The following is a 144,179-nucleotide window of genomic DNA, read 5'->3' on the forward strand; positions in this document are numbered from 1 at the left end:
CCGCCTCCAGCCTGCACTCGCTGTGGTTCTTAAAGGCTAGATTTCAGAAAACTTGTCGAAACATTTTTACCATTTTACCTGCTTTCTGTTGACAGCATTTTTTTTTTTTCAAACATTTTCAAACATCTCATTCTAGTCCAATGAGGTGCAACATCCAAATACTAAAGTTTCCTTTGTTCCCTCTTTTTAAAACAAATTTTTTATCTTGTGGCATTTGCCCAACTGATGGCATTTTCTGTCACTGTTTGTGATGATTTTATCTTTTGGATTTGTACTTTCACTCATTCACTTTGTAAGTTTGTTTTAACAGATGCCATATCTATAAATGTTTTATTTTGAACATTGTTTAGACAGTAATTAAGGCAGACACTTTGCCTGATGTAGACTAGGGAGAAACATAACCCAGTGTCTTCTGTGTAACAATTAAAACCAGAGTTGTATTATGCTAAAAAAAATAAAGTAGGAAAAAAAGAAGTAGTGGCTCAAGTGTTGAACCCTGGGGAACTCCCTTTGATGACAGTGACTGGTTCTGGTTCGACAGCAAATAAATCAATAAATATACATGAAAACCTACTTAAAATTGACCATAGAGGTGCACCATGTACACCTGTCATGTCATTTACGTGCCACCAGAATGATGATGTCATCTTAATTTGACAGAAAGCTTTTGAAAAAGTGTTAAAAAGGTTATATTCTCTTTGTTTTACTAATGCTGCGCCAAGTTGTTGGTAATAAAAAGCTCCTTGTTAAGAAAAGCAAATGTATAACGGTCACTTTTTTTGAGTGAGGATTAGGTGTTCAGTTTATAAGCCGAGCAAATGCCTAAAACAACTTTAAGTTGCATGATAGTTTCAATTATAACTTTATATAGGCTATCATGTCTTTCCACCTAATACCTGCAGCAAGGTGATTTTAAATTTATTTACAGGCATAACTAATAGTCGAGTCTCAAGTAATTGTTATGATTATTATTATTGGGGTCTCTGTGTTCTTACTTTCAGCCTGTAACAATAACCATGCAAGACCAAAGGGATTTCTGTGCCATTTCTTTGCCCAATGAACTGCACAATGGCTCTTTAAACTGGACTTGTTCCCTGAGCTACACTACTTGTTCTTGTGAAACCAACAAAGCTTCTAGCATCTAACAGATTACTCCCCCATTTCCCTCACCTCCTCCTCGACTTCTGAAAGAGGAGCACTGCTTCTCCTCTGCATGTTTGTTCCAGTCAGCAGGTTCACATGGACCGCTTCCAACTTTCCTGCAGTCTGCAGGGCAAACAGAAGGTCTCTGCAGTGATCTGCTGCCATTTCCTTTACAACCCAACAATTAACTTCACCGGGTGACAAAACAAAGATTTTTCTCAATGCAATTTAAATAGGAAGAGATGTTCATTTTGTTAAAATAAATAAATAAATAAATAAAACACCCGCATGGGGCCCCCATGGGGATTCAAATGATATGTAATTGAAGTTTAATGGGTCTTGGTGGCAATAACAAGCAACAATGAATATTAATATTTTAAAAAGACAATTGCCCTCTGTTTGTGTTTATAATTCCTAGAGTTGGTACGCTGTAACATCTCAAAGGCTGGAAAAAGGCATCTGCTAGCTCTAGCGTGACCTGCTGACTGGGACCAGAAGCACACAAGTTTATGCAGACTCAGTGTCACAGTTCAGCCCCACTCAATGCAAAAACAGATGGTGCACTTAGGAGTAGAGGCGACACAGAGAGACACAGATAACTAAGACACCGCAGCAGCCTGACTTGCGGGGTCTTTTTAGGGCGGGCTGTAATTATTGAGGGAGAGTCAGCTGAGTTTCATGCTGTTAGTCAGCGTCGCTTGCCTCATGCTCGTATACATCCACACACTCATGCTGTTAGACGACTGCAGGCTGCTACTGTTAGCCACAGAGCAGCATTGCTGGAGAAACAGGATAATCTTTTATTGGTCTCAATTTGAGCCGTCAGTCACCTGTGAAGCACTTTGAATTGATTTCGTTCAAATAAAATACAAATCAGGTTTGATTGATCTTAAAACAAAAAAAGACAACAATCATTTGATTGGCCTGGCAGATCTTTGCCAAAGCATAATCAGCTCTCAGTTGAGAGAGTCCAGACCAACGCTCTGCCACAAATATTTTGTAGAAACATTTAGGCGTGCTTTCAGGCTAGTAATTGAATTTCAACAGCTTAAACATATCTGGAGAAATGTGAAAATCTACAGCTCCTAAAATCTGTATGTAAATATACAATAAGAAAGAGCTAAATGGCCTGAACAGTTCAAATACTGAGGCTAATGTGAGGCATAAATTGTTCAAATGTTTAAGAATATTGGAAAAACAGTGGCAAAAAAATATGCGTAGTTGGGGCAGATGGCTGAAATGGAAGGAAAAATGAATGGAAAATGTCAACTAGGTTATGGTAAAAGAATGTGAATTGTAATAACCTTCATTGTCAGTGTATAGTGAAAAACGGCACAATAAAATTTGCTTGTGCAGCCTCTAAAACAATAACCGCACTCATGCCCACAGAGACACATGAATACGTAAATACATCATCTGAGCATCTGAGGTGAAAAGGGAACCTCAAATTAAGAGCACACATTGCACATAGTTCTACATTGTTGTAATTTAAGACAAGACAAGAGAGAAAATATTCGTGGCGAAGAAATATACATCGGAAACATGGAGAAACAAACAGACGACCTGCGCTAAGGGAAAGAGACGACTATATATACACACATGGGTTGAGGGGTTGACGAGACACGGGTGAAACTAATGAGGGAGGAACACGCAAGGAGAAACCAATCAAACAATCAGAGAGGGAGAAACCAAACAGGATCACAACTGAGGAAACGAAACACAACATTGTGACAAAATAATTTTACAAAATAGACAAATGGACAAACATGGCTAAATGTAATAGATAAATGGTTTAAACACACAGCTAAATGTCACGCCTCAAGTGGTAGAAGTACAAATGAAAACTTGTAGTGGGAGTTTGACTAAAGGTTAGGAACCACTGCTCCAGATCGCTCTGTACTGTGTGTTAACTAAAGTTCAGAATCACTTGAATATTTATCTGTGGGGGACAGGGTGCAAAAAAGTTTTAAAGGGCCCTCCTTTTTTTTTTTTTTTTTTAAGAAAAAAGTATTTTATTCAGTATCCTCACCACCTACTTCCACCTTCAATGCAGTGAACTCAATTAAACTCTGCTAGTGACCCATTTCCCTAGCAATGAGCTCAGGGATGTATCTGACAAATGCAAGTTCATGCCTGCATGTGCCCCGAGGATTGTGGCTTCAAGGAACACTCCCTGAGATCAAAACTCTGAGGTAAGCATATTCGCATGCTAATTTCTCCGCGTACAAAGCTCAAAGAGAGTGGATGAGGCAGACCTTTGAGTGTTAAGCCCCCATTGTTTTTCATTACATTCTGCAGTGGCTGCAGTCAAAACTACGGGTTAATCGCTAAAATCAAGTGGTTAATACAAACACTCAGCATGCATACTGATGGTCCAAAAAGACAATAATTGGCACCAGTAGAATGTCTCCTTGTAGAATAAGTCGCAGGCTTCAAAGAGAATCTATTAGCAGATGAAGTGGTAATGATTTTAGGACACAAGTCCATTAAAAGCTAGAGATAGCTCATGGGTCTATGGAGTCTAGTTCTGCTCCTATCAGCCACAGCATGGAAAAACAAGAGCACTGGGCCACTGGGACATTCCTGTGAGCATTATCAGCGCTCCTTAACTATTCTAAACTGACATCAATTGCAGTGCCGACTTGATCCCAGCGGACCTTGTTAGCTCCATTTAATGGCAAAATGAGCCAACTTCTAAGTCCTGCTCTGGCACTGGGAGCTACGAGTGCCGGCTGCACTGTTGTATTAGATGGTGAATGTAAAAGATATCACACTAATTACTGGAGGGACGCAGGTTTTGGGAAGGCTAAATATTTGTACATTTGTTTGCACATGTAGCCAGTTTGTATTGGCAGTCATAGAAAGACATTTCCATATAGATGACGGTATTAAAATAAATGAATGTAATGAGCGGCATCTGGGCACGGACTACTGTGTTTTTAGACAGACTGTCTGAACAGTATGTCCTGTGACACGCGACTGCATCATTGTTAATTCAATTCTTACTGATCCACCTGCAATCATTTCTTTTGCAACGCTAGTTTTGATTATGTTCTGTAGAAAACCTGCTTCTCCCATTATAACCCTGTCTTACAATATTTTATTTAACGTCTGAAAGAGATGATGATGATGTAAATTTCAGTGATCTGGGGCTACAAGGACGAGTTACAGGAACACTAGTAGAAACAAAAAGATGTGGTGTATATTTTGTCATCTGTCAAAGTCTGCAAGAGTCCGCGCAAACGCCTCTACAAGACCAGGAGTTGACATGCTCCAGATAATTAAACAGGATGCTCATCTCGTGCACTGTAATGCACAAATGTTTCATGTTGTCACGTTATTCCACGCCACTGTGTTGTCTAAAGAAACACCATAAACAAACAAGCCCTTCTTCTGCTGTCAGGAGATCGTCATCGTGATTTGTAGCGTGAATGTGTGAAACGTGTACCAAGTACAGAAGCATGAGTCTGCAGCTGCACATCTTTTGTTTCCCTCCTCTGGCAGTAATTACACAAACACTGCCGACACACGTATGGGACGTACGCCTACTGTCTACATTATGCATACGTCCTTGTCTTCCAACAATCTCTAATGAGGAAAAGTCCAATCAAATGTAATTCATGTTTGTCCTCACTTTCTTTTTTAGGCTGCACTATTTTCTCTCTATACGTAGGAAGAATTCATGAAACCCAAGTTACATTTGTAAATGTCACTTCTCTGCTGGCTCAGCCAAACCCTTAGCCTGGTGTAGCCAGACTCAATTCTTATCAGAATATGAGTCTAGTAACAATAGATTATGAGGTGTGCATCAACCAATATAGAGAAAAAAGAAAAACATTTGAATTCAATAGTCCTACAACCAATCAGAGCTATTTTGTTGTAAACAAACTCCACGGTGCTCAGATGACGTGCACGACTGCTTCGCTGTACTTCCAGTACTGCATAGTCCCCACAAAAACTATATGATTGGCAGATCATTGCCGAGGCATAATCAGTTCCCCATGGTGCCACTCCAGGCCAACTTTCTGCCACAAAACATTTTTTGGGCAGATGACTTCGTCTGGCTTCCATGCTAGGACACCCCTAGGTTATTTGTCCTCCATCACTTCAGTTGCTGTCAGCTCTGTCAAACCGTGATCACTGGTTGACATTATACACTTTGCTACTGCTGTGCCTGCACAGACGTGGTACTCCGATGCCGGAGGTTTACCTGGCGCTGATTAGCTTAATCAGTGTGTGGACGTATCTGGCAAGAGCTTGAATTGAACAGATGTTCATTAATATGTGAAAGTCCTGCACTATAGCGACATATATGGATATAGCAGCAATATACAATAGAGAACTGAAATCCACTGAACTTATTTAATCATGATGATTTCTCTGAACTAAACAGTGATGTATAAGACAAATGGACAAATTATTGTTTTAATACAATGGCTTGTTTAAGGACCTGCATACATCACACACTGAGATCCTATTTTGTGTCCTCGCTGCTCAAAATATCTTTTGGACTTAACGTCCTGTGGCTGCTTGACCTGCAGCACTAAGAAACATCTGCATTCAAATTCTTGTTAGAGAAATATTCTACATTTTAGCTCCTATCAAACCAAACCCAAACATTAAACACCATTTTAAAGACTACGTGGGTGAGAAGAGGTAACGGAGGTGATCCTAAGCGAACAGAACTACTGGACATTAGATGAGGTTAGAGAGACGGGCTCCGACCAGACCGACACAGTTTGGATTTACTGAGGACGGCCGGTCTGCTGTAGTGCTGCAAAGCAGAGCCACATGGACACCCTGTGTGTGTGTGGACAGCAGTGTCGTTCCCACCAACCCTTCCCTGTAACCATGGTAACTGGACACAACAGAGGCGTTGAGCAAAATGTCTGTAGTTTCTGCTCACTAAAACAGGAGCTAAGCTAAATGACAACTCTGCACATTCGTCGCTGTGGTCTCCTGCTGTTGAAATGTAGCTTAAGATGGAAATTCTTGAAAATATAATGAAGATCAGTGCTGGCCTTTGAGAGGCTGGTTGACATTTTCCTCCCAACTTACCAATCAGATCAGGACAAAAGTCCCGGAGGCTGGAGCACCTGCACTTTGTCAGCTTTAGTATGAAAGATGCAGCCACCAATGAAGCAGCTTTAAAATAAAAATGGATCAGGAAGTTTACCTTCATAAAGGGAAGGAAAGGACTGTTTATGTTATGTTATTCATGTAGAGGAAACTACGCAGGAAGAATAGAAATGGAAACATTAGCACTGTATACCGTCTTGCTGGTTAAAAGAGCAGCAGAGGTTTATTTCCTGCCTCCGCTGGCTGGTGAAACCTGTGGGGAGTTGGGGTGACAGGCAAACATGTTGATCACAGCTCAATAAGCAGCGCTGAGGTCATCAAGAGCTTCTTTAAATGAGACAGGCCGACCGTTACCCCGGCAACAGGCTGCATCGATGAGCAAACAGGAGATCCCCAGACAATGTGAACGTGGACACGTCCGTGTGTCTCCACATTTTCATGTTCCTGTGTGTCTTAGATTTGTGGGGGCAGCTCTCGGTCCAGTTTTCTCTACCGTCCTATACATTCAGCTGATGAATCCTGAGTAGCTTTTTCTGTTTTTATGAAAAAGTAGAAAGTGCCAAGCAATTGGTTTGTTTCAAATACCATATTTTATCCTGTAAAAAGTACCAAGACTCTACTGATAACAGAAGTATGTCCTTCAGATTCCTTATGTTCGCTCAAAGCTGGTCAAGAGACGCTGAAGCCGCGTTAGACTGGCTAAATAAAACCAGAACAACTCTGAGACACATAAAGGCATCTGAAATACTTATGAAATTCAGTCGTGATTTTATATTTCAATGGGTCTCGGCCTTGTCTGCATTTGTGAAGCAAGAACACTAGAACAGTATCACCCACCGTATCATTCAGACGAGCCCTGAAAACACTGTTCCCATGTGTGGCGAGGATAAGGTGAAAACAAAAAGAAATTAAACCGATAACCAAATTAGAGAAAGAAACCGACAACGCCACCCTGGGAATTTCGCCCAGAGAATTAGTCTGGAAAGCACACAGGTAAGTTTACTCAGTAAGGCATGAGACGTGGTTCAGGTACTTATAGAAAACCGTACAACTTTATTGTTAAAGGACTTATTTAAAATATTTCAGTTTCATTCATACCAAAGGAAATCAAAATAAGGAAATCAAACAAAAAGGGGCTGGAGCTGAGGGTATGGACAGGGGCTTGGTGCAGGGGGGGAATCAACAAAAGGAAAAACGCAACTCAAAAACACCCGAAATTCGTGACACACACTCAGTGAAGTGAAGCCCGCTTCCCCAGACACAGCAGACAGGGATACCACCACCGCCACCACCAGTCTCCAGCAACTAAAAAGAGAAATAAACAGATTAATAAACCAATCACAAAACAAAAAGGGCAAATAATCTTAACCAATATCAACAGAACCTACTTTAAGAAATGGAAAATAAACTAAAGAAAACAAAACCACTTTAAATAAGTAATCAATTCAAAATAACCAAATAACCCAACACTTAAACACACACGCACACATGGGGGCCAGGCCCTAGTTAAAACACCCAGGCTTGAGTTGGACGAAGTTGTTCTGGGGCGTGGGCCGCAGACGTCAGGCCGCGGTGACCGCCAGGTGAGGCCGAGCAGAGCGGAGCAGCCACGCAATCAAGCAGCGTGGAGACCGTCCCGCACAAGCAGCGTCGAGACCAAGCACAGTAAAACAATTAAAAGTCCCGGCAGAACAGAGCAAAGCAGCAGAGTCTCAAAAGTTTAGCACAGGACAAAGCAGCAGCGTCCCCAATCAGCTGATCGCACGTTACACCTAATAACAAAAAAACATACCATTAGCGTCCCTACGTTTAACGGTAATTATGGTGGTTGATTGCTAACACACATACCCGTTTGATGATACACCCATTCGCACAGGAGGAGGGAGGGAGAAGAAGACCGGCACTACTGGCATTTACCTGTGACCACACTAGCGTTAGCCCTCAGACAGCATCAACACTGACGAGAAAGGGAGGACACTTACCACGTACAAACCACGCCGCACATACGGGGCACACGGAGCAGCTGCCCTACAAATGAAGACAAACGCCGTGAGCACAGAAAGGGACCGAGCGACCAGTGTGGTGAAGCAGCGGGCAACCATACCTGTCGGGCCTACCTATGAGCCGGAAGTGACGCACCAGTGACGACAGAGGCGCAAGAGGAATAGCCAGTGAAGGGTGGCGGCTTTTATACTGGCCCCCCAGTGGCACTAAATGCACATAGCAGCACTAAATGACAGCTAGCATATGTCTGCTGCTACACATGCAAACTCAAATAATGCTCACTTCCGTTCGCCGCTTTTTTTTAAAGCGGCACTCAATCTCTCTCTTGTCACGAAAAATGAAGGCAGTTGTAAAATGTGGAAGGAAAGAAGTAGTTCTGACCAAAAGAATTACATCCTTGATATTTGTTGTATCACAATGTGACTAAAGTCTATTATTTGCCGTCTCCCACCCGGTACTTATTACAGCATCAAATGGGCTAACCTCTGAGTTACACAATGAGATCTCATTCACCGTGTTTCATCTGCTCTTCCTAAAAAATACTGCACATTCCCTCAGAGAGATCTCCATGCACTCCAACAGCTGCTATAAGAACCGGAAAACTACATCAAACACTGAAAAAGGAGATTGTAAAACTCACCAGCACTCAGTTCGCTGTGACCCCTTGACTCTCCCTTTGCCTCCTCTCCCAGGCCGTGACATTCATGACAGATCCAAATCACGGTGTACAGATTCCCATTTTTACAACTCGTGAGCATTCATGCCCGTGGACAACTCAGGATGGCAGCTGTCAGTCTTCTGGTGCTGCTGCCTTTCTCTAATTACTGGAGATTCCAGCTGTTTAAATCAGTGAAGACTAACCAGACACAACGCGCACATGTGTGTTTTCATTTCTTCAAAGCTCACCACCACCACACAAGCAGCTGCACTCACCTTCCCTCACTCTCTTCCTGGTTCCAGTCACCTGACTCTGACACCCACCCCACCTGTTCCCAGTTCCACCTTGACTGAAGTCTTTGTCAGTTTGTGTCGTTTTGGTTATTGCTGTTTTTCTGCTCGGGTTGCTCATGTTTTGTACTTGGTAAGGCTGAATGAAGCGCTGTGCTGTTCCTGCTCCTACAGGCTGGATATGTGGGAGTGAGAATATGTTGTGCTTGTTTAAAATATCAGAATTTAATTACATTTAACAAAGTCTGTGAAAGTTCTCAGTTGTCCAGGGGCCTCATGTACGAACGTTGCGTAAGTACAAAAATGTTACGTAAGTACTCATTTACGTAAAAGTTCAGATGTATCAACAGTGAAAGGTCCATAACTTACGTACATTCCTACGGCAACTATTTGGCTGGCGTAAGTAGGATTCTACAGATGTCGATCCTTTGGCGACACTTAGAGGTGATGCCGGGAAACTGTCATCAATGTGAAAACTATTACTCCGACCGATCGGGACTGTGCCGGTCGACCCTGAGCAGAGCCATGCCAGCCGTGTGGGACGGAGTTATCCTCATGTCAGCCAGGTATATCAGATACCCACAATGTATCTGAACAGGTCAACATTAAAGAGCAATCTGCAGCCAGAGACGGTTTTCTGACTGTAATCACAGCTATCAACTGCACACACATTGATATAAAAGCGCCATCGCGAATTTGTAAATGTCAACTGGAAGATCATACGTGATGCGCAAATGTAAACATTGTGGCAGCGTGTCAAAGAGCACATTTTACGCATCTCCACTCCAGTCAGTGGCGTCTCTTCTCTTTCTGTGAAGTTCTTCTTCTTTCCCGTCTTACTCATTCTTATGTTTTCGTTTTCTGATCGCGCAGAGAGGGGAATCTCAGGTGCAGGGTCAATTTAAATATGATTTCCATATTTAAAATGGGCGTGGACCGGGATTTGCATATTTAAAAGGGGCGTGGACAGGGAGGGGTCCGGTACGCTCGATCGGGATGTACAAAGGAAATGTGCTTATAAATGCATGTAGATCTGAGCTTACGTCACGATTTAAGTGGAAATCTACGCAACTGTTAGTACATGAGGCCCCAGGTCACTCCACTTGTCCTCCGGAGGTTGGTGGGGGGCGGGGTACACCCTGGACTGGTCGGCAGTCTATCGCAGGGCTAACACAGAGAGACAGACAACTATTCACACTTCTCACACCTACGTCCAATTTAGAATCACCAATTAAACTAACAAGCATGTCTTTGGACGGTGGGAGGAAGCCACCCAGACACAGGGAGAACAGTCGGCCAGAACCTTGAACCCATAACCTTCTTGCTGTGAAGCATTAGTGCTAACCACCACACTACTGTGCCGCCCCATCCAGGTCATCGTGTATCCAAAACCTCTAAAAATAAAGGCAACTGGACTTGTCATCCATCTTCCATCTTCAACTCTATAAGTCCAGTTGTCGTTCTTTACGGTTTTTGGATACATTTAACAACAGACTTTGTCATTATTTTGGTTCTGTGCAGTACCAAGCTGGATATTAGACCACTAAAAATCACAATAAATGTAGGAAATTGGAAATTATCATAACTTTAAGAGGACGTGCAGCACAAGCTGTAAACATTTAGAGCGCTGAGGGGAAATGCTGTTTAAATTTAATAAACAATGTGGTCTGGTAGTTGGTCTGTGGGGAACTGATAATCCTGCGGCAGATCTACCGGACCAATCGAATCATTTGTGATGGTCGTTTTGTGGGGATGGACAGAAGAGTAACTGCAGAGTTACTGGTAGTAGTTACAGCTATCAGTGTGATTTTTGGATTACTTGGAACACTTTGGCCGTCTTCACCTCCATTCCTTTACAACTCACTGGATGTCTTTAATTCAGGAGTTTCATCGCCTTACTGCAGACTGGGCGATTCAGTCAATGGAAGTGAGAGCAGAGGAGCATTACATGACATTTCACTCACTAAACCGCTGCGATACTAAACTTCAGAAAGAAGTGCAAGTTATGAACATAATGCTGGTTCAGTGTGAGCAGTATTTGAGCTTCAAGGAGATCCCTTGAATTCCGGTCTGCGCAAAGTGACTACAGTACGGTGTTTACGTGTGGCGGTAGCTTCCTGAACACTGTGTGTGTGTATGTGTGGGTGTATGCGTGTGTGTATTCGTGTGCGCATCAAGGCAGGGTCACCGAGGAGTAATAGGATTGCTCGGCCCCGCTCCTTCTCTGGACACCCTGGCAAAGACAGGACTCCTAAATCATCCTCACATCTCTGAGCAAGATGGAGGACCTGGCATCGCTTCTCCCCGCCCTCTATCCCTCCTGCAGCCGCAAACCGCTCTCCCCACTGCGGTGCATATACCGCTCCCAGCCGCGATTTCCCTCGAACCTCCAGGAGGGCCGGAATAATATCTACTCAGCATTCTGCAAATATCCACTGGGAGAGTGTACTCCAGTTCATAGCAGCTGTGCCACATTTACTGTTTACTGGCTCGGCTGCTGATCTTCAACTTCTGCCGGTTGTTGTTGAACTTTTCATGTTATGACTCCTAAGAAGGAAGAAGCAGTGCGTTAGGTGAAGGAGCTTACTCAGCTGCTATTATTCATTATTCATGTTCTGTGCTCTCCGGTTCAGGGTCATGAAGAGACCAGAGACACTTACATCTGATGTCTGCACGGCAGCGTTTGCAGGTAAAAGTTTCAAACTGTGTAGTTTTTTTTTTATTCAAGACATCAGGAGATTGCCGACAAAAAGTTCAGAAAGTCATATTTGAACACAGCTTACTGTGTGATTATCTAATCCCAAAATGCCAGGATATAAACTGAGTCAAATTTGCTATACCTCTGCCTGAAGAAATTAATAAAGTTTGGCTTCAGTCTCACTTTTTCATCGGCCTGCTGGTTTCCAGACAGTTAACAGCGATTAAGGCATTTATTGAGAGTGCAAACTGAGTGTTACCAGACTCAGACCAGTCCATGCTGAACCCTGTCCACTGCCTACAATGGACACATGAGCATCTGAACTGGACCAAGGAGCATTGGAAGAAGGCTTCCTGATCTCATGAAATACCTGCAGAACAAATGATAGTCTGATTTATTGTGGGAGCTAAAGGGCGGCGTGATGCTCTGGGTAACTCTGAGTCCTGGCCTTCATGTGGCCTTGACACATATCCACAGACTGTATATAAGAGCATGTACCATCCACCTAAGCATGTCTTCATAGCAACAGTATTCCTTGATGGCAGTGGCCTATTTTTAATTTAATGTGCTACACTGCAAGAAAAATTCTCAGTTATGTTTTGAGGAACAGTGATTTGAAGGTGTTGACGAGGCCAGTGTATTCCCCAGATCAAGCATCTGTAAAACCATTGAACAAAAAAAAAGTCTGATTCCTTAGGAGGTGAGGCCTCCTGGAGCAGCATAGCCAAGGACAACACAATATCTACGTCAATCAGCCACAACATTATGACCACTGACAGGAGAAGTGAATAACATTGACCATCTTGTGACGATTCAACGTTCTGCTGGGAAACTTTTGGACCTGGCTTTCGTGTAGATGTTACTTATTACCCACCTAGACCAGACCAGGCACCCCCACCCCATAGCAATGACATTTCTTGATGGCAGCAGCCATCCCCAGCAGGATGCAGCCTGACACAGACACAAAAACAGTTTAGGAGCAACTCAAAAAAACATAAAAAAAAGAACAAGGTGTTGACCTGGCTTTCAAATTCACTAGATCCCAAACTGATCAAGTATCTGTGGGATGATCTACGCCCCTCCCCTCAACCCATAGGACCCAAAGGCTCCCACTAACAACATTACGTTGCCAGACACCAGAGGACACTCTCAGAAGGCCCATGTCCATTCTCTCATGAGTCACAACTGTTTTTGGAGGCACAAGGGAGACCTACACAATATTAGGAAGATGATCATAATGTTGTGCCTGATCGGTGTATGTGTTTAATGTATATCTGCCGCCTGTAATCCAGAAAACATTTCTACTACAGACCACCTTTAGAAGAGGACACCTCCAGATTGTATTAAGACTGTCAGAACGGATTAAAGTTTGTAGAGTCAGTTGGTGGAGACCAAAACAAAACCAAAAGTATTAGAGACGTAAATACATTAAATGGCATTGATCAGGGGACCAGAGACACGAGTCCAAACCAAGGCTCATGTTGCTCCTCCTAGAACAGCTACAGTTTAATATAATAAGGGTCACATCAGGGTTTGCAGCTTTATTTATGCAGCCTGCAACTGATTGCAACAGGTTTGTATTTTTATAATTTTTACGTTGCGCCAGTTCTACGTATAAAAGAAATGTCTGAACATCTCCAGCTGTTTCTTTCATGTTTTGAAGAGTGATCTGAGCTGGTGATGGTCCTAATAGCCTTTTTTTCCCCTCTTGAATCAAAGCTGAGCGAGTGGAACGAGCTGCAGGGATCATCTCTAAGTGAAATTGAAGCCTTTTCTATAATAGATCAGTCTATTGGAAAGTGCTGATGCTTTGATTAGGTTTTTATTTATTTATTTAGCTCAGTTCAAAGCTGCTTTCAAACTATCAATTAGCCAGATTTAGACAGTTATCACAAGACAATAATTAGCTCAACAATGCCAGATTAATCTTATCTGTGGCAGACAACGCAGGGAAAAAAAAAAAAATAAAATCTGAAAATGTTCCACGAAGTCTCAGCTGTTCGTCATTATTCAGTGGAGCCTTACAGACTTATCTGCAAGAGTAGACACCCCCCACCCACCCATCCCAGCCCATCTTTGTCTAAGATATGAATTTTAATTTTCAATATTTATGTAGACGTGCCCTCTTTACCCCTCTAACCCCTCTTTTTCTCTCTCTAGTTCGCTTTCACTTCCCGCTCTGCAACACGAGGCCCCAAGTGCCCCGATATTCCTTGTTACCATGACAACCACAAGCGGAAGAGGCTATCTAGTTTTCTGTCATTGCATCTCCACCAACAGACTCTCTGGGTAATCTGAAAAAGAAAAAAAAAGAGAGAAAGATAGGAGAACTTCTACAGTGTTTTGGTCCGACAAACAAAATTTAGACTGCACCTTATCAAGCTACCGACTCTGGTCTTATCAGCTTGTGTTTTGTCTCTGGAGTTTATATGTGGAATGAGCAGAATGGAGAAATATTAAGAAAGATTTCACGGTGATGAACCTGGCGTCACGTACAAGATCCTGCAGTTAAGAGGAGAGGAGAGGAGAGGAGAGGAGGGAGGGGGGGGGATACAACAACAAAACCTCCACAGCTGAGGTTTCCAGAGGCAGAATACAGCAGCACGGAGAGCAGGGGAGAGATGAGGCAGCTGGCTCTTTATTTATCAGGAGAAACCAGCGCCACTGTGTGCCGCCGCCGCTGTCAATCCATCAAGATCCTTGTCAGCTTTTCCCTCTGGCCACGGTGCTCAAACTGCAGCTTCAAAACCGATGGAAAGCGAAAAATCAAAGCATTAACAGAGTTTAGTGATAGCAATTTAATTGCTTCTGAAACGGAAAAGTGGATTAATGAGAACAATTGGTTTTATTGTGATAAAGCGGCCAAAACAAAATGCTGTTTAATTTCTGAAGCGTGGCCCAGAATACCAGATCAGAGCAGAGGGAAGAGGAGCAGCTCAGAATGAAACCGCACAGAATCCTGGATTAGCTGCACCTTCATGTTCAGTGTTTTATTTTTTATAAAGCAGATAGTGTCGGTTCTAATTTAACATGGGTTGACAAAAAACAATCACACTGAGTGACAAGGTGCCTGAGCCCAGCTTCCAGAACAATAGAGACTTTGTGTTTGCGCTGGTGTCCAGATGTGCAACGCTGACATGATTGATTAGGAGACAAATATGATGGTCAACCGTCCGGCTGTTTAATTATTGACATGGAGACGGCGAGCTCTTCTGCAAACTGAGTAGCTACAGAAATATAACTCCAGCTTGGTGGTTATGTTTTGTCTGACCAGAGCATTTAGTCTTTCCCATGCGTGATGAATGTTAGTTGACTATTTATTAAAGCAATGTGTTGGAATGAGCTGCAGGCTTCGTCTCTTAAGTGAAATTGAAGCCTTTCTCCACAATAGATCAGCCTATCGGAGAGTGCTGATGCTTTGATTAGTTTGGCTGTTTTCAGCTCATTTCAACGCTGCCTTCATCTCATCAATTAAACAGATTAAGAGTCAAATCAAGACACTGATTGGCTCAACAACGTCGAATTTATCTTATCCCGGGCAGATGATTAATCTGGGAGCGTTCCATGGATCCTCAGCTGTTTGTCATTATTCACTCAAGCCTTTATCTGCAAAAATACACAGATCAGGCACAACATTATGACCACCTTCCTAATATTGTGTACTGTAGGTCTCCCTTGTGTCTTCAAAACAGTTGTGACTCATCAGAGAATGGACATGGGCCTTCTGAGGGTGTCCTGGATGTTGGTAGTGGGGGGAGGGGGGGGGGGGGGGCTTTGGGTCCTATGGGTTGAGGGGAGGGGCCACTGTGGATCCTCCCACAGATACTTGATCAGTTTGGGATCTGGTGAATCTGGAGGCCACTGTTTTTGTGTGTGTGCCTGTGTCAGGCTGCATCCTGCTGGCGATGGCAGCTGCCATCAAGGAGTGTCATTGCTATGGGGTGGGGGTGCCTGGTCTGGTCTAGGTGGGTGGTACATGTCTAAGTAACATCCACACGAATGCCAGGTCCAAACGTTTCCCAGCGGAACATTGTACTGTCACAAGATGGTCAATGATCACTTCTCCTGTCACTGGTCACAATGTTGTGGCTGATCGGTGTATGACGGCTTTATGTCCTTCTTCCTGTAACAGCTGTTGGAATTTCAAATATGGAATAAGTGAAGGACCAACTCAGGTATGGTGTTTAATTACAACAGTGAATAGTATTAAGCACAAACAAATTTATAACCCCTAAAGGTTTTCATTTCAGTTCTGGGGCATAAAAGTGCTCTACTTGGAATAATAATTGGCAACTGACATCTTTTTGCCGTTTTCTCATTGAACTAAATCAAGTCTTTAATATACAAATAATGCAAATAAATATTGTTTACTGCAGACCAAAGTGAAGTAATTATCAAACCACAAACTCACAATGTACATTATGATTTTTTTTTTTATTATGAGAGAAATATGCTTTTACATTGTTCTTCACCCCGAGGGTGAGAATAAAACATAAATAAAACATTCTTACAAAATGCTGCAATAGATCACAAACAATTCATTTTTTTTTTTTTACATTTGATTTGTTTATACATAAATCATATTTACACATTTGCCCTTTTTTTACATTGTCGAGAATGAAACAATGTGTACCATTTGTATAGTACAAACATTTCCTTCGTTTCAAAGCAGAGGTATAAAAGCTCTCCTCTCTCTCCTGAGAAGACGCTGCGTTCTACTCTAGTGCATTTTATCATTAAGATTTAAGGCTACGCAGGGTTGGCCTGATGGACACACTCGTCTCATGGACAGGCTTATCATCATTGGGGAGGGAGTTCATTTTCCTGACTGCTGATTGTCCCTCACAGAGACGGCTTCATGGTTCTGCCCGGTCGCTCCCTCCAACCTTTTCTACCCCCCACCCCCCCACCCACACATTAAAGCTGCTGCTGGCTGCTTCCACGAATTACAATCTCTGACAACTTATTTGTTTCTGCAGTCAATTACAAATACCATGGAGAAAATGTCAGAGTGTGAGAGCCGACGCTCATCACATTATCTCTTTACGGCAACGACCTGCTGAGAAAAATATTTCAATTCGTCACAGCAGAATAATAATAATAAAAAAAAAGTTTCATACTGGTTGTTGTTAACGTGGATGTGTGAGGGGATGGAGTTGATTTAGTTACAGGTGCAGTGCTCCCTAGTGGTCAAAACACACCTAAAGCAATAGAGAGAGAAAAGAGGCTCATTCCTCTCAGTTTCTTTGACAGGATTACACCAAAGCCATAAACAAAAGACATGAAGCAACTAATTGGCAGCCCGCGTAAGCCTCTTACAAGACACACTATAATAAACCGGCCTGGACATGAAGTCGAATCCTCAACACAGACGGTGAGTTCACAAACAAGCACTTAAACATGAGACAAAAGAGGCAGCAAAGGAAGCAGTTCAGTGACGCTGCTCTGTCATTCATGTGAAAAAGATCCTCTATTTTATTTTATTTTATTTTTTTTTACTTTTCCTCCTTCCTACCTGTCCAGCAGGTAGCTGTGTGGTTAACAACGTGGGTTTAGTGGGTCTAAAACACAGGCTTCGACGTGAGGACGGGTCACCTTGGAAACACTCCATAAAAGCTACCAGCCCTTTAAACTTTTAACACAAAACTTAATGGAACTGCAGCAGCTTTTGTGTTCGTGAACACAATCATTATCTCTCTTTGGATCATTGTTGCCCTCCATTAAAAGATTCCACAGAATACAAACATCTCTTTGATTGATATCTTACACTGACAAAAAAAAGAAAGAAAAAAAGAAAAGCGTATCAACATTTCAGGACCAAAGTGCTTAACAACACTGACGAGTGTTGATTAATGTGAAATGATTAGACTCAGGCGGTACCTGCTGGGCAGGTTTAGTCATTAAACACGGACACATAACATGTTTTCAGTTAATGTCCTTCCTCATTTTCTCTAACCAGCTGCATTGTCCCTAAATTAACAGCCTCCATTTCCTAAAACCATCAGCCGCGTGCGTCCACGGAGTCCATTATCAGAAACTGAAAGAGGGAGAAAGACAAAGCCGAACTCTTCAACAGACAGAAGCCATTAGTATGCTACCTGCGGTTACGTACAATTAAAAAACGGAGGAAAGCCCCGCTCATCTGCACTCAGATGAAAGATGAGGGCTGCGTAAAAGCCCATTGACAGGCAGATAAAGCGAGGATCAAGCTAATATCCATCCAAGGCTCCGACCACACTAAAGGATATGAATTGAGCCATTAGACACGGGGAGATATGTCTCAGTTCTTTCATTATCGAGTCTGAAAAATACACACGCACATCTGAAGAGTTTCACTCCAAAATGGAGACATCCATAATTCAAATAAATTAAATCCTCATCAAGCAACGTGATTGATGGCATAAAGTCATCATCCAGGATTACTTAACTTATCATGCGCCCATTTCATTTTGCTTACAAACTGGAGACAAAATTAGTGAATGCAATCACATCTGCTGTGCAAGCAGTGAGGACACCAATGTCAGGCTTTGATTTTCCTTCATTGTGGATCTATACAGAAGCATATCGGAGTGAAACACCGGACCCAGCGCCGATCTGTTTTCATTAAGAGCGGTAAACTTCCCTCCGTTACAGTCTTCGATTGACGGTCAAATAACACGATTAGGAGTTTCCAGAGCCACCTGGAGCCGCTGCTGACATTCATATCTGTTCCTGGCTGGCATTTGGACGTGGCTCGTATTTGTGTGGCTGAAGTCACAAAGAGAAGGCCCTGTTTCTGTATATTAACATAACAGCCTGCTGGTGTGAGACTTAATGCCAAAATGGACTGTTGGAAAGAGGCGGCTGGATGGGGCCATGACAGACACGGAGCTCGAGCGGCAGCGAAGCCTCTGACATTCTTGGTAGAGAGAGGCCGAGAGGCAATTCACTGTGAAATGCTTTCAGTGCGATACTGAGCTGTCACAAATGCATGATTCTTCAAAATGAAGAAACTCTATAACCATTTCTTTGGAAAAAGGAAGGACAGTTTTTGGACAGAAAATACCCCAGATTGCACAGATGCTCTCTATTTTTACTGTATGTACGCCACATGTAAGGGTGGACGCTTACATGCACACCGTGACAGAAAATATACTTTCCAAAAACTAAAAGCAGTGGTATCTGACTTCATTATTTTCAGCTTCTTCTTTGCACGTGCTGTTAAACTGCTCTATGTTATTATATGGAATTAACAAAATGTCTTTTCATGATGATTCAAAGGCGCCACAAAGCCTGTTTGTAGATGAACGCGCCTCTTCTTGGCAGAAACATGATCCTCCGCGTGTGAGAGAGGCGTCGTGGATTCACGGTGACGAAGAGGACGAGGGGAGCCGCTGCTCTCAGCAGAAGAAGATCTCGCCGTCCAGAGCGGGATCTGGGAGTTGCTGGGGGTCTGGAAGGAGGCGGAGAGAGGAGTCAGCAACGGGGTTTGGACTGCTGATGTGTCGTGAGGTGTGCGTGGGGAGCAGCATTACAGTTCCCCAGGAAAGCTGCCTCAGTGAGCAGCTTAATGTGCAGCGGGTTAGCTCACTGCTCGTATCAGAGCCATCAGTTAATACCCACTAATGTATTTGTGTTTTTGTGTCTCCATGCTTTTAACATCAAATGCATTCCATAATGCATATTCTACTGCGTTGCTGTTGTGTAAACAAAGGGAGGCTTTTTAAATACAGCTCTAAAACAAAGCATACACACAGCTGTATGATGTGACTTCATTTTATAAACTCGTGCTCAGGCTCCAAGGCTGTTTAAGCTCTTCTGAAATGTAGGACAGCTGAATAATTTACTTCTCTGACTAATTTAATATTGCAGCACATTTAAGTGTCTGAGACCAATAAGACATCATCAGAAGGTTTCAGCATGTAAAAGAAGAATTCAGGTTTTTTTTGTTGATGCTCACTATTCTCCCATAAAACAATGCAGAGTACATAAATAAGAGAAACACATCAGATCAAGCCAGTGCCATTTAGTGGCAAAAGAAACAGGCTCAAAATTGTTCAAGTCTGTAGTCATCCCTTCTCTTCTTCATACTGGACATTCATAGATCCTCTCCTCACGCTTTTTCCTTCCCCCGATGAAAGATAAAATCCACAGTCCTTGTTTTGTGCAAAAATCTATTCCAACATTTGCCAGAAGCTTATGTGAGGATTCAGAGGTCTGGGTTTGTCAAATCAAGAGGGTATCTCCTAAAATAACAAGCTTTTTTTTTTTTCTTTTTCTCTCTCCTGTATAGGATCTTCTCTGCCTCCTTAAACAGCGTCTTCATTCTGAGCTGCAGAGGAGGGAACGTAACACAAAGAGTGTGTTGTGCACTAAAATTGGAAGAACTCTGTAAGACTCTTCTTTTGTCAGTCTAACTCAGATTTGCTGAGTTTCACGTTAGCGTCACATAATCCTTGGAATATATTTTTTACAACAAAGACCGTAGATTTTTGTCACTTACAGTGTGTTGAAAGCACATGAAGATCAGAATTGTTAGCCTGCCCCTTTAAGATTTAATACAACAGTTTCTTCATTACTGAGATCAGAAGTTTAATCATTGCTGGTTTAGTAGAAATAAAATATCCGGAAATATTAAAACATTTCCAGGGTCAAACATTTAACTGTCACAGCTAACCCTGTCACGACAACAAAGCCCTTTGACGCTCATCAAAGTCGAGCGAACACCACTTTTGGGAAACAAATGATCTACCCAGAATGCACTGCAACCTTAAACACAAAGGGAAACCTTGAAATTATGCAATCAAACTGAAAACAGTTGTAGACCTGACATATTCATTCTTCTCCTTCCATTTTTTCCACCCAACTCCAATAACATCTTCTTAGAGGTGATAATTGGATTACTGATTTTTACATGGGATAAAGTATCTATCTATCTATCTATCTATCTATCTATCTATGTGTCTGATCTGAGGTTTCCTTGACAAAAACCCTCAACTCCAACCTGCTGACTCACTATAAGACACTGAATAATTCCACTAAATCCGTCCATTTCCTACCTGCTGCCTGTGCGCTCCCCCCTTTGCCCTTCTTCTTCTTCTTCTCCTTGCCGTCTTTGTTCTTGTTCTTGGCTAACTGCAGGAGGCTCTTTGACATCTGGTTGTTGGCCTCGCCGCCCTTGAGGTTAGTGGAGGATGAGGTAAAGGGATTGAGGCCTTTCCCTTTGGCCTTAGACCGCTGGGGCTGCAGCCTCGGCAGGGAGGAAGAGGAGCAGGGGGAGAGCTCCAGCGGGTCCAGCTCCAGAGACTGGGAGCTGCCGGGGAACTGGGACTCATCAGACGTTGTAGAGGGAGTCCTCTGCACGTAAAGGAAGGAGGTTAGACAGATGGACAGCTGTGGTCTACCTCTGTAAGTGAATATGTATGAATATGTATGTTTTCATGTTAATAAATAATGAGCAGAACTGTTTCCAGAAGAGCTCAATGGTGGAAAAATGCTTTAAAAATTTGGCATAAAAAGCCTGGAAATATAAATATGCTGTTTGGATTGTGATGAAGAACTGTTTGCTCGTTAACACGTAGCCAAAAGCTTTTTTAAATTCCCTTTGAAGGGGACCCAGGTTCAAGCTTCTGCTGTAAGTATTCATAATCATCAACCCAAAGTGTTAGGATTTATAAAGTGTCCCCGCTCACCTCAACCATTCGGAGCTCCTCCATCTTTTCCAGCTGCCGCTGCACAGCCTCCCTGTCTCTCTGCAGCTTCCTCTGGGCGTCTCTCAGCCTCTCCAGGTCTTTCTGGTACACCTCCTTTTTGTTCTGCAGCTCCTGCTTCTCGTCCTCCAGCGCCTTGTGCTGCTTCAGTATCTCCTCCGCCTGCAGTGGTTGGGAGGTGCATTGATTGATTTATTGAAGGGATACAGGTCGGATATATGAGATGCTTGATTGATTGCTGTTGAACTCCTTCAATCCCACTTCAAATCATGTCTCCACCTCTCCACCCTTACTACCAGGGGCACTGAAACCCACTTCTAAAAAAGCATCTCTGGGTGAAAAAAGTCTGTGTAAATGAAAGTTTTCAGTTTCAAAGAAAAAGAACAAGAATCCCAGAAGTCTTTACTCATGCTGGGTAAATAATTTTGGGTCTAGTAAACAATTTACATTTCAGGAAATTTGAGTATTTCGAGTTTGTGCTACTTTTTCTAAGTCTACTCCACACTAGTCAGAGGGATATATTACACAGCAGTACAACCGATTCAGATTAATAATGAGGAAATATGTGATATCATTTTGCTATTTGAGTGTGGCGTGATACTCAAAGTATGCTCAATTATGCTTTGACACTAGAGTAAATCCATTCATACAGAGCAAAATACGACTGTGACTGTAATTTACTGCATTAGAATAGCAACAGGTTCCCCTTGTTGACCAGCCAGGTCATCAGTATATTCCAAAAGCACATGAATTATCTGGATAAGTATGATAGGTTTAAACAAATGAAGCTGAACCTTTTGAAGGCTACACCAATTCTCTAGTGTTGTCCTCAGTTTTAATTTAACCTTTGAATTTTCATCCGAGGAAAATAAGGAATGTACGTGTAAAGCTTTCTAGTATTTTGAAGACAAAAATATTAGTGTCAGGCTGCAGGGAACCTTGAATGTAAAGTGCACAGAACTAAATGTAATGTATCAAGTATAACACTGCCCTGGTGAAATACTCCAGTGTGAAACCAGAAACTGCCCAGAAACATATCAGCAATGAAATCGCAGCGATGTTACCTGTACGTGTACCAGTGCCTCCCTTTCACTGAGGTGCTGTTCCCTGAGATCCCACTCCTTCTCCCTTTTCCTCTTCTCCTCAGCATGAGCTGCCTGTTGCCTCTGCAGGGAAGCCAGCTCCTGCCGCTGCTTCTCCAGGCTCCGCTGCTTCTCCTGTTCAATCAGCGAGCTGGGACGCGAGGACTGCCGCGACAGAGACGTGCAAGAGGAGGAGCGCTCGCTCAGGGCCTGCCGCTGATCCTCAATGAAACTGTCCTGCTGGACCACCACCGCCTGGGATGGACAAAGCCAGAGGCAACGGATCATAACAGTGTCTGGTGTTTAGTTTGAAAGATATTATCTGTGTTTTTGTTTGTATGGCTATGATCTCGATGCACCACAGATGACCTCAATTCATATTACACAGATATCTTTATATTCCCATTCACAGAGTTGTGATGTATCGTCGTACCTGCAGAGAGCTGAGAAGGAGATGCAGGTTCGAGACACTGTGGAGGACCTGCTGTTGGAAAAGAGAGAACGCTGAGCATCAAAGAGGCGACCCTCACAACATCCTGCTCTGCTCTTGACTTAAGAGAGGAAAATCCTCTTCAGCTGCATGGAACAAAGCTGTTTGATGCTGCCTTACCTATGGCTGCACTTGGCTTTGCTTGTTTAATACACCATTAACGGCAGCAGTGCTACAGATATATATATATGATGCTACTATATAGTAGCATCATTTGGGTCATATATGTGTATGTGTACTAGCAAATAATGGTGAAAAATAATAATGTCAGCGGCCTTGTCTCTGTGAGAAAAGGTCACTTTTCTGTAAACTGCAGTCAGTGTATGACTGGATTTATCTGAACGTCCACTCGTAAATTCATATTACATGAAGCACCGCTACCATTAACTGTGTACATTAACAAGCGAAGCCAAGTGCTGCCATAAACAAGGCGGCATCAAACAGCTGTGTAACAACCTATGTACCTTTTTAACATAAAAGCTTTTTAACAATAGGAACATAGTTTAAATCATATCTAACAAAGTCTTTTGGTGAAATACAACACATAACTAATAATTAGTAACTATTGCCCTCTACTGTGCTTTCTGTTTTCTGCTGGGGGAGCAGTATCAGTGCCGGAGACGCCGGTAGGATAAACAAACTGGCTGGCAACATCATTGGACGGAAAATGGAGACGTTTGAGTCAGCCAGTGAGGAACAGGAGGCCTCTGAATAAACTGCTCTCAATCATGGACACTCCATCCCACCCACTCCACAGCGCAATACAGAGACAGCAGAGCTCATTCTTGAACGGGCTCATTCTGCTTCGCTGTCGAAAAGAAAGGTTCAGGAAATCCGTTCTGCTGTCTGCAATAACACTGTACGACAGCTCACCTCTGTGTGACACATCGTTCATCAGAGGATGACTCAAACTGACTTCAGTTAACTTGTGCTTCTCACATTTTCTCTAGCCGGCCTCGCGTGCAGTATTTTGTACAGATATGGTCCCCCAATGATCAATTGTAAAACAATTGGTGGTTTTCTGACGTTTCATCATGGGGTATGAATATTAATCTTAAATTAATTGCAAAACATCCCCATCATCCTCTGCAAATATTAGCATGCTACCACCATAACCGTAGATGGTTAATATGGCAAACATTGGCAGCCAAACATCAGAGGTGTCATTATGAGTTTGTTAGCTTGCTAAAGTTAGAATTTAACTTTTTGCATAAGTAAAACTTCACAGAGCTTGCAGTGTGCTTGTAATTGTACCTATTCTTTAAGGCTCTTTAGAATAAATCTGTGGCATCAATATTCATTTTAAACTATACTGTTCTATACTCCTACTGTATTTGAGCTTAAATTAAAAATTGGCTCTGCTCTGGCTTTCATTAAATAACATTTTCCTCTTACAGATCACATTGTTTCCCAACGGTGTTTTACTGTTACTATTTTTATTTATTTATTTTTTTTGTAGTTTTTATTCCATAGCTAAGTGTTTCCGACCATACGTCACCTACGTTATTACAGCTATTTCAGCTAATGAACTCATTAATGCTGATAACGACGATGTTGACGCAGAGTACTGAGCGTTTCCATGTCAACAGCAGCTCTAACTAAATTAGAGACAGGAAGTCGGAGTTACCTCACTGTTCCTCTTCAGCAGCAGCAGCAGGTTGGCGTTTCCTCCCTGCAAACAAAACATTAACATTCACTGAGTGCAGCTAGAACATGCTGGTGCACTTCAATGCACGTCTAATGCTAGTGTGTCTGTGTATGTCGGCCGGCGCACTGTATGTAAAGCTGCATGAATGTGATTAAAGCTGTGCATGTGGGTGTGCTGTAAAATCTAATTGTATCTGGCTATGGATATGTATTACTGATGCAGTAATATAGCAGTGTTATTTTAAAACAAGAAAAATTAAAATACTAGGATATGATTTTTTGTTTTTTTTTCCATTTTCAAAGAAATACATGTAAGAGTGTGATTAGAATATGGTAAGCTAAAAGGGGACACTGCATTTTATTTTTAGTAATGATACTGACTGATACACACTCTCCTTCTGTCACTGCTCAACTCTCTTTGAACTTTGGCTTCAGGCCCAGCAAGCAATGTTAAGAAAAGATGCTTCCCTTTTGTAATTCAGAGAGCTAGACTTAGACAAGGCCTAGTGACTGGTTGATTTAGAGTGACATTAGTGTTACTGTTAAACAACACAATGGAGTCAGGAAGTTACAGTAGACAGTAACTTACTGGCTCAATTACAACAATCAAGAAACAATAAGGTGCAGTTCAGCTCCTGGATAAATGCTGGATGACTGACTACAAAGGATCGCTCCTCAAAGCGATCCATTCAATTCCATCCACCATTGAATTCTTACACAACTTATGGTCGCCATTAGCAACGGGACCCGGCAGGAAGAGTCAAGAGGCTAATTCACTGGTGGGAGAGAAGCGGCTAAATTCATCTTAATGGGACTGTTAATGTTGGAGGACAAATGAACCCCCTCAAATGCCCTGCGGTTCTCTCTGAGGCGTGGGGGCATAGCGGCTTCAGAGTCAAGAATAATTGGCTGCTGAGATACCAACCTTCTTCAAAACGCTGTCGGACTCCGTCCTGCGCAGATCTCCCGCCGTGTCCTCACTCTCGTCTCTCTCTCCACCTAAAGAACATCGAAGCCACAAGAGAAACGATGAAACGGTCCACCAAGAATATGCATACAAGAACAAACAGGTGTACTGCAAGACAAAGTCAGAACAGGGTCACGAGAAACATGTATATCTAACATGACGTCTTCAAGATGAAATAATAATGACATTTTGTGTCAAGACCAAGGTGATGGTCACAGTTATCAAAAGGAAAAAGTAGTTTATAAGAGTAGTTATACAAGATATGCGAGTCTGCTAGACTTGGTGCACAAATGAATGCTTTATGTGACATTGAATTAATCTCGAGTGGGAAGTAATATAGTGATTAATTAAGATGTATATTAACTGCAACCTTTAGCCCAACGGCCATCTGCATAATACCATTCAGAAATACCACTGCTTTGGATTGACCCTGACCTTTTTTTAGTCAGGAATTGAATAAATTTCCTTTTTTCTTCTAATGCTTTGTTTGTGATCATTTATGAATATGAATAACTGTAATAATCGCAGCTGAAGATACATTCCTGGCAAAGGTAATGCAAGTTTCATGTTTACCAGCGAGCTGAGGATAGTGAGTATCTAATGTGAAGTGACTCAAACATAGAATCCATATTTTTTGATGCTACATGTTCTCAAATGTACTCTCAAGTCTGTGGAGGCTGAAGAATCTGAGGATTTTTGAGTTACTGCAGCACATGATGTCAAACTGCTGACCTACATTTTTATACTGTTTGTGTTAATGTTAAAATTGGATACTCCATCTCGAAAATTATGCATGCCCTCTTTATGCATTTTCTTTTTAGTTCTACTGGCACTATTTGCATATTATTTCCTTTTTATTTTTACTTTCTCTATCCCACGCACACCTTGCACTACTACTAAGCCGACCTTTAATCTTAAATCTAAAGGAGTTGAACTGATCCCCTTATCACTCCGAATCCACACATTTAATCTGTTAATGTGTATTGACTGGCTCTAGTGTTCATTATAGTGTTATAATAAATAATAGATAAAGGCTTAAATATAGTTTTAACGGGATCACACTATAAAAATGTCACCATTTTGCATCAGCTCTCCAGGTACTGCTACTGATATGTAGATATGTGGCTCTCCTATGGTTTTGTATCTGCACCACTATCAGCTTGCAAGCCACCAGTTCAGAAGTATTGCCCTAGGCCACATTTCCCTCAGGAAGCTTCAGCTCTGCCGTCCAAGCCACAGTCTACAATGTTTTATCTTACTGCTCTGAACAGGGGCATTGTGGGAAGAGCTGGGTGCAGTGCGTGCTGTTACATGGCAACAGAAACTCTGTTTTAAGATAAAAATTGAAATATTATACTTTTTGGACAGTGCTGTGCTTTCAGCAGTGTCGGCACACACGTGCAGTCCAGTCACTGAGTCAGTGCTGTTATCTAGACAAGCAGGTGGGGGTTCGGGGTATTTCATTGTTACCCTACCCTGTATCCCTAGACTGGATTGTACAATGTTTCCGGGAAAACCACCTCAGCAAATATCCCAAGCAGCAGACTTACTCTTACTGCAGTGCATCTGGTGACTGTCGAAGCCTCCAAAGGTCTCAGCCCGGCGGGGCAAACACACCGGCCCCGCGCCTCCTCCCTCCTGAACGCTGGCCATCGCTCCCCCCAGGCTGCCGTTGACCAGAGTCTGTAACGTCTCCACTGTCATGCGCACAGACAAACACACAGACAAAGAGGCGAACATCAATGTGTAGGTCAGTAAGTGAATTATCCCGGGTAACTCTGTTACAGTTCTGCTCTGCAACCATAAATCCTAGCAGGCACGTCTGCTTTCAACCTGGTACTGGCTGCTGTTGCCAGGCAACTATTGACAACCAGCTTGAACCACAGAGCTCTGTTGCTAAAAGTTTAAATACCTTTTCAATCTGAAATTTATACAAACTCTAGAAAGATGCATATATTGTTATCGGCATACAGTACATAGACGCAGCGCCGTGACCTTTCCAGTAAAAAACGTGACAATCAGTGCTGGTGGATGCAAACTCACAGTAAAACACAATGAACTCAGGAGAAGAAATGACGTTACAGATGCCAAGGACAATTACTGCTCCGGACTTTAGAAGGAGGACGTGAAAAAGACAATCTGTAGTAGTGTAGCTTAGCTAAACCTTTGCTGCTAGTTTTAAAAGGGAAAACCATTAGTTCTCCTCCATACATCTGTCCTGACTTAAAGCCGCCGACAAGTTTGCTTTAAATGTCACACAATAAACTGTAAAACAAATCCCTGGTATTTTTAACTAACTCCATTTTTTTGTGGAACACTCTTAGCCTGCAGCAGTACTTAGAAATCAGGGAGAGCTGGTTAAGACTTTTTTACATAGCTCACAGCTCAGACCACGACAGTAACTCGGCTCCTTCACAGGAAAACACCAAAGAGTTAGTTGGTTGTAGAGTGTGGTGTATTAAATAAATAAAAATATTGTTGTAATTTTTTTAAGGAATAGGAAAATATGGAAATAATGTCAACAAGTCAAACAGTCATGGAAACAAGTGAAATTAGGTTTGCCTTCAGAATACGTTTTGTCACACACAGCCTAGAGATACTCGTTATATACAGTAGATAATTATGCAGCAGGATTGTTTTTCCAGTCTTCCTAAAACTTTCCAGACTGCTGAAATTGAACGTCATCCTAATGGGGTGAGAATATGCTGTGCCTCACTGTCTTTCCCCACATTTCATTCTCTTTGTCACAAATACAGTATCTATCTGACTTCACTCCTCAGCTCACGCTGCTTTCGTCTCATGCACATTTGATGAACAGTGCTGCCAAAGCACCAAAACAGAGCTGGAATAAAAACACATTCTGACTCCTTTAATGTTTTCTATACACATTTCTATTTTTTTTTTTTTTTCAAAAAATCATCCCAAAACACAAACACTCTCTTGCTTATAGTTCTGCTCTCTCTCGAGCTCAATTCAGATCCAAACACAAGCTAATTACCCCAAATATGGTATTCTCTCGTGATGAATTTTAATGAATACGCTGATTTTCTTAAAATAAAAATCGATTTCTGTATTGGGTCAAAGGGTAGTGAAAGATGGTTGTCAGAGTGGAAGTTATTCACATGCAGAAAAAAAAAAAAATAAAAAAAAAAAATAGCAGAAATGTATTCAAACTGCATCTTGAACTGTGGATGAAAATGGTTCAAACCAGTCAAGCTGTATGCAAATGTGACGCTTTGAACAAGATATCAATTAGCTGTACTGTGTGGATGTTCCAGTAGCAGAGTGCTGCTATTAAGCATGTTGGCTCACTGGCGTACAGTAGTTTACAAGGACACTTAATAGGGAACAGAGTCCTTATTAATATAAACTGCAACAAGCGACTGTGATCTAAAAAAACCTATTGTGCAAAATTTGGTATGTCTACAGCTCCACTGATGGTTGTGGTTTGTAAATGACAAAGATGATATCAAAGTTGCTATGCATACTATAACTACAGATGAATTAAAATAACTGCAGCCTGATCTCCTGCAGAGTTACTGTTACTGGAGACTTGTATTTCTTTCTATCAAAACAGTCCACTGAGCTCTGTGAACATCTGTGGATTCACTGCATAGTTCATTTGTAATACTTGTACAGGGACAATGCCAATTGGAGAAATTGTAAAGAGTATAAAGGCTAACAGGGCTTAAGATGTACTTCCTCTTTGCAGGGAGATTACCGGGCACAGGGCTGTGGCTCGGGTTTGTACCAGACTAAAATAGTGGCGTGTTATTTCATGCCATCAACCAACAATGTGTCTACAAACAGAGCAGGAACTTTATACAATATGTGGGTAGTGGTGCGTCATGTGTGACATTTATGGGAACTGTCAAAACTTGCAAAAAATATGAGAACGGAAAACTGAGATAAACCCACTCTGTTTTGTTGCTTCGACTTCTTAATGAATGATGCATCGTCACAACATATATTGCAAACCTTTTCTGTCTTACCTTCCTCGAGGGCATCTTTCATGATGGAAGCACCCCTGGGTGGCTCCTGGCTGCAGGCCGACCTGAAGAATGGCTCAACCTGACGGGAGGCCTCTTCACTGGGGCTCAAGCCCTCCCACATCCCCCTGAACAGTCGCACTTTCTCCTCCAGCAGTGACATGATCTCCTTATCCTTCTGTTTTAACATATCTGACCAGCAGAGACGGACAGTCAGGAAAACACTGTTGTGGTTTCTGGAGCAAACACATCGCTGCTTCCTTTGACAACAAACACATCCAGCGTGTTTCTCTCACCTCTCATCTCTTTGGCTTTAATCTCTAGTTGTCTCTTGTCATCTTCCGTCTCACTGGGAATCCCTTCATCCTCGTCCTTGTCCCTGTCCAATCAAGGAAAAAAACATAAAACATGATTGTTATATATCTAGCGAATTAGACCAGATCAAACGTCTACAAGTAATCATCATTTACAAAGTTCCAAAGTCTGCATCGCTTACTTATATCTTAATGAACAAGTAGTGATTAAAAAAAATAGAGGCTTAGTCAATTAACCAATCAACAGAGACTAAAATAATAAAAAATAGATGATTTTATTTAGATTTTTTTTTAGCCGTTGACCTATGATTTTTTTGTTTGTTAATTCAAAATTGGAGTGTTTGTATTGTCAGTCTGCTTGGGCACATCTGGGAACATCTGATACATTTTCACAACTGTTAACATTTTCAGACAAACAAATCACTCCCATGCACAACCAATCAGTATGTGCAATGTTAACACCACAGGGCAACACACAAACACACAACACCGAGAGAGCCAAATATGTAACTTGTGTTTTTTAGAGAAAAGACGGTCCAAGCATCCCGTTGTTTGTTTTTTTAATCTCCATTCCTGGCAATAGCATGATCTCAGTTTTGTATTTGCACAAAAGTCAGACAGAGAGGGAGCGAGTGAGAGAACTAAATCTCTCCTTCCCGCTGGCTGCATTCTAATAATCCTCTGCTTATAGTGAGCTGCCCTTGAAGCCAATCCAGCATTAGACTGCCCCTGAGTACATCCCATCCCCAGGTAGAGAAGTGCTAATCCTCCTGACAGCACAGTGCCCTGTCACAACATACCATATATTACTATCTAACTGAACTGGGCTGCGTCTAACTCCTGGTTTACAACCAAAGATACACCATAGACCAACTCTAAGAGGCCAGACCTGCGCTATGAAGGCAAAGTTTGTTCTGGAGTAGAGATCATGGGTGAATGTAAATGGGAGAAGATTAGGCCACAGTCTAAATTTGGGATTAAATGCTTAGATAAAAGCCTTTAGGTATTTAAACATTAGCATATTTAACCTCCAAATGTCTTAAAGCTCACACTTAAATTGACATATAAAGGATTCCTACTCACATGGACTGCATGGCGTCCTGGATGAGCTGCATCCAGGTGTTGCGTTCGTCCTTCGAGCTGGCCAGAACCTCCATCATCTCTGGCTTCTCTATGCCCGCCGTGATGAGGAAGAGGCCGCGCTCTTCGTTAGCGACCTCCCTGACAATCAGCTTCTGGAGGGAGATGACCGTGGAGCGCTGATCCTACAGGGAGAGGGGGGTGGGGGAAAGAAGAAGGAGAAGAAAAAAAAAAGATGGGAGGAGAATGAAAAAAAAAAAGATGACAGTAGGTGGGTCGAGAGGGAGGAAAAAGAGGAGGAGGGAAGACAAATGCCGAGAATGGGAAGGCAGGAAGAAGAAAGGAGGAGGGGACAACAGAGGGATAATTAAGTGAGGAGAAAAGGGAAGACGGAAACAAGTGGAGTGAAGACAAAGGGAAGCATAGAATAAAGGTCAGTTTGAAAGGGAAGGATTAGAAAATGCATGAGGAGTTGAGGAGGAGAGGATGATTTAAAGGGCGAAATGTGGAATAAAGAGGAAAGACGAAGACAAATTAGGATTCTGTTTAATTTCATTATTGTCACGGCAGTCAGCTCCTTTACAGAGTCTCAGCTAACCTTGCATCCTTGAAGCTGCCAGCGCTGTAAAGCACATTTAACTACACCAACCCCACAAACCGCTGTTTCACTTCTGCTCGATCCAGTAAATCTCCAAAGTTGTAACCACATCCCAACATTTTTCCTGCAACCACTGAGGCTGAAAGAATGGGTTGTGATTGTTTTAATGTTTGTCTTCCTGATGCTACTACACTGTAAACAACGGGAACAAAATCTGAAAGCCAGCGTTTTGTTAATATTTTTACTGCCGTGTCATCTCTCCGCTATAGATAAGCAAGGAGAGACTCTGTGACAAGACAGAAAGATTGAATTAAATGAATAATGTCACAGTTGAAACCAAATCCAGTACGGAGAAGAAGCATTATTACCAAACGTTCTTACAACACTAGATGTTAAAGTTATATAAAAAGAAACTTGGAGAAATCCAAACCTATCCATAAAAAACAAACTGTTTTCCCTCGCCTCTTTCCTATCGTTCACTGTCATTTTAGTTTTACTAGAATATGTTCTACCTCCTGTCCAGGTGATGGTGATCTATGATCTCGTACCAACAAGCCACATGTACCGTTGGCGATTCACAGAGCTGAAGGCTTTTCTCCCCACACTGTTTACATGGCCGCCATCCATTTAGAACCACATGTTATTCCCCTTTACAGAGTCAACAGCCCCAACTCAAACATGCCAAGGCTTTTTTACTGATGGATGTGATTATTATGCCACAGGCCTGCCTCTGTTTTCATTGCTCTTAATGCGAGTGTGTGACAGAGAGAGAGAGTGTGCCGTGCTGTGAAACTGTGGGTGCTGTAAACATGGAAAAAACGACTCAAATGTATATGATTTCTTACAGCTGGGTTAGGAGCCCAGGGCCAGATCAGCTTTATGAGGTGCAGCTAGCGTGCTAGCTAGAGGCAGGCATTGTTGCACAATAGGAAAGCTAAGCAGGGCAGCTAAGGCTAACAGCAACAACAGTGGGATGGGAAAATATGACAACATCATCCCTGGCAGTGCTTATAAGAGCTGTATTGCTAGAGGCAAGGAACATGAGAGAGAGAAAAAAATGTAGTGCGAGTGAGAGAAATGACAGCAAGAACCTACCAGCATGGCAAAAACATATTTCTGGTCTTTCTCTTGGAGGAAGACGATGACATCTGATAGGAGAAGAGCATGGACGTCTGGAAGACAGAAGAAAAAGCAGTTGTGGTTGGGTAAGTAAAAAGTTGAAAAGCTGAATTCACATTTTACTAAATTACAAAATCATTAGTAAACGTCTCCTCACCCTTTAGTCTTCCCTGGACATTCTTGAGCTGCAGCGCTCCGTCGTGGATCAGCCTCCTCCTCAACAGATCCTCCCTGGCGAAAATCTGACCACTCTTTCTCATCATGATGGACTTGCTGTCCATGCGACTGTGAAAGTCCTTCAGGCGACGTCTTTTCTCGTGCTCATTCACCTTGCTATCGACCGCCGCAATCAGGTCCTTCACGAGCCGGACAGCATCCGTCAGGTCATCGTAGTCATCCTCGCTCTCTGCATTGCACATGTGGGGAGAGAGCAGAAAGATAACAGTGTGACGTTAAACACAAAGCTCGGTTCTATCCACTTTACCCCATACCTGAGCACCAATGGAGAAGCATTTTAAACCAGCAGAGGCACAAATGCAGGTCCATTATATTGAGTAATTTAGCAGCTCCAGTCTAACACACTTGAACCTGATGGGCAGAGTGGCACAGCTGAGAAGGTGTGTATTCACAGCAGAAGATGAAGAGACATTTTGGTACCCATTTTGGTATTTCCACTACAGTGCTGAAAGCTTTTTTTCGTGGTTTTTAGTAATGGAGTTGGGAACAGATTTGTCTTTTTCATTCTGACATTTTTTTCTTATCTCTCATCATTCTTTTAAGAAAATTAGGAAAATATCATTCAATACAACTGAGACAAAGCTGTGCCAAAACGGTCCTTGCACTTTTGTTTATGGCATAAACATCTGTTTACACTGACACTTTTCTCCTTCTCCAGAATTGAACAAAGGGTTCTTTGTGATGTTTCCTTTAGCAAGATTACTTAATCGCAGAATCATACAGCGTTTATCTTGCATGCAACTTTTGGGTTATCTGTATGCAACATTGGACACAATGTCTCAACAAATAGTTCTTGCTCTTTAGGTTAATTGCAGTAGAGAAAATAAACACATCTTCTTCGCGAAAAGAGATGATTATGTCAGTATAGATTAACACCTAAACATGCACGAGCTGTTGTTACTGAGCGTGGCGGCCGTTTTCCTTAAGCGGCCTGAAAAAAGGAAAATGTTACATATTCTTCTTTAACAGCAGCAATTTAAAGTTCATAAATGACCCTGTTGTTCAGATCATTTTTTATAATCTTTAGAGAGCTCCAGCAGTTAGACCCATGAAGAAAGCACATATTGATTTACCTCAATCAAGGGTCAGGATTTAGCCTCACTGGTGGTGAAGGTTCTTTCATTGGAAGCTGCTGGCAATTTCAAACAAAATGTGGTCTGACCCGTTACAAGCTCTGGTTGTGACATGGTTTCCTATGGCTTCATTTTGAACTGGCTGTTTTTTAAAATGTGCATTTTAGTGTTTTATATTGTGTACTTTATTGTTATCATCTGGTGTATGTAAGCCAAACTGCTAGAACAAACAAACTAGAAACTGAACCTTTATCACATGAATTTACATTTTGGTAAATGTGCTTATTTACTTATTTGTGCTCTCTTTTTGCCTTGATACCACTCTGTGCGTTAACTATGAGAAAATCTCTGCATGGCTTATTGTTTCTGTTTGCTTCCAGTCTTTCTGCTACGCTAAGCTAACCCGTTGACCTTATACACTCTATAAATACGTCAGAACCATATCAACCTTCTCATCTAAATCTTGGCAAGAAAACGAATAAGTGTATATTCGAACTGTTCCTTTAAATTAGTTTGTGTCTACTGTGTACTTTTAGAAGTGACAGGGGCTGTCATTGATTAAGCATAATAACAAGGATGTAGAAGGTCAGGATTTGGCATGCAATGCAAACCATGGAGTCCCCACTGAACGACTGCAAGGACTACTGTGAAGGCACAAGTGTCAATATGTCTCTGACGCACTCTTCTTGTATTTTATATTACGCACTCATATGAGTTTTAGACTCAATATGTAATAGTTTCCCCTAAGTGAAATAGTTTCCTCCTGTGGCTGTTGTACTTCAGTGCTCCCAAGCACCTAAATATCATCTCTAACTGTGAGTGTGCTGCGTTATTTCCTCTCAGTGTATATCAGAGTTGGCAGGAGAGAGTCTTCTTAAAGCACCTTGGGGATTAAGTCAGAGTTCCCCCATCCCACATAGAACTATAAACAGGCTTTGGGGAAGGATTAGAGAGCACGTACGCAGTGGGAGGCCAGCTGACAAGAGCTGCTTCAAATCAGATATAAATATGGTGTGAAATATTCCAGCTCCTCAAAGTATGATTGAGCTATTATCTTAAAAACATCCTTCAAACACATGGCTAATTTTTCTCACAGTGTATGAAACCATTTGTGAGAAATCTGTCTTTTCATGATGTTTTCTGAAACAAGTGACACATTGCTGTCGGTGCTGCTTTTGAGTGTACAGGAAGAGCTGAATACATACCGGAAAAAACATTTACATAGATACTGTTATCCTCTCAGGATCAAGATAATGTGGCAAATATTAACATGATGTGATATGATAAGATGTATTAATTTATTCTTGAAGACGTTGCAATACTGTAGGAAATAAACAATTAACTGCAGAAGATTCAAGCCTCAGGACTAAGCCTTAATGCTCCAGGCTAAGTCGGCCTTTACACTTTTTATTGATTTGCCAACGCATCGAAAACATATTCATCTCGACAACTTCTAAAACTTTGCTTTCTTAAAAGGGAGCTGTCTCACTACAATGTTTGGATGCGTTTTTTACTTCAAATCGTCTTCTTTCTATAACTATATCCCTCCACAATTTTCTTGATACTACTGTGGTGATTGCCCTTATTCTGTCTTGCTTTCTGTCACTTGCTTGTAGGAAAATCCTTTAGATGCAAGTATAATTAAAGCACCCACCAAAGAAAAGATTCGTACTTAGGATTTAATGTAATGTTTTTCTTTAGTGCCTTTAAAATATGATATTATAAATTGCCCTGCATAGAGCGTAGGCCGCAATACAGTATGGAGTTAAGTCCATATGTGAGAATATGGGCGTAAAACGCAGACCCTTTTTAAAAGGAACAAAACTGATTTGGAAACAGTTGAGGTAAACCCAAAATATGCGCACAAAGAAGTTCTCGATTTAGTGAAACAGGCCATTCTTAGGCTGCTTAAAAAAATAAATCTATCAGAGAGTATAGCACAAACACTGGGAGAGGACAACGGTACTACTGGTAAAGAGAAAATCCTGAGATTCTGAGAAGAGAGAACACTAGCAAGCTATGCACATAAAAAGGTTTGAGCGTTCATAGAAGAGAGTGGAGGATGATCTCAGAATCCATCAGTATCCATGTCTACTATAAAAAGAAGACTTCATAGGAGGAGGTGAGGGTTCCCGACTAGATGCAAACTACGTCCCAGAACTGAGAGATTAGACTTGGACAAAAAAATAAGAAAGAAAGCCAGAGCAGCTGTGGTGCAGATGAAACTCAGATCAACGGGAAAGAGGGCAGACGACTGGAAAGAATCTGAAGCATACAATACCCCCCCACCAGAAGTCATGGACACTGTGTTACTAGTGTTTATTGATAATGTGACAGAAGAAGCTGGATGAACTCTGAAGTGTGTAGAGACAGACTGTTTGCACAGATGAGTCGACAGCACATCACACTACAATGTGAACAGTGAAAGCGAGTTTTTCTAAGTAAAGAAGAGGGATATTTTGCAACAGCCAAGTCGGTCACCTGATCTCAACCGTACTGAGATGCTTTTCACTCGCTGAAGCTACAAGTAGAAAGACCTGGGAAGGAACAACAACTAAAGACAAGCTCAGAAAAGGCAGAAAGCATTTCTTCCTGTCCACTTATTCTTATTAAGAGGGCACTGTGCACAAACGGTTGCATTCCTAAATGTTTCATATGGTATTGTGTTCCATCCCTTGCACTTTAAGCCCACGTTCTTTACACAGAATAACTACGACTAGAAAATGTTTCGGTAAGCGGCTAAAATAATAAAAAGTGTTTCCCTGTTCAACAGTTCTTATGAATATGAGATCTTCCCGATTGAAACTAACTTCCTCCTTCCATTTCCCCAGAACTAACAGTTCAGTGCATACACAGTAAAAATTACGGATGACTAGTGAGAACATGAAACTCACCTTTAGTGTGCTGAAGCATTCTCTGAATTAGCACAGGGTACTTTGTTATCCTCTGGGTTACAAGCAGGATGCATTCTGGGATACTAAGCCTCCGCACAATGCTGCTACTCATCTTTTTCTGGAAGGACAAACAAGAGGTGCTTTAGTGAAACATACCCACACAACAGGTGGCATGGTTTCACATATCCAGTAAGAATAATAACACAGAAATACTTGACAATAATCTCAACGGTGATTGTCTTCAATCAAATGTCTCCAGTACATAAACTGATTGCTGTGAAGTTCAGATGCAGATGAATGAAAAGCGCAAAAAAGCAATGAACAAGAAAAAAGCTCTTTGTATGAAACAGAAAAAAACTCAAGAAAAACAATCACGTCTGGAGAGCCAGACATCCACAAGAAAAATATATTTTCAGCGGGATTAAAAAGAGCACGAACAGGGGCATCTCCAAACAGTACCACAGCGCCTTGACAGATTCTGGATAAATATGCAAGACGAGGATGATAGTTACTTTGATAAAGGCTTTGAAGCGTTTGTCTTTGGTCAGGAGGTCCTTGTAGAGGTTGACAGCTTCGTTGTGGCGGCTGCAGAACTTTCCGTAAACCCTCTTCATACTTTCCCCGTTGGAACCTGAGAACTAGAGGCGGATTTGACGAATATGAATGCACAGAACAAGCAGAGGTAAGGCATAGCAAAATACAAAAACGCTAAAACTGTAATAGGGTTGTAACATCAGAGTTTCACATCTTTAACTCCTTAGAGAAATGTGGACTGAATGCAATATTTGACTGAAAGATATTAGAGGGGTATGTACATACAGCATCTAAAAAGATGTGGCTAAAAAGGATTCAAACTTGACATTATACTGTATTACCCAGAGTTAAGGAAAGCTAACATTCATGAAACTTGGAAGAAATCTATTAAATGGAAAGTCTGTCTTGTGAACTCACATATCATGTTAGTATTTTCCAGACAAATGTAATTTTCATATAAAATACACACCTCACCTTTAGCCTTACTACACAACTGACCTATGTGAAATCACCTGTAATAAAAAACACAAAACATAAAAGGACCACACAAGCCCGTTCTCCCTCTGACCTGGCTGACCAGGAGGTCTCCTATCCTGCTGATGATGAAGCTGGCCTCAGAGAGCCTCCCTTCCATCTGGCTCTCCTTCTTCCTCTCCAGGAGCCGCAGGAGGTGCTGCGTGTGGAACTCCAGGAGGTCATCTAGAGCAGGGAACAGCTTCTCCAACGTCTGCACCTCCAGTTGCACCTCCTTCTGTAGGCCTTTGCTGTACACCTCTGACATGATGCGCAACGTGCGGATGTGATGCATCTCTGTTTGCATCAACTCTGCAAGGAACAAAGAGTGATACTTGTTCAAAACGATGACATCAGCAGCAGTTTCTGTACCCAGAGCCAAGGACATAAACATTGATCTTCTGAGGTCTGCAAAGTGAGTCATAGAATTCACAACATGATTTAGCAAGTCACTGCACACCTTACATAAACAGGAATGAATTTTTTAAGAATTACGTCTACTAAACTTGCCACAAGCTAATTAAAATCAAGAGCAAGATGCTGCTCAGGGACTTTAACAGCAAACAGGATGTGTATCAGTGCATATTCAAATTAGGTGAATCTTTAGCCTCAACAGACCCTTGAAACTTGTAGTTGCAACTGAAACAAACTCCAGAAAAAGTCAGAAAGGCCCGCTGACAGAAATTAAAAACAGTTCTGAAACAACTGTTTACATGCGATCTCAGGAGCATAACACAGCTGACATCACAATTCAAGGCGTTGACTCAATTTATTATTTTCTCTGTATTAAATTACCTTAAACAATCCTTTCTGACCAGATGCTTAGGTTAACAAAAAAAGGCAGGCGAAACCAAGCTTAGGTTAAACTTCGTAGATGACTACAATACATCTTCCATATATACAGCTAAGTTATCTTCAGTTCAAGAGCATATAACGTTTAATAAGTGTTACTGCAGTAAGCATCTTGTGTGGTGATTAAATGTACCGTAAATGACATCTTGTCTCTTCACCAGCTCTCTGTCCAGGTGCTGCAGGTACTGCTGGTGCACTCCTAAACTCCACGAGTCAGCTTCCAGCTCTTTGGCATCTGCCTCAAACTCCCCCATCAGCTGCCCGTCCATCATCTCCGTTCCTAAACCAACAACACAGCTTGCGTTCACCGCATTGATCCGGACAGAGTATAACTAGCAGGTAAAAGGCGGAGTTTAGATCACACAGGGCTTCTGTTTTATTATATACAGTACATCGACTAAACATTTATTTTCAAAAAGATTAAAATGAAGGTTTAAAAGGTTGACTTTCTATGTGTAGAGAGGTGTGTGTATGCGTGGCTACGTGTGTTTGTGTGTATTGACCTTCATCTGTGAGCGACTCCATGGATTCTGTGACCTGGTTGGTTCTGTTGAGGGAGTCGGTGGACTGGGAGAGATACCGCAGGCCTTTAATAGGGATTTCATCAAACACCGGACTGAAAGGAGAGATGATAATAAAGGTTACAACAATATCATCATTGCCACAGATAACAGCTAATCTGCTTAAACACAATCTGCTTGTTTTGTGGATGAAGTGGTCAAATAAAGAGTTAATACATCAAAAAAAAAAGCAAATTAACACACGAAACAATTAAAATGGCTTCAATACAAAGGTTAAATGGCAACATTTAGCTTCATTTAAATGGAAATGTGAACGCCTGAAACACCTCATATCACGCACGCACGCGCCCACACACAAAAAGCTCACCCGGCAATGTTGCTTATTGAGAGGCTCTTGGAGAGGTTGTTTCCATGGAAACCCATGATGCTGGTGTGTCTTCGAGGTACTGGGATCACCATTAAAGAATGGTCTTCAGGGGGCAAGATGGCCGACCAAGGTCGTTCCCTGGTGCCACCAGCTGGATCACAGGAAATGTATATTACAGTAAGGGAAGCAGTGACCTGCAAACTTCCCAACAACCACAGTGGATCCTCAAAAGATCCCTAAGAGAACCCCTTGGAACGCTTCAGTTTTTTGAATGTGCTACTCATTTTCTGCAATGCGTTTTCTTTACAAAAAAAGAAGAAGACAAAAGTAGATTTGTTTGCTACTTGATAAAACTGTTGACATTATTGTGTTCTGAAAAGCTTTAAGCTTAGGTTAGGGGACTTGTTCGGCCCTTGGATATACTTTTCTCGGATGTATATTTTAACTAAAAGAACATAAAAAATACTAAAACTGAAGACACTGTTGTACTTCCAAGTGGATATATTGCATCATAACACAAGATATAATTTGATCACCCCGTGTGCACTGATTCATTTTCTAATGAGGAATGCTTTGATCCCTTTATCTAAAAAAAAAACAACTCAAAAGAAGCACCTTTTTCAGTGTACAAGCAGAAAATTTCCGTCTTGCATGAGATTCAGGCAACAAATCTGCAAATAATTACTGGCCATGAAGGTTTTATTATATCTTGGTTTGAGACTCACATTTGTTCCTCATCGTGACTGCGGGAATAGAGCTTGAATCTGGCACTGCACACTGCTGCTTGGGCAACTAAACAGAGAAATGGAGAATAAAAGAAAATCAATACTGGCTGCAGGACAACAGAATACTACAGACTCAGTGGTGGAGTAAGTGTGAGGGAAGTTTTACCTTCATCTTCACCTTGGCACAAACAGACAGGCTGTCCCTGCAGCCCTTGTGGACGGAAGCATTGCAGTCTGGAAAGAAAAGCAGCAGAGAATGAGCCCGGTGGTGATGGTGGGGCCAGTGAGGGTGTGTGGAAAGGTGGGGGCTAGAAATTCTGACTGGTTTTCATAGCCAGCCAGGAAACTCCACCAGCCCGCTAATGAAAGCCAGACTGGAGCAGAGCATGTGATGCAATCGAGGAGTAATACTGCTTGAGGACGAAGGAGGGAGGGGTGTGGGGAGGGGCGGGGCTGTGGAATGACACATACACATAAACACTGTATTGCATGGGAAAATTTCAATTATGTAAACATTCCCAAATCACCGTTTAGGAACAAACGTCGTCATTCAAGACGACTAAAATAAAATCTGCTCTGCAATCTGATCCCATTCAGTCAGCCTGGTACTCATATTCTCCTTCTTTTACGTGCTCCCATTTCAAACTGTCAAGTGTTTTTACGCTTAAATGTAAAGAAAAAGTAAAGGAGTGGTTAATCAGGAAGTAAAATCAAGAGGAAGAACCATCTCTGGCTGCGGCAAAATCTAACTCGAAAACAAGGCTCCAGAAAGTTTCCATTCATTTTCATACGGGCATGTGTCCAACTGACAGAAGTATCTTTAACAGAAGTGTTGCACAAGTTAATCCAAAGCACCCACTGGCAGACCGAGTCATTCATCCTAACGTGTATGCGACATTTCCGCTCTTGAGATTACATCAACGCACTCTTAGTCAGGGTGAGAGAATAATGCTTTGTAAGTCAGTAAGAAAAAAAAGGCAGGTTATGAATGGCACAGCTACCAATTACATAAAAAATAGCCACTTGTGTCACTGTAGAAAAATCAAAACTATGTGCTTATAACTGATTATAACCTGCATAGTAAAGGCATCTTAATTCCAGCAGTGGTTCTCTCCTGTTCTCCTCTTTATTATGTGTTCTACTGCCTTTTGTGGACGTCCAACTAATTCCAGCTAATGTGAGACAAAAGGATCACTGTATTTGTCTGCCGAATGGACACCAGCCAGACATCTGTGAGCACAAACCTCCCGAAAACACCCTCAGAAATGTCTGAGGCTCTAGCAATCGGAACCAGGCCGAGTGAACAAAACAAGAGCTGTTTCAGCCGGTCTGGAGTATCGGAGGCAGATTGCGACTATTGAGAGGCTCGCTGTGATCCATCGCAGAGCTGGCTTCTCCTTTTTAGGCTTTTTTTGGGGTTGCGCCAAAGGCTTGTGCAATAAACTACATCCTCTTTATGGCTGCTGTTCCACTGAAGAAAACAATGCAAAAACTGTTTTGTAGTCTGTCCTGAAGGGCCGCCAGGGTTGGCTTCAAAGTGGCCCTTTAGAGAGTTTCTCTAATGCAGATCATGGAGCTGGTTCAGGAGGGTATATGTATATGAATTCAGCAGCTATACAGCAAACTGCCATTATGAAATGTAAGGAGGATACAATGTGTAGTGGCAGATCTTTTTCTGACATGGCAACTAGCTCACTACACAAAGGACTTGAATAGTTTATGTTTTATGATACTGTTGAAGCTTTGTTTACATCAGTAAAGGAGATAATAGGCCAGCGTTTTCTATTCTAATCAACAGACAAACAAAAGAATTCTTTCTGCAAAGATCCTACTTTTATATTTCTGATTGTAAATGGTCCAAATATTCTCACTAAGCTTTTAAAGTAAGTTGCCATGACCTGCTGCAGTGCATGAGTCATGGCTGATGATGTACACCCACTGAGGCTTTCTTTTCTGTAAGTTCTGCGTTGCGTGTTTCTGACAAGGCCCACAGATGAGTGTGTTAGATTAGAAATGAAATTATAATAGGATGAAATGTTTTAAATAAGGGCCACAGCACTTTAAAAAACAAACAAATGAAAAAATACAGACACAGAGGCAAAATATGAGTGCGTGCATCGGAAAAGAAATAATCAGACAAAGGTACTCACAGGTGCAATAGAAAGTCTCCTTGTTGGTGAGAGCTTTATTGCACTGGGAGCACTGGGCAGCGTGGTTTGAGCTGACTGGCGTAAAAAGATGACCATTCACAGTCTTCTTGTCCTTCTCCTTGCCCTCCTTGTCCTTCTCCTTTTTATCTCGCTCCTTTTCCTGCACAAGACACATATTGCGATAGTTAAGAACACAACCCCACAATGAACCTTACTTCTATAATTACGTGAATTTTGTTACCATCCAATTAGAAGTTCAGAAAAGAGCAGGACTCCAAGTGAAGCCTGGTTACGTGTAGAGACTTACATACCAGACACTGACAAAATGTTTCACCATTTGGGCAGTTGCTTATGTTAGTTTCCAATCTGAACCCCGCAGAGCAGCATTATTACTCGGATGTACTACACAGCAGGGGGCTTTGCATATTAAGTGATGCATTATTTATGCTGACAACAAACAGTCTCATTAAGGGGCTATTTTAAATGTAGAGTGTTTTTGTTTAGGGTACTTTTTTTCTGGCTTGGCCGAGTTAAAGAGATGTGGACTTTCCTGCTAAGACGATTTGGTATTTTGAAGAAGATTACAAGTCGGTGTTTATAATGTTGAAAATGAACGCTAGCCGGGCAACACATTTTCACACTGTCTCGTTTCTCTTTTTCAAACGCTCATATGACGGCTGAGCAGGGGGACACTTCTGCAGGTTGTATGACTACTGACGGAGACACACTGTCTGGGAATAACATCTTTGACATTTCCACAACAGGGCGGTCTTTCTGCTGCATCTGCATGAATGAGCGAGGTCATCCTCAGCAGCTGGTCATTTCTGTACACTGAGATGAATCACAATCCCATAAAGTGATGCAGAGAAGAACAGAGCTCTTATTCTTTTGGATTTACATCACAGAGCCTCCACCCAAACCCAGAGGAAATGGAAAAATGGAGCTTTCCAGCACATTTTAATAGCCAGCCCTAGGCCTCTCGGTTTGAGAGGACCACAAAGCTCTGACATACTAGAGCTCATTTTGTTCAAGATAGCAAAAGGCTGACGGGACCACAGAATATTTTACAGACATTACAACACACAGCATTCATTCTCACTTCCTGCAACAACAGCCGTCTGCCCAGTGGTGAAAAACATCCATAAACTTTATGAATTAGAGGCTTCAGAATCAGTTTTTAGATATCATGTTCGTTAACATCTAAAAACAACAATAATAAAAATAAATAAATAAAAAAAACTGTTCCAACTCACTGGAAAAGACACAGGGAGAAAAGATTCTCAGCACAATATCTTTTGGCTACAAGCATTCACAACAGGAAAAGTAATCACTTGTGTCATCTAAACCAGAGATTTAAACAAAAAGACGTATATTCTAACAGACGACGACTTCACTGGAAAACGACTTCAGCCCAGAAGGGAACTCCAGTCACTTTGAACATGATATTGTGACAGCCTCTTTCACTTCAATTTAACTTGGAAACCAGAACACTGTGTTAACCCTACCTCCAGCCAACCTTTCCATCTCAGTGAGAACCCGTGGCTCCCTGTGAATCTCCTGTATAACATCCCTGGTTGTGGCTGAGCGGCTGAAGTTACTACCAGCACCGAGGCTCCATCAGGAAAGCTGCAATGAGGAAGTGACTGGCTCGCTGCAGGAGGTGCTATTTCTGCAACGACCCTTCTGGTACAGACGCTCTTTCAAAACTGCACAAACTAGATCCCCTTCCACAACACTGAGATTTTCGACACAGTGCAGAAAGTCCATCTGTGCCGTGAAGCCAAACAAACCAAGAGTCAAAAAATATGTTTTTAACCATCAGAAGATGATGTTTGAACTCTTTATTTTAAATCTTGTTAATTAATTCAACACAGTAATTCATTTTAAGGTCGTGTGTGACTGTCTGTTGTTGGTGGAGTTGAACTGAATCCGTTTTGAACATCAGAGACTCACTGGTGGCAATAATTTTGACCTTTGACAAGGTGGTGCTGTGGTGCAGGTCCTTCTGAATTCTGTCACTTTAATAGCAAAGCGAAGGCTGAGGTTACAGAAGAGATTATCAACCCACAGCCAACTCAGTGTTCCTGTTTTACTTCCTGTTCCTGTTCCTTCGGTGTCTCTTTGCAAGTGCTGCATGTTTACACACTGACATTTCTAGGCCCAAGTTAAACCCAGACAGGAAGTATTCGTTCGAGGCTGTAGAAATAGCTTTAAAACTCATTTCATTATAATACCAGCTATAAGTGATGGAAGATGAGCAAGACACATACGGCCTAGAATTATTCATTATTACATCACTTTTCTTTTTAGTATATTAAGGAGGAATGTAACACCAGGTCCTAATGATGAAAGTAACTACACCAATGCAATCATGTCAAGCAATAGGTGATTAACTATTAAAAACGATTCATTCATTTATGATACATTTAACCAAGATGAGTAGATGTTATTTATGTTAATGGACACTATTGCACCTTTCTATCATTGCTATGTATATAATATATATTCTTCCATCTCTATTACATACATTTGTTCATATGCTAATTCTGTACATTTTGGCTTATACAATTTTATTTTATTTATTTATTTATTTTATTTTACTTGTGGTTCTGTGCAGCTAAGCTACTGTGACGAAGCAATTTCCCTATCTAAGTCTACATCTAAGATGAGCATCCTAAGATGAGTAGGTCGGTCAGGGTGCACGAGAAAATGCCTTAACAGACTACTATGGCGCAATCTACAGCCCCAACCATCACACTGAGTTTATAGCAGAGTAAAGTCAGCAGAGAGCCTTCAAGATTGAAAAAAAGTGTCCGTACTGCTGTAAATTAAATGAGACCTTTTGAAAGATTGTTGAGGACACGGAAATAAATGGCTTTCACTGTTAAGGTCATTGTCATTAGTTCAAAATGTTACATATTGGAAGCTGTACGCTTTCTACAGTACAGTATAATACACCTGCAATCTCAAAAGACTGAACATACTCATCTCTAAACGTAATACTAAAACTACTACATGTGGTGATTTCCGGTAGAAAGATAACAAGAGGATTCTCATTACTCACTATGTACGTAAGAAATGACGACTGCTTCTCACAGGAAAAGTCACATTCTGGGTAAATGACCTGTTTCAGGCCAGGTTTTTGTAAAGCGTCTTGAGACGATTTGTATTGTTATTGACGCTATATAAATAAAATTGAATTGAACTGAATTGAATTGAATTTACATTTATGAAAAAGTAATATGACTTTGACCACTTCTTAAAAACAAGATTCAGCTCTGTGACCAGAGCCTCAAAAACAACCCTACTGGGGAAATCTGAAGGGAGGAAGTTACTAGCAACACTGACTTGCCCTAAAGCAAGACAACCCCCAGGATAACCCCCAGCTGTTTGACTGGGGCTGCTGAGAGGCCAACAGAAGAAGATGCACAGGGCAGATCCCAGCGTGAATGCCTGCAAGCGAATGAATGTAGAACAGTGTGAAGCTGCAAAGCTGCCTGATGTTCAGTCATCCTTGCTTTAACAAATAGATGTTTAAGGAGAAGGCTACAAAAGGTGGCTGAATTTTGACCCTAGAGGCACAGATTTATCGTCTGCACAGCCCTACTGGCCGATACTTGCCTTGTTGACAGGCATGGTCATATAACACTACATTCAATAATGACAACAGCAAGTGTTTATCTGTTGAGCCACTTGCATTTTTTGTCTGAAGTTGACAACCCTATTTTAATTTGTATTTATTCATTATTCATATATTATCTCATATTTATGTTGTTGTTTTCTAATAGTGTTTTGGTTCGCAACGAATTTGTAAAAGTAATTTTTGTTGGATTGTGTAAGAACTGAAATGGTATTCTTATTGAACATGTAATTGTGTACCTTTTGAAACAATTAATTTTCACAAAAATGATTTTTGTCATGTGGAAGAAGCTTAGATTTATTTCGTAAATGTATGATTGAATACATTACGGGCTACAGCATGAGAACGAGTATATAGTAGAGTTTAGTAAATGTTCTTTGACTGGTTGTCCAGATTTTACCATAGTGTTCACTCACCCTGTTTTTTTTGTACATCTTGTTCTTGAGGTAGCTGAAGGTCCGGCTGACTTTCGTCGCACCCTTTCCTTCAGTGTCGCTGCGAAGAGGCCCAGGCTCCTCCTCTGATATACTGCAACACACAAATACACACACAAAGACATTTACTTGTATTCTCCACCGGCAGCATTCACAAGGCATACCTGTTGACCCATTCTAAAATGTTTCTTTACAGCACCATAATGGTTTCATGGCCCCATGGAACCACTATAGTGGCTGCTTCTCCACACTGTTCTTTATAGGACTATAAAAGGTCCTAACAGCAGTGAAAACCTAAAGAACAACTTTCGTGTATTGTGTATGTGCAGAATTGGACTGACCTGTATGCTAGTGACCCAGAGTTGCTGGAATACGACCTCATACCTGGAAACAAACAAGAGAGGAAGTGAGCAGTTTGACAAGGATATAAGAGGTGGTAAATCGATTTTTTTTTTTAAGAAAACGCTTCCTTCTGCACTATAATTAGGGTGGTGAAAATCTCTGTGTAGGGTCGACCACAAAAACCACCAGGTCGCCCAGCTTTCCCTGAATAGACAGCAAGTGTATGACTTCACTGACTAATGGTAAGGGAAGCAGTCTTTTGACCAGAAGGCCGTCATGTCCTCGCAGGAGACCCTTGAGCGAGGTATTTAACCTTTAGGTGTACTCGTATGACCAACTCACTGCGGCACAGAGAAGAGGTGAGCATCAAGGCCAAAAGCTTGAACCTTTATTGCCCTTCTATCCAGTGCCATTAATAGCTGCTGTAAGGACACCAACTCACAGAGAACCTCTGGTTGCACAGAGATGCAATGCCACAAACTTTCAAAACTTAATTCAATATTTATTTTTAGATATTATGGTCTCAATACCGAACTACATTACATTTATTCAGTGAGATTTAGTTTATTAAACAAAACCATAGTGGTGTGCTACTTGGCCAGGCTCATCTATTATTTAAAATTTGGATTTTTTCCGCCAGAATGTTGGTGATGTTTTTTTATTTAATTTAATGATCTAGTGTGATGGATTTAGTTGACTCTAGAGGCAGAAACGGAATATAATATGTATTTGTTTTCATTAGGAAATGTTCTGCATCAGACAGTCAAACCCAAACCAGGATAATGAGGGTAATGTTTGGGTCCAACTGTGTTGCTAGAAATGCAGACAAGGAGACAAAGGACACTAATGGGAACCTCTCACAGATAAGAACGGGAAAGGGCCGTGTCACTGTCTTTGACTAAAGGTGACAAGCTCACATTTATCTGGAGGGAAGAAAGGTCCACCTGAGTTCACTCGCAGCGTTTATGATGATTCCTTTCCTGTTTCTCTGCTGATTGTGCTTCGTTTTTTGCCAAAAGACGAAAGAAAGGCTAATTTATATAAAGGTCGCCTAAATACTGGGCTGAAATGGGGATAGTGTCATCAGCGAGAATTATTAGCACAGTGCCTGCTGCCTAGGTGAAAGGTGGTTTTCTACACCAGCGATTTTGCTACAAGCGTATTGTAATTGCACATTCACACTGCAAGTGGCTTAATATCAGCAGTAATTAGTGGTTTCCATATGACAAGTTTGTTGTGGCTGGATGTTTGAGCTTCACTGGCCTTCGGCATTTAGTTGTGTTCAGGCTTAAATGAAGCGCTCAGTGGAAAATTGTAAACATTAAAAGACTGTGCTGAAGTTTAGCTGAATTTTCCTTCAGCTAACCTTGCCACTCCTGTTTGTGTGATTCCAGGAAGCTTTTTGAAACCTCCAGAGAGTCGTAGGTGGGCAGTTCAATCTTGGTACTGGGCTAGCTACTAGTGCATTACACTCGGGTGTGTCTAGGATATTAATGGCTTTTATTCAACAAAGCACAACTTGTGTGTATCTGCACTGTGTGTGACCCTCCTTGGCGGAACACGTCACCAATGCCTGCACTATCTCATAGTGAAAAGGCTGCAGTCATTTGGGGGAGATCCAGGGCTCTAACGGGAACAGCTATTCTGATATAACAGCTATAATCACATCTATTTTCTACAGCGGCTATGATTACAGATCACTGTACTTACTCAAGTTATCCTCATCATCGCTAGATGAGGAGTCGCCATATATGAATTGAGACTTAGATTTGGTGAGGATGGGGGAAAGGTTGAAAGAGAAGGAAATTCGCCTCTTACGTCTCAGGCGTCCCACAGCTGAGGGCACGGAGGAAAGAACCACAACAGGCACTGATCATTTATTAAAAGTAACTTTGATAATAAACTAATAGCGAGAATGGGGATGGCAAGCAGCAAAGGCATGGTAACACCTGATAAATAATAACTTATAAAGAGACTGAGAAATGTAACATCAGCAATTCAGCTGCAGTACCTGAGTTTTTAACTAGACCGTTACTCACTTTATGTGGCACTTTCTACCTTCATTTATAGTTATTTCTCCGTCAGTGCTGAGACTGATACTCAAAAATAATGAATTCCAACTTTCTTATCACATTATGAAATGATTGCGGCCCTCTGTTCCCCTCTGATTTTAGAAACTCATGCAGCATTCGTTCGAGATGTGCCTATTCGGAATGGGCCGACTGAAGCTTTCTCGAGAGCCACTCATCACAACCAGAAAAACATTGAATGAGCCGCTGATGAATGAGCCAAAAGATAATGACTGCTCATCTCAACAACTTCGAAGTCAACGCTGCACTTCGCTGGGTCTCTAGCACTTGAGTTTGACATAGACTGGATAGAGATGAGGAAAAAAAGCCATGCACAAACTTGGAGGCAAATTGAAAATTCATCCCTTTTAGAATGATCAGTTTATAAATTAATACAGTGAGAACTTAAAGCAGAATAAAAAAGATAATCAACTGATAAGAAGGCCACGATTGTAACGTGATGCTACTCACCATCAGTGTCTCTTTGGCTGATGGTTAGCATGGATACAGACTTGGTGAGAGGCTGGGTCATGGGAGGACAGCTGTTTCGCAGGGGGCGATACCGCCTTGATTTCTGCAGCAAGAGACACAAAGTTGAATAAAAACTAGTGCATGACAATGTTAAAAAAGACCACTAAGCCCGGCAGAAATACAGTGGAGCTAAACACTACCAGTGACTAAAACTGGCGGAAACCGGAGTGATTAAACTAAAAAGTGAAACACAGACTTTTAATTTTTAATGTTACAATAATTCACTATGATTTGAATTCAACGAGAAGAGAGTAAAGCTGCCTGCGGAAAATTATTAATTCTCACTAATCCCCAAACTGTCAAGACTCAAATTTCCCCTGACTGTTTATAAGTCTTGTTTATGTACAAGCTTTACGAATCCATTTCTCCTCTCATGAATCAGGCTAAGGATGTTTTGAAGATCCCTCAGGGCTGACTGCGTGCCAGTATGAAGATCTGACATCTAAAGGACAAAGTCGATGTGTGTTGAGGGGGGGATCATGAGGCCCCTCAAGACCAAGCGTGTTTGTGAACTGACCGGGTCATGTTGCCTGCCACACTCCTCCCTCTCCTCCTGCTCTTCTGTCAGAGAAACCAGGGAGCCTCTGTCATCACTGTCTTGCCGGGGCATCCTGCTAGGCTCCACGATACGGGGCCCCCGAGTAATGGGGCCCCTCAGCTCTTCTTGGACCCCACTGAGTCCCTCCAGGCTGTAACTGTGTGGACAAACAGAAGGCAAAGGTGACCTCAATGGGGGGGAAATTACGATGATGTACTGTACACACTCACACTCCACTGGTCAATTCATTTAAGCTCTCTGGATACACGCAACTACAAACACATACGCACAAAGACACGCACACCTTGCACCTGTTGACAGACACACACATGCAGCTGGTCCTGCGTAGTGTTTAGTCAGCTGAGTTATCACTGGGCTCTGGAGCAGATTTACAGCTGAGGCTGCTGCAAATGACTTCCAACATCAGCATCGGCATAGAGAGCTCTGCAGCTTTGATTTACACACCCAATTACATCGATCTATGACTGGAAATAAGAGGCCTTGAAAAATCCAATACAATGATTATGGAGAGGAAAACTACAGCTACATTTCAGGATGAGCTATGCTGCAAGATCTGCGGCTCTATCTGCTTCAGGACAGACTCTGTGATAGTTAAAGCTCCAGCAGTAAATCTCTCTTATCTCCAGCCCTTGGCTTTCTATGGCACTCCATTATCTAGCAAATCATCAGACCAACACGTTCAAGCACCACTAACTAAAACTGGACTAAAAGAATCATGATTTGGTGATTATAACTGACCAGTGTGGAGCGGCACTCACCTATCCTCAGGGTTGTAAATGTAGATGACTATATCTGTCATATTAAGGCCTCCTTCTTGGCAGTATTATGGCACACTATCCTATAGAGCCAGAAGGTCCTCCATACTGAAACATGAATAACACCAGCAGCTATTGCTGCTTTCCCCTGTAGAAAGCTACCGACTGACTGACTGTGCAGGGCAGTCACGCCCACAAAAACAGGCATGTACGCCCACAACGACAAATGCAAATCAGACATCATGTAAATATGCCCTATTCAAAGGAGTGCATGTCCTATGGGCAAAAAAGAAAATACCACACACACACACTAACACACTGTACCTGAGGGAACTAACTACATCCACATCGTTGCTGTGGGGGGGATCAGGATGGCACCAGCTGATGCTAACAGAAAGTGAGGTGGAACGGTTAGGAGATTATGAGATAAAGAGGCGTGATGGGAAGATGGACAAGCAAGTGTGACAGACTAACAGCGAAGCACGCAGCAGCAGATAACAGGGAGTTACAGGGATGGAGGAGGACAAAGAAACTTGATTGCGTATAACAGGACATTTCATAATACGGAAAAATAAACTTTGGAAATCAGTCCCAGTTTATTTCCTACGGGTTTGTAGAAATATTAGTTGTAGACATGAAATCAACTTGAAGCTATGTTACGTTGTTAGTATGCAATTCAGGCTCAATAGCACTGTTGGAACCACTGCTGTGGTAACTAGCACTTGACAGATGCTGCCAGATGGTTGTAACAGTGGCCAGTAGGAAACATCTCTTAATTAGAGTCTGATAAATGTAGAGGAGGGTCATAATTAAAGTAAGCCCGGCTATAGTGCTATCAGAATATATTTCACCCAACAAGTTACATTAATGTTTTGGACTATTTGTAAATAGTCAGTCCACCAGACGGTGCTTTATATATAATGAATACATTTTCCTCTCAGAAAATATCTTAATTATTCAAAATCCAACAGAAAACTAAATGGTAATTATGTTAAAAACAGTGAGATTCTATTTCCTATGTATTTAAAAAGCCTGTTCGGGCATGCACTCATAGAACTACTCTGCACACCTACTTCACAAACTTGTGACTGTTACCATCAGCCCTAACAAAGTCAAAGAAGCCTTCCATGGATGTGGACATTCTGCTCAATTACAAATGCAAGACTCTTTCATATTCAACAAACTCCAGGGTGAAGGTTTGACTTGTGCTACAAAGTTGAAAGAACTTTCTGGATTAAAATCAATGGTGGTGAAAGATGCTGGCTGCTTCTACATGATTTCCTTCAACCTCCATCTGGTTCAAAGGACAGTCAACAAAACTCAACTACAGCTAGAACAAGTTCTATTTTGGCGTTATAGTCTTGAAATGTTCCCTACAGGAACGTACTGCACCAAAAAAAGCCTCTGTTCTCAATCTTTTGCCAATACTTTCAGATCTTCGTTCTGTGTGGCTGCTTTTTGTTACCACTGCGCTACAAAACACCACAGCCTCAACCGTCTATTTGCCACAGTATTTCGTGCACATTCCAACAAGGGTGAAAGGAGAGCAACATTTGTCAAAGCAGTTGCCTGCAGGGATGGAGCAGAATGCAGCAGCAGTCAAGCAAGCATATGTTAAAAAGGTGGGGATCCAAGGCCAAGACTACATTAATTTGCAACTGCACGTCGGTGTTAACAATACATGAACTGATGAATGCATTAATACCTTCTCCTGTGAAAGGCCGGCTTCCCCTCACCAGGGCTACGAATGGAACTGGAGGTGATGGAGACAGACACAGGAAGTGGTGGAGGATGGGTGAGATGGGATGGGATTTCAGAGGGCGGCACGTCAGCAAGAACATTACTGAGTAAAACTATTTTAAGTGAAAATGGAATCTTCTTCTTTTTTCTTTTTTTTTTGGAGATACGTTTTCAGGAAAAAGATGAAAGGAAACGTTTGACATTTTGACCAGTCAGGATTTGCTTTCATGTCCAGAGTTACGTCAGAAGATTGATACCACTCTTATATCGATCCATTAAAATAAAGCTAAAGCCAGCAGACAGCCAGCTTAGCTTAGCATAAAGACTGAAAGCAGGGGGAACCTAGTTAGTCTGGCTCAAGACAAAAAAGTATTTTTGTGCCAGCAACAGTGACTCTGTTTGGTGGCCAAACATGAAGTTTGAATTCTATAAAGGTTACTCCAGTCATTTATGAAACCCTGCGCAATACCACAAACTGTTATTTACAGTCTGTTTTCAATGAATTTAACAAGCAAGAACATTGCTCACACTTTTGCATGCATGTCTTAATTTAAAGTGTCACTGTCAGCGTAAAGTGCTGACAAACCTAAACTTTAGTTAGTGAGCTTTAAAGGCCTTACCCCTCGACATAACCAGGCTCTATTTTTCAAATCTATGCTAAACTAACACAACAGTCTGCTGGTGATAGTATCGTGTTTAGTGGACATGCACCATCTTCTCAATTTTTAGAGGGGCTTTTGATGCGTGTGACTTAAGCATCTCAGAGAACAGGCACATTCTTTCAAACGTTCACACCGACCGCATTTGAGATGTTTATCAGCTTGATGTGTCCCACATATTTTCTTTCTCCACTTTGGGTTTATTTTTCTTCTCTCTCTGGCACGCTTTCATTTAGTCTCTTAGTCCTCTTCTTGAACAAAAGGTTTTGATGATCGGCCTCCATCAATACCTGTTATATGGTGCAAGATGTCCCCATGTTGAGTCCATCTCTTTATAAACTGTCACGGTTAGTCTGTCAGTTGTTTTAGGTTGACTATCCTTCCTATTTTTTGGCAACAAGCTCTGGCACACTTACTGATACGTAATCTCCACAGACAGCTATTTAAATCACAATCATCATCGGTGTATTAAACTTAGCTTAATTAAATCAACTAACAATCCACAGATCTTGCACAGATCACCTTGTATCCATTAAACTTCTGTCATTTCGTCACTCTCGCTGGCGACACTTTGACTGGCAGCTCACATTTTAGCTCCTCTGTGCCAAAAGACAAACAGCTGATTCGGAGGACAGGGATGCCAAACAGAGGACGGAGTCGATGTCGACTGAATGGATCAAAAGCTTTAGCAGAGCTTATGTCACTTTTATTTATTGTTAGCAGTAACTCTGGACAAGGAAGCAAAGAAGCGTATGTAGCAAATGTTATTTTTCCTATAAAACGTGATGACCTGTGTTTAAATTGTAGATAATTCAAGGCAAATCTAAGCAGATAAGCTGTTGACGTTATCTGCCCCCCTAATTCCTTAAGGTTTTGTACAAAGAAAGGAAAATGAATGCAGTAAGCATTGGAACCTATGGAACCTGCAAAATCTTGACATGTCCATGACACAAAAGCAAACAAACACATACACAATAAGATTGTACCCATAGCGCATTGGGTACATGTAATTATTAAGCACCAAAACCACTCGAGTGACGATGGCAGAAAGTGTCGCCAAGCGCTTTAGCTGCTATGAGCTGTCTTAGCTCTGCTGGTGGGCTACCGCAAATGTGAATTATTTTGTGCTCAGTCATGATGACTGTACACGTTGCATGCAGACGAGTGTGGAAGTGGGTGAATATGTGTTCGAGCTGACATGTGTGTCTGTGCATCTGTGTGTACTATTCTTGAAGCTCTCCACCATCACTAGACAAATGGCAACACAGCTGCTCACAGCAGGAAGAGGAAACACTCAACATGGCACAGAAAGAGTGGCATCGGCAAACTCAGCATCAGATCTACTGACATCTACTGACTGACACCAGACTTACACCAGCAGCCAGTGTCATGACAAAAGACTCACATTTCCATCTCCATCTAATGTCATTAGAAATTCTTCATCCTAAGAACCTAATATAATCCAGTCCTTTCCCACTCTCACCTCCTTTGGTTCATGTCTGCGTCTCCTCCGTTGTTCTTGCCAGGACCCCAGCTATGGCGGCGAAGAGGCGACAGGGAGCGGAGGCTGCTCCGGAGTATACAGGAACGCCGCGGCACCTCAGTCACTCTGTCTTTGGCCTCTTCTTCAGCTTCTCCTGCTCCAGCGTCCAGTCCTCCAGTGACAGTAGCCCCAGCCTGGATCCCCTCCTCTGGGCTCCAGCTACAGCTCAGGCCCTGGCTGCCCTCCGGACTGGAGCTGGACGGGCCGACGCTGGCGGTGTCGTCTGTGGAAGAGCAGGAGACGGAAACCTCGCTGGCACTGTCTCCTCCTGTCACTGGTTCATCATTCTGTGGACATAAAATAATTGCATACGTTGGTCATATTTCAAAGCATCTCTGGCCAACATCATGCATCAACGGGGAAAAGTCAAATAAAAAAAAAGAGAAGAAGCTCCACCTAAAAGTGATCATGCACAACCAAATCACTGATTCAAAATCAAGCCAAACTGTAACGAAATGCTGAGTTATTATACCAGGAAGCAGACATGTGCAAAAGTAGCTGCATCCTATTAAAGTATTCACTTCCATCCCAGATTTAACCGAGTAATGGAGAGTGAACTTCAACGAGCAGTGTAAAGCTCACAGAGCAACACAGGAAGCGGAGCCTTTAACCTTGAAACATGGGAAAATAACTCTTTGGTCATCCAGCGACAATAACAGGGGAATATTTAAAATCTATAAGCTAATTTTGTTATTTTACCACCACACCCCCCCACCCCTGTCAGCTGAAGGACAGAACATAGCAGATACACAATAAAAATTCAATAAAATATAACACAATGCATCAGGTGTCACTCAAATCATTTTTAATTGCCTAGGCCATCACATTCAATATCCCACAGCACTTCTTCACTGAAGCATGACATGAATTAAGAGAAGCCTGGAAGAGCTATTTAACCCAGAGGAATGGGCCATAATGAGGACCAAATGGCAGGGCTTAAAGATAATGAGCCAGAGCCACTTTATAGCAACACTGACATTATAACAAAAGCCAATAAATGATAGCAAGCATACGAAAACAAACCTTTCCCAGGAAAATGTTTCTAGGTGATATACAGTCTGTTTCTCTACGTCACATTCCTGTCTTGGCGATCTCCAGTTTGTAGTAGTGTATTTATAAACTAATAAGCATCTTCAAAATGCTAAACACGTGGTTGAGAAAGTCGGAAATGTGAACAAAGTAGCTGGGATTCCCTGACATGTTCCACCTCACATGACAGCTCTGTAATATAAGCAATGAAAACAAAGAGTGTTGGTAAAATGACTCTATGGCCAGGGAGTGGTGGGAAAAAAAAGCTCCTGCATGCACACGCATACACAGGTCTGGGATAGTCCATTTAGAGCTAATTTGTAGGTGTGAGCTTTAACTGGGTCTATTGTGCTGCCAGCTGCAGTGTGAGCGCCGAGCATAGAGCAGCTTCTGTTGGGAGAGCTGGGAATGAAAGATCTGCTTTATGCTGCAGACACAACTTCCTCTGGGAGTGAGAGAACGCATGAGTTGGTGTGTGTGTGTGTGTGTGTGTGTGTGTGTGTGCTCAGAGCTCGCTGAGAGTGCATGTGACTGCAGTGGATGTTCCTCAGTCATGTGACTTTAGCTTTAGAGCTGTGAGAAAGATTCGCCTGAATCTTGGACTTTTATTTTATATTGCAGGCTTCTGGACGATGCTCATGTCCTTAAACACAACACTTTACGAGCATCCGAGTAACACAGTCTTGCTCAAGGGCACATGACACATGTTCAGCTCAGGTGCCACTGAGATCAATACCATGACCTTTAGAGTTATGAGACAGTTTCTCTGCCCATTATTCTACATTCGCAGTCTTGTGTCTCGCAAAAGAAAGACAGCTGCCCTACAGAGAGCAGCAGAGGCGTTAATCCTCTATTTCAGAATTTAGCTCCTGCGGTCTGTTTGAAATCAAAGCCTTTGGAGTTCATGGCGCATTTTGCCGATCACTGTCTATCCGCAGCGTCCTAACCCTGAGCATCGTACTGTAGACTCCCAGAAAAGCTGATGTTCTCTGCGCTGCCTTTGTCCATTGTTGTTCACAACAAACAGAACATACAGTGCGGTTCACATTACCATGAGCCAGCGTCAAGAGCTCAACACAGCAGAAACTGAGAGATATGAGTATTTCAACTTTAACCAAAGGGTGCCTGCTTCAAAGAGACTTTCAACGGCAGCAGAGTGACAGCAGGGACCACGGCTTGCACTTCCCAGCAGCCGAGTAGAGCTGCTGGCTTAAGATGATGCTTAGTAGATGTTTGGCATCTCAGCCAAGGGGTGCTGATAAATAAAAAAACGAGCACAGACTGAGAAAAATAGCTGCTTCATATATTGTATATAATCCCTATAGGAGGGGTTGCAGAGGTAAACAGAAAATATATTCTTGTGAGCTCTGTATTTTTTCTCTCATTTTAAAATCTGCTGGATATATACTGTTTATTAGCTGCATCCTATTAAAGTAAATGTCAAATGTCATACTGTATACGTTCCCACCTGGTACAGACATTTGAACGTCTGCTTCATATACATTGTTACAATATATGCATTGTGAAAGAACACCTCGCAGTGATATCAAAGAGGTGGAGATCAGACCTTTCTGAAGACGCTTTCATATCCTGGCTCTGCATTCAGGAGGCTTTCTATGTCACTGCCAGAGTCTCTGTGAGCTGAGGATGGACAGCTGGTGGCACTGCTGGTTCTACTGGGAAACACTGAAGATGGTGAAGATCCTGAAAGAAAAAGAAAAAGTTCTAAGTGTCAACGCTGAAATATAGAGGGCTGAAAATACATAGAGACAGCTGTGTTAAAGGGGAAACAGTTCAGCTTGTGCTGCCTAATAGATAATATCAAGGTAGCGGAAGACTTTTTCGGAAAAACATTCCGGTGAAATGTGATTAGCTGCATTCCGTGTTAACATTTTCTCAACAAGAGCATTCAGTCGTTAAAGTGAAAAACACCAAGCTTCCAAAATAATATGCTTTCTTTCTCCCTTTTGAAACACAAACAGGTCTGTTAGACATCAGACTTGTGGGAATCTGAGAAGGTGTGAAAAGCCTGGTGGATCAATGGCAGACTGTCTCGACTAACGCCGCCTGTGCTGTAGTGCAAAGGCAAACAACTACTGTTTGTGTGTCTTAAAAGGTCTGAGGGCAGAACTGAAGCTAAAATGCAACTCAGAGAAAATGACAGCTGAAAATGTTATTGATGTACTGCAAAACAGCCTTCATGAAACAGCAGCATTAGTCACCCCGAGGCCAAGAGGACACTGATGCTTACGGAGACTTTCTGCAGTATTTTATTTTAGCTATAAAGTAAGAAGTGATTATCACTTCAGTTAACAGCTCGGTCAGCAGCAATTACACATTTAAAGCGGACAGTTTCAAGCACAGTATCTTAAAACATCAGTTGCACTGTCACCACTTCCCTAACCTGAGTCATGGACAGTGCGCCACATTAAATAACTTCAAATGCTAAAACAACCACTGCCTTCACTCTAAATCCTTGGTCTAAGATCCAGGTTCAGTCCAAGAGCGCTGTGTAACCTCAGCAGGTAGGTCTGCACAACCCACAATTTCCCATGTATTAAACAACAAGCAATCCACTCAAAAGTAAGCGCACGATGCAACGGCTCTTATGCAACGAGGACGGTGGCTGCAGCTTTTGTACATGTAAGGTCATGAACAGATAATAGTCCAGGCCGAACTAAAAGAGGAAGATTGTACCCAGTCACAGATGTTTAACAGTGGGCTTACTTTAGCCAGCTGCCAGGAACAACTGGATGAGATCATTCACCAAGTTTGTTATCCTGCATTATTTTTGATATCTATTTCTGCCTGAAAAGCGGAAGTTAGCATTAATCCCTCTAGGGCATTTTTTTTATTCTCAGGACTCATGTGAGAACGAGGAAGTTGCTTCTGTACAGTATACTGTATGTGTGTGTGTGTGTGTGTGTGTGTTTGTGTGTTTGTTTGCTAATCCTTTAAGAGCCTGAATTCTGTGTAGCTAAACGGGTTAAGTGTTAAATTCTCATTGACAACATCCAAAGCAGAAACTTGTGAAAACGTCTACATTTACGTTTACAATACGGAGTTACAGGATTTTGCACAAGCCGCAACTACAAAAAGCGACCGATCCCTGGACATAGAGAGAGATTATCAAGGAATCCTGCGGCTGGTGGAAACATGAAGCTACAAAATTCAGCTCCAGTCAGCTGCTCTGAGGAAGGGGCCAGTGGGGGGGGGGGGGGGGTTGACAGATGGGATGTGGGGTTGCAGTGGGAGTGGTCAGTCACGCTACTACTTTACATCACAGTAAGTTGTTACACTGCACTAACAAGCGGGCAAATGGGGGGCACACTTAAGAGGCTTCTTGCTAGACAATAACAAATAACTGATATATATATATATATATATAACTACTGGCTACTCTCACACACGCCTGCATGCACATTCTCAACAGGATGGACTAAACGGCCCTTTATACTCACAGGCCACTTCATTAGGTACACTAGGGACCACTAATCCATTCTAACATAACAGTCCTGCACTAAATCCTTCTTCACGACAGCATCTGTGGTGCCGTTTAACTGGACTGACATAAACACGAAAGTGTTATTTAGCCTTGACCACAGTCTGAAACACAGCACTACAAACCAGAGCCTTCAAAATGAAAACACATTTGAATCAACTGCTCTTTCAGTTATTTGGAACAAACCCTGAATACCACGACCTTTATGAAGATAAGATTTAGTGCAGGGCTGTTGTATCAGAATGCACATGTTTTCACTAGCAGATGTGATGAAGTGGCCGATGAGTGTAAATGAAAACATCTTGGTTGGATAATGGCTGCACAGATAGAAAATATCAACAATCTTTAACGACAGGAAAAATAGAAAATGGGTCATATGAGTTTTCCAGTTGGAATTTTGTAATCAGAGATGTCGTCGGTTTATAGCTTATCTTATTTCAGGAAATTAATGTCTCGATATCTGCATCCAATACTGTAGATATGTATGAATCCAGCAGCAGAGCGTGTTATTGTTTCAGGGAATATTTGCGTTTTAATCTTTTAGGAAAAATATAAAAGTTTGTCTGCAGCAGTGAAGGTCTGTGCTTCTAACTGTCTAATCACTCAAACAGAGATACACAACAGTACACACTGGGGGGTGTCCTATTGGCTGTCGTGGCATGGCATCACCACAATGAGTTTTCTTTTCAATACACAACATAGTGGATAGCACTCCAAATATTAAATATACACTGACCTTTGACCTCTAATGCTGCCGCAGAGCTTAACCCTAACCACGGCGGTTTAGTACGCCGATGCAAAAACATGCTACCATTTATTCCTCATAGTCTTAAGCAGAAGTCCACAACGAAAGGAGAATCCTGAAGTGGGAAGGTGAAATGTGTGCGAGTATGTCAGAGGAGTGGTGGATGCTGGGTGGTTTTTTTTTTTTTTCTTCCTCAGACTCCGCCTCCTAACACCTGTCCACCAAAACTAGCAGGGGACTGTGAGCTTTGACAGCTGCCTTCCTCCCTCTGTTTCAAATAGACCCCCAACACCAACGCCACCAGCACGCGAACACAGAAAGAGCACTGAGAACAGGTGGAAAGCCCTCTGATGAGTCAGTGGGTGGCTGATGTTGCTGGCTGAATGTGAATCAGCTCACACACCTGTGGACTTAACATTAAATCAAATGCGATGTATTTTTATCTAACTTGGGTAACTTTAGAGCGACTGACACTGTGCGCTGCCAGCTCACATCAACAAAATGTCCCTTGCAACTCAAACTGTTTATTTTGTTGCCGCTTCAGTGCAGTTAAAAATCAATTAGAAGCTGAGCAAAACCCAGGTTGAGAAACGCGTGTTGTCAGATGAACGCAACAGAAGAAAAATTGCAAAGTAGATATGATCCTGAAAAATAATCTGGTTCAACGCAATCGATATGGTAAGAAATAACAGACAAGATAAAGGGGCTCGCCGTCTCAAAACACTATTCTCTGCACATTTCTACTGTTAGCTGAGATAAGACACTTTAAGTGTTTTCCCTAAGTGCAGATTTTATCAATGCTTACAGATAAAACCTTATTTATTTTCCCCCATGTTTCTTTTTATTGTATTTCTTACTGCATATCATGTTAAATTTCTATAGGACGCTCCTTTCAGCTTGGCAGCATTTTTATACATAGGAAAATTTAAGAAGTTCCAGTCAGTCAAGGCCGACCACGGTAGATATACTTTGACGTCAAGTGTGCTAAAGTCGACCTCTTAATAAGCATTCCTTCCTGTTGTGACCACTGCAGATGAATTGATTCACTTTCATAATCAGCCGAAATCTGCAGCGCAATGTGGTGGGTGACACATTTATAAAATCAGACAACTATTGTGAAATTTAAAAATGAATTCCCTGATTAAATCTGGAATGGAAGTCTTCACAATTTTGCCAGAGGCTGCTAACACACAGCCTCCCATTTTTCACAGAGATAGAAATCTGTCTGCACAGTTTACAGCGTACACTAAACCAAACTATAATTCAAACCCTCACTGTGATTCATGTAAAACCACCTTTTACTCCTATATCTTTCTTTGCTCTATCCCTTGTATTATTTTAGACTGGAGTCCTAGACACACCCAGCATTTCTCCTCCTACAGCGTATAAATAAGGGTTACTGAACTGTGTTGAATTAAACAGGACAGAGCTTCATCCATATACTGTAAATGTAGTATCATGGAACATTACAGACAATACTGTAAAGGAGCAGTATGACTCAGCCTAGGTTGGAAAACCGCAGCCGGCCAGGCGCTCAAACCACAAACAATACACAACAGGTTCTGCACACATCTAAAGTGTGTATAAATGCGAACATGAAAAAACTTCTGTTGTTTGTTTGTATGGGTTTTTTGTTGTTGTGTTGTTGTTGTTTTTTGGTGAGCGTGTCAAAATGAAACTAAATGTCTGCATTTATGTCTCCAGTGCAGACACCTGTGTTGCATAACACACAGTGATAGCAATTTCTTTTGATGTCAATATACAAAGAGAAAACATGCATGGGGGGGATTGGCCTGTAAGCCTCAAGCAAAACAGAATCACAGAGGTCTCAAGCCTGGCCCTGACCTGGAAGGTTTTTTACAAGGCAATTTTCCTGGGTCAATCCGTTTACACTGACCTCTGATACTGACAAAAGGAGGTCAACGCCCTCTCAACTTCCTGCCTCACTTGTATGATCTACTAACTAGAGCATCACAGAGAGACTTCACTCATATACCATTCTTTACATAACCGAGGTTAACCCTTTGACACCTAGTGTCGCAAATTCACAACGAACTGTTTCCGCTCAGACTGCAGCAGAAATAACGCATGTAATACTCCAATGTAGGTTTGTGCACATTCAAAAAATTCCTAGGAACCTTTTGCAAGCACTAGTTTCTCGTAGGACCGGTCGGAGTGGCAAGCAAAAACACAAATAATTAATTTCTTTATATAACTGAAAAATCAATACAGGCGTTAAGGGGTTAAGGGTCAAGAGCCATGCTATAAACTGTGACAAAGCAACGTTTTAAGCTAACTTCTGAAGCTTCACAATGACATGGCTAACATGCTAATGCTAAACATCATTGCCTTAGCGTGGCATGCTAATGTATGCCGATTAGCACAAAACCCAAAGTCCAGCTGAAGCTGCTGGTAGTAGCTGAAGCTAGCTAGTAGTGGCTAGATGTTGTAGCTGGGTTTTGTTGGTCTAAATACAAATATGGGACAGGATTTTAACAATTCATTGTAGTGGAACCCCAATATGTGAACCACAAAAGAGTCAAACACTGTCCTGCTGATGATCTCATACCACTGTTAGTTGAGACCAACCAACAGACCATTTTCACGAAATATTTTTGTTCACATTTTCCGAAATATGTAATGTATGTATAGGTAATAGTTGCCCTTTCCATTTAAATACACGAAGGATGTAGTATATTACAAACTGAAATATTGTGCAGCCTATCACCAACACTGTAGAGACTGTAAATACATACAATTGATATGACGTACCTGTGACTGTGTCAAAAGCACAGCCTTCATAACAGAATAGTTAGATTGGATTACTCAGCCACCAAGTGTGTCCAACGCAGGCATTGTCTGTGGTCAGTGTTACTAATGTGACTAAATTAGAAACAGACGGTCACACAGAAAGACAGTTACTCCCACCAAAGAGGAAGTGATGTCAACTTGCTCCAGCTGCAACAGAGGAAATCCCACCCTTACCCACCCTTCCATTTTACTTCTGTTTGACACCTGTGTGTTTTTTTTTAATGTTTCTCTTTCTACCTTTGTCTTTCCTTTCTTCCCCTCTGTATTTCTTCATCTCATCCATTTCAACACCTCTTTTCTTCTTCCATCAAAAAGACTGTATTTGTTTTCAACCACAGATAAAAGGCAGTTTGTTCTCAGCTTGATCCAGCTCATCGATCTGTTGGTCTTGTTTTATTGAGGTTGGTCTCTCTGCAGACAGACTCATCTTATGAAGGTCAAGGAATCATTTTTTCTTGTCTTGCAGCGTCTGTTGCCCAAATATAGACACATATACAGTATGACAACATCTAGAATGTGTCAGATGAATATCGCTTTTCCATTGCTGTACTTCCTATACCGACTCAAAAACATTCACAATCAATCACTTGATGCGCTGACAAGTGAACTGATGAAAACACTTGCAAGGTGGCTCTAGGGATAGCAATGTGGCTGATATACATTGATTTATGAGCAAATAATTATCCCTCATACACTCAATAATGCATCATCAAACACATGACTTTACAGTCTCCTGGTCTTATGCGCTAATTACCATATTTTACTGTCACCCGTTTAACACCATTTTCATTTAAAGAATGTTAGCGCCCTTATATTAGCCACACGTTCATAAGGAATAAATAAAAGGCCAACACAATGTCTAGACATGTGCTCTTGGCTTAACTACTGCTACCAATGCTCAGTGGTAGCAGTAACATCTCATCTCTTATCAACGGGTGTCTATTGTTCATCCTGCTGTTTCTCTGACATGTTAATTACCTCTGTTGCATGTACAGGGACTGGAATACAAGAAGGACTAGCTGGAATACCACCGACTGCTCTCAGCCTGTGCAGATGTCTGAAATACTGTATGTATCACATCATCACTATACAAGGCTGTGGCTACATGCCACAACGTTGCGTGACATATAAGCATAGCACACATTCCACTACAGGCCATCAAAACTTAGCTTTACACCACTAATAACTGTCAAAAGCTCCACTGATACCACCAGCTATTTACTGAGACATATTCTTAACGGTTGTTTACTCTTTTTTTTTCTGTCAGCTGTTTATATTGTTGTTAACCTTTAATGATGCTGAGTTTCATCTGAAGTTCTCCTTTTCTGTTCTGCATCACAGAACAGATCATGCTCAGTAACTCATGCCCCTCAGCCGACTGCGCGCACGCTAATCTTCAGCCACTTTTAGACTAACTAAAATAAACTAACCAAACCGGTCTGTACCAAAAGTTTCTCAATATCTTTACACCTGATTCCTGAACAGCCTCTGAGCATCTCCGGCAAATGGTAGAAATATTCAGGCTTCGATCAACATCGCAGCACTGGACATGTGTCATGGCTGACGGATGTATTAGCAGGTTCAACACTCAACACTGACAACTGACTGATGTGAGGCCTGAAAACTTATACAGACATAATCATAGCTCATTATAGTTGTCACACTTGTAACCTGTTTGGAACATCTGAAGGTCTCTGGTGTGAAACTGGCCAAACTGTTCTGAATATTTTTGGCGGAGATACGATCAGGCGATAACAGCCTCTAAAAATATGGCAACAGAGTCTTACACTTGTCTTTGCTTGGTGTTTCAGTCCATCGATATTCAGTTAAATCTACTATATCTCCTCACGAGTCGAAAAAAATGTCACACAGAGACTCTCAAGTTGTTACCAGTGATTGATCCAACATAAAAAGCTGCTGGCCCCCAAAAAAAGTGGTGAAAGTGTGTTTTTACTTTGTGTCAGTCACACTTCAAGCCACCGGACAAAACATCAGTTTTCACTTGAGACAAATGGGCCTTATCTTTCAGCTTAAAACACTAATGTATAGTTGATAAGAGACTTAGCAGTGCAGCTAATAGCAATAGTAGAATTACAAAATAAAGAAACAGAAACTTTTATGAAGTGCATAATAATAATAATAAATCCACAAGAAATTCACAAGGTTCCAGCAGTAGAAACAGACAGAAACTCTTACCTGAGTGGTGAGTGTCGCAAGGCTGAGGGAACGACGTCTCTCTGTCTCGGTGGATCTACAGTGAAACAGGAAGACACTGAATCAGCCTCAGCAACATGTGATTGTCACCCACAAAGAAATAATGATGCAGACCAGCGTGTCTGTTAGGAAGTGCTCCTCTCTACACAGGATGGGAGGGAACGATAAGACACCCTTTATATCAGCGGTCTTAAGTGTGTTCATTGGATTTAGTAGCTACGCTCAGGCTCTATCTTGCCCCGGAGGAACTGTTAGGAAAGCTCCAACTTTGGTCCGTTTTTTGAGCCTTGACAACTCGGTCGCACTGACACCAGCTCAAACTCTCTGACACTCTGCCTCTGCCTGTCGGAGATCAGTGGTTGGCTGCGAACGCTCACCACTGTGGCTCTGCTTCCTCTGTGGTCTTGCTCTCTATACAACAGCTGTGTGTGTGTGCGCGTGTGTGTTGGTCTGAGCAACAAAAGCCACTTGCAAACCCCCTCTCTTCGCAGGCAACAGCAAAGCTTCAACAGTTCGGCTGAAGCTGTGCAGATTTGACTCAGAGGGGCTCATTGTGTTTTAATGAACTCCACCAATGACACGTAGATAAAGATGATGAGCTTTGGCTGTGATTGTAAACTAAAAACAGATTAATAATCCACTGACAAAGACAGAAGAATCCCTCATTAAAAAGTCTTAATGGTTAATGGTGATTTCTGAACTAAGCTGAAGTGATTGTTATGAAATAAGGATGCACCTTCTTCAAGATGCTTATGATCTCTCTACCTCCGACGGGTCGTTCCATCCTTTCTTCAGCTTGTTTCCTCCTCTGCTTAATTCTTTCCATTTAACTCCCAAACCCCAGTAAGCTCAGGTTAAGCCTGGCTCAGATCAACAGGCTTTAGCATTACCCTTTAAACTTGGCTGTGTAAGGTTTCTACAAAAGAACCTCCAGATGCCTTATAAACAGGTCTCCAATCTACAGACAACAAGGTTTTTATTTCAAAGTGGAATCGATGGAACAAAACAGAGACGCTGTTCCACCACAGACCACAGAGTCTGCTCTTGAGTTTCAATTGTTGTAGGCTGCATTTCCAGCCCCTCTATAGCTCATGTAGCTTTCATCAGATCAGTGGATGAGAACAGTCCTCTTATTGTTAATTAACACAATTAATTTCATTTCTGAGCTTCTGAGAGGAACGCAAATCAAAGCAACAACTCTGTGTGCGCTGAGGAGTTTAACTAAGATATAATGATTATCCTCTTACATGATAAAGCCTGGGATCAAAACCAGCTGAACACTGATGAAAGAAAACAAGCCCTAAACGTCTTATTCTGAGCGTAAACACTTACTTATCTAGAGTTAGATGTGAAAATCAATATTACAAGCATGTCTGTGAGCTAGATAGGAAGCTAATTAGCTTAGCCTAGCACAAACACTAGCAACAGGCAGGAAAGGCCATTCATTTATTCCAAAAGTAAGCTATCCCTCCTACAAAACCATCTGCTGCTCACTACTCACTGCTAGTAAGTTCATTGCTTGTCTAATTCATGCAAAAACCAAAGTGTGAATAAGACTGGGATTTTTCATGGGGATCCTTGCTGGACTTCCTCTTGGCAGGATGCAGCGCCACCCTTGAGTCTGAGATTGCAAAGGCCCTTCACAATTTCCTACTACGCAGATTACATTTTTGCCCTGACCAAAAAAAATAAATCTATTTACCTGTCTATAAAACAGTGAAAAGAGACGTTCTTCAAATATCAGAAGATGAAATACTTTAATTAAATTTAAGCCATTTTTGCTCCTACTATTTATGGTGAGTAGTTTTTATGGCAATGCACTTTCAATTCCTTTATATATTGCGATAGTCCTTAAAAGTAATTTTCATTCAAAATGGCAGAATCGGCGAACATTCAAACTGCAACTAATTTCCCACTTCCACAAATAAAAAGAGGAAAAGAAGCCAAAACTAGACTTAATACACAGCAGTTATCAACAAAATAGAGAACAGAGACTGGAACAATGAAAGAGACCAGACGAGAGGTTAAAAAGTCAAAAACTCCAAAACGTAAGACAGAGGGGGATGAGCGAGTCCCAACTAGCCAGTGAGTTTGACGCCTCCTGAGAACTTTGGTGTTGAGGGGGCTGAGCTCAGTTAAAAAAAAAACAAAAAAAACATGCCCAGTGCACTGTTGACCGACCTGCTGAGACCCAGAGAAACACTAAGCTCTGTTGTGCAGGGTCCGAGATGGGGCGAGTGTTTAAAAGTTCCCACTGTGACCGTACACGATTGCATGCCGACAAATGCACAGACAACATCATGCATACCAACTGGCACCATGCACAGGCAGCTACATCAACCCCCAGAGTTGCATGCATGTACTCAGCTGACAAGCACTTACTTATTTTTTTTTTCTCATCTAGTCTCACGTGCACACAACAGAATACCCCCCGCCCCCCAATCACACACACACACACACACACACAGAGATGCATGCACAGAACACACAGGCTTTTTCTTTCCTCGCAGCTGTGTTCAGATATCAAACAGAGCCCGCTGAGACAGAACAAACACGCTGACGAGGAAAGATTAGCTGGTCACAGAGGGCGCCAGCACACACACACGCATGCACACGCACACCGCGACAAACATTCACAGACAAACACACAGACATCAACGCATAGACAGGCTCTCATCAGAAGTAGAATGACTGCCAGTGATTGCACCAAATTACAAATGGCTACATAGATTGACCTTAGAGGAGGGCATGGACAGCCGAACTTCAGAAACAAGTGATTCAGAACAAAATACGGGTAAGAGCCGCAATAAATGAAGCAGCAGCAGCAGCAGCTTTATGTTTAAATAGACTGTTTACCCACTGTGAGCCACCAGAACCACTTCAGTGTGTTTTGGCACAGATTATACAATGAACTGAAGTCTTCTGCATTTAGGGATTTGAAGTGGATGCTTCTCCGAGGACGTGGACATGCAGTATGTAGAAATACCCGCTAATAATCCTGCAGTTACTGCACATAAGATAACTTGTCGGTTCATTAGTTACGCCAGTAATAACGAATGTATTCTAATATAAAAGTCTTGCACTAAATCCCACTTCATGGCTGTTTTAATATTCAGTGGATGTTGAAACCATGTCAGAAAGGTGGTAATTCAACAGTATGATAATTTTGGAGGCTGTAGCTTGTGATGGTGTTAAACTATATTAAACACAAAAGTGTTTATGTTATTTAGTTTAATAAAATGAGGTTGCCAAAAATAACAGAAACATGTTTTGGTCCAAAAATAACAAAAACACAGTTGAATCAACAACTCTCGCCTCAGTTATTTTAAATAAATGCTGAATACAATAACCTTCATGAAGCTAGGATTTCGTGTGGGAGTCTTCCAATATAACATTCACTAGTGTATCTAATATTTTGGCAAGTGTATTACTCATACGGTTCATTTTGTGTTGTGGTTGAAACCCTAAACAGTAACATATGTAACAAAAATTTAAATATACAGCAGGATAAGGACATTAGAGAAGCCTTTACAGTTTCAGTCAAAGCATCAACTTCCTGCCAACTCTTCTTTCAATTCATAAAATCTCATTCAGTTATGCCTGTTAGTGATCTTGACACCGCCGCAGAACTCAGTGACTGAGGACAAAATGCTTGAGACATGCCTGTCATTATTTGAGCCAGAAAGGCATTGACTCAAGGTCAGCAATAAGCTACAATAATATTCACTGGCCATGAAAAATATAAGAAATGGAAAGAGAAGAAAAATTCACATTAAGAATAGATTTATTTTTCTTGACAGAAAAAGAGAGGATGGAGGGAAAAGTGGGATTAGCAAAGCAAGCGACATAGGCTTGTCAAAAAATCACACATTCATCAAGCGAGTGTCAGCCAGTCAGTCAGTCAGCCAGCCAGCCAGCCAGCCAGCCAGCCAGCCAGCCAGCCAACCAGCCAGCCAGCCAACCAGCCAGCCAGCCAACCAGCCAGCCAACGAGGAACCGATCCCCCATCTGAAAGCTGGCAGCCCAGATTCTGAACAGCCCAGTGCATATTTGTAGTGTCGGGGGAATCTAAACTGTACCCAGTAAAAACACATCTGGTTTAAAAATAAAAAGGCGGGCTGCAGTGTGTATATGTGTGTATGTGTGTGTATATGCCGGGGCACGCGGGACTTGGACTGCTGCCTTGTTTCTAAACAGGCAGGCAGCCAGAGAGGGTCTGCAGCATTGAAGGATGCCATGGCTGACTGAATGACAGTTTCCAGCCGGGCCTGTATACACAGTGTGATCCCTGAGGCCGGCTAGCAGTCCTGAGGAGAAAGTCATTCTCTTGTGCGTCTACGAAATGCACTTCTGGCTCGGGGACTGCCTTAAACGGTTCTTTTCAGAAAGATTTCTTTCAGAATTGCCACATTAAAAAGATAAACATGACGAGGAAAAGGGTCAAGAAGCGGCGGCACTGCCAACAGAACAAACAAATGTTCTTGCAATCACAAAACGATCAAGAATACTATAAGAAATAAACGCCAAAGAAGGAAATGCAGATAAACAGTATAGACGCAGTACAGAGCATTGCTTTTCCAGACCGTTGGGAGTGATTATTTGACATCCATCCGCCAAACCGCATGTGTATACACTTGTATATACTGTAACTATGTTAGTAACTATAAAGCCTTATTCACAGTTACTGTATTTGGTAAGTGGAGTGGTGATGTGTTTTGTGACTCCAGGCAAGGAGGGACGTTGGGATGTAAAACGCTGGCTGGAATGAAGTCATTTGGCCGTATGCCTGTTTCCATCTGAGGCAAGAGGAAACCGTTAGCCCGGTGCTGCCTTTTCCCACACCATCATATCTCTCTCACTCTCTGTGCTCCTCCGTCTCTTTGGCGCACACACACACACACACTCAGTATTTCAGCCCTCGGGTGAAAAGAGGAGCTGACATAAGGAACAAGTTTAGAAAGTGACAATAGACTAAAGAGAGGTGTTACATATACCAGAGCAATCCTCCTCACAGATATTCCCCTGCTCTGCCCTGATTCTTAGTTTGAAATAAATCCTTGGCCTTTTTTGTTGAGCTAAAAGCTACGGTGAGTCTAGATGAATCTACTGTGTCTGCTTTGTAGTTCACAATGTACATTTATGCATGTTGCTCATCTCAGTATTGTACAGTTTCACTATAGTCCAGTGACTTTTTACTTGACTTGTGCCAGTTACACTGATTACAGATGGTTCTCTGAGGCATTTCTGTTAACCAGAAACATCTGAACCAAATATCTGCATAATTTGGCTTGGAGCAGTTTCATCGCTGTCTTTATCGAGATTACTATTTGGTTCCAAACACTTTAATCAAAAGACAGCGGGACTAACAGCTGTCCTGCAGTCAGAAGGAAACGCCACAGCGGAAAAACATTATAAACGATCCTCTATATATATGAGTAGCGCAGGGAAAGTGCCATTTGGGCTTTAAATAGCACAACTTTTGCATGCTATAAAAGTCTCTTGGAGAACAACTCCATCAAGCTCACACTTCAAATGGTTTGACACAGATCCTTTACGCTACAGTAACAAGACCTTAGAGAGAGAGAGAGAGAGAGATTAGAGTGAGACAAGACATTTTCAGTGGACTTTATATTCTGCTTCAGTTCGATAGTTTGTCTGACAAGAACCAAGTGCGCTGACCAAATAACCCCGGAAAGACCTTAAACTGTCCGAGCCTCATTAAGTTTCATACGCAGTTATTCCACAGAGATGGATAGAGTGCAGGCATCTGTCATAGCCGTGCAGCTTACATGCACAAACCACACTCCACCCCAAAATAATCAGCACTCTGTGTCTGGAGGGCCACTATCAACAACCATGCAATCATCTCCCAGGGTGCAACGCCACGAAAGCCGTCACAACATTCCTGACAGAAGACTCCAGGTAACAGCACGCCGGAGCACTTTGCGACACTTGTGGTTATGTTTTGCTTAAAAAAAAAAAGTTGTCCTTAAGAGCTTTTAAGCATAAGTGCAACCAGGCCTTCAAATCCAACCTGTCTGGAGAACTGGAGCTGCTAAATAACTTCATAGACGTCCATCTAAAGGGCTTAACTTCAGGTCGTAATTATCTTTGACCTACCCTCTTATGTTTTACGTTTCTGAATTAGATTGAGCTTTTGTATTTCTTATCTTGCTCTTGCCTTTATATTTCAATTGTCTGGGGCACGTAACAACTCTGTTTTGAAAGCGTCTGCTCAAATGACTGTTATTACGGTGGCAGTAGTAGTATTATCATACCAAACAACTTTGTTTCAAAGTGCGGATAGGTAGCCTACCTTAATCAAAACCACGTCTACAGCTCTCTCTCCTTTGGCACAGAGGCTGTACCTCCGCTTGTGACGTTCATACATTTTCCTTTAGATATCCAGAGCTGCTTTACTGAACAGAAGGTTAAAATCCAGGAGAAACACTGTTGAGGAGGACTGAGGCTGTCTGCTAAGCTTCACATCTGGCCACAGAAGCAGCCTTCTACCAGACTCCAGCTATACTCCCTCCTCCTTCTCTTCTTTCCTCCCTCCCTCCCTCGCTTCTTCCCTCCCTCCCTTCCTTTTCTTCTCCTCTGTCGTCTCTCAACTTCCCTCATGACTCTGCCTCACTCATGCCTGTGCTCTTTCTCTCCCTCAATGAGGCGGTGAATGCCTCTTTCTCATCCTGTGAATCAGTCTTCCAGAGTGCTACATTGTTACAGTATGACGGATGACAGAGGGGCATTATTACTTCAGTTAATGTGATTTAATCATCACAATTGATGCTGCTGAGATTGAACACCCCCTGCTGGATGAGGATGTGCCACTTTTGAGGGCTTATCTGGGTGTGATTTCACCTTTTAGAGATGATGCCAAGACTGAAAAGTGTATGGGAAAATTATACTTAAAAATCTAAAATGATAAGATGAGGTCATCATAACAGTACGATACAAGTAAAAAAATATCCGAGTGCTTTTTTTTCTTAATACAAGTTACCAAACAAGCTCAAATTCAAATTCCACACTTCTACATGTTCCTGTGTTACATGGCCATCCATATAGGGAGTGTCTTGATACGCTAAAGAAAGAGAGCAGAAAAGCGAAAACACAGTGGGCAACAAAAGAGCACAGGTTTCTGTATATACAACTCTGGGGTGTGTGTTTGGGCGGGTCGTGTTTCACAGATGTGCAGATGGTGAAATCTATCCTCACAGCACAAAGTGTAATTTGGAAAAAGAAAGGGCCTTACATTGTACCTATGAATGGCTCTAGGAAGAGAAAAATACAACTCGGAAAGGATTTGAAAATGTGCTCTTGCTCTAAAACTCTCCAAAATGAATGTTAATATTAATACTTATTTGATCCCACTGTGGGTTAAATTTGTTCTCTTTAACCAATCCTTTTGTAGACACAGGGAGCGCATTTGGAACAGCGGGGAGCCACCTGTATGGCGCCAGGGGAGCCTTGCTCAAAGGCAGTCCAGCCATAGATGTGGGGGGTTTCATAACCAGAGAACACTGAGGCTTGGCATCTTCTGAATGACAAGTAAATGTGCGGCAGTCCAAGCAGTTCGTGGCTTGTACCCATAGACTACATATAATATGGATAATGTGTTTGCAGTTCTTTCCATTGGCCCAACTGATGCTAGAATTTCAGGGAAACGAGTGCCTCCACCTTGGAAGTTCGAACCCGGAGCCTGCACAGTACACGCAGTATCGATGACCCGCCCACACTTCCTCCAGACTCACTCGCGTTTTCCTTCGATTAATACTGCGCTCTGATCTACCTTCACCAGTTACAAAGAAATGTTGGATTATACACTGTATTCTTTTTTATTTCCTACTCTCATGGGTCCCACAGGTCATTGAGAGGTTGGCATGGCAACTGACAATCATCATGATGCCATATCCTGTTTCTACTGAAACGAAACTTCTCAGAAAAACGGACACATGGACATGCATAAGCTACCTAAAATGACAGAAGCCATCATTGAAAAAAAACATGCATCTGATGTGTATTTTAGTGTCCACAGAGGCGGTGGATTTTCTGACCTGTACCCAGTCATCAGGGGGAACTCTTTAATGTATGGTCTAAGGTTGTACCTGACAAGAGAATACAGTTTTGACTTCAGGTCCAGAAACTACTTAGCCAATAACGCAAAAAAAAGATGTGATTCTCTAGTTGGGAAGCCAGACCAAAATTTACCCACTCACAAGACTTCTGTGTGTGTGTGTGGGTGGTTGTGTGGTGGTGGGGTGTTGGTCTGGAGTCACTTAGCTCTGAACCGATTATGCCCCAGCAAAGGCCTGCCAGGCCAATCACGTAATTTGGACGGGCTTTATGTGGTGATGGACAGTAGAGTAACAGGGACGTAGTCATAAGCGTCAACTGAGCACCGCGGTGTTGAATACCTCTGATTGGTTGTAGGACTTTCCAATTGCGAGTTATTTTCTTCTGTGAAAATACAAATTAAATCCAAATGGCGTGTTACCAGACTAATATTCTGATGAGAAATGAGTCTGGCTACACCAGGCTAGTGAATAGAAGCCACAAACAAATCAAGCCCTCCTCTAATCAAAACGCTGACCTTCACAGAGCACCAATGCTGAGACAATGCTGAACCAAATAAACCACAGAGTTTTTAAGAGGAATATCAATTTTTGCCATTTGGTGAGTTTGAAAAGTGGTAGTCCATTTACTGCCATGCTAGTGTACAGCCAAAAACCCCTGAACAAGTTCCTGGTTGGTGCTGCACCATCTTTCCACATTAAAATGGTCCAAACCACTGACCGAACAATACTCTTTACTTTCTTCACACAATGTCTCTACAGCTCCGTGCTCCGTCTACAACAGCCGCAGGGGGAGCTGTCACCTACAGAGATTAATCACAGATTATTTTCACCAGTAACTGTCACCACTGCAGTATTGCGCTCTACCTGGAATGGTGTCCCGGTCACAAAAAAAAAAAAAAAAAGAGAGCAATGATTGACGATTGATGATGTTGCCTCCATATTCTGTCTTATATATCTTCATTGAGAGGACAGTTGGAACAAAGAATGCCATGAAAGCAAGGACACAAGCAGAATTTAACAGATCCATCATAGTGACCTGCAACATTCATAATAGCTAAGAATAACATTTTTAGACAGTTTTCTGTATAAAGACAGGAAACAATGCCATAAAGGTTTTTCTATATAGCAGAGCTATTTGGTTATTACTACTGTGCACAGTTATAATAGAAAAAGCTAAATCAGTGGCCAAATGTACTGAACTTACTCTCTTCTCTTATGGTGCTTCCTGCATTTACATGGTTATATGCATCCCATTTGCTGAAGAATGTTAATGTAATCTAAATTTATCTTTTCTTAAATGTGTTTTTTTTTTCATACTTCAGAAGAACTCACAGCAGCTGGTGAAAACTGCAAACTGCATTATCCCGCTCTAATGTGCGAGCAGGGCTTACGAATGTTTTGGGTCAAAGTGTCGCTGTGCTGACCGGCTAACCACACGTAACTGAAAACCGAAATATGTTATGCAAAAGATGTCCCACGTGCTGAATCAAGCAGGACTAAATTATCTGCCGTCTTAACGGCTTAAATCCCCTCAAAACACTCATACACTCACATTTTAATTACTTCATTAACCTTACATTTCATTTCCTGCTGTCATTTAGATTCTGGTCTGCAGTGATGTCTGGAGTTTTAGTATTCATTGTGTACAGTGTATACTTTTTATGTACTTTTCAGAGGTTTCTTCAATATCCATTGTGGTATAATTGTAGTTTAAATCATGGTGGTTGTGTTTGTTTGAATCGTATTATTACTATTATTGTTATAAAAGCTTCATACGTCTCACTACAATTCCAATGCTAGCGAGAAGTTTTGCAGATGTGCCTCCAGCATGTGAACAAGCCATTCTTTACCACAACTCCTACTGCAATTTGGTCAACACCAGCATGACTCCAGATTTCCTGCTCATCATAGAAATTACAGGAGATTTCAGCAGGATCAAATGGCAGGTCATTAAATTGGCCAAGGGGAGAAGCACCAGAGGTGCAGTTGAGGCTACATCTCCCTCTGCTGGCGACCCCGCCATCTTGCAGGCTGTGTGTGTATCCTCCTGCAGTCAAACATCTGGCATTCAGAACAAGCCACTGACCCAGACCACAACCCAGGAATAAGCTGAGCCACTCTAGTCTCTGGCTGCAGAGGAATCTGTCAGTCAGCAACATTTCAGAGTAAAGCCTCGTCTACTGAAGATCGTATCCATGTGCTGCTCAGTGGCTGAGCTGATGGAGTAAATGGACTGCGTGACAAGTCTCCCGCAGGACGAGGCACTTGTCAGATTTTTATAGTAAATCATACGTATACGTCTTACATAAAGAGACTTCAATGGTTAATATATTCCTCCTTGGATGACTGCACTAGCCAGAAAGTCAAAAAAAATAAAAAAAAAAGGAGCTTACTTATAATGTTCCAGATAGCCTCCCTCCTGAAATATCTGGGGCGGCTGCGGCCCAGTAGGTAGAGCAGGTTGTCCACGAACTGAAGGATTAGCAATTCGATTCCCCGCACATACCACATGCCGAAGTGTCCTTGAGCAAGACACTGAACCCCCAGCTGGTTTGTGCTTGTGTGAGCGAATGGGTACATGTCTCACTGTGACTGTAAAGCACTTATAGGTGCTATATAACACACTGAGTATAGTATGCTATATAAAAAAAAAGACCATTTACCAGTTGGCAAATCAAACTACATGTAAGAAATCCCGTCTTTTCCGTCACCTCTCAACTTTTTGGAGTACTTTTCTTTGTTGGAAATATTCTGCAAACCTCGGTTATTAAAAGAAGGATTCATGTTTTAATGAAATGCTGAGCATCGTCTGCATAAGTAAGACAACGGCCTGAGCATACTTTGGGTACACTTACAACAAAACAAAGTAATTTTGAGACAACTAGTAAGAAAGGAGTCTGATTGGATATTAATAAACATGAACCGCATGTACAGCTTCTTGCATCTTTCTCATTAGATTGTGTTGTGCAGATTAAATGTGCAAGCTTAATTTTCCCTTTAGTCTATGGAATCAGTATTTAGAACTTGTGTCCAACATGCCAAGTTCTCTATTAGTTGCATTCAGACCTTCAGCATGCTAAGATCTGTTGTTGAGCACGTGGAGTCCATTCTTTGACAGCTTTAATAACACACAGTGAATATGAATTTGCCTTCCCTCACATTGCATATCACTGTACCGGCCTGACATATCCAAATCTTAATCTAAGCAGATTATTGTGTTTCTTATTTACGGTAGTCTTAATCTCAGCAGCATCTAAGACAATTGTTTGTTCAAAACCTGGTCATGCCAAAAGTTATCCAGGGTGTTCGAAAGCTTCAGCAAACAATCACTCAGTGACCCATATCCCCGACAAGCCGACAACCCAGTAGAGACTTCAAGCTTACCGTGGACAAGTCTGTTCCGTCTGTTGAGCCATTTTCTTCCTCCCCTGCATCACTTAGCGTCTCCTCTGGAGAAATGCACACAGCACAATGCAATCAGTTCAATGGCAAATTTTCCAAATATAGAAATCAATAACAACCGTTTAGAGCAAAAGGAACTGAGGCACGTTGATTAGTTATAGGCTGTGCACAACAGTGAAGAAGCTGCCTGTGCCTTCATATCTTTACTTACTATGCAAGCTTTCCAGAAATGCATATTTCTCATAGGAACAGTTATCATATGAATGTAAAATAATTAGGTGTCTGATGATAAAAACCAAATGGTTTTAGTACCGTACAGTTATGAGGGGGATTATAGGAAATCTATCTGTGATTATGTAATTCAAAATGGCTTGATGAATGTTACAAGAAGTGGGAAAGTCTCCATAAAAAAAGAAGAACTGACTTTGTTTCAGATTATACATTAACATCTCTATACACAATCCTGGAAACAACAGAGAGCTTGTCTCTGATTGCCTACGATGTTACCTGATGCTAGGCCCCTGTCATGCTGTAAATATATCCTCTGATTCATAATGACACCCCACTCTTGGCGTGACGCACAGAACTAACCTTACCCTTGACCTCTCTTTATTGGACTTGGGTCCAGTACAATTACTTCAGATGAGTGAAAATTGCCGACAGAGGAGCGCTGGACGCTCACTTAAGGACGAGCGACTCTGCTGGTCTCGCTTCCTTCTCCGTGCTCACTTCAGCTGGCTTGTGTATGTTTGTTTAACAGAACCCAGCCTTCTAGCAGTGCATCTGAGGCTCGGTCACATGCGCTAGTAATGTGACTGCGCCTGCTGACATGTACTGTAGCCAGAGAGTGCATAACACAGAACATATGAATGTGAAAGAGAATTGCTGTCAGACTGACCACAACCTAATCACGGTCTCAGAGACACAAACACTGTATTACCCATAACATGTCACAGTGTATCATATTGTCCGAGTAGGAACTGATGTACTGTGGCAAAACTGTGCTAAAGTCAAACTTAATAGTAATCAAAAGTATAGATAGTGAAGATAAACATTAATAGCTATGTGTTTAATCCTCATTAAAATGACAATTAGCTGAAGACCAAGCAAAACATGTGTTCACAACAGCCATCTATCACAACGAGATGTCAGACAAAAGCTAAATACCTCTGCGAGCACAATTATGGTGAGCTACATGGCATTTAACTTTGTGGAGCTTTTGTCATTAATCATCAGAGGACGGCTGAATCTGACTGAGCATATTTGCTTAGGAATAAGACTTTGACAAACATATTGCCCTGTGAATAATGGGCATAAAGGACTGGAGTAAAACCAAAGAGGAGCTGAAATAAATCAGTGTTTGCCCACCTTGGATTGGACTGCTGCAGCTTTCCAAGGCTCCATCCGCTGGGTCATGAGTCATCTGACTTTCAGTATGAGGTTCTGTGGGTGGCTCGCTGTTTGAAGCAGGTGGTTCTACTTCCCGGGTATTTGCATCTGCACCATTTGAAAGCTCGGTGACATCAGCCGTCTGATTCTCGGTGGTCTGAACCTCAGCCGTCTGATTCTCGGTAGTCTGATCCTCAGCTCTCTGATTCTCAATGGTCTGATCCTCAGCTCTCTGATCCTCAGCGGTCTGATCCTCAGCTGTCTGATTTTCAGTGGTCTGATTTTCAGTGATCTGATCCTCAGTGATCTGATCCTCATCCACTGTCATCTCTGAATTATCCTGTTTCGGTTGCTGGACCATCAATTCCACATTTTCCCTCTCTTCCGCTGCTTCCTCCACCACAGATTTATCACCGGTCTCCGTCAGTTGAAGGTCTTCTTCAACTGGGCCAGTGATGTGGTTCTCTTCTGCAACAGATGGACCAGGTTCAAGCAGGACACTACTGGTCAACTCTGACGCACAGTGCTCAGTCCCTACACTCAGGTCAGAGCTGTTGGTCTCTCCGCATTCACTTTCATCGACCTCCACTGTCGGAGCGTCCTTACTTTCTGACAACACTGGATCTATTGACAAATCCTGTTTGGAAAGTTCAGGAGCCAGTTTCTCCATCTCCTCAGGATCCAAAGCCTCCTTTGTCTGGAAGCCAGTTGACAGTTGTGATTCAGAGTCAGTGCCATCCTGGTTACAGTCCGTCACTGTTACTGCACTGTCAGTGCCAGTGCCAGTGCCAGTGCCAGGCTCCAAGGGGAGCTCTGTGTCCCCATTAAGGGACTGTCCATTGCTTTCACTGGCTTTGTGATCGTTTTGGTCTTCAGTCTGGTTTTCTCCTGAAGACAGTTCTGAGATACTGGTCTGAAAGAAGTCCTGATCCGCGACTGAACCACTGTCCTGAGTGGAGTGGAATATGTCTGTTGTAGAGCTTCCAACTGATCTGAAGCTGCCGTCATCGTCACTGGAGATGCCAAGGACCATGAGGTCAGCATGTCCTTTAGTTGGCATCTTTTCTGGTGATAACTCAGAGGTAAGCAGATCGGTCCGTGTATCTTCTATTGAGGTGCCAGCAGTTTGAAAATCAGCTATATTGTCAGGTTCCTCCATAGGCAAAGTGGCGCTTTCAATATCGTTTCCAGAAGCTTCATCTACACCTTCACCGCCCAGCTCTTCAACACTCACTGTGCCAGTACAGTTCCCAGAATGACAATCAGTTTCTGAAGCCAAGCCCTGCTGCTCCTCTGTAGCGTAATCCTTACCAGCTGTTTCCTGGTTTTGTTCTGGGCTGTTTATGTCTGGTGGAGGTTCCCCCTCATGGAGGCCTTCTATCAAGAGAACGGGAACAGCAGATTCAGGCTCTGCGATTACATCACTGCTGTCTATCAGCGCTGGGCTGGGAAGGTCTCCTGGGGTTGACACAGGGTCCGTTAACCCTTCACACTCTACTTTCTCCTTTTCTGAAGAGAGTCCGTCACAGAGCTTCTGGCTGAGATCTGTTTCTTCTTTCTCAACATTTTCTCCTTCCAGGGAGCACTCCTTCATTTCAGAGTCAGAGGGGTCGGAAGTCTCAGAGCAATCTGTAGACGGAGACTGGCCCATGAGTAAAGCTTTCTCGTCTCCACTGGCTGTTATTAGATCTGTTGACTCAGAGTTGGTCTGCTCCTCCTCCACCTCCCGCCTCCAGGCTGTGCTGTCCTCTGCTTCCTGCTCTGATCTGTCCTCTCCCTTCTTGGCCTCCTGTCCTTCCCGGACCACAACCTCTCCTCGATCAGTTTCCTCTGCCTGTTTACCACCGCCTGCTGGTGGCAGGATTCCCACAGTGACGCCTTTCCCTTCAGCCTCACTCTGTGCTTCTTCACTTCTGTCACACAAACTCAAAGTCTGGGTGGAAACAAGCTGCTCCTTTACCCCCTCCTCTGTTTGGCAATAATCTGTTTCAGTGTTCGACATGAGACACACCCAGTCTTCTGGGGGGCCGAGGCCATGCTCCTGTGGCCGAACGTCTAATGTTGGAGTACTCACAGACAAACTCCAGTCATTCTCTGTCTTCCCAGTCGTATCATGTCCACATTCAACAGCGTTGCCGCTTTCCACTGCAGAGTTTTCTTTCACGCTCCCTTCAGTTGTTATATCCAGGAACTCTGTCGATGTAGCAGTCTGCTGGAGTCGCTCCAGACACGTTAACTCTGCTTCTACACCTTCACAACATTCAGAAGCCGTGTGCAGAGAATCAAACGGCAGTTCCAGCACAGAAACTCCCTGAAGAATATAGAAATACAAAAGGACAAACGTTAGCTTTTCCTTCAGAGAAACCAACAGAGCTGTTCGCTAGTTCTTATCAAGAGCCAATCCTGTGATTGCATAAGGTGTTCCACTGGTTATACAAACGAAGCTTGAAGGTTAAAAAAATGAGGGCAGTGAAAAGACAAACAATCCAACAATGTTCAACAGCAAGCAGAGCTCCTGGATGAAGCCAACGTGAGTAGAGATAGCATGCTAAAAGGGCAGGGTAGTGTGACTCACCTTGGCGTGGAGGTGGGATATCAAGTGCAGCAGCTGCTCCACGCTCTCCTCAAGGGTCGGAGTGTCGCGGCCGGGGAGGATGCTCAGCGTCAGACCGTGTGTGTTCAGCCTGGGGAGGTGGCAAAACACCCGAGCGTCCGTAGAGACCTGCTGAACAGCCTCAGTCCCTTTGTCCGTGTCAGCGTCTGTCTCAGCCCTGCCGTGAAATAAACACTTAGATCATCCCGAAGGGTCTGCAGTGTGATTGGCCAACACAGAACAGAACTGCTTTCAAGAGAAGGTTTTAACAGTGATGTCAGCTGATCCACACGCCGTGTTTTCTTCAATAATCCTCGAAGCCTTTCCTAAATCCACGTTGGAAAAGGCCGGTGACGTAACAAACCCAAATATTGTAGTCTATCTGAGCAATTTAGCAGATAATCGAGCATCCTATAAAGATTCTGCCAAGTAATACTTCGGCTAATGAATGTTAAAAACTTCCAGGCGCTGTGGGCAGTCCAACAATAATGTTACCTTCCTTCTCTGGTAATGAAACACACAGAACTGAGGGAACACTCCTTTTTGATAAGCATTCAGAGAACACTTCCCTCCTTCTGCTGAATTTCCTTATGTACTGCACTGCATTGCTGCGTTGAAGATAAAAGTATGTGCAGTGTGTTTTCTTTATGAAGATAGCGCTGTAAAGCAGACACCTCCCAGTCAGGCAGATCTGTTTGCGTAATCCTGGGTGGATTGCTTTAGCTCTGAGGCCTGGCGGCTGAGGTCACAAGCCAGGCTGCAAGTGACTTCACACTACATGAGGGAAAAGTCATTACCAGCATTTAAAGAGAGAGAGTTGGAGGTTGTAAAGCAATGCATGCTTGGCAACATTGAGGCTCACTAAGTGGTGGTTGTCTTTGTGCTTGTGGCATCTTCATTTGGAGTTAAGTGAAGACTAGTTGACAAATATAAATGTTGCGCTTAAAAGACATAAAAGGGCCCATTTCTACTTTAAGCTGCCCATTTACTAAAAAGCTGTGTCTTTCCTCTGTAGTTTAATGTTTGACTATAAAGGAATGAGAGAATCTGACCTCAGTAGTCACTCACAAAGAAGGCACGATACCCGACAACTCCAAACAAAGCATATACGTCCACTTTAAATTAAACTCTACAAAGACAACACTGTTTGGATTAAAACAGTGCCGTACATAGTGAGATGTTAGAGAGAGGTGCTACAACAGGTCAGTGGACACACGACTGAGCCTTTTGTGTTGCAGAATAGTTTCCCATCACTCCGGATTCCCTTGGGACAATGCTGGCAGCCCACAACTTTTCAATTTGCCCTCAACAATCTAAATGCAAGTGAGAGTGCTAAGCTAGGCTGCAGCAAGGCTCTGTGGGGATGTTCTTTGAATACTTCTATTGTTCTCTGAAGACAACAGACAAACAACATTTCTATAAAGGAAGGAGGAACGGCACAATCTGCTCTCTGACATGCAACTATTTGTACAGAGAAGGGGGCAATGTTCACAGAAACTCAGAGCCAATATCACTGTCACGCGGCGTCTATTTGGACAAACGATCTAAGAGAGCTTTTAAAGAAGGTGCTGCGCCGAAAAAAAGACATTTTCAGCAGAGTCAAGATATAACACTTGCACGTGGTTGTTTTTGAACGACGCTAAGACAGATAAAAACTTCTAAAAATGCTTACTTTGTGAGGAGCTCATGGAGGCATTTGTGTCCACGCAATTCTGCAACAGTGGATGGGGTGTAGCCTTGTCTGTTGGCCAATCGGAGGGCTTCTCTGGCTCCAGGCTGCTGCAGCAGGAAGCGCGTAACCCGAAAGAGACCTCGACGTGCCGAGAAATGCAGCAAAGTCTCATGAGGATTCAGGTCTGAGGAAGAGACAGAAGATGACAAGCACAGAAATAAATACACAAAGAACAAAAAAAAGAGAGAGAGAAAGAGAGACAAGGGCAGCAGTCCAGGCAGCCAATTTGTGGTGCAGCAGCCGACATACCACTCACTTGCAGCAGCTTGGCAACACCAGAGTAGTGCTGCCTAATTAAACCAGGATCCACAATGACCCAGTAAACAACAGACCTGGACACATTTACGGACTGATAGAGCCATAGCTTGTCTTTGTCTCAACAGCGGATCAATAAAGGTATCTGCAGGCCGAAGCTGTCCTTTCTGGATTAATGCGCCGTGCTGATGGTGATTTTTAAACCAGTCATTTTTGAGCATGAAATTACAGAATATCTTAAAACAGTTCCAGTTCCAGTGAGAGTGGAAGCAGCATCTGACATGTGGTAATGCCACAAACAAACCATAACAACAACAACAGTGACAATGTGACTGAGCCACATGCAAGTGCACCAGACACCCATTTTTAATTGAGGCCTATTATTGTGCCGGTATATCAGCTGAACTCCTAATAACACCATCAAACACTGAAATCCTCTCCATCACACGTCCACGGAGACAATAACGGTCATTCATAGACACTCATGCCCACGTGCACACCTCCATCTTTCTGCCAAAGCAACAGGCTGCCTCCAAGGCTCCCTCCAGTGTTTAAGTCAGGCTGACAGGCAGCTGGCTATTCCAGAAATCTTCTCATCTCAACTTAAATCTGCATAATTAACCCTGTGCCTGTATTCATTGAGGAAGATGAGAAAAATCATTACTAGGTCTACAGGAGTTCAACTTTTCAGTTTCTATTAATCCTCCTTCACTGCCCAACCTCTGGCACATATATTTTCCATTTAAAAGAGCATGCTGACCCAAGAATATCATTGTTCAAATTAGTGGGATATTGAGTCTTGGAGTGCAACAAATGATAAATTCACGAAGAGAAAAACAACACAGAGATCACTGGAGAGAAGTAATAAGTGGAAACGGACAACGCTGCAACTTGTCTGCAACAATACGTTCTGACGTTCAGATTCAGTAAACTGCATACGCCGTACAATGCAAATGTTTAACACACCAGATGGTGCGGTTATTTATAGCGGCAGAAACCAAAGGAAGAAGACAATAGATATATAGGTCTGTTGCATACATTTGTCACTGCCTATGAGCTAAGGATTTTCTTCCTCCAGCGTCCGTACACAAAACCAGTTTTGAGCAAACATGGAAAATGTATGGAAAATGTAACTGCACGGACAAGCAGGACAAGCAGTTCAACACAGCAATTTTGTGATTTCTTGTACAACTATTTCACTCTGCATTGTGCAGATTTCAACAGCAAGATATGATGAGTTAGAAAACAACCAGAAACTGCAAATAGAACAGTGAAATGGGCAGAAAACACAATTTCCATTGTGTTATCAGCACCACAATAATCATTAAGCAACATTTACAATAGCGGTTGCTTCTGCTGATGGGAGGTTTCAGACCATTTACCACAGGCCAGTCTGAGCCGGCCTGCCCTGATGAACCTCGAGCTAATTGGTCAAATTTAATGCTCTACTTGGCCGAGCTGGGCCGGACTGGAATGTGAGGTGCCAAACAGCAGCAGGAAATGCTTTACCGCCGGGTTTGTTGGTGGTTCTTTGGAGAGTCACCCTTTAGATACCGTACATGCATCTGATGCGGGACAGGAAACCCAAAAAACACTCGGCAGAAGGTTCAATATGAGCAGACAAAGCAGTTCTATTTAATTCTGATTCCTACTAGCTAACTGTTAGTTAGCTTTACTAGCTATATGAAAGGTCAAGTGTTTGTAATTAAGCAGCCAGCTACTTGGCTTCATCCAGTCACATTTTTCAGAATAAATACTGATCAGAGCAAAAAGAAAATCTGTTGCGATGTTTTGCTACTTTTTGTCCGAGACTCCAAATGCCAAAGATATTGAGTCTAACAGCAAGAGCCAACATAGGAAAATAAATAAATCCTGAAATTTGACAAGCAAATAAATATGACATTTTTAGTCTTGCTCCTGGTGCAGCTCTAGGGATGGCGATATTGATTTCTCAGTCAGTCCATCACACTGAAATATCTCAAAAACTGATTGCTATTTTTTTTATTTATTTTTTTTTATTTTTTTTCACTTCAGGGTCACTTCACTACAAGGTTGATACTTGTGTGCGTCTTGACAAATACCACATATCATTTTAATCTAACTCAATCACCAGGTCAGCGGTGATATTGCCTTTAACTGCAGCTGAACATTCATATTTAGAGGTCAGTTGCAATCATTAGGTATTAAATTATTATGGTTGACGTGATGACAGCTGAACCTACTGTATGCAGACATCAGCATATTAGCACTGATAGGATATTAGTTTGCTGATATTAGCAATAAGCGCCAAGCACTGATTGATATACCATCCAGAGGTGTTGGGAAAGAACTGATAAAAAAGAATCATAAAGTTCTCTCGGCTTACATAGTTTAGATACAGTGTGTTTAATGGACCGGTAATATTGATTTAGACTGTACATCATTAAGCCACTTACTGAAGTGGTATTGATTGATAACCTGTAGGCTAACACTAGATAAACAAGTCATTTGACACCGACTGTCGGAACCTTTTCAGAACCAGTGAATCAGTTTGAAGTTGTTGCCCGCTCTTAATGACTTGGACAGTCTCTCCAGGTAAAGTGAATATCCCAGACGACAATAAATGACCGGCTACGCTGAGATCAGTTAGTGCCTCGTGCCCACAGCGTGAAGGATGACTGAGATAAACCGCCGTCACCTCCACCTATAGTCTGCTGCTATCCGTCATCTGACAGATCTGATAAATGGAGAGCAGAGTTCGGCTCCTCTTCCCTCCCCGCAGTTCAGCGCAGCTGAGCGTCTTGTATTGAAGCAGTGACATATTGTGAAGCACAGCCTATTAGAGTACACATCACTCACCACAGCTGGAAGCCGCCTTCCACTTCAACAACATGACAACTGACTTCAATGCAAAGGAGCCTGAGTGTGAGTGAGTGTGTATGTGTCCATCTTTAAAAAGCCCCAACGCTTTTCACAGTAACAAGTGGATCCCATCTAATCGGGAGAGAGGTCATTACTGAAAATGCGATTTGAGGAGTTTTCTTTTCAGACTCGAAACCAATAATAAATAAAACATCTTAAGTAGAGCGTGGGCTTATGATATCCAATATCCACTTCCTGAGTCTTGTCAGCTAATTTTTTTTTGTCAGTTATGCCTAAAATCATGCTGGTTTTTCTGGTTTGGTCCAGAATAGAAATCCAAGTTAAACCATAAGCTATTATCTTAGCAATAGCCAGAGGCAAAGGCAGCGCTCTAACTGCTCCCAAAAGTCTTGTTTATGCTGTTTCACAGAGAGCAATTACCTCTCAGAGTTTATCATCCACATCAGCTCGTTTGGCTTCAAAGTTATTAAAGTTATCAGAGTCAACGGCTGGAGAAAATTGGCACTTTAATTTTAATAAAAATGTATGTTTGTTTGCACTGACATAGCCATTTCTCACAACCTAAACCACTGTCTGGCTGGGATCAGCTGTGTTTGTTTATTATTGTACCAATACTAGACTGAGATAGAAGTCCATATAAAGAATTGTTTTAGAACCTGTAAACATAAGCTAGGGCGGCACAGTGGAAAAGTGGTTAGCACTGATGCCTCACAGCGAGAAGGTCCCGGGTTCGAATCCATGGGCCAACTGGGCCTTTCTGTGTGGAGTTTGCATGTTCTCCCTGTGTCTGCGTGGGTTCTCTCCGGGTACTCCGGCTTCCCAGCTAACTTGGCCATAGGTGTGCGTGTGAGTGTGACTGGTTGTCTGTCTCTCTGTGTTAGCCTTGTGATAGACTGGTGACCTGTCCAGGGTGTACCCCCGCCTCTCGCCCGATGACAGCTGGGATAGGCTCCAGCAGACCCCCGCGACCCTTAACAGGAATAAGCGGGTACAGAAGATGAATGAATGAAATATAAGCTAGCAGCTACAGAGACTGACATCAGCACATGCACTCGCACAACTGTCACTGATCAACAATGCGTATGGCTTCACAGTGTTAAATAGAGCTCAATAGAAGATTACCAAAAGAAAATGATCATTACTCCGTATATTATGTAAAAACAGCTTTATGTTACTTGTTGATAAATTCCGCTGGTGCCTGAGACATTTGTGTCTTGGCTGCGGTTCCTTTCAAACCTTGGTTGCGATTTATGGTTCTGCATCAGATATTCTCAAATTATATCGCCACTTTGAATAAGGGCCTGGTTACAGTCCCTTGGAAATACTTTTTAAATATACTGTTTGAACACATCGGAAATCAGATCTGAGAACGAGCCCAAAATAATTTTTTTCTTCCTGTTTTTTTAGGCTTTTTTTTCCAAACAAGACAGCTAGTATCATACTTCACCCAGCATCATACCGCCTCTGTGTGGTATTTCTGTCACAGCTGAAGCCTTGTCTTGAAGAAACATCTCTGAGGAGATCCATGTCAGCTATGGCATAGCCTACGGCAGCTACAGGAATAAGCTTCATAACAACAAACTGAATTGTTGAAGGAAATGACAGAAGCCTCAGCTCATGATTTGATCACATTCCAAGTGGCCTGCAGACAAAAGACCAACCAGAAACTGGGGGAAAAAATGAGCTATCTGTGTGCACGAGCGTGCTAATACCACACATAAGCTGTTTCTTTACACATGTAGCAGACAACAGGAGGATGTCTGTGTCAGGCGTGTTTAGTTTGGTGTATGCGAAGGGAGGCACCTGGGCACACAGTGCTGGACGGGGATGATTAAACGTTAAAGATGTATCCGCAGTATTAAAGAAATAGTAGCAATATACAGACAAGCAGAAAAGAGCACAAGGTGGCGACACTCTGTGCAATGTTGTTGCGATCATAATCAACAACAACTCACTCACTGTGCTACCTGCTTCATTCACACATGGGCTCAATTGGACATTAAACTGACTTAGGAGCTAGCAGTCTCGGAAATGTTAGGACTGTAGTGTAACAGAGGCTTTACTGTCTCTCTAGTCTGGTACTATTGTCAGAGGGTCAAAAGTCCACTTTCAGAATATTGTTCATTGCGTTTCAAGTTTTTTTAAGTAAGGTTGCATTTCATCTGTTCAAAATGAAGACATAGTTTGATGACTGAAGTCATAGGCGAGGAAGCATCTAATGCATTAGTTATAATAACTAATAGAAGAACAGAAGCAGTACCTTAGTGTCATTCCTTTCCCAACAGCTGTGCCTTAAGCTATTTTAGATCTGTGTTTTGACACAGGATATCTTCCACATTCAGAAAGACTGAGCTCATCTGGTCATTAGCCCAAAACATCAGTGCTCCCATTGTCATAATGTACAATGTGTTCAGTTCCACTCTGCCACTGCAGTAATGGAGGCGGTGCCTGAGTGTATGAGGGCAATATATAAATCAACCGCCAGATCCATCTGTACAGCTAGAATTTAAACACAGCGCAAAGCGCACACAAAACAAGGAAACAGTAAAGTATATGTTCCGTGCACTCATCTGCTCTAATCTGTGACAAAGGCTTTTTGTTTTGACAAGTAATTAGAGTGCATACTGTATCTTGAGCCACGTGGCACTTATTTGAAGAAGCTGCAACATGATGCTGAGAGTGATCGGTCTTCCTTGTGTCTGTTCAACACTACGAAATGTGAAAAACAGACCAACACGCAAGCAGAGGTGCCGTGTGTGTCATTACGTGCCGTACAGCTATAATCTTTCAGTAGGTTTCCGCATCAGTGCAGAGACATGCTGTCTGACTCGCTGCCATTTTACAGTGTCGGGAAATTACATGTTACAAACAGCCCACTGCCCTCTGGTCTCACCAGTGCTGTTGGTTAGCTTGTTCCCCAGTAAACTCCATCCTGGAGGCAGTACAAGGTGGTGGAGGGCCAGCGCCAGGCTCTCATCCAGGCGTTCACACTCTTTCAGGGGAATCTGACACTCATCCAGCAGCAGCGCCCCGTCAAGGCCATCAGCTCGGCCTGCTGTGCTCACCTGTGAGGAGAGTGATTACAGAGATGAGTCAAGTTATACAGAGGAGGAACTGAGGCTTAGTGTAATGGAAGTACTCATTTTAAGACGCTCAGCTTAAGAGCATTAACCAAATGCCTATGAATAACGAAAGATGAAAATATAGGAAGACACAGTGACACGCGTCTCTCAGCACTACGCTCAATTTGGGGCTGCACTGTGTTGACAAATACAAACCATGTTCAGATTTAAAAGGCAAAAAATGCTGCATAAGAAGCTTTAAGTCTGAGTGCACGAGAAAGTTAATTGATCTCATTTTCCTCCTTGGCAAAGCAAACTCAGTATTATATTTCTATGGGGTGATGAACTGTTCTGAAAAGAAATCATAAATTGAATACCAGAGCCTGTCAGATTGTATGCCCTGTCAGGGAAGAAGCAATAAAATGAAAATCTTTTGTTTCTCACTGTCACTCTGCCCACATTGCTGTGTTACTTGTAACCAATGGTAACCACCTTTTTTTCCCAGCGTTCTATGACAAGCCTCAGTTTTTGTGTTGCCTTATCGTCCACACAGGAATGGAAATGACTCGTATAGCCGCTCACCAGGAACTGGGCCATGTCAAAAGCCAAATCCTGGACAAAGCTGAATCGATGCTCGGCCAATGGAGCCACTCGACGCGGACGGGACTTTGTGTCCTCGGGATCTTCAGGGACGCCTCGGGTGACTGAACACAGGGTGACCAACACCACCTCACAGCAGTCATGAGCTACAAGACAATACAAGAAAGCAAAGAAAAGGTGAGAAGACAGGAGGGGAAAGAGGAGGTCTATTGAGGACTATGCTGAATCAAAGGGAAAAAAAGAAGTATAAGGGCTGAAAACCAAGTTAAAAACATTATTTTTATTGTCCCCAAATGAATCTTCACAATTCCTTTACTAGAGCAGATGGTTTGACATGTTTCTGCAAGAAAATAATTGGTGTAAATAATAAAACTCATGATGAATTCTATGATGAATATCATCAAATAGCTAGCTGCTTCAATTTCACGCGACCGGCATTGCGCATGCTGGCTCACTGTCACACTGTCATGGGACACCTGAATGGAACATTAATTGTATTAGTTACAGCTGTGCTTTTCCTACTAAAATAAATGAAAATGTCCATCATTGATGCAGTTCTCCCTGTGCCTGGGTGGGCACAGGGAGAGCATGCAAACTCTGCACAGAAAGCCCCGCCAAAACCCAGAACCTTCAACAGCTGAGGTGACAGTGCTGACCAGTCAAATATTTGATTATATTAATTATTACTTTTCAAATGTAGCAAGCTCTGCTTATGTCTAATGGTGAACTCGTTTTGTGTACAACAATCAGCTACAATGGATTGCAGACTCGCCGTTCTAATTAATACAAAGAAATCTGAATATTATTTGACTTAATTAAACATGTGTTCAATTCATCTGACTCATACCCATTCAGTCACCAATGTGACCCGGCAACAAATTAACAACACAACGTGTTATCAGTTAAATGAAAGTTTATGCAAATGACTTTTCAGCTGTCACAACAAAAGGAATGAACAAAGAGGACTGTGGTCTGCACACATGGCCAGTGTCAAAACACTCATATAACAGGGAGTCAAAGCTCTGAATTCGCCGCTTTGTAAATACATGCAGTGCTGACAGACGTCCTGCTTCTAATTTATCGGGCATTAGATGGCATTCTGAATTAATTTACTTCATTCCTGAATGCCAAGTCACACACTGTGGATTCAGTGCTGTCCTTCTACTGTCTACACAGAACTCAACGTCCACGGCACCCACAGCATTTGGAACAAACTGATTATGCCAGACTCATTAATTTGCCGAACTTTCTTGACTTACAGTGCAATAGTGTTGTATGCGTGCCAGTGTTTTTGTGTTGCATGTGTGTCGTGGTTAAGGCCATCTCAATCCAGGTTAAAGTAGTGATTCAGTGAGTCTGCAGCCATTTTCCCAGGCTACCAGGGAATTCTATCCTGACCTTCTGGTCAGTCACAAGCTCGGCCCTATGGAGCTCAGAGCAGGCTGATGGAGGAAGCAGTGAGGCAGAGCTAATCTGTTAGTAGAGAGTAACACCTCCTCCCACCACTCCTCAGACGACTGTAATTCAGTCGAGCTCTTAACAAGATAACACAGTTTATAATGTTCTGCCTTCGTTTCCTGTCTGGAATGTAGAAAAACAAGTGTGACCATATCTTCTATATTTGTCTGTAAGGGGAATGATTTAGGTATTTCCCAAGTACTGTATATACACCACCCATTTTCTGTGTACAGTGACCTCTGAGCCTTGTTCTCGGTGTTGTGTGTTGTTACTCATTCATTCACCTCCAAGAAAGTATCTGTCTGAGAAACAGCACCGGCCAAATACTGTAAGCTCAACTTTGCAAGTAGCAAAAGTGGGATATGGTCCAAGAAGAGTGATGAATGAGCCAGACTGCAGAAAAGCTAAAGTGAGCAGATTTCTCTTTCTCCAAATCACAACATTAGTTACAAAATGACGACAGTGGTGGTGGAAGATTGTATGTTTTTTACTTTTAATTTCCTCCACGGCAATGACAACTCCTGACGACCCCATTCCTTCTGTATGACAAGAACACGGAATAACAACACTGTCCTTAAACAGCATGATTGCTTTTGAACAAGTCTGTACTACTGACCTTGAACACATCTTAATATTAAGCTTGGCACATGATAGTAATAGAGGATTTGCAACCAGTAACAACTCCTTGGTATGTAGTCAAACACAACAGCAGAATTACAATTCAAATTTCATATTATTTGAGTACTGTAGGTGAGGCCTCCTTCCCGTACATCCGTTTGAGGTGACTGCCGAGCTGTGAGGTGGCTTACCGGGACATAGCACCTGCAAGATGTCATGACTGCTCCTTAGGGTGCTGGTCAGGTGCCTTTGTGTGCTGCCAGCAAACAGCAGGAAGTAGTCCACGCCCTCCTCATCTGCAGGCAGCTCTTCATCTGCGAGCTGCACCGAGATAACACAATGACCCTGCAGAGATAGGCAGACGGAAATAAGAAGGAAGGCAGAAAAAACAGCACAAGGTAAAAGAGGATGACACAGAAGCAAGAGAAAAACAACTGCTCTTCAGAGATGTATCAAAATAATTATGCATGGATTATTATTTAATTGTATTTAATTGGAGGAAGGAACTGATTTTTGTGTTGTTGAGATGCTCCATTTTCTGCACAGACAGTTCATTTGATAAAAACCAAAATCACAGATGACACAAAGCACTTTCTGATGGGTAAAATAGAGTAATGGTACAGTAAAACAAGCACAGACCTTGTTCACGCTAAGAGCTAGACAACTTAAAAAAATTCTACCCAAAGACGGACTAGATTGTGTGTTAATAGCATGAAAAACCCTGAACCCTGAACCCTAATAAGTAAGGAAAAACATAGCAAATGAAATTAAGCTCAACCCCCAGCAGTGCTAGATCATCTTTTAACCACAGATAAAAATCCAATGTAATCGAGACAGTGACATTTAACCACAGTTGGTTGGTACTTTAGACGTATTTAAGATAAGCTGCGATGGCAGGTGTGAACTACAGTCTACAACTACAATTACAAACTCGATACCCGATCCAAACAGTGAAAAATGGTACATGGAGGCCGACGGTCTTTTTAGCACAGCAGTTGTTTATAGCAATATCACTAATGTCTCACATTAAATATGGTAATGTTTTATTGATGTTAAAATGCAACACACCACATCATTAACAAACCAACAAGGCAGCCAACAGTTAGGCAACGTGGAGGAGCAGCTGGATGTAATGTGCAAACTCATTCAGAGTCAGACCACAGAGGAGAAGGAGACAATGATGATACGCAACTTCAGATTCAGCAAATTAACTGCTTTGTTTTTTACATTAAATAAAAAAAAATAACAAATAAACACAAAAAATTAACAAAAGAGTAAAAATGTATTGTTTGCTCCAGTGTAAACTGTAACTCTTCCCTTATTAGCTTAGATTACTAGCTAACAAAAGTGTCTGTTTGTCGTGGTTACCAGACATGAATTCCAATACCAGCTAAAAAAAAAACCCAACACATCTAGTTCACGACTGCTACGTCCACCGTGTAGTGTTTTTCCATTGTTTGGGAACTGGTCCTGGTTCTGAGCGTCAGCAGCACAGTCCCATTCTTTCTGGCATTTGGGGAAGTTTACATTCCAGAAACCAAAGTCACTCAACATTTAACCTAAGATAGCATTATGTGAGCAGATATACATCAGTTTTCAAGCTTTCGCCCAAAACCCCTTTTCTCTTGTACAGTTAAAAGTTAAAGCAGAAAATACACACAAGCCAAGCAGCCAAACACATTGATCGTAGACAAAATAACAGCTTGATCTTCCCTTGCTCTTGTGATACAGCTAGCTCCTCACTGCATACAAAACATATCTGTTCCTATGTTTTGATGTCTTCTACGTGGATCAACAGCTGCTGAGGATGCTGAATGTTTTGCCTACGACATTTAACTTTTTCCAAGTGTGGTATCATGTATGTAGCCACTGCCTGTGAATTTAAGACTTTAAAAAAAAAAAAAAAAAAAGTTAAAATGTTTAATCTGTTGAGATTGATGATGCAAAACTTTGATAATATGCTCCGATAGAAAAAAGTCAACGCCTAATAATCAAGTAAGCCCTTGATCATGGAGTAAACATCAGGTGATGTGACGAGTTTCCAGGAAGGACAAAAACATGTTGGCAGTAAAACAACAAATTGTTCAAACAAGTCTTTCAAAAGGTGAACAAAGCTGGAATCACTGGCGGGCAGTGTCATTGAAAACAGGGCTCCACCTCCACCTCCACCTGTCATCTTGGTTATCCTCTTCTGTTGAATGCATTCAGTATTGTCAATAAAGTTAGGAAAAGCTTGTTTTTCTGTTGCGTTCCAGACATGCAAACACAAATATCTTATCACACCGTTTTGTTTGCGTTCATATAAACAGTTAAGATGGAATCTCTGATCAGATTGTTTCCAGTCAGGTTGAAGAAATATTGTAAATGTACATTTAGCCAATATTAGCTCAATTTCCATCCTAATTTAGTCTCCCTCTGTCCGACATAAAAGTGGCAAAGAAAGTGAGTGGTAAATCTGCCACTGCAAATGTCCACTGCATATGTGCCATGCAAGAGAGGAGGACAAGTGTAGTAACAGTAATTAGAGCGGCACTTAGCAATCTTAGCAGAATAAAAATCAATGCCTAAATTCTGTTCTGGTCTACAGTACATCTAAATGATGCATGTACCAACAATGTGCAAATATTTACAAGTAAAATCATGCACAGTTGTTCTTTAGCTCGCCCTTATACTCAAGTAACAACTAGCTAAGTTGTGGCTGAGCACTGAAGGGAATGATGTGGTGTCATCTGAGGACAGACTGAGGAGGAGGAGATGCAACAAAAAATAGGGATATTGTTCAAAATTAGCTGTTTTCCACTGGAGGACAGCAGCTTGCTGACACTGAGGAGGGATAATGGGAGATTTCATCCCACTTAATCTGACCAGTGTTGCAATCTTTTCACCAGCCCAGTTCAACATGTGCAGCCTGACGTGGCGGGCTGAGCTTAACAGGGTTAAAGGTGCTTCCTCCTTCTCTTATAAAGTGGTAGCCTCAGGGTCTTGTTCCTCACAGAGGAGATCAGTAGGTAGACAGCAGCGAGGCTAACCAGCAGCCTTGGGATCAGCAGGTTTCTGTTTGGCAAGCCGCTGCCGCTGAACAATGTGAGGGGGGAAAAAATGTGTTCAAAGGCAGCCACATAGCCCAGAGGCCACAGCCTGCAGTAACCTTCCAAGAGCCAGAACTGAATGCACCGACTTGCAGCGTGGAGGATGCAGGCTTTGCTGTGCACAGAGAGTACCGGATTTAACAAGAGGAGCAGAGGCAGTGAAGTAAATGAGTTGTAGATGGATGGAAGCCAGCAGGCATGACATTCTCTCCATTAAAAACTCATCTCTTATCCCGAGAACAGATTGGAAATTAGGGTTTGGTGCTACTGAAAGGATTGGTACCTCAGTGACTTTGTGAGATTGCACTCCATGTGAAAATGAAAACGCATTACGGAGAAATAAGTTCCACATTTTCACAGTGAACAAAGGAGAAGCAAAAGGAGAAATGGTTTTCTCTCTGCGGCTAAGGGCGGGTGGCAAATCACCTCAAGTCAGGAAACCAGCCCATTGCATTTTGACACAATAGCCACTCAGATTCCTTATAACACACTGGCTGCCTTTTATTTTGCACAAATTAGTATCCGCCATCATAAACAACTCTGCATAATAGCCTTGTTTGAACTGAAACTTATTTAGACAGAAGAAGTAGTGTAGAATGTCAATTGAATAAGATCATTGTCAGCCCTTTTGGAGGCGAGAGTGTCGGCAGGAGGTGGGGGTGGAGGTAGAGAAACAGAGATGTGAAACATCTGCTGGAGAAGGCAGGAAGCACAGCTGCACACAACCGACCTTTGCAAAAGCATGCAAAACAAGCACACACACACTGAAACCCGCAGCGCAGATATCAAGTCTAATAACAACAATATCATTAAGAGAAATGTCACCACCAACTCTTGTGTGTCCGGCTAAATTCAAAATAACAAACCGTGTTAAAGCCAGGCGACACGTGTGCAAATGGATGTCTTTCAGCCACACCATATGACTGTGCTCTCTGCTGGTTCTAAGTACTTAACAAAGTGACCTGCTGGGGTATTGACCTGCTAATCATGGAGCTTCTACAGGGAACAGGCAGCTTTTAAGCAGCATCAAAAGCACAGCTGGAGGCTATGAACCCAACCCCCTCCTTTTTTAAATATGAATGTGTAACTGTAGTCCGTTTCACACATCCTGGTTCAGTACTGGTCTCATCTATCCAGGTAAGCTTGTGTTTGGTTTTAAGAATTCATAAACATTCTTCTAATGAGTTGGTTTCTTTCTACAGGCATAGAGCAAATAGGAGATTTACTCCACTTCAGCACTAAAACTGACCGCGTCACATGGCACCTTGAAATTTTCAAATAACTCTGAACTTAAATACAACAGGCCTTCGCAGCTTTTAGTCAGCCATGTTGCGAGGGAAACTTCTGTGATAACAATAAAAACAAGTCCAATGTACGTCAAACGTGATGTTCCATAAAGACCCGGCCCAACACAAAGTAAAGGTTTATGGCTACACTAGGACATTTTTACTAGCGAATAAAGCCAACTCAGCTTCAGAGCGTTCTCTTGGAAGCAGAATGCTGCAGCCTTTTGCATGGTTTATCCAGAAACCTTGCTGCCTTTTAAATTTTTTAAAAGACACTTTATTGATCTTACCACCTTACTTCACCTATTGTTCACACACGCCACCAACATGTAACATTTCCTGAGCAAATTAAAGCACACACACATCGTCCTCCAGTATATAAAGGCTGCTGACACATAGGGCAACGTTCCTGCCTCTAGCAGCTGGAGAGCATTCACAGATTAGGTCCACATAACTGCTGCCATGCCCGCAGTCATGCACTCTGTGTTAAGAGACTGAACCCCTACCTGCTCATTTCATTGTAAGCCGTTCTGGAAAACACTGTTAGCTGAATGCCAAGAATGTAAATAGCACATAGCATGTTTACTCGCAGCCACAAGAACTCTTTCAGACTCGCTTTGCTTGTACTGAAAGAAACAGTATTTTGAAAAGCGAACCAACAGGCTATCCTCTCTCCAACAAATAATATAACCCACTCTCATTTATCTCTAAAACAAGACCTGCTCTTCCTTATTACTTTACCCATCACTAACTAATAAGAAATACTTCCTCCACCAAAGTAACATCTCTAGAACAGCAAGGCTTGTTTGTTTCTGCAGCACAGAAAGTCTGTTAAGTATGTTTTTTTTATATACAGGCTGACTACTTAACCCCTACAAGATGTCTCACTGTGAACTGCTGTGATAAGTGTCTAAAATCTGATATCTAATGAGGCCTGACTGCCTGCCTGGTTCCCCTGAAGAGTCTGACTGTAAATCACAGATAAGGTTGTCTGGGTGGTTAATGTGTGAGCCGGTTTAGCCTTTAGAGACCCACACGCACACACACAAACGCACGTCTCTGACTTATCTCATTTCCTGCGTCCCTTCCACACCTGCTAGTGATAGGGGACCAGCGTAACCCCTAACTTAGAAATGTCCACCAATACACACACCTCATAAAATATGTATCAAATAATGCAGGAGCCATGACGGGACCAGGACGCATTTTGGGATCTTTTTATCGCTACCTCGAATAGCCCAACTCGAATGTCTAAATAGTTTGTTGACAAAGCAAGCATGTGTGTACTCAAACAGTAATTCATAGGTATAAATGAGCTATAAATGGTCAGTACAAGACAATGGCATAATGTTTTCGCTTCAGTTGCTCTATTCGGCTGAATAGGGAAATCAGTCATATTGCTGTTTTATTCACAAGGTAAACGGATCATAAGATTGTCTGGAGGTTCGGGGCACTGAGTGCAGAAAGCTGTACTGTTTGACCTGTGACGGCAATCATGTATATGAGGCACAAAGCAAAGCCTTCCTCTTATAAATTGAGCTCCAGCTGTGGTAACAAACTTCGGGTTGTGACAAAGAAAGCTGCTAGAGGCGAGATAACCTCTGCAGGGTGGTTGCCACATTCTGCATGACACCATGGGTAAGCAATCAGAAAGGACCTCAGCCACAAGGGGCAACCCCCCACCCGAACCATCTCATGTATGTAAAACGTGTCGCTCGTGAACAGCACGATGTTTGGATGGATGGTTGTTTTTATAATCATTAAGCTTGTTAATTGGCCATCCATCCACGTAAAGTTAATATAAGTCTGTGGATTAAAGGGTAGCTGTGGCAGCTACGTGCACAGACTCAGAGGCTACACTCCACTAGGCTATGGTGTCACTGATGTGCGCCTCCTCAAAAATGAAAGGTTGTAGCGAGACACTTTTGGGGATGGGAGGATTTATCCAGACTGGAGGTACCACACTAGTAATCCACAGATGAGCTCGGACGCTATTCCATTTCTCACTCATGCATAAATCACCCGCCCACCCAAAGAAATGATTTCTCAGATTTAGAAACCCGCTGCCAATCACACAATCCCATTATTTCTCAGAGGGACACATGAAGGCATGCTGATAAGGTAACATTAATCTGGACTTAGGCTGGTTGTAAATAAATAACACTTATTTAAAGCAAAAGATCTTGTTTGTTTGTTTTTTGGTATGGAACCATTTTATTTTCCATTTCTACATCTGCTAACTCAAGCATGACAAGAATTCACATTTTAGAGAATGTGATTAACTGATATTTACGTCATTAACAGTGTAATATTTCACCCACCCACTGTCCAGCTGCTATTAATCAAAATCTTTATGACCCGTCTTGCCCAACCCCCAAATCACTTAAACGATTTGGACCAAACTACGAGAGATGTGTCGTGAGAAACCGTTTCATGTCGTCTCATGAGAGGTCTTTCTTTTGTCCCATGTTAGTCATTTCCTAATCAATTTTGCGGGTCTATTTTTATAATATCACCAGTTTGTGAACATGACCACTAGGCACACAACAGAGGACAGCAGGGAGACTGCAAACATTTATAAATGTTTGCCAGTGAGAAAACATTTAACGGCCTGATTTGCATGGAATCTGATGCCGTGTTCTCGGTTATCCAGCCCTGCACACCCACACATTTATTATTTATTCAGGTATGTTAAACTTGTTCTCAGGTTTAGGTCAGGTGGAGCTATTCCAGTCATTGTATTTGGTCATCAAACTATATATATATAATAATGATGCTGATAAAAGTTTAGTGTGCCCCTCCCTAACAGGTTCAACAGACGGGCACGCTTCGCACCACACCTACACAGAGCTGAGAAAAGAGAAAAGACCTGCGTGGGTGGACTACCGGTGTGTAGTCACACTAGAGGAATCCATGCAACTTATAGTATGCATAGTGATACTTACATACAATGGAGCTTGCTGTGGATTGAGTTTCATGTCCCTGGACACTGTAAAGAAAAGAACAAATGGCATATTATAGCTTTGTGACATGTTAACAAAACAATAAAACACCATAAAGCCATAGCTAAAGAGTTTTAAAGAGCTAAGCTGTAAATACAACTTTTAAATTTTATGGCCTTATTAAGTTGGCATGGCTAACATGGCAACAGAGCAACATTTGCATTTATTGAAGCCTTGTTTCTGGCTGGTTTAATATTAACCTTCATTTTATTCATCACTCTGATACCCGCACCAGCTCCTGAGGGAAATATGTGACACTTCAGCTGCTAAAATCTTCACAGTGTTTACCCACTAGACACTGTTTGGTGCTGGTAACATTTCAGAAAATTCAGACAAACAAAAGACTGAGAATATGTGAAAATCAAGGACAACAAAATACAAATGACACAACTGCTGCGTTTGGATAACGAGTGATTACTAGAGCTGCAACAATTCCCCCATTAATAAACGATTCGGCAGCTAATCGTTTGTTCATTAACTGATTTTTCTATGGGAAAGAAAGCCAAACATTTCTTAAATGGGAACATTTTATGTGTTCCTTCCTTGCGCTGTGGGAAATGGTATTTTCACTGTTTCTGACATTTTACAGACAAAATTAATATACTGATAATATAATCAGCAGATTAATTGATAAGCCATAGTAAGTAGTGGTTCTGTATTTTCACACTTTGGATAATTCTAGCCAACTGCCATCATCACTCACTAATCTGTGAGGCACTGTTCTGTCCTCTAAAACGTCTGTTGTTTACTGACTGAAATAAGCGTCTGGAGAGTTTTGCTTGAATAAAAGGCTGCAAAGATATTTATCTGACTAAAACAACATGAGACAGGAGATAACTTTTCTCCACAAAAATCATGTACATCAGCTCTAGCAGCATCTGGACATTGTTGTCGACAAGGTGGTGGTTAAGCTTGACCTTGGCAGCGGTCCCAACACTCAGTGGGAGGTTAATAGTATAAGAACAGACACACACTGAATCACACGTGAGGGCACACTTACTCATCATCCAACCAAAGCTGTCACTTCTCTACCTGTGTTTGTTTGTTCAGACAGCCGCAGCGACCAATACAAACTTTCTGTGGGCTCTATGGCTTCCACCTCCTCCAGTCACCCATTAGTTCTTCACCAAGCAAAAGAGGAACAAAAGTAAACCAACAAAAACACTACTTTGTGTCTTCTACAAGGCTTTATATGCCAGGAGTTCACAGGATTTACAGGCTCATGTTCACGATTGATTCTCCACTCCCAGTCTGGGATGCAGGCCTCAAAGCCGTTTTCTGGGCACAAGGTCAGAGGCAGCGGGTGTGTAATTACATCCAAACAAATGTATAACAGCTAAAGACTTAAGGACAAATGCATTGGAAACCTTTTTGTTGAACTTTCTAGAGAAGACACTGGCCCGCGCGCATTCATCAATGAGTCAAGGGACCGGTCAGCTTTGAGAGCCTGTATTCTCCTCGGTTATTTGCAAAGACAATTTTCTTTTGTTTGCTGTTCCTTGGCACTAAAACAAGTCCTTGCTGCTGGCCTCAGTGGTCAGCAGAGCATTAATCACATGAACCCCACAGCGGGGGAGGCGGCGACAAAAGGCCAGGACCTAATGAGTTCAGCAGAGCTGAACTCCAAAAGAGTCAATGTTGGACGCGACAGAGAGCCGAAGCGCAGCGAGGCCAATTTACTTTCTGCAGCCCAATCCAAACATTTTTCCCCTTTTCTGCTAAATAAATAGGCTCGAGATAGAATTAGGCGGATCAGGTAAGGGGATAATCAGTAGCTCTAATAATACTCTGGAGTCTAATCCTCTTGCCTTAAGTGCACTGGGCCAGGGACCAGCTTCCTCACCACATGCGCAACTTTGCCTGATAAGATTCTCACATAATGTCCACAACAAGCCCAGTGGTTCTTTTAGAATTGGATATTTTGGACATTTATCATCCGCTGGTGCTCTTTTTATAACCGTTCCATGGAACACGAGGTGGCATGGGTTGGCATCTTACTCAATAACTCCTTTAAAGGCCAGACTGAAAGCTTTGTTGACTTTTTCAGTTCTGGGGTCTTCATAATTTTACCAACAAGACATGTAAGAGACCCAAATCACTGCACAATAAGCAGATATTTGGTAGGTGCTTTACTGCATTCACAATCTTCACTGTTGTACTTTCTTGGATGTATTTACCCAAGGAAGGTTTCTGTGCCCTTTACCAGCTCTTGTTCTGCTTTACATTCTAGACACATTCACACCTGGCAGCTGTACACAACAGCTTAGTCTGCCACTGTGATGGCCACTTCTTCAGCTCATTAAGAAAAAGGAAAGTCTTTGTGATACTGTGATTTTCCCAAGCAGCCAGGGTAAATCTTCTACCTATAGCTGAAGCTGTGAATCTCTTGAAGAAAAGCGCTTGTTGACCTTAATATTTTCATTGTCAAATGGGGGTTACTACTCTAATGAGAAGCGGAAATGCTCTAAACTATGCCTAGTCTGATTGGAAGAACAGTAACAAAGCGTAGATTGAAAAAAATTAATTTAACTTTCATTAAATAGACACAGTTTGGGTTTAAAAATTAGGACGAACACTAAACAACGCTCTGCAAATTATGTAGCAATCAATTCTGTCATCTTCTTTCATAACACACTGTGGTACATGAGAAAAGCCTTCCACTAATCTCAAGCAGCAGTGGTAATTTGGTGGGATGTTTTTATTTTATTTAGGGCCCGTCCACACAGAAACGCAAAAACACCGAAACGCATAAGTTTTTCATCGTTTTGGCCTCTCGTCCACACGTATCCTGTAAACGCATAGCCCTAAAACGCACTTTTCTGAAAACGGGTCTCAGGGTGGAGAAATTCGCAAACGCAGCTCTTGCGTTTCTTTGTGGACGGCTAAAACGGGGAAAACGATGACGTCATTGCCACACTCCCGAGCAGCCTTCCACATCCCGCGAGACGTCTCGTAACAACATCAACAACAATGGCGGACTACATGCTAGTTTTCATGCTGGAGACGATGTTGAGCCTATTAGGGTTACTAGGGCAAAATATCATGCTCCTGTGCCACCACGCTGAGCAAAAAAGGCGATTTGTAAACAGCGCTCAAGCTTTATGCGCATGCTCCGCATCTTCATCTCCCTTTTTGGTGAATTTCTGAAACCGAAACAGCGCCACTTATAGGCCTGGAATAGGAAGTAGCGTTTTCGGTCGTGCTGAAACGGATCCTTCTTATATTTCTTGAAACGATGATCGAAAACGGAGAGGAAAAAGATCGTTTTCGTACGTGTGGACGGGCCCTCAGTATTGCAGTTTTGCACAATAAAATACCTCTGTACTGACATGTGTTTTTGTAACACAGGTAAGAGTACAGTAGTAGGGACCCTGCAGTTGCTATACCAGACCTTTATCCCTTTACAGTTATTCACATTAAAACAAATGCAGTATATTGTTACAATCCATTCTTAAAATTATACTGTGACATAAATTTTAGGCCATACCAGCTAACTCTAGACACCGTGACTTCGCATAAATTCAGGCGTGAGATAGAGTGAAGACCTATTTTGCTGCGTTTCATAGAGGTTTAAATACTGCAATGATGAGTCACTTGAACCTAAACAGTGGTATAATAGATAACTTGTCAGTTTAACAACAATAAAACATTTTAACTGCCTTCTTGGCAAGAATTTAGTTTGCAGTGAATTACAACGAGGGTGCAGGTGGAACTGAAGTATTACTTAAAGTAAAACACTTAAGCAAGAAACATACGGATTTTGACTACTGCACTTTTCAAAACAAGTCGCCTATCATGGGTGGCCATGTGACTGTGCTCCCCATCCCATACTTCTGTTTCTGACTTATTGTCCAACTATGGTGCAGGGAAGGACAGCACACATAAAAGGAAGTTGACTCAGTTTTACTGCATCATCTCAGGGTGTAATTGCTCCACTTGCCTTTGGATGCGGGGCCTATTACACCATATATCCAGAACTTCCTCTATGCTCTGACTGTCAAGTTGAGCTAGATAGCCCGATTAAAGCAGCAAACATGTCCTGCTTCATAAGTAAGCCTAACATTTAGTTCAATGGTCCTATTGTCGTGTAAATGTGTTTTTGGAGGCTTGGTTTGAATAAACTTGTACAAAATAAACACACTGAGATGCACCTTTCAAGATAATTTGGCTAATCAAGTAGTAAAGACTAGAACAGACTGGAATATGTTTGAAAATATTTGCATAGAGTCAAGTTCTTTGACACCTCTAAATGTAAATTCAATTTTCACGTTTTTGCTGTCTCCAAAAACTCCCTGAGAAAATATCTGCTTCTTTCCTTTGTTAGACATTTGAGTAACCACACAATTTTGGCTCTTATTTTGCTGTATGGTGCTACACTTATAGCAAATTTAGCCTTCAATCTTAGTCCGGTAACATGTCGTTTAGATTTAATTTTGGGATGTGTTTCAACCGATACAGAGAAGAATAATTCAGTACACAAGAGGATAGTCCAACAACCAATGAGAGCCATTTTGTTGTAAACGCATTTAACTCCATGGCGCTCAGATGACTTGTCTGATTGCATCACTGTTGCTCTTCTGTCCATCACAAGTTAAAGCCCATCCAAACGATTACAATGAATTACACACTGAATTCCAGATGGAGTGACACCACTAAACTTTTATGGATGAGGAAACGTCATTCTAGCGTCTAGCAAGTTTGTCTGACTACTGCTGTATTCAGGGGGTTGGTGAGAGAGTTGGGCTTCAGTAAACAACAGTAAATCAAACCAAACTAAAACAATGAACTAAAAGAGGCTAGAGAGTTGAGCAACAATTCCCTGTGTGTTCGTGACCACAAGGGACTCTTTCACGAGGACGGGGAGTCACTTGATTCGAAAATATCCGTGAATGCATGTTTAATATCCATCCACCAGACTGCAATCGATCTATTTTCCTCTGCTGACCCCGTGGTCATACAGTACAGTGGGTGTGACACTTCATCTGATCTAACAGTTCCTCCTGGGATTTTTGAAATAACTACATCTGTACCTCTTTTTTTTTTTTTAGTTCAATTCCTTTTTTACAAAAAGATTTACATAGAATACATGAATTATTTTCATCAGTTAAGCCTGCTGAGGGGTAAACGCAATTAAAGGTCATTTATTGCTTTTGTTGTTAATAGCTGGACTTCATGGTTAGATTACGGCTGACTGGCATACATGTAAAGATTAGAGACAAATCCTTCTACCTGTGTCTTTGGAAGTTGAGAGAAATAAACTCAGAATTAGATCAGAACTATAATCAAACCCTCTTTATGTGTGAAACTAAACAGGGGTGAATATTAAAGTAGACTTTTGGTTTCCTTAGACAAAAATGTGACTCCTTTTTGTGAATTAAATTATCGTCACACAATAACTTAATAAATGATGCCATCAAAATTAGATAATTTTTGCAATCTGGTTTCTTAAAAAGTGCGGCAAATATTCAGTAAGGAGACCTTCAGGAGAAATGGCACCGAATCCAAACTAAACTCTTTCTCTGGTAACAGAAGAACCTTGAGAAATGACATCCCCTAAGCTCACCCTGCGGCCACCCGACACCTGCTTATAGAGATTACACAACCCATTAACTCCACCTAAAACACCGGGTCCAGCCAGCCTTCGGCCGAGCTCCTTAAGAGTCTCCTTTATTGCAGAAACTGCCTTTGAGCTGCTACTAAAACTACGAAATAGCTTGTACTGTAGCAGGGAGGCTTCAAAGAGGCACGGCATCAGCCACGTTCAAGTGCACAGCTGTCACAAATGAACCAATAAATCAGGAGACAAAAGGCCCACAATGCTGTGATGAGAGAGGTGATATGCCGAGTTGGGTTGTGAATGGACCTGTTACGGCGTCCACAGGTCCCCTGGCTATCAAAATAAGCCATAATAACCATGTGACTGCGCCATGAATGGGAGGGTGAATAGGCTTAGCTTCACAACTCATTAATCGGACTGTCTCCTACACCCTCCCCAATAATCAGCTGAGGATTCCCCAACACACTATTTCAGTATAAAACACAGAAACACATTTAAAGTGGATCCTGCTATTGGGATGAACTGAATTCCAGGCGTGTTTGAAAACCTACTATAACAAAATGAAACCAACTGACAAACTAATTAAATGAAATTCCAAATTTAAGGGAATGTTCAGAAATGTTTTCATACAAACACGTGTGAAGTGCTGTTCTCTTCTCTCTTTGCTGTTCTCTTCTCTCTTTCTTCTGTCTGTACCCGGCTGGCCTGAGGCAGATGGGTCCCTCCATATGAGCTGGGTTCTGCTCAAGGTTTCTTCCTGTTAAAAGGGAGTTTTTCCTTGCCACCGTTGCCTTCAGGCTTGCTCTGGGAGTTTCAGGCCGGGTTTTTGTAAAGCGTCTTGAGACGATTTGTATTGTTATTGACGCTATATAAATAAAATTGAATTGAATTGAATTGAAAGTGGCATATGTACAACACGTAGTCCACCCCTTTGGCATCACTCTCTTAAGTCATGGAAGTTAATAAACGATTTACTCGTTGGGCCTATGATTATTTTACATGATAATCTTTTCCAAAATACTGCAATTACTATAGACGAGGTTGATTAATTGCTGTCAATAACAGGAAACAGTGGGTAAATCGGAGCTAGCTGTAAAGACCTGTGATAGCATCAACACAATCACTCCCTCTGAGACTTCCAGTAAGTAAGAACATCTGAGTCATCCGGTACAAAGGTTGCATCTTTTTGAATGAGTAAAACGACTGTTTGCACTGGCACAAGTCAGGTGAAGGTCAGAGTTCCAGCAGTTGCTTGTATATTGCCTTTAAGTATTTCAAAAGCAAAACGCCTTGGGAAATAAAGGCAGTATGGCTTTACACGGGAACCAAAGGCGCTAACCTAACTCCACCTTACAACCATGCTCTACGTGCCCATTCACCACTGCGCCCAAGCCATTATCACACCCTGGATTGGTGAATAGCTGCTTACTAATCTCATCCACAAACTGGTATCTAAATTAATGCTGAGTGTGTATGATTTCACATATTGAATTTTAAAATTAAACTGGCTGTCAGGCACATTGGTATAGGAGTTGCATGTCACAGAAAATCACTTGATTCTGGATTTTTAAAATAGGGTATTAAAAATGTGAATAGTGCAATATACAGAATACGGTTCAGATACGTCAAGCAGGTCACATCATTTAAACCCAGAGCACACAACAGGTATAACTTTACATTAGTATTTAATAGCCTCAAAGTGTCACACTGCAGTCTTTCTGGGTCAAAACCTCCCACTGGCCATTAATTAACTTGAAGAATGTCAATGCAGAGCAGTGTTATGAGGACAACAGTTACCTGGGGCTGCTTCTTTATGAAGTTTTTTGAATTTAGCTGCGCACAGAGAGCTGCCATCAAGGACATGGAGACACCTGTAAAGAGGAGCAGTAGCCAAATATAGACCCGAGGTGTCATCCAACACCAGGGCTCCATGATGACAACAGAGATGACTAAAGTCTCAGGGAGGGCAGCATTGAGTTGTGCCTCACCTATGCAGGCATAACCCCTCTAATATAAACTAAATGAGGGCAACCTGACCTGGCTACCTTGTTCTTTCCGCCTCTCTTGTATTTTACCTTGTATACACTGCACATGTCACACATCTCTTAGAAGCACCTTTAACTGCACATGGGATTGTGCTGCTTGACAAACTGCAAGCAAGGGCACTAGGATGTTTAAGTGTAGGGCTTCAGAGCCCACCTGGGTCGCTCTTTCTTTAGATGCAAGGCCTCATGGTGCAGTAAGGAGCTTTGGATAAAAACCTACCAAATGGCAGACAAGAGTGCCAGGGAAAGAGCTTCCAGACTGGTTTAAAGCCTTGTGAAAGACAGGCTTTAACTGTTCTTCATCCACACTTCCAATTTATTCATTTATTATCAACTTTTTCTTTTCCACATCCAACACGTTTGTGTTAGATTTAGTGGTGCTGCAGCATACTAAATCAATTTTTACATTTTAATATTGCTGAAGGATTGAAGTCTGAATGAAACCAGACCTTTTTAGTCTAAACGGCTACACGTAGTTCGTCTTCTCTGTCCAAATAAAAGTTTCATTCCAAACACGAAAAACGTTTGATTCATAACGGAAGACTTCCTGAAGAATTAACTGATATATTTAGGCCTAGGCTAGTTTCCTGGACGAATGCATAACATTAGCAATCAATCACTGAGGATTTCGGCTCTGTGGGGCTCATCTGGGTTTGATGTTTAACTCAGACGTTTGTTTTACCCCTCACATGCTCACCCCCAGTTAACCACTATAGTTACTGGCCTAACACTACATCAAGAATGAGCTCACCCACAGCAGAAAGAGCAAAGTGCGTCTGCTTCATGTTGAACCCTCGTCTCATTCTTTTTATGGTTCACTATCAGCTCTGCTCTTCTGGGGCACGGCTAAATTAGTCAGGGCTACGTCACCTCCACAACAACGCCACCACAGTAACTGCAACACACTATGTTGACCACCATTGAGATAGTCACGGCTGTTTGATTTAATCAAACCTGCCTATTGTCTCTATGGATAGATATGAGGCCGTAGTGGTGAAGCGACCTCACCCTACCACACAAAAGCTACCTCTGTGCAGAGACTGCACACAAACGCTGGCTGACAACACAAGGCTGGGGGATGAAAGGTCTCCTCAGTGTTTGGTGACAGTTATTACCCTCTCCACTGAAACCAAATACCTGTGGGCCCTGATAGCATTATCTTATTGTGAGGCACACTGGGGGCCAGCCTGTAATCAGGGTCTGGGCCTTGTTCTCCTCTACAGGTTTGATGCCACCACCTCCTCCTCCTCCTCCTCCTCTTCTTCCACACCGTGAAGGTTTTAAAGGAATAGCTGAAATTTTGAGGGAATCCACTGACTTGTATTCATTTCTTTTCATCTGAGAGTTAGGTGATGCGGTGATTTAGAGGGGATTTTAAAGGCCGTCATGTTCAATACCAAATCAACAGAGCAACTATTTGTTGTATTCAACTTCAGGTGAAAAATACAATTGCATTTCTGACAGGTTCTTGATGGTGAAATGATAGCTAGGTGTGCAATGTGCACTTTATTTACAGAAGCAAACACTGGTAAAAAAATCTCTCAAAATGATCAATAACAAATTATAATGTCAATTTACTGCGCTTGCTCTTTCGACGATGGCTGGTGAAACAGCAGACTGACACTGAAAAGAAGACAAAATAGGCAGAGAGGAGAAAAAAAAAATAAACAGGAAAGTATCAGGAAAGTATCAGAAAAGGAAAGTGTCTGTTAGTCCCATTTGAGACATAAGAGGTTTAGCCATGAGAATCCTTAGCAACACTAACCCCAGCTTCACAGTAGGCCTGATCAGATTTATATTACCTCCACTGTAAGTAAATAAATAAATAAATCTGATCTGGATGATGTGCATTGTTGAGTAACTGTTGCACCAATGCCTGTGATTTCAGTTTAAAAAACAAAACAAACAAACCCAGGAAAACTGTTAATGGAGTCTGTTAAAAGAAAGCAAAGACGGAACAAGAGCACCGAAGTATCTCCAAATCTTTGATACCACATCGTGGCTCTGTGGTTAGTATCAGCACTACACACAGCAAGAGGGCTCTAGGCCTGAATCTCAGCTCTTGCTCTTAAGTAAATGTGAGATATGCAAGTTTGGTAATCCGAAACTCCAAATCGCCCACAAATATGCACATATTTTCACGCATTTAGATACATGCTTGCACTCCCTTGGGTAAATTTCAACGAGCTCCACAATGACCAGATGACACATAGCTGAAAGCCCACTCTCTTGTTTCTTAGGAAATGTCTCAAAGATGGCCAACATTCAGATGCTGCAGCAGTTTGTTTTGGGAAAGGAAACGCCAGTGTATGAGTAACTAACATCCTCAACCAATTCCTTAATTGCGCAAGAGATGAATTTTAGAAATCACTTTGAATATTTGGACCTTGTCCCGTACTAGTGAACAAAAGTAAGCATATCATAGCCTATGCTTTCATTCATTCCCAATTATCCTCTCAATCAGGCAGATCCAGCAAACAAGGCCAATCCCAGCGCTTGCACACACTATAACCAATGTTGAGAATAAGGGATTCACGGCTCCGTAACGTATTAGGGATACATTTGTTTCTATGCTAGCTCTGCTTCTGTAGCCTGGCTCGTTGCTGGTAACCAGCTTTTAGTCTGGGCAAAACTCCAGAGTGATGAAGGAGGTTGATTAACATCTTCAAACTTCTCTGAACTGGGCCTTTTATTTTTCCTTTACAGACCAGCAGATTAGCTCACTGCTCGACAACAACGCTGAGCAAAGTCGCTACTTTTAGCAAAAGAAGTGTTACCCTGTGTACAGACGGCACTGTCGGTTTCATGCAGCGAGATTTTTTGCAACGTTAGCTCGCGAACACTTTCCAACAACTACACACTCGTTATGTCACACACATGCAACACACAACGCATCTTCCTTTAAAGGAAACGGCTCAGCAGGTAACGCAGACGGTGAAGTACTTCCGCACAATAAACCTGCTCGAGTTTGGCTTTAGTGTAGGCCAGTCATAAAACAATTACAAAAGGTTGGGTTTGGCTTGAACCCAACCCAATATGACCCAAATAGATGGACTAGGACGCCCCTATTAAAAACAGAAAAGCACACCAACTTTAAAACTGTGGACAAATTAGTTTTGTATTAATCTGAACAAGATGATCGCTTTTTCTTTGTTTTTGAACTTATTTGGAAATAAAATAAATATCCACTGCAGCATTATCCACTGCTCCACTGCTCCAAAAAGTCTTTCATAACAATCTTACCAGTGGTTTTAAGTGCAATAAAAGGCTTTAATTCACAACGAACACATTCCCTATAAGGAAGTACTGTATGTGCATTTCCCATAATGAAAGCACCATTTCAATACTAAAAGTGGTCATGCAGTGTTACCACTGAGCCAGACGTTGCTAGGTGCATCATAGTCAGACTTTGCCCCTGGGAATATCACCAAAACAAAAACCAGGAAAACGACCTGTAAACTCGGTGTGTAACTTTATACATGATAATACATTTGTTCAGTCATCACCACTCCCTACAACTTACAAAAAAATGCTGCATGTTTTGTCGCCCTTTTAACTCTGTCACCTCACGCTAAGGAGCAACTTTCAAAGCGTTTGTCTCGGGATAACTAAGTCGCACACAAAGTCATTAATGAAAACCTTACCCACAATCTATCTGATGACAGCTGTGAGCCGACTCCTTCAGGTGCACATTAAAATCATTTTAAGTCCATCAGAGAGAGCAGGTGTGTTTATACTAGGCTAGGATCCTCAGTAGGCATGCAAGCTCTCACCACACTGATTACACTGAGCTAAATATGGCTTTGTGCTAACACAGACAGTAGGCCGATCAAAGCCGTGATGTCAGAGGGGAGAGGCGGAGCTTACGGGCCACAAGTCAGGTGTCTGCTACAACTCCAATGTTGGACACCAGCTTTCTAAACATGTTCCTCTGAGCACTGAGAGGAAGACAATATTTCATGGTGTTGTCCATGAAATAGCAAGGTCAACAGCTGTTCCAGTATTTAATTATAGGTAAGCTCTGGGACACATTACATTTAGAGTACAGTATACCGATTTAAACTGCCCAGCGGCAGAAACGTAATCAGATCATTACTTAAGGAGACACTATAATACCTCACTGGAACAAAAATAATATTAAATCCCACGTTCAAATTTTTTATTCATTTTTATACTCATCAACAGAACGGCATCAACAAGTAGTTAATTATTCAGAAAGTCCAAACACATTTGCTCAGATTTTTTTTAATTTGATTAATTAAGTAAACTACAAATTAAATTTATAAATACCAGTAAATGTAATACATTTTAATACTGACTGTTGGTTATACAAAACAAAACTCTAATGTTTTATTGACCAAAATAATTATGTGAACAATAATTAATACTTGATTGACTAAATTAACTAAATAAACCTTAGACACTATTCTTATTCAATGGTATGCTATACAGCAGGAGTACACTTAAACTGAAAATGAAATTTCCTTACACCAACTCATAACAGCAACTACACACCGATACACCGATAAGAAAACATAATAGGCAATAACAATTTGCAGTGTGTGTATAAAAATATATGTATATTGCATCCCTATTGGTACTAAATAGGGCGTATGGGAAGAAGCTGTTACAGAACCAGGTAGTTCTGCTCCACATGCTGCCAAACCTCTTCCCAGAGGCCAGCATGGGTGGCTGGGGGTTTGGTTGATGTTGTGGGCTCTGGACAGGTGGCGTTTTTTGGCGTTATGTCCACACCCTAATGAGCATCATAATATACTTAATGCATCAAAAGTAAAAGTGTGCCTTATGAAAAATTATCCATGTCACTTTAATGATGAAAGTTAATTTTAAATTCCTTTTAATACTGGACAATGTAACTGATGAAATCACATCACATAAGCCGATCACATATTTCATGTGAACAATATGAATCTGCACTGTAACTAGGAAATATAACTGCAGTATAATACTGTGACAGATATATATTTGGGAATCTGAAAATGTGGCCTGCGTTTCTCAGTCTTTGCATAAAATTTCAAATGATTTTGTCTTGTCAGCTGATATAGAGCGAAATTCAAAATTCGTTTCCTTTTTTCATGCCTCTCGGTGGTCAAACAAGCACAGAAAACTGTCCTTCCTTCAGTCTGCTACACACCACCTACTCAGACGTCTTCTCTATTTTCAATGTTGCAGTGACTGAAAAGTAAACGCAATCTGTTGTCATCGTTTATGAGCACCAACTTCAACATGAGTCATTCAATACCAGTCGCCATTGTTTGAAGTACACTAAGAAACTCAACAAGGCTGACTAACCACCAAATACCATTTCAGCGGCATAAATACTCAGTGATGTCAAGCCTTACATACCCATATACACATACTCATCCTGATTAACACACAGCAGACAGAACATTGTTTTTTGACAAATAGAGCGTGGTCAGTATATCGGAAGTAAAAACACTTGAGCTTTCTACTTTCTGGTCCACAAAACAGGAACAAACGTCAGCTTTGTCTCATTTCCCTTCTTTATATCTGGTCTTATTTGCACCTTGCACCCATATGACATGTGACGCCATCCCATTCACAGGTAGGAATTACAAACATAACCCGCATAATGAAATCAGATCGGTATGTAGACAGGAGTGGACATCCTCCAGATGCCATTAAATCCAACAGCAAATACTCAAGCTGATATGCGCCTCACGACCCAGTTTTTTTTTTTTTGCACGTCTCTATTTGCATCGTTAAATCTGAGCCCACCGTCTCCTGTGTGCTTGCCGTTTGCATCGTGACGGGTCAGTACACAAAGATTTATTTCTGTCTATACGACGACTCTGAGAATTTGCACTTAGTCATTATTGAGGGCATATGCATTTGCAGAGTTATGAATTAACAAAAGAGGTCTGATCTGATCAAGCAGACATAAATAAATGTATTTTGTAGAATGCATACACAGGCAGGAGCTGCTACTGTTATTGTACTTGTTTACAACATGCAACAACCATGCTGCCTACGCTGGTATTGGAGAGTTAAAAAATTCTTATTATAAGCCACATTCCATGGAAACAAAGTTGCCAAATTTTAGAGAAAGCCAGTCCTGGTTATGTGGGCACGTCTTTGTATCACCACAGGCACATTAACAATTAACAGCAAAAGTCTGCTTGATCACTTCCAGGAGAGTAGAAACACTGCTGCAGGGCACAAAGTTTGGACGAGCTGCTGAGATGGCTGCTGTTTTGGAACAATGAGTGCGGCTGCTGTTTGGCGTGCTGAGAGGATTCCAGCGATTCCAGTCTTAACAAAAACTAAGTCAAGGCTTTATTGTGAATATCAGCAGGGAATTCAGCCGTCGCCCTCCCAGGCATACCGAAACCTATATCTGAGACAGCGCTACATGATGAACTAGTACCTGTAAGACTTCCTCTAATGCTTCTATTCTATAGTAAATGCGGTGTAATTACAAGGCCGACACTGTGTGTATACTCCATCATCATTAAATTAGGGGGTTTGCGAAGATGAGAAATTGGCTGGGTTCAGCTTGGAGCCAGCAGAATCCTCCTGGAAATTTACAGTTCTCAAAACAGGAGGCCAACTCCTCTTTCATTTGTCTCTTGTACTGGAGCTAAATACATATTTCTGACTTGGACGGCCTCACAAGTGAGCCGACATTTTACTGGGAGAGACACAGAGAGCAGACTAATACGCTTTTGTTTAGTGGAAACATAGCGCAGTCCTCTCCTGATAGCTTCACTGCTGTGAATAAAAATGTAATTGTGGATGGATGTTTACTGGTTGGCAGTCTAGCAACTCAGCTGCAGCTCGGTCTACTGACTTTCCGTCGCTCTGGTTAATAACATCAGCTGAAGAGATTGATATCTCGAATGACATACATAGTTTCAGATGTATTTATATGCAAAGGGTGTGACTGAAAATGACATATCCAGTTATTGTTTCTCTAACAATGCAATGACACGAAAATCTGGATTACACAATTAAAGGTGATATTTAGTATATCTAGGTTAACTTATGTACGCCTTTAACCATTCTGATGTAAGTCTGCTGCATCTGAGACGTCTTTGAGGAAGTTAGCTCAGAATAAAAACTGAAAGAGGGAGGAAACAGTTAGACAAAAAAGATAAGTACAATCTGAATCTTTAAAGTTAAACCAGTATATCTCGTTTGTTTCATCCGTTGAAAATGTACAGTTGTGGTTTAAGGCGTAAGTCACTGGTTATGCTCTAATCCGTTTCCCCTACTGTCAGTCTTTATGCAAAGCTAGACTACTTGGCAGCTTGCAGTAGTTTGATATTTACTGGACACGAAAGCGACGCTGACCTTCACTTCAAATCCACGCCAAGACAGAGCATACAAAAATTTGCTAAAAAATGTGGAACTAATCCTTTAACTCTTTGCATGCGCATTGAATTTCACAAACACTCGTGACCAAAATTTGTGTGGTTATCCAAACAACAAAGTACTTATAAAAATGTCTTTGCCCTACACTGGTTACATATTCTTCTTCTAATACACAAAAATGTTTCTTTGGTTATAATAAGGGTGCATTGTGTCTGATACTATGCTAACTTAGTTATAAGACAGTGGTTACCTGGATCAAAGCTGCTTTGCCAACTGAAATAATAAACCTGACAGAATTAGCTTGCTGTTAATGATGGTCTTTTGGCTTTGAGAAGTTTTGCAGGTATAAAATAAACTCCCACAAGGAGGACATTCGGGTGCAACTCCTGCAAGGCGGTCTGACCCACTAGAACAGCATGTACTAAAAGCTAGTAGCATGATACCACTGTCTGTCCAGATGGCCCTGGGGATATTTGGGTTTGAGTATGAACTGCTCACAGTGGTATTGGACACCTCCAGAAAAGACGCTGTCTGTTCTGGTTCTATTCGAGGGGTTAACAAGAGAAGTGAGCTCCTGTGATCCTGAGAAACAGAACGAGACCATGGCATCAACGCAGTGAAGAGAAGCTTAGCTGAAGATGTTAAAAGATGCTTCATTGACACAAAAAAATACTTTATTGCATTACTCCTGCACTCAATGCCAGATAAAGTGTGAGGTCCATCTCTTGTGGATAAGTTCAATGTTTTGAACCTAATGTTTTTGGATGTTGCCTTTAAAGTAGTATCAGTGAATAAACTCCCTGAATTTACTGGGCTGCCATTCAGTGGGCAGAGTCTACGTAGAATATTCCAGTATAGCTGGCTGTCAAAGAGCTGATAACGCACTGGACACCCCACATCACTTTAATACAACCACTTGCCAGTCCGGAACTAAGTTAGCTAAGACAGATCTGACTCTGAACTCTCTATTTGAGTTCGAGTGAAAATTTAGCTACTGCTAGCTGAAGTGTTCCTGTAAATCTGACGCACCGCAAGAATAAGAAGTGTCAGGAAGGAGTCACGTCAGGTCCATTTCCACCTCTCGCACTGTCACTGTCCTCTGCACAATATAACATGGGGATGGTGAATAGCTGGCCTACATTCATAGGCACTGACTCATTAATACGGGCCAGTCCCACAGTGAAAGGCATCCACAATGAGACACAGAGAAGGCAGATGACTGGGCTGCTGGACGGACAGCACAGCCAGCCCTATTAAGTCAACAACGACTATAAGTAATCTCTGCAAATACTTGTTCAAAATGTTTGACAAGCAATGACCCGTGAAGAGTGTGCAATGTCATCTATCCTCACGCCATCTCAATTGTACCTTTAAATTTTGCTGTTTATGCTTACTTTCCTTCAATTTATGGTTACAATTTATGATGAAATATTAGCGTGGGTTACAATATCATTTTTTGCGGGTGTTGTGATTGCAGGTATTAAGAAAGCGTGAAGTCACTTGTCAGATTAGTGTTGATTTTGAGGCAAGAGGTAATCTTGAAAGAAACTGGAAATATGTAACACGCCGGATTTTTTACTGTTCCCCTTTAGTGTCTGACTCTCAGCTGACTCGGTCTGAGCAGACCACTGATCGGTCTCACGGCAGCATTTTGTACTCGGGCTCAGTCGGAGTGGGATAAAGTCCAAAGTAACCCAGGAAGTGAAGAAGATGAGGTTCACCTCGAGACTTCAGAGCAAACCCATGGGTGTGTTACGACATGGGAAGCCAGAAGGCAGCCATGTTTATGCGCCTGTCCCTTTGAACGCGGCTCGAGTGGGTGAGGTCAGGCGGGTGTAAATTAATTAGAAGGCTACTGTTTTTGCTTACATGTGAGCGGACCTTCCCACTAGCATGAGAAACAAAGCATGAAGTGAAATCAACTCTTGCTGCAAGGACTTCCTCCGTGAAAAAAAAAAAACAAACAAACAAAAAAAAAAGCCTTGAGGGAACAGAAACATGTCCTTAACAACACTTTATGATGAGCTTGCTTAATGGAGGTTTTATTTGGGGTATGGTCTGTGTAATTATTCCTATATAGACAATTAAGGCAGGTCATTATTAGCGTTGAACAATATAACTGCTCATTTTATGACCTTTTATGGTGATTAATCTTATGAAGCAACTCTATTTTCCCCAGAAAGACATGGTAAATAAAGCAGAAACCTTTTTTTTAAAAGGCTATTTTCATGTCACACGTGTTTCTGTGTGCCATTTAATAAAGTTTTTAAATCTCCAACAACTTTCCATGCTACCTAGAGTGCTTTTGGTGATGTTAGCATAAAAAAACACAAGTTGCTAGCTTACTTTAAACAACAAAGACTAGTTGTTAGCTCAACTTAACATCCCAGAGCTTCTTTTCTTTTCTTCCAGCTTTTTCTTTTGTATCGTATCATCTCAGACTGCTGTCTGTTCTTGCTCGCTGTCTCCGAGTCCACTGAAACGTGAGAAGTGCCCACATTTGGCCCTGCAGGCTCAGTAAGAGGATGTCATGGCTACCAAGCAACAAGTTTAAAAAAAAAAAAAAAGCAGCGCCTAGCAGCCATTGAACAAGTTGTCTCAAAACTGAAACACTGAAACATTACAGTTCATAGCGGGCTCTTACCTCCAGCAGCTGTTGCTCAGTGAGAAGAAGCGGAGGCTTTTGAACGCATAATAATCCTCCTAATGGATGAAGTTGCACTGTTTTTGGAGCTGGGGCCGAAAACGTCCTTTGTTGAAGGTTTGTTGTGCGGTGGATGTGCGGCGGTGAGGTTTTTTTTTCTCCCCCTTTTCTTCCTCTTCTCCAACTAAAGTCTCCCTCGTTGTGAAACACTACTGACTTTTCTTACAGTTGTTAGTGTTTCCCAGGACAACTCAAAGGGAGGAGTCTGCACGAGGACCGACTATCTCACACAGGCTCCACTTCTTCCACGGGAGTTTCTTCAGGAGGTCACTTTCGGACGAGGGGAGCCACATTAACAGTCGAGAGGCAGGCCTTGAAAACAACTTGAGGGTTTTTAAAAAAAAAAACATATATATATACATTTACAGACAACTTCATGTGAAACTTTGACTGTACTGCACGGCGAGAACGTATCGTGGTCGTAGTTGCTCCTCGGCGTCAGGATGAAGCTAGCGAGATGTTAGTAACATCCTGTAAGCGCTTTTCACAATTAAACACCCTCAAATAGGCTTTACATAAATCCTAAAGCTGGCTGAAACAGGAATTAATATGACAATTTCTTTGTTTTGACTCCTTGTCATTTGACTTATTTTTGTTGTCCCAATTATTCCGGGTTTGCATTTTGTGTCTTAACCTTTAAAAGGACAACAGTTGCTTCAAATCACCACAAGAAGGACAATTTTGGCCGTGTGTGTGTATATATATTCTGTTTTCACAGTGTTTGGTCCTATCAAATATATAGTCAGTGTCCCAACTACATCTTCCAATAGCTGTAGCTGCTAGGTCAACTTGTTTAAACTTTACGATGCTTTTATTTTGAAAGTCAAGCTTCAAGCCACAAAAATGCAGCCAGCAGCTGCTAAGCAGTTGACTGATAGCTTATATTCCACTGGCAACAAAGATAAAAGTGGAAATACATATTTAAAAGTTGTTGTGCATTTAGATCACTTTTATTTTCCAAATACAGGGACCTTTGTTTGTCATCCCGATTCACGCAGGCTTTGCTCTGTTGCAGCCGCAGAACAGTTTCCACCAGCTCTGCACATTTCTCCACAACTGTGACCGTTAACTGCTTTATATCGAGCTCAAAGAGCAACTATAAATCATGTCTTCTTGAAATGCTTTAATATCACTACACAGGGATTAAAATGCATTAACTTGTACACAAGGCTTGTAAATTGTGTCTGTACCAATGTCATAAGAAATGCAATTGCCACTGAGTGTGATACGGGTCACTGTTTACAACATACACATTTTGTGAATTTGTAGGACAAAGTCTTAGTTGCTTTTCCTTTTTCTTTAGCTTGATATTTTATCTTAGAGTGGTTGCTGTTTTGAGCCATGTGATCAGAACTGGATACTACAGCCAGCAGCCATTAAAGAGTGAATCACAGATACTTGCGTTGTGGTGCAAACATCAGGTATGTGTTTGTGGTACACCGAAGGGAGGCTTCATTGCTGTCTCATCTTGACTGCATACACCTTCCAGGCAGAGGGGAAAACAACATCTTGTGGTTTAAACTGCCCTCTGCTGGTACAGAAGGCCTCACTGTGCAGATATGTGGAAGGAGGAACACATTTTGTGCTCTACAATGGTCCAAGGATGCCGTTTGAAATCTTGATCACATAGAGCCATTAGATGTTGGAAAAGGCTGTGGTTTAAATGCTTGTATCTTTTTTCCACCAATTCAATGTTTTCTATACTTCCCGTGTCGAGTGGGAAGAAATTAAAGACAAGACCTTGTGTCATACTCATAAATGGTACAGTGTTCTGAATAACCTTACTTTTCACTATCTTTCTACTGATCTGAAAAGGATCTTTCAATCCAGACAAGGTTTAGCCAGTCAGATTTTTATAAATACAAGTTTCCTTCAGGCATCAACAAACTCAATTAAATGCTGTGTATGACAAATCCAAAAGAGATAATACCAACAGATGTGTTTAAAATACAGCCTTTAACTGCGTCTTTTGTGTGAGGTGAACTCAACAGAGCATTTATTGTGTGGTTACGAAGAAAACATTGGTTTTCAGCTGAGCCTTGCAAGCATGTGAGCCCACACTTCCGGATGAAGTCACTGTTAATAATGTCAGAGTGGCCCGTAAGGCAGGAAAGAGGGACTCTTGATGACGTATTTCCCCCCCCAAAAAAAAACATTTCAGCTTCTACATTTTGACAGCTCAACTAAAACTCCACATTGGCTGCTGGTCACCTATAAGGACAGACTGACCCATCAGTGTCACGCACACATTTCTGAGTAAGTTCAGCAACTCAGAATCCAGGTTTGTGTCTGTTTCACTCCATTCTCGGTGCAGATTATCTGCTGTTAAGGATCACAGCTGTGACTAAAGCATTATTGACAAATCACACCACTCTGCCGCGTTTTTCAAGTAAATGTCTGGTGCCAGAAATGGAAAATCACAATAAATACCCTGTTTTCTCCAACAGTGTGTCTTTGGCTGCAGCACGCAGAACAGCAGCTTACATTAAGCCTGATGGATAGAGTGGTATAAAATGAATATTAGAAAATTTTTAGACTAGAGAAACATTTTCGCAAAACGTTCTGGGACACATTGGTTATTACTTTTCCATTTGTTCCTCAAAAAAAAAAGACATTGCTGCCAATTTCTGAAAAGGTTAAAAGCTTTAATGTCATATGTGCATCAGAACCCAGAAAATTGTTTAAATAGTTAATGCTAAATCTGAAACGTGAAAAGTGATGTTCACGTCGTCAAAGGTACAGTACATATGACGAACTATATTTCTGTCCTTAAAGCGCTCCTCGCTGCAAAACAAGCTTGTATCTGGCACCTCATCAAACACATGCACACAGTGTCACAAACACACCGGGTGCACTCTTTCCATCACTGTATGTGAAATTGAGCCACAGAAAAGTTGTTTTGGAGGCTCAGCAGGCGTCCGGGCCTTCCACCCATCATGAGCGTCTGAGCCGCGTGCTTTGCCTGTCTCCTGCACCTATAACCAGCTGAAGGTTACATAAATGGCAGGTGGTATTGAAAAGCATCCCCATCCGCTGCCATGCTGAGCTGCACTTAGACACATTATTGCAGTCTGAAGGAGGAGTGGAGGGATGTGTGTGTGCGTTTTGTGGGGGTATGACGCAAAGACGTCTGCAGACTGCCGGAACATAAGCGAGACCGGGTAACAAGCATGACACAAAGAAGTACATAGCTGCCTTTGTGCGGCAGTAAAAAGAGGTTTTGTAAGTTGGAGGACTTGGATGGAAGAGATAGTGCTGAAAACCCCCCAGCCAGAGTAAACACTTGGACGGAGAGACAAAAACACACTAGTTGGTAGAGGTGGGAGGAGGTGGGAGAGAGAGAAGGAGCGAGAGGCATATCATTTGGCTGAAGTGCCTTTAGAATAAGCTGTCTCACAGTTCAGTGGAAGGTTTCTTAATTCACCTCTCCTCACTCAGTCCGTGCTTGTTTTTCTCCATTCGAAGCTGCACTGAGTAATGTCTGAAAGGGGTTCGGAAACATTTGATCGAGTCTGGACTTCAATATCCAAATTCAGTATGATTTGTCAATAAACCACAAGCCAACGTCCATACCAGTTATAGTTGAGCTGTCAGAATGCTTTCAACTCTCAGTGCGGCACTTTTTAAACCTGTATTGCAGTCAGCTTTATGTGTTTGTGAAACATGATGGGAGATTTCTCTGGAAGCTTTGATTCGCTCCCACCGTGAATGATTATAAACTGGTGCGAGTGACAGCCCCGAGAGGTACCGAGTTCCTTGCCTCTCGCCTAGCGTCAGCTGGGATAGGCTTATTTATACAACTTTAACGGATGGATCTGACGTAGTTTGCACAGTTGTCAGGAACCACATCGGCTTAAAATTTGGTGTAGGGCAGTTTAAGATAAGATAAGAAAAACCTTTATTCGTCCCACAATGGGGAAATTGCAGTTTGCAACAGCATGCAGAAATGATATAATAATAGATATATAATAATAGATATATTGCACATATTAGGCGTGCTCGTTGTGGAGCCTAACAGCAGCAGGAAGGAAAGACCTTCTGTATCTTTCCTTCACACATCGAGGGTGAAGCAGTCTGTCACTGAAGCTGCTCCTCAGTCCTGTCAGGTCACCATGCAGGGGGTGGGACTCATTGTCCAGCATGGAGGTCACCCACCTCCCTCTCTGAGTCCAAGGGGCAGCCCAGGACAGAGCTGGACTTCCTGATGATCTTATCCAGCTTCTTCCTCTCCCTCTCTGTGATGCCACTGCTCCAGCAGACCACTCCATACAAGATGGCTGATGCCACCACAGAGTCATAGAAGGTCTTCAGGAGTGCCCCTTTCACTCCAAAAGACCTCAGTCTCCTCAGAAGGTAGAGCCTGCTCTGTCCCTTCCTATAGAGTGCATCAGTGTGGTGAGACCAGTCCAATTAATCTTGACCTTGTTCAATGGTCAAGATGCCAACACACTAGGGCACAAGTATAAATACTCACAGGGGTGTAGATCATCCACGTAGGCTCTGTGGTGATCTATGGTGGGAGTATAAACCGAGCTTAATACTCACTCGGCTCTTATCTTTGTTTGCCATTAAAACAGACTCTAGGCATTTAGCTGGTGAAACGGGCGGTGCTTAAAGAGGCACAGAATCGGTGTGGAAGTTCAACCATTTAATCAGGCAGCCACAGGCAGGCAAACTGGAACCAGGAGGGTATAAGCAGAATTCTTGGTTGGGAACGGAAGGCTGTGATGGTTTACATGGAGGCAGGCGGAGCAGGTGATTTGGAGACAGGCAGGGTCAGTACCAGGAAGCCAGACAGAAGAGTGTTGGAAAGTCCTGCATGGCAAAGAACCGAGTGTGGAACTGGTGAATATACGCTGGCCTGATTACAGAGGATGAGCAGCAGCCACGTGCATAGGTGAACGGAGTTGACTGATGAGGTGGGAGTGGCTGGCAGGCAAGAGTCAAGGGGCAGTGTGAACGGAAAATTAATGAAAAAGGGGGATGGGTGACTGAACTGTGATAGCTGGGTGTTAATTCTCTGAGTTTACCACTGTGGCTACGTTTACACGTACAATATCTCATCACTTTGATAGAAATCGTTCCAATTTAACGTTTTTTATAAAGGCTAAATAAAATGATTTACTAAGACATATGTGTTTACGGCCCTGCGATAGACTGGTGACCTGTCCAGGGTGTACCACGCCTCTCACCCGATGACAGCTAGGATAGGCTCCAGCCCCCCCCCCCCCCCCCCCCCCCCCCCCCCCCCGCGACCATTCACAGGACAAGCAGCTACAGAAGATGAATGAATGGATGAATGTGTTTACATGCCCTTAAAAAACATCAATCAGAACAGTACTTTAGACACGTGCAAAGTGGTTCTGCCCACTTTGGACCACAGAAATGAGAAATGTGGAAGAAGAGGAATAATTCTTTCCCCCCTAGCCAAAACGAATTCATCCAATAGAAAAAGATGACCAAGATGGACTAAGATGGACAGCGCTGCCCACAACCTTTCTGACTTTGTTCATCAGCCGACATATCTGTTATGCTGAAGACAGCTCAAATCTCTGGAAAAGGACCCAGGCGCAGGAACCAGGTGTTGAGGCATAAAAACGGGAGTTTAATGAACAAAAGTTAACAAAAGCTGGAGCAGAGACTATAGAGGTTGGGCTGGCGAATACCAAGCTGCACCTGTAGCAAAAATGAGAAGGCAGGCATATTAGCAACAGTTTCTGTCTGACAGCTATTAATGTATTAAGCGCTGCTAAAGCCTGATTAATTCATATTCCTTCGGGGATTGAGCAATAACTGTGGATTGTGGGTGTGTGTTTGTCTTTAGCGTCATATTTTGTATCATATTTTATTACCTTTCATTATATTTTATTGTGTTTAACTTTTGCACTGAATGATTGGACTTAATTTTGTTTTCTATGTTCCATGTAATGACAATAAAGACATTCTGGCTCCATGTTTCTGTTTCTCCCCGCAACTCATCAACTGGCGTTTAGCCCACGTTATGCAAACATGCTCAGAAAGAACGTATTTAGACTGTTCAAACCGAGGTGGTTACATGAGGCACTTTTATTCATATTTGGGCTTTTTATTGCAACGATTTAGGGAATATTGTCCCCTCTCACGTTACGCACAGTCACAAAATGCATTCTGGCGTTCGTTGTTGATATAAGAATGTTGATTAGCTTCAAATTAATTTGAAGGCTAAAACGCCAGATACCCTGACTGTTTCTGATCATTGTTATTTTGGCAAAGCTGACGCACGTTCGGCAGCGAAAGTTCAGACACCGCAAACATCACAACGATCCCCAAAAGCTTCCTCTGGGCTGAAGCTGCCTGTTTTCTTGGCAGCACAGTTCACTCATCTGCCACCCACCATTTGTTACAGCGGAGCCCTTTTACATGCTAACCGTACAGGTACAACAATTCTCAGGGTATTTCATAGCAATTCCCTGTAACTGTCAACTTCAAATTGACTCTGGATGTGTGAGTTTTCCATCAGTTCCTCATTTTCCTCATCTCAGCGTGTAAGAATGTCAAAACGTACCTCAGGATTATCTTGATGCCGTGTGATATAATTGCGCGGATAACAGTATACCAGTCATGCTGCTGTCATTCAGCCGACTGGATTGGGTTACATCCAGCACTGTCTTTCTGTGTGGGAATGAATCTGGCGACATTCTTTGATTTACTGTGTCAACAAATGCCACGAAAAGACCAAAATTGTGTTCCCCGTGTAGCCCGACATAAGGCCTGACGCAGCAGTGCCCAGTGAAAGGTCATAACACAGATCTTGATGACATAAATCAATACCATTTTTATAATTAACGGCATTCACGAACAGTTTCAGTCCCGCGTGTGTCCACGAGACGTCAGCGTCTGCTGCGCTGCGGGTCAGTAAGTCTAGTTGATCCCATCAGCTTGGATTTACTGTCTTTGTGGAGTTTAAACACACCACAGTACAAATCACTGTCACACAAACTCAAACTCTCTCTCTGTGTGTCTGTGCACGCTGTCCTGGAGCCACGCCAGAGAGCGGGTCAGGTGACTAAAGCCGAGCTAACCGCGCCCAACCAGATGAGAGGGATTTGGGGGAGGTCGGGCTCACGCTGCCTCCCACCTCACCTCCGCATCCCACCTCCATTCACCGTAGCCCAGCAGATTAACTCCCTCAGATATCTCCTCTTTAATTAGGAGCAAACAGGGGGTGTGAAGGCGCATGCTAATAATTCAGATGAAGCACAGTTGGGGAAATAAACAGACCTGGCTTTGATTTTATCAGTATGTTTCTAAGCGAGGACATCAGTCTGGTAGTTTGAAGCAGGCTTCATATATCAGAAATACATCAAAATTCATACATTCCCATTTTTACAATGTAGTCGACAGCCATAAAATTAGCATCTCTACTCCATGCACACAAACAATAGCTAGGCGAGAAGGAGAGGGACCGCCGAATGTCATGGATGGAGAGCCACCATTATGAGGAGCCTCCTCTTTAACACTGAGGCCCATTCAGCAGAGGAAAAACAGCTCAGTAGCAGTAATTGTAGCAGCAGTGTTTTGTATGCTGTATTCTTCTCTGCCTTGTTTTCTTAAAGTGATTTTGCGCCCACGTATAGGAGATGAGGCACTTAACCACAGGAAAATGCAGAACTTACAGGAACTGACACTTGAGTAGGAGATGCACAAACCCTGAGGGGCTTATAAGCTATATTTTAGATAAATATGACTGAACACAAGCAACTGCAAAACTGCGTTCATGTCAGACAAGAAAAGAAAAGGAAGTAAATGCATATTATATTTTGTTATTTGCACATCCCTGAAATGGGCTTTAAATCCCTGATCATCGACAAGCAGCTAATTGCTAATTATATCAAAGGTCAGGGGAGAAAAAATATGATCTGGAGTCATCATGGTATTCACATGAGGAAAATAATAAAGCTAAGTAGAACACAGTGGAGTTAGACAATGAATAAAGAGGATGCACGGGATGGGTTTATCACTCTTTCTCAGAATCCTCCCACTGGAAGCTATTCATTTCCTGGATGTTTGCACGAGAAGTCTCCACGATGCATAGCGGGGATTGCTCCTCCTCTTGAGGCACGCCTATAGCAGGCACCGTCAACCGTAATCCCTGTGTGTTCACGAGAGGACAAATCTCTGCAAATGGACGACAGAGACATTACAAAGAGTAGAACAAATTTTCTCTCTTGGGACAACTCACATCTACGCGAGTGCAGCAGAATGCGGCCTCCCGGCGAGCTGCGCAACTTTGCCTCAGTATCATTAACAGTGACCGGAAGGCAGAGCCTGAACACTGGGCCCAGATACTGGATTATTTGTCTGCACGGGCCCAGAAATGTCATGATGGCGTAACGGTGAACTGCAGCGTGTGATTGGTGCACAGTGTCCCTGCATGGATGGGTAAAGGGAGTCACAGGCGGGGCTTGGAGGGTGGGGTTAACTGGAGACTGGTGAAGACAGAGAGTATGGGGGCTAAATTTAGCCAATGGCTCTGCTGGGGTGGAGCTAATCCTCTTTGCCCTCGAATTATCTGGCCTTCGGATTAGAGAGCTTTGCCTCTATGCAAGACATCTACTCTCTGTAATGATGTCCCATAGCGGGCCATACCATGTCCTCCGGTGGGGGTGGGAGAGTGGGCAGACTGACCGCTGTGATGAAAGACAAGTTTGCATGTAGTGCATTTGATGGAGTGTTATTTTATTGTGCAGAGCATCTTGAGAAAACAATCATAGGCTGTATATGGCTGATTTAAAATTCATAATGCGACATAAAAGCTAGTGAGCAAGGGATTGAAACCAATTGCATATGATATAGTCTTTTCCATAGAATTACTTGCGTTAGAAAAATCCAATGAAGAAACTTTTATGTCTGGCAGAATGATCATTTTTATTCCCAGCAAGATCAATTTGAATGTCAAACAATAATTAGCGTAACAGTAAACCTGTGTCTGATACTGTCAAATTATGTTTATATAGCACTTTTATCCACACACTAAGCAGAGCGACGCCATCTAAGTTCATGCAGCTGATGACGACAAGTCCAAGCGGAGGAGGATGCAGAAGGTTATGAATGCTACAAATGTATTTGTCCGACATATTGCTTTAAAGATTATACAATGCTCCAGAAGAATTAAGAAAAACAAAAGTACCTCATTTGCGGCACAAAGGCTGAAGAACGATTACAGATGCATCAACATATGAGCTTGTTACTGTTATAGCTGGCTGAAGGGGAGCTGATCTGTGTCTACAGTAGATACTGTTTCATTTATTATATAAATCAGAGAGTCAGTCAACAGGAAGTTCATTTTTATGTGTCACAAATTACTTTGCTTTGGGCTTTGAACTTTTTAAAAGATGAAAGGTGGCTCCTTGGACTGAAAGACATTCTGCAACTGAACAATACGACAATTAACAATATTAGTTAATCCCTCCAGATCTGCATTTCAGCACTCAGACTGAGTAAAGGTACTTATTCAACTGATGCAGACCCATGCAATGTCTCTAGAAATCTAGAGATTGAATGTCTTGCTCAAACACATTTGGATGAATCAGGCCTTTTACAGTCACATTACAGTAAAGTATAAACATTATCTAGATAAAACAAACTGCATTAAGATGTTTTGGCCGGGAGAGGCTGCAGACAGCTACCGGTGAAAGCCTCTTGAGACCTGCGTAATACATCTATATATTAAAAAGCTTTTTATATTGTATGATATACTATCATTTGCATAAAGCCTGGCATCAATCCACCACACCATCCAACCATAACTGCGGTTCTCTCTATAGCAATGGACCTCTCTTTCCTCATAGTCCATATATTTTCTGTACGTAAACCACAGGAATGATATGTGGTGCAGAAGAGCTGTGATTATCCATCACCCCCGCACTAGGTGCCACTCAGACACATTCATAATCACCTACGCACTCATCCACACCCGAAGAAATAAAACCACCAGCCCTTCCTTCCTGTTTCAAGGGAAGAGGAATATTTCAGCCGCTTTTTTCGCTGACGTGCTCACGCGGTGCGGCTCGGGATAGACGAGCAGCCGCCGCAGCGAGTTAACGTCCCACTCAAGGACACTTTGGCGTACAGTTATTCCAGGGATGTGACCCCCTGCTTATGGGGAAAAAGAAGGCAGAATTCATAGGCAGCCTTTACCCAAACATGGCACGGCTAGTGAAAACCACACAGTCTAGTGTTTAGATGGAGTCTAAAATGTGAACACTCTTCACAGTGATTGCAGACCACTGAAGGCCCACTTTAAGTTTCCATGACAACAAGCATCTGCCCTGCTGAAGTGTCCTTGGGCCAAAAAAACAGAGAAGAAAACATTGAATTTCAAAGGCTGTTGTTCTGACAGCAGACAATAACCTCTGACCTCTTTGTGGAAGATCGCTCGTAGAGATCAACAATATCACAAACGTTTGTGACAACACAGTTTGTGTGCAGCCTGTTGCTATTTAAACCTTTAGGACCGTACCATCAAGCCATAGACGTGGGGGAGACGTTTACTTCCGGGGAGTTTCCTGTAGGGATGAGCCCTGGAGAGGGAGGAGTGGTGTGTGTGTGGCGTTTGTGCGCATGGGGGGGTGGGGAGTGGGGGGGGGGGGTCGCGGGCTTGGATCCTAATCCCTCAGGTTTGGTTGCAGCACGGCCTTGGATAAACTGGCATGTAGGCTTTGGACATTTGAAAATGCTACTTGGACTTTAGCTTCTTTTTTATTATTATTATTATTCGTTTATTTATGTTTGTGCTGCTCACAAGTTATTTTTGTATCACAGGAATGCCAACTCTGGTAAGACAACTTTAATTTTTTCAAACATTTGCTGCTTCATGATATTTTGTGTATTACACTGTCCAAAAAAGGAGTGACGAAGGGGAAATAAGTGAGCTGGAGTTTTATCTGTTGCAACAACATCAAAATGCAGCAACTGTTCTTTTTCTAGCTACCAATCATTTCCATGTATATAACCAAATCCTGATATCTAAATCTAAAGAGATGTTCCAGTCCATGAACACATAGACTAAACAAAATGCAATTTTTTTCTTTTTCAATCTTCTACCTTCAGAAAGATTTCTGTCGTGCTGCACATTCAGGGTATGTCAGATTCTGCAGCTTTTGTACAAACGATGTACAAAGAGGGAGGATACTTTAATACCAGGTTAAATGTCTTCTTACTGTTGGAAGGAATCTGTACAGCATTGTAGGGAGGAACGTGTTGCTGATATTTGCGTCTGACCGGTTAGTAGACAGACTTTCCCCAGAAATATACGCAGGATTGTCCTTTGACCCCTGGAGGTCACTGAAGAAATGAGATAATGAACACTTGACGGTCAAGTTACTCCAACAAACCGACACATGTATCTTGATGCAGTCAAAGAAAATAGTACCTAATTTTGTTTTCCTGTATGTCGGAGTGGTAATCAAAACCTTCGCCTCGTTACTTAGTGCCATCATGGTGGTGCAAAAAAAGGAGAAAAGATTTTCTTGCCATTTTTGTTTCTGGACAAGTATATTTTATTGAGTAGATTAGTATTATTATTATAAGTATAGCAATAAAAATAACTTTGTATTCGCTTTGTTCAGACGTAAGTGCAAACATTACATTTACTTTCCTTGGAGAATAAGCTCTCAGGTTAGATGTCATAGATGTGTTCCAGTTATAGTGAGGCCTTTAAATCAGCTGTCTTGTATAAGTACCGGGTTTGGATTATGTGCACAGATAAAACAAAATGTCAGTGAAAGCAGGCTGAGAAAGAAAGACAAATAGTACGAACTGCCAGTGTGAAGGAGTCACACGCAGGGGTTGATAATGTCACCCCATCCAGACATGTAAAAAAAGAGGAAAAAAATGCACACATAACTTATGCAACTGATGTGGATTCTAGGCTTGATTCATCCAATCTACTGCACATGCAAAAAGGAGAAGGTTAACTTAAATTAAACAAGAGAACTGTTGCTAAATGTCTTAGACTGTGGACCACCGAGCGTCTCCAAAGGTCTCTCTATTGTGTGTCTGTTCAGTTATTCTTCCAAAGTCGATTATCACTACATTAATATGTAACTTTCACACGAGTCTGCGGTTCCGCGGACTCTGTAGAACAAGCAGCGGAGACGGAAGGAGCGGAGACGACAGAGTTTGGCTCAGTAAAACTAATAAATGATCTGAACGGCAAAAGGTCACTTGTGAAATTGAAATAGCTTTCTGTAAATTACACGGTGACCTCTCCGCTTCCTGTTAAACCTCCGACTCACATTGATTTTCTTGATTTCAAAGGAGCTCCCTGACTTTTCAACAACGGGACATTCCCAGAGGAAGGCAGATCATGACCTATTCAAAATCTGCGCGGCCCTAAATGCCAGTTTGACATCTGAATTAGTTTGGGTGTGCGTGTTTTATGGGTGTGAACGCAAACGCGGATCAATACGTTGGAAGAGAAAGGAGAGGGATGAAGGGTAAAAGACAGAGTACGGGCAGCCAAACTGTTATGTAAGCACCAGCTGTGTGCCTAAAGCAGCTGCAGCGGGATGATGAAGGTAGCATCACTTCCCTCGACCAGAAAGAGCATCCCCTTAATATTTCATGTATTATTCATTCCACTAAAAGAAAGGAAAAAAAGATGATTGTGATCCATTCTTGGTACTGCAGTTTCTCTCATTGCCCAAGGCAACAAAACTGATTCATGCCTTCATTTTAACACTGCTGTTGATTTCACAACTACGTATCCAAGAGAAGCAAATACAATTCAGCGCTCCAATCCAGACGCAATAATCCACCTCTGTTATCAGCTACCTCTGTGACTTCCGTGATGAAAAAATAATGTGAGGCAACAAGGGCAAAATGAAAAAAAAAAAAAAATAAAAAATGCAGTCCTAATCTGGATTAAATTATAATATTCGTCATCCCGGCTTCAAACCGGAACAGACCAAGCCAAAGCAAACCGGTCATCGTCGAATGATAAGACTACAATTGTTTCTGGACTGAGCTGTACCTATTTAATGAGTAATACCCGTCTAATGAAAGGGACACCCCAGAATAATTGGATTTTGTGGGAAGATTTGAATGGAACAAAAAAAAAAACATCTTTCAATTTAGAGACATTTCATCCACATAATGAATTTATATTAGGCACTGGCATTGATATTCAAATCAAATCAAATCCTAGATATTAACATCCAATCTCTTCTGGGTATGAAACAGTCCACATGAAACCAAACACTGTATGAATATGATTCATGTGGTGACATTAAAAAAAATGCTCTGATCATAGCAAGACTGTATTGCTAATCTGAATCTGTTGTTTACTTAAATAAAATCCAACTTTTATTTGGAGAGAGAGCGTCATTTTTCCGCTTTGGTGTCGCCAAGCAACCACATCCAGATCATGCCGTCTTTGTTGAGGTATAGATGTCAAATGCAAATACCAGCAGTCACTGTCATAGGCTGAAAAAGTACAAAACAGACACATCTTTTGCTCTTAAACTGAAACTGTGCCACTTTTGAACAAATAAAGCGCAATCTAAGTCGTTACACTGCATGTACAGTATGACTTGGTCTGGTCTGACCAGTAACTTGGTCATGGTGGCTAATGTTAGCTAATTTTAGTAAAATCGTTAGAGCTTTATCAATTATTCTGTAACTTTTACTGTACAGGTTTTACTGTCCTTTTCCTGATGAATGTAGTCCAACAAACTGCCCAGTAAAGCATATAAAAGCATTTCTGATTTGAATGAGACCGGCAACATGACGGCTATATCAAGGTTTTATGAAAGTAGGCAATGGCTCATGAATTGTGCACTTGCTGCTTTTGGCATCAGCTAAACTACAATACGTGATCATTCGTTATCTCTGCATAACAGAGGATCTAGCCTCAGGTTTGCCTGATTTTGCAGGCATATGTGCCTGGCTTCACTGTGCAAGTTATTTAATAACGTCAGTATATATGCGGCAACACATTTCCTACAACTTAATGTAGTTTGTAGTGTTGTTCTCTGCTGTCGTGCCTCCAGCCTCTGGTCAGTGCCGAAATCAAGACGGATCTGAATGTATCACCGTTGTAGCACGGCTATGTGATGGATCAAAATGGCGTCAGAGCGTTTGAGCGGGCAGACGATGAGATTATCTGCTTGTGCAGAAGGACAAGCAGCCTAGAGGGGAGAGTGGCACTCCTGAACTTCTCTCTCCTACCAAATGGCACTTGTCATTCTCACGGAATAATAGCTAGGGCTTATTTCGCAGCCGAAAGTGCTGTACCAAGGGTGATAACACAATAAAAAAAATGATTAAACTGACAGGAGGGAGCTGTGGTAGAGTAACAAAGCACTAGAGATACCCATTTACATAAAGCAAATTGTGGGACAGAGAACCAAACAACAAATAAGTGTCTTGACCTCACGGAATTGCATTATCTATTGTATGAAAATCACATACTTATTATTACATATATATTTTCTCTAAATTTTATCTTGGACTTTGAATTTCCCTTAAGGTTTGTATGAAATAACTGCTGTGAAACCCTTTGAGACTGTAATTGCGACTTGACTTGTCAGCTGTCCCAAAGGGCACTGTTGCGTAGCAATGTCTCGGCTCTACAAGTGCATTCTCCTTTGCTGTTAAGCTGACAGACAGTTTGTGGTGTGCTGTCCTCTCTGTGTTTTAGGTTCAGCATGCCGCACTGTGCAAATCGACGCAGTTGTTGAGGCCTTAAACCTGAGACATAGACTCTCACTACAGAAGACCTGCCGTTTTCTTTTCACAACTGGGATCCAGGAGACTGCTGCAACGCTGAGAGCAACTCACGTCTCTTCGGGAGGATTATGCCATTATAGCTGACAACTTGAGCTTTTCCAGCAAACGACAGCTACAAGGCAAAGTCACTCCTGCCCTTTACGCGCGGCAGGAATCATGGATGACCCCTATCACAACAATGTGAACCAGCAGATGACAGAGGGTGGAGATTACACCTACACCCAAGACGGCGGAGGTCAAGATGGCTACCCTTACCAGACGGACTACCCTCCGCAGGAAGAGGACGCTGCCAGTGATGCCACTGAAGGGGCAGATGAGGATGATCAGATGTACGAGGGGGAGTACCAGGGCGTCCCCCACCCCGACGAGATCAAGGAAGCGCGACGGGCAGCTCGGATGGAGGCCAAGAGGAAAGCCCGTCAGGCTGCCCAACAAGAAGAGGAGGAGGAAAGTCTCCCAGAGCAGTACGAGACCATCATGGAGGACTGTGGCCATGGACGCTTCCAGTGGATGCTCTTCGCCGTGCTAGGCCTGGCACTTATGGCTGATGGTGTGGACGGCTTTGTGGTGGGCTTCGTTCTGCCCAGTGCAGAGAAGGACATGTGCATATCCAATGCTAACAAAGGATTGCTAGGTAAGTGAAAGCCGAGTAAGCTTTAAGGTTGAGTAAGGTGGAAAAATTGAGGTCACCAATGTGAGAGACGTATGTGGTCAAAACATTCATAGACTATTGACATTTCATTCCAAAACGCAAGATAGATTTTACAATTTCCAGCCAAGTTGGCTTCTAAGGATAGAATAGTTAGAAATAGTAGAACAATGCTGGAGGCTAGTGCATTGTTCTTCACCCATGTGCATAGTTTTGTCATACTGCAAAGGTACATCATGATAATTGTGAGGGTCATTGCCCACAAAACAAACAACATGGACCCTGCGGACGTCTCTGAAAGGCTACAGGTTCTTCTCAGAAAAATATAGCAGCTAGTTACAAAATGGGCCGTTGTACCAAATCACTGATTATTCCTGAGGTGTACCAACGCCATGGTATACCCTGGAATGAGTTGTCTTTTTTTCCCAAGTGCACTGAGTGAACATAGGGCTTGATTTCTGTAGCGTTTGGAACAATTTCTCACCAGCAGTTTGACGCCAACTGAATGTCCTTGTCCTCTTTTAATGATGACTTATGATGACATGTCTTCTCTGACCTTCTCTTCAAAAGCATACCCAGTTAACACACCTGCAGTGTGTACAGTCTGTGCAGTCACAAATTTCCCTGTGGACCCTTGAGGCCTCGGATGACAAAAATTACATCAAACTGACTGTTGTGTGAGAAAGGCTTGAACTGGCCTTATGGGTTCCACAGCCGTGCACAGTGGTGCTTTGAGCTAAAGGTTAATATCAGAATGCTTACAATATCAGTTATCAACAATGGTAGTAGGCTAATATCGAGGTATAATGTCTACTTACGTAGGGGGATGTGTGTTTTCTTGTCAGTCTTGTCAGTGCTTATAAAATCTAATGGAAATCCATCCCACAGATTTTGAAATATTTCAAAAAGCGTGAAACTGAGCAACCAACCAACTCACTGTCTCTTCAACTATGCAGCTAGCTTGGCTAAAAAAAAAAAGATTTAGCGGACACATTTCTCCAAAACGGATATATGGCTCTTTGGAAACCTACAAGACTAGCTAATTACAGTCATCTGTCGAAGAGTTCCAGCCTTTACCCAGAGAGGAGGAACTCATCAGTGAAATGATCTGCTGTTGTACTTGGCTGGAACACAATCCCGCATATGTTTGGCTGCGGATGGCACATGGCTGCAGACCACTGCGTCAGACAGAAATATCCCCCCAGTCGCTGGGGCAAATTAGGGGAAAAGGCTTGGATCTTTCCTGGGCAAATACAGAAGTTAAGCACGTAACCAACAGTGTGTGTCGTAATTGAGTATAGGTCCACTGTGTGCAACCAGATTAGCTTCACTGAGCTTTGGCAGTGGCACTACATGTGTCTGGATTTGAGGGCACCACCACGCATCTTAATTGTTTAATTATTTGCAGTTGACAAAGAAATATAGATTAATGGTTAAATATATTTTGCATTCAGAGTTGTGCATTTTTCTGTTCTACCTGTTTCAGTTGCTTGTTTAGTCATTCCCCACAAATTAAATGCCAAAAAATTATACTGTAATTTGTATGCAGTGTAGACCTAGTCTGTTCCGAACTTTCAGGTACAGACAACTAAACTGCAAATTAAAGCCTCTCACCTTATTTCCCAGACCACGTGTGCAGCCAGGCAATGTGGCAGATTGCACATCGCTCATTTCATCTTAACAACAGGCTCCTGGGATGAAGCATTGCGAGAGATTGATGAGGAACCCGGTGGTGATTGTATTCAGTGTGTGTTCCCAGGCTAATATGGAGCATGTTGCAGCAGTCAGAGATCCTGGCGGCCTGCAGCGCCCGGTGCAGAGCTGTCAGATACGCTTCAGGCCTCTGACAGGCTGTGGTAGCAGGAGGAAGGCCTGGCGAAAATGAAATCACAGCGGCTGTTTGTGCAGAGCAGGAGGAGAGCACTGATCATTGGCAGAGAATATGAAGTAGATCTGCAGAATGATCCTATTTGATTCATGCTCATGCTCTGTTCATCAGACACACGGAAGCAGAAATGTGTTTAATCTTAACCTGAGTCTTGGATTGCAGATAGACTCCCAAACCTTTTGTTAAAGACAGGAAGCTTTGTGCACTTACCTTTAATGGCAGTTATATTGTTTAATCAACGGAGTGAAGATATAAGGTGTTAAGTGCAGAAGACACAACGATGGAAACATAAAAGAATCCCACGCATGATATGATTTCAAAGACTGAACTCCTAACTTTCTAGCAGAAAACCAAACAGCTATACGTAGATGCCAGCTAATGCATTTTTCAAATTAAACCTCAGTTGCAATTACAAAGGTCATGCATAAATTATGAGATGGTTTTATGATGCTTGCTCCTTGCTATTAAAATGTTAATCCACAATGTCTTTAGTGCCCTGCATTCATTGCTGTAGTGTTTTTGTTTGTTTTTTGGGGGGACTGCAGTGGTCGGAAATCACGTTGATGCTGTAAGACCTTTCTAGAGAAACTTTGCCATCTGTTAGCTGCTTTGTCTGTGCTTCAAATTGACAGTTGCATGACTTGTAAAATACATCACTCCTGTGAATTCATTAGTTTTTGTGTGAATCCTACCTAACTTTTTTTCTAAATCAGGTTTAAAACTTGAATAGACACGACTTAGGAAGATTTCAGTGACGTGTAAATGAGTTTCTAGAAAACCTAGTTGCTACTGCATGGGTGGCGCTGTCCAAAAGAACAATAATTAGATACAGTAGATAGACATGAAGTGGTTGTGGCATTTAAAACTGTGCCAAAAAGACGGAAACTGTTACAGAGATTTATTAAATGTAAATACCAATGGTTTATCAGTGTATGAATGACATTTGTTTGTGCGTCATTCATTGAAGTATGTGTGTTTCAAAGAGAAAGTTCCATATGCTGCTTTCGCCATCTAGAAGTCCCTGGAGTTACAGTTAGCAAGCTGATAACCACGTGGAAATGCAAAGGCATAATGAAAGGATGAGGTCGTTAGGAAAATCATAGTTATAAAATCTAGCATCACATCAGGGTGCATTTGAAACTGGGCTAGAAGCTAGATTTGAACTTTAATCCACTTGACACTGTTAGAGGGAATAGCAGAGCCGTCAAACGTACCAAATCATAACATTAAGATTCTTCGTTGCTAGCAAGCAAAAAACACTGTCTGGTGCTGATTGTTATGCTACGTACAAGAAAGCTAATGCTACAAAATTACAACATTTTTACAGTAGCAACAACATTAGCAGCCTGCTAATACAGTAGCCTGCTACTCAAGCAACAAAAACATATGCTGTGGTATAGTCTAGGTCTGGCCTATTAGCATATTAGTAACATTAGCTACATCTTACGTTAGCATCTTATGATTTACTTGAGAATTTAAACAATATTAGTGACATTTTACAACAGCATAGCCATTGTAATGTGTGAAATAAATAGAAAGAGACAAAATTTATATGTATTCGTACAGAAAAAACTGAGGTCTTTTATAATTTAGCACACAGGGTTAGCACATCCTCACTCAGTACATATGGTCCCTATATTTGGCAAGCATGTCTAGATCCACTATATATTCCTCCAGATTTGATAAACGCACATGCAGTGCTCTCACTTTTAATAAGGAAGGAAAAAGATAATTTCTCCTTTCTCTTACAGTAATTCAATGTCTTTGCTGTGCTCAAGGACACTTTGCAGGCTTGTTGCTGCAGAGACCTTCACCTGAAGGACAGCCTTTCCACTCACAAGGCCATCCTGTCAACCTGTCCATGCACATACTCTATCTAAGACACAGGCTACGCTTTGCCTTAAGAAACAACTTGGCTAGAAGATATTAGGTGACATGATAGCTTTTACTCATTGTGTCCAGGTGCTCTGAGCTGTCTCTGGTTGAATGGGACGTGCAACTCACTGTGTGCAACACCGGAGCATTAGGACAATCTAGTAATCCGCAGGGAAGGTGCACACGATGGCTCCACGTGCCGTTAAGCTTCTTAGTCCGTCTGTAATTAGGGCTGTGTAGTAAAAACACAGAGCAGGCGGCGAGTATGTGTCTAAAGGTTTAAACATCACGATGGATAGGACGGCTATGGTTCTAGTCTTGACGTAGACAAGAGATACAACTGTTGATTTGCAGCTCAAGAGCTGTTCAAAATCCACCAAAACAAAACCACCCAGAAATTTATGAATGGTATTTTGTAATTACTTTAACCAGGTACAAAAAGTAATGCAGTCAAAGCAGAAGTCATACAGCAACAAACCGCAGCCGCCAACCACCACAGCTACACGCATCTGGCTGTTATTATTATATATTCTGTTTGATGGCATCATGCACACACAAAGCAGCACAAGCAGTACACATTCACTCACAAACACTGTATTGGGAAGACTGAAAGATCAGAGATCTACATTAAAAAAGTATTGAGAAAAAATGCCCAAACGGTCCCAAATCAACTCAAATTTTGTTCATGCGAAAATAAAAATAAAACCCCAGAGACATAAAAACAAAGTGTGTTCCTCTGCACAGCAACAGGCAGCACAGTTGGTCACTGTGCTCCTTTACAAGAAAAAGAAATGGCAGTCTAGACCACCTGCCTGCTGAATGCTGACACAGGCTCCACACTGCTGTGACTCAGAGTGGGAATCTGCAGTGATAAAGCATATAATCAAAGTAACAATGAAATGTCACAGACAGCCCAGACACAGCAAAGACAACAGGAGCAGGAATTCTCTCATGTGTACAAAGGTGAAAGCAGGTTTAAAAATATGTATACTTCTTGCAGCAGGAAGCGGGATGATGTGTCTGGTCGTTTGTGTCCATACCAGGGTAAAGGGAGCCCCCTTGTGGAAACCATACATTTTGTTCCTCTTTTTTTTTAATATATCTGAAGTGGGCATGCATTTGTATGCAGACATCTGTAGAGCCATCGTGGTGAGTGTCAGGTCAAGTGCCACCAAGCTTTATTTACAGCGTTACTCTGTGTGTGTATGTTTGCAGGTCTGCTGGTGTATGTGGCCATGATGGTGGGCGCACTGGTGTGGGGCGGCCTGTGTGATAAAATGGGCAGGAGGAAGTGTCTAATCTACGTCCTGACCATCGACCTGGTCTTCTCCTTCCTGTCCTGTTTCGCTCAGGGCTACGGCTTCTTCCTCTTCTTCAGGTTCTGCTCCGGCTTTGGGTGAGACGTGTTTTTTTTTTGTGTGTTATTATTATTTTTTTTTTCCATTCACATTTGCATCTGCTCTGCAGGCTTTTCATAATGGCTGACCTTTTCCATAAATAATCTGGTTGCCAGAAACAGGCTTCAAAATAAGATACCTGACATTTAAGTAAAATAAGTAACAAGTAGCACTTGCATTAAAACGCACTGTGGTCTTTTGGGAACAGTGTGGAGGAGAGCGTGGACGTGATTCGACAGCAGTGGGCTCCCGTGTTTGTTTATATTCCTCATTAATATAACTCGTACACATTTTATTGTTAAGGCTGACATTTACAGTCATCTTAAAATTAGTCTGACTGATCCTAGGAAGGCTATATTTACTTTACTGCTACACATAAACCATAGAATACAAATCCTAAAGGTTGACATTCTGTGGTATTAACTTTAATTTATCCTGCTGATGGGTGCTTCATTACAGAGAGCATGTTTTAGGTTGATAATTTAATTTAATTGTTATCCTATATGGAAAACAAGCTGACCTCTAAGGCTGTCTAACTGCGTGTTGCACACAAGAAGACTCCTGTTTATTTACTCCAACAGAGCATTTCTTTATTACACTAATTAAAGCAGGTGAACAATGTTCTTTACGTGCTTTTCATTTCACTTTTATTGCTCTGTTCATGCTGTCGCCAGCACCTTACAGTGAGGCTAATGCCGTGCGCTGATTGATTTTGCAACTTTCAAAGACCCATTTCTTCTGATAATGGTCGCGGCTCGAGTTCAGCCAGACCCGGGATATTGATGTTTGAGCTTTTTGTTAAGCTGAAAAATACAAGGTCGCCGAAATAAAATGGTCAGCTGTTGCTGACTCACGCTGATAATGAGCCCCGCGTTAGTCGTTAACAGACACAACTGCAGAGGGACTGCACAGATTCTTCACGGGATGCAACAGCAGGTAGCGAGCGCACCCCTGTGTAAGAAGGTTTGTCATGGTCATAAAAACTAAATCATCCTGGCACTGATGTTAACTGATTGGACTTTGTAAGTTGTTTTCCGAGTGTTTCAACCAGATTTGAATAGGAAAATGCCATCAAGTTTGCTTTAGAATACAACACTGATGCAGTTGACCATCACTACTGCCAAAACCTGCCCAAGGCTCAAGCCATAGATCAGTCCCTCTCATGAAGATCTGAGTCATATTCCCCTCTGACCAAATCCGCGACTGATCTCTGGTCTTGTTGGACTTGGCTTCGTACTGAACACTGAGAGCCAGCTGAACAAACTGATCTCCCAAAAAAAACAGTCTATGAAGTATTCATCTGCCAACAGTGATCACTTTGTTGTCATATACCAAGATACATTCAATTAATTAACAGAATTTAAAACTGTCATCGTTACATCTAGATTTCCCACCTTTAAAATAATGTTTTATGCCGGTTTTCAAATGCAGATTTTCCTGAATGTGGGTGTTAATTTGCAGGTTTTTGATTCCTGCTTCAAAGGCAGACAAAGTCATGGTTGCATTTCAGAAGTAAAGGCCTGGAAACTCTACGATAAAGCTGTTTTAGTTGGTTCTGCTTGCTATTAACCTCACCGTGTATTTGTTACAAATACGTAGCATACAGTTTAAAGTAATGACAGATTTAGGTTTCTCAAAATCTTGACAAGTATACCCACATGGATGTCAGCGGTAACTGGAAACATACAGGATGATGGACAATATAAAAGTGTTGGCTGAGTAAAAAGATGAGCATGATGTTGTGTGATTCCTCCTCAAGAATTGGTGGCGCCATCCCGATTGTGTACACCTACTTTGCCGAGTTCCTGCAGATGGATAAACGGGGAGAACATCTGAGTTGGCTCTGCATGTTCTGGATGCTGGGAGGCCTGTACGCCTCCTTCACAGCCTGGGGCATCATCCCCCACTACGGTAACACACATGAAATATACTGTACACTACCTCAGAATGAAGAGACGCTGATCATTTCACTTTTAATTGAATTTTAATTCATTTTTGAACATTTTTCGTTTCAGTCTATATGACGTGACTAAATAAATTTGAGCTTGCTAATATGAATCATTTTGAAAAGTCATCGCAGGAGCTGAGGCCTTAATTAATTCATTACTCACATTAATACAGCTGAACATCTTGCCAGCATCCCTGAAGTAGCTCTGAAGCAGGTTGCCTGCATGTAATTTGACTTTCAGGGATTTAATAGCATATTTAAAACATATTTTGTACAAAGATGCATTTGCTGCTCTTCAGCAATTTTGCAAATTACGGCGTGCAACCCAGAAAGAGTTTAATTATTAACATGTTCTTTACTGGGTGGGTTTTTTTTAGGCTGGGGGTTCGCCATCGGTACAGAGATCCAGATGCACAGTTGGAGGCTGTTTATCCTGGTGTGTCTCTTCCCTGTGCTGGCTGCCCTCATCGGAGTCGTTTTCATGCCGGAGAGCCCACGTTTCCTACTGGAGGTCAGATACTGGAACCAGTTTACCCTGTTTTAAAAGTCTCTCGGTTGAAAACTAGGAGCTATAAGTGTATCACCCTCATATTGATTGTCAGGGTACAGTATTAAACATCAAGCTGTGATTGGTTAAGAATGCTGAGTCACCGGCCACCACAGCAACATCCCACTGCAGTGCAAAGGTAGCGAAGAGCTGCTAAGGCATCACCAGAACAGCACCCCCCGTGTTTCCCATCCAGGACATTGTCAGACCTTTAACCACATGTGGTATTGTATTTGTATGTTACTGCTGCAACACTCCCCCAATTTATCACACACTACCCTCTCTGATAAGAAGCTAATGGGAACATTGGTACTCAGCTGTGTGTCCGGACGCAGAATACGTGGGAAAGTTTCAGAATTCAAACTGAAGCATCTTCTTACATATGCAGCTGCTGTCCTTTTCTTCTACGCATCAAAACCCCTTTACAGTCTTGAAACAGCGACATTCAGAGATTTGGATATGTGTATTTCAGAACGCCCGACACGACGAGGCGTGGATGATCCTGCGACAGGTTCACGACACCAACTGGAAAGCCAAGGGGGAGCCAGAGAGAGTGTTCACTGTAAGCCTGTTTTATTCACAACAACACTGACGTTTCGCACAATCACTAAACTGCGAATTCACCGGGTTTACTGACAACAGAAATGCAGCTACAGGTTCTCACATCTGATATTCAGATATGAGCAGGTGGGACGCAGCAGGTTTTACTTCTCTTTGCCAGGATTAATCATCAAAGAGTGGCTTAAGATCATGAGTGCTGCCTTTAAAAATGTGATTGTCAGCTTAAATCAGGGCAAACATTAAAAAGACAAAAACTGGCAACATTAAAAATTCAACATCTTAGAGAGGTCATTATTAAATAAATAATGAATGATGATGTATAAAACAATAGATGTAGGCTTTAATTATGAATAAAAGTGAAATGAGTAGATTCTTATTTCCCCAAGTGTATTTTTTCTGTCTTTTCTTTTTATGTTTCTTTTTGGATTTCATTATGTAAATGAGGGGAACCGTCATTCAAAGTCATGTCATGGAGTCAACTCTTCTCCTATTAGGGGATCTAAGTTCAACATCAGGAATAGCAACTGATAAGTAATGCACAGAATTAAATGGACAAGTAAAAATTTATGCAAAAATAACCACATGCAGAAGAAAAAATGTACAGTATGTACAGTATTTAAATTATTACAAATAATAATAACAATAAAAATACTGAAGATTATTATGAAGTTGAACATGGTGATAATGAATGTGTTCTCTCTGTGTAGGTGACCAACATTAAGACTCCTCAAACCCAGGATGATGAGTTCATAGAGATCCAGAGCGACACCGGAACTGCCTTCCAGCGCTGGACTGTCCGACATGTGACCATGCTGCAGCAGGTCCATAAATCACTCTTATTCTGCAAACAACAGTAAACAGAGCAGATTGGGTAGATCCACAATTTTGCTTTGTACTTGTTGCCTTTTCCTGCAGACTGTCTTGACTGTCTCTCTGTTTATTCCTCCTTCCTGCAGGTGATGGCCAACGTGATGTCTCTATCAGCTCCAGAGCTCAGGCTCCAGGGCCTCTTCCTGGTTATCGTCTGGTTCTGCTTGGCATTCAGGTAACACCACGCTTTTAACTTCCACAGAAACTTCAAGGGTTGAGGGTTCAAGTCCCACCGGAGTCGCTATTAATGCACAGAATAAATTTCTCGCTTCTTTGTGGATATAAACAAGGCAAATAAAGTGGATATGATTTCAATGTAAGAATGAATTTCTCTGTCTATCAGCTACCATGGGCTGGGAGTGTGGTTCCCCGACATGATCAAGTACATGCAGTATGAGGAGTACGAGTCCAAGGTCCGAGTGTTCCACCGAGAACGCGTGGAGCGCTTCCACTTTAACTTCTCTCTGGTCAACCAGATCCACAGAGAGGGAGAGTACATCCATGACAAGTATGTCTCCTGAACAGTGCAAACCCGTGTGTTCATGTCATTTGTGGATCTTTAAAGCCAAGCAGTTAATGCAAATTCACGTCCTTTCTATCTTTCAGGTTTGCAAACATTGAAATTAAATCAGTCAAGTTCGAGGACTCTCTGTTTGAGAATTGTTACTTTGAGGACGTGAAATCGACCAACACCTTCTTTGAGAACTGCACGATCAAAAACACCGTCTTCTATAACACAGGTATCGTAGCTGCTGTAAAAACTAATCTAGCACTTACAGGAAATAATGTTTTAGGCCTTTTACGATCCTCTGTCCTCTCGCTCCAGACCTCTGGCAGGAAAAGTTCAAAGACTGTCGAATGGAGAACGCTACCTTCCTCCACCCGAAGAAAGGCTGCCACCTGAACTTCCAGGAGGAGAACGACATCGTCATCTACCTGGTCAGCTTCCTGGGCAGTTTGGCGGTGCTGCCGGGCAACATCGTCTCGGCGCTGTTCATGGACAAGATAGGAAGAATCCGAATAATAGGTGAGGTTAGAAGAAAGTGTAAATACATACAGCACAGCAGCACGGAGAAGATTTGAAGGCTTGTGTGTAGATTTCGCCAAACTTGTTTCATCATCATCCATTTTTCCAGGTGGTTCCATGCTGGCATCGTCGGCCTGCACTTTCCTGCTGCTGCTAAGCTTCAGTCAAGGGGCTGTAATATGTTGGCAGTGTCTCTTCTACGCCGTCAGTGTGGCAGCGTGGAATGGACTCGAGGTCATTTCTGTGGAGCTCTACCCCTCCGCTAAAAGGTACCGGCCAGCTCTATCCCATTATTGGTTTGAGCTGCCTCAATTCTAACCCTGTCTTAAAATAGTGTTGGGCCGTTCACTAAAGCCCAGACTATCACATTTAGCACATGCACATGTTCAGTGACAGCTTAACCAGTTGTAACTAGGCGCAGCAGGCCTGTCAAGGTGCTCCACCGGTTAAAGTGGTGTGTATCTGACAGTGGTAAGAGATCTTTTTATTTTTCAACGAAAGAACAAACAAAAAAAAAGAACAAGGAGTGGTCTAAACCATGTTTCAGTTGGTTGTAATGTGGGCTGCCAGCACTGAAACACCCAGCGAAGGCCTGTTCATTTGGCCGACCACGTTATTACGTTGGGAAACAGGCTATGCCATAAAAAGCCACATTCAGGACCGAAGCATCCAGTGTGTGGGAGCCAAGATTACTAATAACGTAAGAATCTCACTCCAGCAGTTCCAGCCAAACTCATTCCCTAAGATGACGTTTGTTAAACGGGCTTTTTCCACTTGTAAAAGAGAAACCCACTGTCGGAATATATGAACGCTAGCACGTGTGTTTTTAAGTGTTTGCCTTCAGTTTGCATCCGTATGAGTTTAACACACAGGAACAATGGTATTTGCACATATTTAGTTGCACATTTATACGTAGGCTCTTGTTTTAAATGAGCCAAATGTCCAATCAATTCACAGAGCTGTCGACTAGCTAACACCTGCTAACTGCTAGCTGCTAGCCACAATTCAGCTGATCTGCCAGCTATAAACTGAGACTATTTGTGAAAATTAAGAACAACTTTCAAAGGGGAAAGCCTGACAAGCAAGCATAAGATGGGCATGTTACATTTACTCACTTAAATACCTCTGTCAAAAACTATATGCCCCTTTGAACTCTGCCCTGTTTCGTGCCAATATCTACAACGTATAAGCGACAATTCTGCCTCTGATCCTTCTCTGTGTTTTTGACTCTGCAGAGGGACCGCGTTCGGCATCCTGAATGGGATCTGCAAGTTCGCGGCCATCGTCGCCAGCTTCATCTTTGCAGCCTTCATCGGCGTCACAAAGATCATCCCCATCTTCCTGGCCTTCGCCGCCCTGGTCTGCGGCGGTCTGCTGGCTCTCAAGCTGCCCGAGACTCGGGAGAAGATACTCTCTTGAAAAGGCCAAACTCCTGCAGCCTCCCGGGCCCCCAGACACAGTATAACCATAAGGGAAACATGTTGTGAGGGATGTTTCGGAGGAAGAAAGGCCGCGTTGTGTTAAAGAGTCTGTCATGGTTATATGATTAAAAGCGTTGATAATCTGTCTGGTTGCCTACATGAACCTGTGGTTGCTTCCTGTTCCTTCTGCAAGCTCCTCAGGCCGGCCAGCATTTCTGTGACATTATATAAAACTAGTCTTTGTCATCCTCTGCCCCGTCCCATCCTCTATTCACAAACAGCGTAGCAGCATTTGTTTTGTTTGAGGTTTGTGTAAAAGATTAAATATGAGATGAAATTGTGTCTGTACTTGAAAGGTGATGTAGTTCATGTTACCATGTTGTGCTTTGATTTCATTCCCTCTTGGAGAAAAGAGAGAGGACTTCTAGTGATAACTTGAATTGGGTTAGAATCCTGTTGTATTCACTGCCGAGGCTCAGCAGCGATATTATTACTGCTGCTGTTGTTGTTCAGAGAAAACACCTCTATTGTTCACCCAGTCTTTATTTGTTCTGCCCTGTCCTGTGGTGTCTGTAGTCTTCTTAATTTGTTGCTCAGTTTGTTCTCTCTTCTTATAAACCAGGGCCGATCATTCATTAAGTGTAGGAGATTTTCTTTCTTTCTTTCTTTCTTTCTTTTTTTTTTTTAAATTGAATCCACTCCAGTTCATTTCTCACAACTGATCCAAATCCAACCCAGCTGGATTTTCCTCCTTGTTTGTCGTCTTGTCATCGACTCTGAGGCGTCATGTGTGTCCTCAGCGATAGATCTGTGTTTAGTAGGTGGTGAAAATGTAGAATCAGAGTCTTGT

General features: G+C 42.1%; 2 protein-coding genes across 6 annotated transcripts; one reads left to right on the plus strand and one right to left on the minus strand.

The window, feature by feature from the left end:
- Window positions 1-16,788: 16,788 nt before the first annotated feature.
- akap13 (A-kinase anchoring protein 13) lies at window positions 16,789-116,849 on the minus strand. 5 transcript variants are annotated; one of them, XM_084541950.1, is made up of 40 exons: window positions 116,315-116,849; window positions 98,656-98,699; window positions 91,527-91,680; window positions 89,242-89,405; window positions 88,491-88,662; window positions 82,421-82,604; window positions 80,731-80,926; window positions 78,135-80,466; window positions 76,749-76,813; window positions 65,269-65,323; window positions 57,582-57,718; window positions 54,926-55,272; window positions 52,749-52,796; window positions 51,368-51,430; window positions 50,247-50,424; window positions 49,670-49,772; window positions 47,129-47,171; window positions 46,770-46,881; window positions 42,714-42,873; window positions 40,730-40,797; window positions 40,564-40,630; window positions 39,839-39,989; window positions 39,454-39,566; window positions 39,084-39,230; window positions 38,154-38,410; window positions 37,564-37,689; window positions 37,052-37,169; window positions 33,005-33,253; window positions 32,824-32,900; window positions 31,134-31,315; window positions 30,033-30,115; window positions 29,740-29,928; window positions 27,298-27,444; window positions 25,706-25,779; window positions 24,761-24,805; window positions 23,077-23,127; window positions 22,626-22,898; window positions 21,544-21,723; window positions 20,911-21,208; window positions 16,789-19,304 (listed from the first exon to the last, which is right to left on the minus strand). In XM_084541950.1, exons 2-40 carry the CDS (start codon window positions 98,686-98,688, stop codon window positions 19,252-19,254), a joined length of 7,494 nt encoding a protein of 2,497 aa, XP_084398076.1. In that variant the 5' UTR covers window positions 98,689-98,699; window positions 116,315-116,849; the 3' UTR covers window positions 16,789-19,251. The 5 variants fall into 5 exon arrangements, with proteins under 5 accessions (XP_084398076.1, XP_084398075.1, XP_084398074.1 ...); XM_084541949.1 differs by lacking the exon at window positions 116,315-116,849 and having other exon boundaries at window positions 23,077-23,124; window positions 98,656-98,727; XM_084541948.1 differs by lacking the exon at window positions 116,315-116,849 and having other exon boundaries at window positions 98,656-98,727.
- A 14,174-nt stretch (window positions 116,850-131,023) lies between these two features.
- On the plus strand, window positions 131,024-143,897 carry sv2ba (synaptic vesicle glycoprotein 2Ba). The gene is made up of 12 exons (XM_084541778.1): window positions 131,024-131,780; window positions 136,774-136,954; window positions 138,715-138,866; window positions 139,281-139,414; window positions 139,923-140,012; window positions 140,719-140,832; window positions 140,968-141,056; window positions 141,225-141,389; window positions 141,488-141,621; window positions 141,708-141,908; window positions 142,018-142,177; window positions 143,144-143,897. Exons 1-12 carry the CDS (start codon window positions 131,303-131,305, stop codon window positions 143,325-143,327), a joined length of 2,082 nt encoding a protein of 693 aa, XP_084397904.1. The 5' UTR covers window positions 131,024-131,302; the 3' UTR covers window positions 143,328-143,897.
- Window positions 143,898-144,179: the final 282 nt, after the last annotated feature.

Source organism: Chelon labrosus, assembly GCF_963514085.1.
Source record: "Chelon labrosus genome assembly, chromosome: 3".
NCBI lineage: Eukaryota > Metazoa > Chordata > Actinopteri > Mugiliformes > Mugilidae > Chelon > Chelon labrosus.

Bases quoted from the DNA above. Each gene is read 5' to 3' on its own strand.
- akap13 (XM_084541948.1), bottom strand. From the start codon at position 98,724: ATGCCATTTGTTCTTTTCTTTACAGTGTCCAGGGACATGAAACTCAAT. The intron at 80,467-80,730 runs GTGAGTCACACT...TATATTCTTCAG, and splicing joins TATCCCACCTCCACGCCAAG to GGAGTTTCTGTGCTGGAACT. The intron at 38,411-39,083 runs GTACATTTAATC...TGTTCCTTGCAG, and splicing joins GAGACAAGATGTCATTTACG to AGTTGATGCAAACAGAGATG.
- sv2ba (XM_084541778.1), top strand. From the start codon at position 131,303: ATGGATGACCCCTATCACAACAATGTGAACCAGCAGATGACAGAGGGT. The intron at 138,867-139,280 runs GTAACACACATG...GGTTTTTTTTAG, and splicing joins GGGCATCATCCCCCACTACG to GCTGGGGGTTCGCCATCGGT. The intron at 141,057-141,224 runs GTAACACCACGC...TCTGTCTATCAG, and splicing joins TGGTTCTGCTTGGCATTCAG to CTACCATGGGCTGGGAGTGT.